Source organism: Artibeus jamaicensis, unplaced genomic scaffold, assembly GCF_021234435.1.
Source record: "Artibeus jamaicensis isolate MK-2021 breed Jamaican fruit bat unplaced genomic scaffold, CSHL_Jam_final scaffold_369, whole genome shotgun sequence".
Taxonomy (NCBI): Eukaryota; Metazoa; Chordata; class Mammalia; order Chiroptera; family Phyllostomidae; genus Artibeus; species Artibeus jamaicensis.
The window spans coordinates 43,435,705-43,579,883 of record NW_026522042.1 but is presented as its reverse complement, the minus strand read 5'-3'; the positions used below and the strand labels follow the sequence as shown (position 1 = coordinate 43,579,883).

Below are 144,179 nucleotides of genomic sequence, written 5' to 3'. Positions count from 1 at the left end.
ATTGTTTTATGTATTGTTTTATTAATTTAAAATTAATACCCCAAATCCAAATAATATACCAATTCCTAAGTGTTTTTACTTTAGGGTACAAGAAATGTCTCCATATGTGATCAGAGTTTTTGTTCTCCCTTTTTGATTAAGCCAGGTATTGATTTTAGGTAGATTCTACATACCTAAAAATGTTTAGAATTCTTATAAATAAGTGGAAGCCTTTAACACATCATTTCCTTCTTCTAGAAGTCAAAAGACTTATTAACATAAGTTTAAACTAAGCCAAAGGTAACAAATCATCTGTGGTACTGATTTCAGTGCGAGCAACCGACTGCGGCCTTTCTTTCACATTCATGTCCTTCCTTTGGAGAAAAGGCAGGCCAGTTATTCTTGAACAAGGCAGTGCAGCCCTGCCAGAAGGGGATGTTGTTCCCAGCATGCTTTGTTTCCAGCCCAGACAGTTCAATTAGATTCTTCCTCAATGCTGCCAGCATAAATGCCTTCTTACCCTGGGTGTTAAAAGAATATGCTGGTCATGGACTTCCCACATTGACAGAGGCAGGTTCTGGAATGGGTGAGAGGGAAGGTTTTCCAGGAAACCAGTCAATAAGGAGCTCTGAAACCTCAAGAAAACTGCAACAGCATGGAAAAACTGCACTTTTTTATCTCTGTTTTGGAGAGAGTACTGTATGTAATCTAAACTTTTAATTTGGAAGGGAAACCCCCAAGTAGAATGATAATACTGCCTTAAGAAGACAGTTGAAAATACCCAGGAAACCAAGAATAAAAGGTAATTTTCTTAATTTGACAAAGGCCAATTTTTAAATTTTATTTACCAAAAGCCTTTAGCAATTATCACAGTAAATGGTGAGCTATGAGAAGCAATGCAGTAATATTTGTAATAGTAATGAAAAATATCCACCGGCCAGAGAATGGGTCATTAAGCTGTGTCAATTCACAATGGACTATTAAATAGCAGTTATAATTAGTGATTTGGATCTACAGAGAGAGTGCTTAAAAATACAGCATTTAGTGAAAAAAGTCTTTTTCCAAATGTTGAATGTAAGTTTCATGTATGTTTCAAAAAAAAATACAGCATCATTACATATTGTATCTTGAAATTCCTAAGTTAACCACTGGAAAAAATTCAATAATAAATTATCAGAGATAAGATAAAGAATAAAATAGAAGGGCAAATGTCTTCATATACTACACGCACACACACACACACACACACATATTCATACATAATCCTACATAAATAAAAAATAATTTGGAGGAACAGAAAACTTGTCACTTTGTCTTCCTTCAGCATGTAACCATTTTCTAAAATTCATTAAATTCCTAAACTCCCACTCTATAACCCTCAATGTCTTGTTATAGAAAATGTGCTAGGAAAAAAAAACATTGAAAACCTTTAAGAGCAGCAAGAGAATGGAGCAAGATGGGATCTCCAAAATTTTTTATTTTTATTTGAATTATCACTGTGCATTTTAGCAGAAAGGAAAATTCTTAATTTGTGCTTTAATTCTAACTCAACAGAGATGCAATACGAACAGTTTTTACAGACTCTTACCACTCACAAACACAGCAGATTTGTCAGGAACAGGAACTTGGTGGAAACTGAGAGAGGAAATTTTACTTTAATTTAAACCATAAATTGCAAGAAATGTGCCCATGCATTAAAAGCTCCTTGGAGGGAATGTTTCTTTGAAAATAAAAAAGAAATGTGATTTGGGAGAAATGTATTTTACGTTATCATTTCTCTGTGCACAGAAGCCAAAGCTTGACCCTGAATAAATTTTGTCATCTAGACTGCAATCGAGGGAGAAATGAGACTGTAATCTACGCATTCCTCTTGCTTTCACAATAGAACCACTCACAGTTGTGATGAGAATTATCCCAAATTATAAGGCATGAAAACGGGCATTGCCTCACATGCTATTAGACTATATGCAGATGGCACCACAGTTTACAACCCAACCCCATCACAAGAAACGCTGATTCCGCAAATACTCTGTGAACAAGAACAGAGCCCCGAGCCATCACAGCAGTGCCACATTCTGTTTAGGTTTCACAAATTTTACATTAAAAGTGTTCTTGGACATTCTAGAATATAACTCTATCTTCTTCAAGCCGTTGCAAATCTTTTGGACAAAAAGTAGATATAAACCAATAAATATTTTTGTTGCTGTCTAATTGAATCACACAAAATTACACATAATTACCTCATGAGTAGGAATTTAAAAGGACCTAATATGTTAAGCAACTGGCAAAACATAGCCAGCAAAACTTTAGTTAATTAAGATTTTCTTAGCACAAAATTAAAAATATTGACTATGGGCTGCCAAATCCAAAAATAAGCAATCTGACTGACAATAGCAATGAGGCTATTGGCAGATATTAGGAGATTCATCTCAAATAAAAACAGGCTGAGGATTCCAATCTCAGGGCTTTTTTCTGAATTCTTATACTTTTGAGCTGCCCTAAATCTACAGGCTTAATGTGAAAGCCAAAATAAACAGTCAATTCTTTATATTTATGTTTATGTTTGCATGGATAGAAACCCAAATGACCCTACAAACCTGTCATCTTTGATGCAACAAGCAGCTACTGAGAATCTGCTATTTGCACCATGCTCTGGGGCAGGAAATACATTTGGATCAGTCTCCTTCACCAAGACTTTCCAGCTGCACTCTTCCATTGTGTCTGATTTGTCTTTAAGTTTATATTATCTTTATTAAATAATTCTTGCTAATCACAAGAAACTTGGAAAATGTAGAGAGATAGAATGGAGGGTGGAGAGCCATCCATAGTCTCACCAGGAAGAAGTAATTATTAAATTATTATATAATAAATAATTATTAAATTATTTCTTCACAATATTTTGCTGAGAATTGTTATATGATATTAATCATGAGATATATCCAAGATTGTACAAGTTGACTTTATAAAGTAAAATACAACATCATAAAAAACCTAGACCGAACAGAGCAAACACACCATCTCCTCAAGTGCACATGGAATATTCTCCAGACTAGATCCTATGTCAAGCCATAAAATGAGCCTCAATAATTTTATGAGATTGAAAATAGAAAGAATATATGGTCCAACCATGATGTAATGAATTTGGAATCAAGGACAGAAGAAAATTGGGGGAATTCACAAATGTGGAAACTAAACAGCATGCTTAAACAACCCATGGGTCAAAGAAGAAATTACCACATAGAAAATTAGAAAATACTTTAGGATGAGTGAATCTGTAAACAGGGCATGCCAAAACTTCTGGGATGGAGCGAAAGCAATGATTAGAGGGAAGAGTGAAGACAACCCACAAATGGTAGAAAAATATTTACAAATCATTTATCTCTGCTGAAGCACTTCTATGTAGAATACACAGCGGCCTATCCACGAGGTATCCAGCCATGTAATATGAAAAGTAGAGACATTTATTGAAGAAGATACAAGATACAAGAAACATTGTACACAGGACAGTGGTGTCTCAGTCCCCTTCAAAGTAAGGACCTCGGAACCTCATACAGTTTTCCCAATTGCCAGCAGCTGCCCTGTTGTATTTTCCTGAATCTCATTGATGGTCTGAAATTTCTTCCCTTTCAAAGGTGATTTTAGTTTTCGGAAAAGCCAGAAGTCACAGGGTGCCAAATCTGGGCTGAGGTACCTTTGTGATTTGATGTTTTGCCACAAAACTCTGAACCAGAACCAGACATAATGCATGAGTGAGCATGTTGTCGTGATGAAGTTGCCAATCACCAGCTGCCCATAGCTGCAGCCTTCTGAATCATTCAAATAGTTTCCATGGAGGAATGTTCAAGCTTTCACACCAAATTTGATACAGATTTGTTGCTCTACTTGCTCAGTCATTTTGATTTTGACAGTCACACAGTACACATGCTCACTCAATGGCATCTACCACCCCCACTGACTAGTACAGTGAAGTTGTCATGGTTCACGTATGTGCATTTCAGTCCATTTTCCTTGGCTGCCAGGTTACATCAATGTCACGCAAATCATTCTCATTATATTAACAATAGTTGGAATTTTTCTGGACAGACCTTATATACAAAGAACTCATAACTCAATGATGAAAAGACTAATGACCCAATTTTTTTTAAGGCAAGGACTTGAAAAGACATTATTCAAAGAAGAAATACAACTGGCCAAAAGAATATAAAAATACTCAAATCATAAGCCATTAGAGAAAAGTAAATCAAAACCCATTTCATACACACCAGTTTATTTACTGGCTAAAATTAAAAAACAGAAGATAAGTGGTGGCAAGGGTGGAGAGAAATTGGAGTCCTCATGCATTCCTTGTGGTATTGTAAATTAGTATAGCTTATTTGAAAAACAGTTAAGTACTTTCCAAAAATGTTAGAGACAGAGTTGCCATATGACTCAGCAATTCTCTCCTAGTTATATACCAAAAAGGACTGAAAGCTATGTTTACACATACTTGTCTACAAATCTTCATAGCAGCATTATTCAAAATAGACAGAAAGTGGAAACAATTCAAATGTTAATCACAAAAGTGGTATGTCCACACAATGGAATATTAGTCTATAAAAGAAATTGAATACTGACACATGCTAAAACATAAATAAAACTTGGAAACATTATGGTAACTGAAAGAAGCCATGCATGAAGGTCACTTATTGTGTGATCATTTGTACGAAGTTCCAGAATAGTCCAAACCATAAAGAGAGAAGTAGATTGGCGGTTGCCAGGGGCCGAGGGAAGGAAAGAATGGAGAGTGGCTGCTGATGGGCATGGGGTTTCTGTTTGGGATGATGCAAATGGCCTGGAATTGGGTCGTGGTGATGGTCACGCAGCTCCACATACAGTAAAAACCACCAAATTGCAGGCTTTTAAAGGGTGAATTTTATGCACTAATTTTTGAGCACAGTTAACAGTGGTACAATCATAGACAGAAAATAATATGCAAAGGTATTTGATATCATATCTGGCCATGAATCAGGTATTCTTCTTTCCCAATTAAAAAAAAAATACCAAAGTCACTCAGGGTGAATGGTCTTTATTAGTTACCCTAGTGGAATTTTCTTTCAACTGAAAAAAGCAATATACACTTTTATTACCTTTTATTACAAGCCAAAAAGATCCTCAAGTTACCAAAGAAAAACCCAACAATAGTCCTCTTCCCCATGACCCTCACTGCCAAGACCGTCTCTTTTGCAGACAATAAACATTAACAGCTTCGTGTTCACATTCTTCTCTGTGTTCACCACAATGCACACGGATGAAAATATTAACACAAAAAAGGTTACAAAAAGAAGGTCATTCTACATACATTTCTCTGCAACTTGCTTTGTTATGACCTTTCCCATGGGTGAGTACGTATAAACCTAACCCCTCCTTTTTCATATTCCAGGAATATGGGCAAAGCGCAGCCTATGCAGCCATTCGTTATTGATGGTATTCAAGTTGTTTCCTCTTTCCCCATTCAATGCACATCTTTATATGTATTCTTACAAACCTATTCTTTTATTTCTATAAGATAAAAGTGTTCAATCCACGTTTTGAAGATGCATGAAATCATTGCGCGGCTTGACAATAAAAATGGTTTTTATGTGGCATCAATCATCCTGCTTGATGGAAATGGGAAAATGTATTTCTTTCTCAGCTCAGACTCACAGCCCTGTGAAGAGATTAGGCTTTGTGTGCAAACACATAAACAAAATAAAATATGCGAGTGCTCACCAAACCAGGCATCGGATTCCAAATGTATGCCTGGCAAAGGGTGTGTCACAGCGGACGCTTCCTGATGCAGGAAAATGAGCCCCTGAGGAAGGAAGCAGCTTAGGCAAACGCTGCAGGACCAAGCTTTACCCCTTGGACTGCAAAATTCTACTGACAGCCAAGAATTCCGTGGGGTCCCTAGGTTCAGGGTCCAGGGTCTTTACCTCTCCACCTGCTTCTTCTCGTGTTTGGCTGGAGCGCTTTTTAACAGACGGGCACATGGGTGGTATGATCTCTGGGACATATCTAAGAATAGCCTCCTATTGCCACCATTCGCAAAAGTCAGCTCGACTTATTTTAAGGGCTGGGGTCACAGCCTTGTCTTCCTTCAAATCTGCTCGCTACTGCAGTTTTAAAAAGCCTTCTAGCTCACAGTGATTCAAAATCAGGTTGATTTTGGTTTCTTTGCTAGTGATTTGTGTGTGTGTGTGCGTATAGAATATAAATACAGTAAACAGTAAATGCACTCTTTGTCGTTCAAATGGCCAACAGCCAAACTGTCTGATCCTATACAGTTCCAGCTTATCGGAAGTGATAAGACAAGGAAGGAACTCCACATGAACTATGCCTCCGGCAACATGAGCACTGCGGCAGGAATTAGGAGTCTTGAAGGCCCCAAACAGTAAGGCCATTGCAAATTAGCCTGAGGTGATAATTTAGAGATTTGATTTTATTCCTCTCTTGCTTTATCTTTTCCACTGCATCAGGTCATCCACCTCACTGTTGCAGAATGCCTCAGACCCTTATTTTTTGGCATTTGCCATTCACTTTGTCAGAGCGCCACCCTCTGGTGTATCCAGGCAGAACATAAGAGTTTTGCCGGTGCACACTGGGCGTGGGTTGAAAGGCCTTTGCTGCGAAAGGAAATGTAACCGCCTTCTTCATCATTCCCACCAGTTCCCCAGTCTCCCAAAATCTACCTTTCTCTTAGGGTCTCTTGCCAACTGGAGCAAAAGAAAGATTTGTGGGAAATGTATAGGAGAACTAAAAATAAAAAAGAAAGACCCAAAGGCTTGAAAAGACAAAAACAGGACGACTCCTGGAATTCTAGGTACAGAAACTGACGATGGACCTTAGGTCACCGCCACGAGGGTGAGTGAGCGGGAAGGAAACGTCTTCCGTCTTTCTGTCGACTCCGTTCAAGTTCCGGTTCCAGAAAGAGATTGTTCCATTCTTCTCGGTCACAGTCCCACTTCTCGACAGTCCCATTGTACTGTCTGACGTGGGGAAGAGGCAATTCAAATAGTAACAGAGTGCTTTTAACAAACAAAGAAAAAAGCTCAGTGTGTTCCTCCAGTTTGTAAATAAACTGCCTTTTCTGAGTGGATGTTTACAGGATTTCTTTAAACTGATATAATTCAATTTCTTTTCCTTGGATACACCTAGATCTGGTCTCTTCTGTTTTTGTCTGAAACATATGAGCCCCTTCAGCCTGTGTTCTTAGGTTTTATTTCATCCTTTATTATTGCTTTTAGCTCATGTGCTATACTGTCTTCCCTAGAAACACAAAATATTTATATACTAGACCTTCACCTTGGCTTTTGTTTTCTGTGTCCTTCTGTGTGTGCTTCCCCGCACCCTAGAAAAGCTTCTCCAATCTTCTCCCCACATAACTCCCTCTAACCCCCATGCAGCCCATCATGTGCCAGTGACGTCACTGGGCTCTTATTTTACCTGGCAGTGTTTCATAGCTCTTCCTGTCGTCTCTTCTTCACGGCCTGTTGTTCCTTTGTGGTGCTTTACCCTGTTTCACAACATTCAGTGTCTCATTGAATTCTATGACTAGATTCCAAACAATATCCTACAGTTCCCTTCTGGGTCCCTCAGAGTCTTCAGAGACAGAACGTTTCCATGGGATTCTAGGATACTGTCCCCTATACTTATTCTGCAACATTTTTAACTGGACTCATATTTTGTTTTGTTCATGTTTGCTCATTCTCAAATGAGGCAGGATCTATCCAGATTCATTGGTAGCTAAGAGGCAGACATTTACCCTTGACCCCACTCTTTGTCTAGTTAACTATGAATCAAACAATATACCTAAATCTAAAACTGCAGGATAGACCGATGTGTCCAGTTCAAAGCTTATTTCCCAGATAGTCAGTCATCTTGAGCAACAACCCACTGGTGAGGTCACCTCTTTCCCTACCCCCACAGTCCACTTCTCTGACTGAGCAAGGAAGAGACCAACTTGCAGCCCCTAAGCGGATTGCTATTAAATTAGTGCGAATTGCCCTGGCTGGTGTGGCTCAGTGGATTGACTGCCGGCCTTTGAATCAAGGGGTCACTGGTTCTATTCCCAGTCAGGGCACATGCCTGGGTTGCAGGCCAGGTCCCCAGTAGAGGGCACTTGAGAGGCAACCACACATTGATGTTTCTCTCCCTCTCTTTCTCCCTCTCTTCCCCTCTGTAAAATATATGTAAATAAAAATATTAAAAATAAATAAATTAGTGTGATTGGGCCTCTGGAAGCTTTAAAACTGCCTCTACTCTTCTTGCTATTCTGTTAGACATCTTTTTTGAAAAGTGAAGTGCTGCACCTAAATTAAAAATCTCTTTAGGGGTTTCGTCCTCCTCCTTCCAACTCCCTCACTCCTCTGATAATTTCCAACAGTATTCTGAAAACATTTTGGCAGTCACGGTGTAGACACTCTCGTGCTCCAATCAGAACTCCTCTGCTCTCTTCCCCCACTTCTGTGCACTCCTCCCTGCTTTGGCTTTCCACATCCCATACCTGTGACTCTTTCAGGGGACTGCCATCAGGCTATAAAAGCTACTTTGCCCCAAAAGGCTGCTGGAACCACTTGGGAATTTCTGTCTCCTGAGGGACCCTTGGCCAATGACAGACTTGTATTAAAATATGGATCCAAGTTCCCGGGGCTAAGTCTGGACAAACTCTAAATGTGATTCACACTCAGAATCCCCCTGATAAACAAGCTGAAGCCACCCTCTGTGAGACCTTCCCTGACATAGCACACTTCCCTTCCCTGTCCTGCTTCTGTCACTCTTCTACCAGCTTCTTCTGGGAACCTGAGGACCTGCATTTGGAAACCTAACCTAAACACAGGGCCTTCACCCTCCCCTCATCGGGATTCATTGGGATGCAAATTCCATGAGCCTTGCATCATGGGCATCATCCAAAGCCTGCAGAGTTGGCAACAACATTTTCAGCAACAGCACTTCTGCCATACTCAATCTGTAGTTTCTCAAACCAACCGCTAACCTGCCTTGAAGTTAGCTATAGAACAATGTACATCAATTGGCATCGGCATTTGATGTCAACGCTGATCCTGTGGCCACTGGTAGAAAACATTCATAATTTTCTTTTTTTAGTATTTTATTTATTTAATTTTAGAGAGAGGGACAGGAAGAAGAAAGAGTGGGAGAGAAACATCAATGCGTGGTTGCCTCTCATGTGTCCCCTACTGAGGACCTGGCCTGCAACCCAGGCATGTGCCCTGACTGGGAATCAAACCGGTGACCCTTTGCTTCACAGGTCCATGCTCAATCCATCATGATTTTTTTCTCTTTTTTGGAAAACGTGAGATTTAAAAGTTGCAATTTTTATTTATTGCACTTGAGTTCCCATTATTCAAGAAATAAATTATTCAAAAATTCAACGAGAGAATTTGCCAAATTCCAGTGCGAGCTCTTATACCAGAAATCATGCTTGATGACTGATTTAATAAATGTATATTTTTTAATCTGCCTCAAAGGAGTTGTTAGAGTTACATTTGGACACCCCAAGTGCCACCACGGCTCATCGTTTCTTCCCAGGGAAGAAACAGAAGAGGTAAGAGAACCTTTTATTCTGAAGGTGTCACTTGGCTGTGTTCACAAAAATCTAACAAATAAATAAGCAAATATACTGTTACATTAGGAAAAAATTAATGTCACCATAAGGTAACTCCAAAACAGCAGTATAGCATCTGGGTGTTATTTACGGTGAGGAGAAACGCAAATAGCAAGCCCTTTGTCCCTGGGGTGTGCCGGAGGCGCTGGAGCCAGCTTCCCAGATCCAGCTGTGCGTGGCTCCTCCCACCTCCCCGGTTGCGTGAGGGCGTCAGCACCGCCACACCCTCCCCCTTCTCTGCTCCTTCACCACTCCGCCCCTAACATCTGTCAGCTGTTTAGCTTGTTTTACTTTTTAATGATCAAATTTTATTCCCAAAATTTGTGATTTTTGACTGTTCGTTTATATTTAATGATGAAAGACGAGGTCACCACTGAGGATTTTTCCTGCCGTTCTGTATGTAAGTCTGTTTCCCACCAACAGGAAATCCTGTGTGTGAGTGGAGCTTGACAACCAGCCGACTTTACTCCATCTGGGACACTGGACCTGGACATCCCCAAATGCCACATTGGCGTTCAGGTTGTAAATACTTCAATTGTTAGAGTCATAAAACCATGATGATGCATAAGATTTTGTGATGTCAGACTCGCACTGCTTCCCAATTTCCCATAAAATAGCCAACAAAGATAACTCTGTCAGTAACAATACAAAAAGACCATTCACAAAAGTCCAGCACGGCATCATTAGGAATGGGTTGAGAAATAGCATGCCAGCCTCCAGCAGCCCGAGGTAGCCTCTCTCAGAACACAGAGAGGCTCTGGCTCGCTCCCACAGCCAGACATTGGAAGGGCCCACGGACGTGAAATCAATGAGCATTCCGCTACTGCACACAACTGCCTTTTAAACTGTAATGAAGAGAATAAAACTGAGAATCTTAAAACCACTAACGCCACTTAACTCTGATGGATTCTGTTTCTCAGAACAGAGTTGTTGCCTCTAGAAAAGATAAGGCCCCAGGCACCCTTCCACCACCACCCCCTTTAGCCGTTTACACTATTACAGCTGTTGGTCAAGTGTAGCCATTACCAAGATCTAGATAAGCAGCACTGCACCTGCTAAGCCAAGCCAGTAGTCCCTATGACTGAAACGCAGCGTGTACGACCCACAGGCACTCAGAGGCTCTTCAAACACCCGCCCATGTGTCTAGGGATGAAGAAGAGGGAAAATTGCAACAGAGGTCCAATTGCTGTGGGCATGATACCTGCTCTTTAAGACTCTTTAATGAAGCGATTGTCTTAGTTCAGCGAGCCACGACAAATTAGCATAGTCCGGGTAGCTTATACACAACACAAATTTATTCCTCACAGTTCTATAGGCTGGAAGTCCAGATCAGCACGCCAGCCCTCCTCCCGGTAGTGGGCTGCCGACTTCTAGTTATATCCTCACAGGACAGAAGAAGCTATTTCTCTGGGGTATCTGACATACCTTCTGATAAGGGTGTCGATCCCATTCACGGGTGCTCTGCTCTGGTGACTGAATCATCTCCCAAGCCCCACCTCCTGATGATGTCACATTAAGGTTAGAGTTCACTATATGAATTTCAAAGGGACACATTCAGTCCAGTGCAGCAGTCCTACATTATACAGAAGAGAAATTAAAACACTAGAACTACGAAAAGAAAAAAATTAATAACAAAAATCACCAGCTGAAACAGCTGTATAAAAAGCTAAAAACCACTAACGCCACTTAACTCTGATGGATTCTGTTTCTCAGAACAGAGTTGTTGCCTCTAGAAAAGGTAAGGCCCCAGGCAACATGCAGTGTCCTCTTCCTGCTGCAGAGGGCAGTAGAGGACCGGTCTCTGAGTGCCTGCTACAGGATGCTAAGGAAAGGGGGCTAGTCCACCCCAGCCACTGTCAAAGGGACAAGTCTTTCTTGCACAGCAGGTTAAATAAAGAGTCCTGTGGCCTCAAAATCTGGGCCAGCTCCCCGCTTCTTCCCGTATGAGTCAGTCTTTAAAGAGCAAAACCTGGTGAAATAAAGATAATCAGCTGTAAAGCGCTGTAAATACACAGGTGGTGACAATGAAGGTTCTCAGGGTTGGGGGTTGTAAGGATAAACTCAAGTGGAAGTTTTCCTGCTTCCTGTCTGTGGCACAACCTACTTCAGACCCACAAGTGATAACTTTGTTCCTCTCTACACACATATTTTAACCATACCCTCTTTTCTTAGAATATCTCTGAAGGGGTTTGGAGCTTGCCATCCTAAAATATAGCACTCTGGTATAAGGATTATTTTGAGCTGAGGGCAATCAAGAAGAAGCAGACTCAAGAAAAACTTGCTGCCCTCTCTCTCTCTACCAGGAAGGGCAGAACTATTCTTAATCACCAGAGACAATCCTAGATTCTCATCAACCCAGAAAGGCACCAAAGAAATTTACATAACAAACCTCACTGAAAGAACCCATATCTTCCATTAATTTCTCTATATTTACCTCCCCACAACTTGCCTCCCATAGCAGCTCAAAAGCTCCCTTTCTTTGTCTCCCCACTTCTCTGCAAATTTAAGAGGCTTTAACAGCCCAAGTTCTAACCACCCCTTTGTGTTACTTTTCATTGAGTTCTCTGCCGTGTATATTCAGATGCACACAAGCATTAACAAACTTGAAATTGTTGTTTAATGTTAATCTGTCTTGTCAGTCTTTTTGACAGAACCCCAGCCAATGAACCTAAAATGGGTAGAAGAAAAGTTTTTTTACTTTCCTATACCCCCTCCCATCCTTCATGCCCTTTATGCTAAAAAGAGTTTATCATTATTGTTGTCTAACTTTCTAGCCAAGAACTAGCAGCCCCGCATCAGGGCAGGTGGGGTGCACGGCTCCCGAACAGCCCTGGATGCGATGGGTGTGGGGGCGCTGGGGCAGCCCGGGTGGGCCATCTGGGGCTGTCTGCACATGTGGGGTCCACAGAACTGCTGATTTCTCAGTGTTGGATTTTTCCTAATCCACCTCTTTGACTTTACTTATTTTCCTTTCACAAACTGTTATGCACTCTTAGTTACACAAGTGAGTACAAACACACTCCCACAGTAAGTATATTAAATGTTTCATATAGTTAACTCTTTCCCAGAACCCCAAGTCGCAGTCCTTACCACAAGGAACCACCAGTAGTTTGCCTTGAACCCTTCCCGCTATGCTTCTATGCATGGATATTCATATGCTCATACTTATCAAAATAGTTTCATTTTGTGGTTGTTGTTAATCATTACTTTGCAGAAATGTCATCAAACTGCACCTGCTGATCCGTGACTTTCCTTTTGTTCGCTCAACAGAGGTTTTTGGATACGGCTAGTGCAACTTCCCAGACCTGTGGGGTCTCCCCCATCCCCTGCACCTGCCGGGTAACGTTCCCTCTGTGGCACACCGTTCTCACACTCCCCTGCTGATGGATACTTAGATAGCTTTAACTTTTTTATTGGTATGAATGATGACACAGTGAATAGCTATATATTTGGAAATATGTTGCTACCATAAAATCTAAGAAGTAAAATTTCTGGGCAAAAAGAACACACATTTAAAGTTTAATGAGGTTTTAAACCTCACTCAGCCTGGCTGTGGGAATGGTGAGTGGGGCAGCTGAAGTGGAGAAAGGCCCGAGGAGCCCATCTGCAACAGGTCCAGGACCACTCAGACTGCCCTCAGAGGCAGAGTCTGTCCCCTTTCAGGCATCTGAAGTGAGCTATACAATGGATCTTTGAACAGCCTCAGTGGACAAGGGCTACTCAGGCTGAATCAATAGAGTTGATCATGGCCAGGAAGCGCATCAGTAAAGCAGCTGCTAGTCACCAGCAGCAACAGACTCGCCTTCCCTCTGGGCTGCATTCTGGGGCTGCAGCACAGCTCCTCCTCTGAACGACAAGGGCAATCCTGAACAAGTAGAGGTGGACCCCCCCCACGTCCTTCAGAAGAGGGAACAGGAGATTTCTCTCTCAGTCTTCCATTCAATGAGTAGCCGATAGACGGACAACATGCAATGATCCAAGCTCAGTGAATACAAGCTGCTGAACCATGAGACCCTACGTACACAGCTTAGAACCCATGTATACAGCTTAGTGCAGCCCATCCAACAGTGCCCAGGGACTGGCTGAGCTAATACAAGTGATGAAACAAGCCATTGTAAAAGGAACTCGACTGTCAGCTGCACACACAATGTGCATGATCAGCTGCACACACAACGGGATGGCAGTGTGTCCCTGATGATGACTCAGAGGTGGACATTTTCAGCCAGGATAGGAAGGGCTCCTGACCGGTAACTATAGCTTCGAAATGCATTCGCTCCATAACTACTGTTGCATTCCATCTACAGAAGTATGACGGTGGGCAAACACAAACCAGTAACAGGAAAAATTATGGACTGGCATCCTAGACACACAAAGGTGCATGATTTGAACAAAAGGCAAAGTTTCATGTAAGCCCAATAATAGACTTTATCAGAGATCAATGAGATGGTGGACGTGGGAGTTTAACCATGACTGAGAGTCCATAGTTAAGGTAAAGAGCATTCTGGGCAATTTCTGCCACTGATATCTGCTGGTCACACGAAGAAGACTGGGCTCAGGGATGTCCTCCCAGTCACCGGCATGAAGGACAGAACACACAAACGCCTCTGGACTCCCCTATACCTACTTGGCATACCACCATTACTGCTTTTGAATTACTGTGAGCGAGTGAGGTTCAAAAGCATTCCAGGCACACCAATTCACCAAATATAAACCCAGAAGCTTAAATCTAGTCCAGCGAAGAGCTTCCTTTCACTGATTCCTGCTTAACTGCACCATCTGAAAGATTGGCCAAAGTTCAGAAATAATCCTGAAGAAGATTTTGGCTTGGATTCCTCTGATAAAACCCTAAAGCTCACATGGCACCACTTTTCATAGTAGTCGGTTTATTATCAAAGGAGAGAGAGAGCGTCTTTAGTAGGCTGGTTCTGGTCTGCAGTTTCTCATAAACGTAAATGCTCAGCACAGTTATTAGGACCTGGAGCGCTCCTCTAGCTAGAATCATCATCTTGCTTTCGTGGTTTCCATTTTTTAAAAAATCTACAGGAAGGCTGTTGTAACAACCAGAAATAAAACATTTATTTGCTTGTGCGAGGCAACCTCTCTGACCTTGCTCGGGACAAGGAAGCTGCCCAGGTTGCTGAAACCAAGGGAGCTATACTCTTTTCATAGAATCCCTTTGCTCAGAAAATAAGGATGTGGCAGCATGAAGCTACAAGTTTTTCCAAATGTGTGAGGCTAAGCCACTTTTCAGTTGCATTCACAAGCTCTCTCTCTAAAGCCACCAAGTTTCATCTTGAGCCACTGGCTCAGGATGAAACCACCAGTCTTGGGCCTAGTTGGCTATTTTCAGGATGATCCTGGCTGTGGGTAGGGCCAAAATGCCTGGAGTGTGGACCCATGTTGGACCACAGTGGAACACTGTCCTGATGCTGACCGGTCAGCTGCTCAGCTGCCAGATCTGGCACATGTGTAGGACCTTATGGGTGGGCTGCCCCAGGTGACCACCATCAGCTATGCTAGTTTGATATTGACCTATAAATTATCCACAGGAGTGATAATACAAATGGATTTGGGGACTAACTCCATAAAAAGAATTCTCAAGAAGGGACCATCAAGACATCCAGCCAAGATGGAGGCATGGGTGGAAACACTGTACCTCCTCCCACAACCAAATTTAAGGACAACAAAGATTTAGAAACAAAAACACAACCAAAACAGACAGAAAATTGAACTCTACCAAAGTCCGACAACAATGAACCATTCAGCCAGACCAGTAAGAGGGGTGAAATCAGCAGCCAGCAAAAAGCGGTCATGGCAGGAAAAAGCAGTGGCTGCCAGACTGACTCAGGTGCTCAGGTGGCAATTGGCAGATCCCAGGTGTGCGGTGGCAATGGGCGGACCCAGTGAGGGCACAAGGTGGCTGGCTGACCGTGGTCACACATCCATGCGCAGATAAACCAGGCAAAAAAAAGACAGTGAGACAGATTGCACAACCCAGGGCCCCAGCAACGAGAATTAAAGCCTAAAAGCACCAACTGAAAAAACTTTTGTGGGTTGAGGTGCCAGGAGAGGCTCCCAGCCTCACAGGAGAGTTCATTGGGGAGACCCACAGGGTCCTAGAATGTACACAAGCCCACCCACCTGGGAACCAGCACCAGAAGGGCCCAATTTGCTTGTGGGAAGCAGCAGAGGGGACCAAAATCCGAGAGACAGCCCAACAAAAGGCTCCCTCTCTGCTCCCTCTCTGACCCCACCCCCAGTCACAACCCGGCTACTTGGTTGACCCACCCTGGTTAACACCTAAGGCTCCGACCCTCATACATAACAGGTGTGAACAGACCAAAACATTATGGCTCAAGCAGAAGAATGGCTCAAAGCCCCAGAGCCAATACTTCTAAGCAACCAAGAGATAGGCAAACTATCGGATGCACAGTTCAAAACACTGGTGATCAGGATGCTCACAGAACTGGTCGATTTTGGTTACAAATTAGATGAACAAATGAAGGTTACCCTAAGTGAAATGAAGCAAAATGCACAGGGAACCAACAGTGATGGAAAGAAAACTGGGACTAAAATCAATGGAGTAGACCCGAAGGAAGAAAGAAACAACCAAACAGAAAACAATGAAGAAACAAAAATTTTTAAAAATGAGGAGAGATTTAGGAACCTCTAGGACATCTTTAAATGTTCTAACATCCAAATTATAAGGGTACCAGAAGGGGAAGAGGAAGAGCAACAAGTAGAAAACTTATGTGAACAAATAATAAAGGAGAACTTCTCCAATCTGGCAAAGGAAATAGACTTCCAGGAAGTCCAGGAAGCTCAGAGAGTCCCAAAGAAGTTGGACCCAAGGAAGAACACACCAAAGCACATCATAATTATGTTAGCCAAGATGAAAATGAAGGAGAGAATTCTACAAGCAGCAAGAGATAAGGGCACAGACACCTACAAAGGAGTTCCCATCAGACTGTCAGCTGATTTCTCAAAAGAGACTTTGCGGGCCAGAAGGGGCTGGAAAGAAGTATTCCAGATCATGAAATCCAAAGACCTACAACCAAGATTGCTCTATCCAGCAAAGCTTTCATTTAGAATGGAAGGGCATTCTAAAGTGCTTCTGAGATAAGGTCAAGTTCAAGAAGTTCATCATTACCAAGCCCTTATTATAGGAAATGTTAAAGGGACTTACCTAAGAAAAAGAAGATAAAAAATAGAAACAATGAAAGAACAGCAAATTCACAGTTATTAACAAGCACACCTAAAACAAAAGCAAACTAAGAAGACAGCTAGATCAGGAGAGGAACCATAGAAATGGAGATCACATGGAGTGTTAGCAACAGGGGAGTGGGAGAAGAAGAAGGGGGGAGAAGGTACAGAAAATAAGTAGCATAGACGGTAGGTAGAAAATAGATGGGGGGAGGGCAAGAATAGTAGGGGAAATATAGAAGCTAAAGAACTTATGACACATGGACATGAGCTAAAAGGGGAAATTGAGGGAGGCAGTGTGCAGGGTGGAGGGGCATGAAGGGGGGAAATGGGACAACTGTAATGGCATAATTAATAAAATATACTTTTTAAAAATAAATAAATAAATAAATAAAATAAGGGACCATCAAATGGAATTTTTCAAACCCTTGCCTTTGTTTAACAAAATAAGCAGTTAAAAATAATTGTAGTAGAACTGACCTTGCTTGTTTTGAAGTGGCTTGTTTATTTGTTTGTTTGTTATTATTGTTGGTTTTTAAAGTTTAGTGACTAGTATTAACGACGATTTCTCATTTTAAAGAAACAAGTACTGATGTGGAACAGAGGTTGGCAAACGAAGGCCTGCAGCCCAATCAAACCCGCTGCCCCCTGTTTCTGTGTGGCCCCTGAGCAGAAAACGGTTTTTACATTTGTTGATGCTTGGGATGAGGTCAAAAGAAGTATAATATATTGTGCCATGTGAAACTCAATTTTTAATGTCCATAAATAAAGTTTGACTGAAATACCACTTCATGCATCAGCTTATCTATCGTAGCCTTCAAGCTCCAACCGCAGAGTAATGGTGACTCAAACTCTGCGGCCCCAAAAGTTTGCTGGCCCCTAATTGTAGAACACTCACTCACAACTATGCTAATTTTATTTTTTAAAGTCTAACATTGCCTGGGTTTTTTATACAAAATAGATGAACCAAATGGTTCCAATTAGTTTCCTTTTTTGGAGGTTGGACAAAAAGTTTGTTTGGTTTCTTCTGTAAGATGGCTCTGATAGTGCTTAGTTGTCTTTATCTTCAACTGAAACAATTTAATTAGGTTGTATTGTGACAACTGTCATAGCATGCATTTTTTTTAAATGTATCAAAATTGGTGAATTTTTGTGTAGCCGTTTTAATATTGAAGATGGAAGAAAATAAGCAACATTTTGGCATATTATGCTTTAGTATTTCAAAAAAGGTAAAAATGCAACTGAAATGCAAAGAAAAAAAGATTTGTGCAGTGTGTGGAGGAGGTGCTGTGACTGACTGAATGTGTCAAAAGTGTTTTACAAAATGTCATGCGGATTTCTCACCGGACGATGCTCCATGGCTGGGTAGACCAATTGAACTTGATAGTGATCAAATCGAGATATTAATTGAGAATGATCAATGTTATACCACACAGAAGAGAGCCAACATAGTCAAAATATCCAAGTCAATAAAATTATTGGTAAAAATGAATAATGTATTTTTTATTTTACGGGGGAAAAAACCATACGGATTTTTTTTTTGCAAACCCAATAATATGCTTCAAATAAGCAAGCAGATCTATCCATAGATTTGATCAAAAATTGTCTGAAATATATCCAGGAAAGGGTTAAGAAGAGAGGTTGTTTAGAATCCTGTATTGGACAATTTACCATGTGGCACTACTCTGAAAGTTGTTATAACCTGTTCTGATAAGATGCATCAGGAAAAAAGAGTTTAAACTTGTCCAAAAGAGCCCAAACTTTTGTCCAGTTACAAAAATAGCTCTGAGTCAAAATAAATGTTTAAATCACTAAAATTGTTAACATATACTGACAAAACTTTTAATATAAGTTGATAAATTTCTCTCCAGAAAACAGTACAATTTATAATTCTACCTATAGTATATGATATGTCCTTGTATATATCTGTTTCCCTATATCCATGCCAACACTCATTTTACCAATCTGAATGGTGAAAAATAATGTCTTTAAATTTGTAGTTTCCTGTTTACTACTGACAAGGACTATCATTTCATGTTTATTGGTCAGTATACATTTTTCTATTCTGTAAATTATCTATTAATATTTTTGGCTTGTTGAAAACTATCTCTTACTATCTTTTAATTTATATTTCCCTGGTTACTAGAGAGGTTAAGCGTGGTTTAATATTTGTTATTTTTATTTCCTATTCTGTAAAATTGCCAGTTTGTAGGCTTTGTAGGTTTTTTCTACTGTGCTGCTTGCCTTGTTCTTATTAATATTGAATTCTTAAGATGCACTGTTGCTTAGAGGTCTCAAAGTACAGTCAGTTTTCAGAAAGCAAACGTAACTTGATGCGACAATCTAAATTAAACTCTTGTCCAAGCCAGGCCTGGGGTCAGCATATTGTCCCTTGTCTGTGTTGTACACCTACAACGAAGCACAGAAAACTGCCACATGATAAATTACATATCTTCTTCAGCAAATGCCACATGCCTCTTCTTTCCTCTTCTAAATAAGCTGTTCGAAGAAAGGAGAAAATTGATCATTAAAAATAGCTGCTGGCTTTCTCAGCAGCAATCAATAATAGTCAAAGTCAGTTTGGCACTCAGACAACAGCAGCATGTGCTGAGCATCCTCCAGGAGTGCAGCAATGCTGGCCATTCCTTAAGAAGGTGGCAGAAGATGTTCTAGACCCTCCCCTGGTGGGAGGGATGGGTAACAGTGGCGTTAAGCAAGACCAGACCAGCCGTCTCCAGGAAAAGATCCTAGATGCCCAAGCTGAAGCCCTTAGAGAGTGCCATGATCAATCCAGAAAACGAGGATCTGTGGACAAGTCCAAAGGGCAGGAACAGAACCAAAGATAGGAGACAAGTTATGATTTAGGGCAGGGATAGACCTGGGAAGGAGGTTGAGGGAAAGTTTGGAGAGTGAGATGAGAAATGCATCTAGACTGGAACCTTAGGGAGTCCTATATTTAAGGCAGGGCAAAGTCAAGAGATCCAGAGGAGGTACAAACAAGCCACCAGAGAGAGAGAAAGAACATTAGGAATGAGCCAAGAGAGAAGTGGTTTGAAGGAGGCAGAGGTGCAGTGCAGGGCAATGAAGAGAAGGGCACAGTGTGGGAAGAGAGAGAATATGCAAATATGCAATGAAGTCCTGGGTTACCTCCATGAGGTGGTTTCAGGCAAAAGAGGGAGGCAGACAAAAGATTGCAGGAGAGGCTTTCTTTTTTCTTCTCCATCTTGCAGGGCTCGCTGTCCAGCCCCGATTAGCCCAGCTATGGGCCCTGAGGCTTGTAGGCTGCAAAGTACATTAGGAGCTCCTTCTACACCAGCTGGTCCATCAGCAATGGTCTCCTTCCTGTTCCTGAAGTCCACAGAAGAAGCAAACAGTGCTCACCTCCTCCCCCAGAAGGTGTGGTCAGACTACTTGGCAGTCCTTTCCCTCAGGTCCCAAGTTTCTAGATGTCACCTGTGCCCCTAATGAAATGGGTGCTTAACACCTTCACCTATCTCCTGCCAGCTCCCTTCCTTGGAACTGGTTCTTTCTTCCCTATATTAGCTTAGGTAAACCTCTAATTTATACACTCAGATGCAACCAAGAGTCATTGCCATCTTCTGGAAGCCCTGATTTCACGTGACCTGAGGTATGGCAAGATCAGGCATGTCAGTGTGCCCCCTCGCAGTGGGGATTTGGTGCTGTGATCCCACTGGTCTGCCTGTCCCCTTTCCCAGCCCACCCCTGCCCCTGCCAGCTTAGTCCTTTCCCTGCCCCTTGCCCTGCGCCTTGGGAGTCCAGTCATATGCATGCATTCACACTTTGCTCCAAGGTGCTGTCTTAACTGGCCTTTCTGTGGGCCTTGATGCCTCTGCCAAGAGTCCTTTTATCTCTCTTTTTTTAATAGCATGAACAGACATATCAACACATTTGTCTCAGCCAGAGTCAACAGAGAAAATTTGAACACTTAACAGAGTAAATACGAGAGCTGTCTCCAGGCTGCAATAATCTCCTGGCTGAAACTCAGACACAACAAGCCACCTCTCATCTCCCTCCCACCACATCCTCCCCAGCAAGGCTTATTCCTCTTGGACCCTGACAATACCCCCAGTGAATAAGCGATTAGGTTGGAAGCAAGTTTCTGGACCAAGCTGAGCCTGCACTGCCTGTGGCCTGCTCCGTGATGAATGATCAGGGATCTTGGAAAACACTGTGCATCGTATGTCATCCAGGGAACAATTCCTTGGTGTTGACTTTTTAAAAAAGAGATTTCCAAGAGGGATTTAAAACCCCCCACAAGATATCACCACACTACTTCAGTTTTGTAGAATCCTTTGATGTGCTCAGATGAAAGAAACAGTCCTGTGCAATTAATCTAAGCCTGGGGACAGTTCCCTAAGGTCTAATGGGTATTGGAGCAAGCCTGATGGGTATATGAGAGGCAGCATGGGTATCCCAGACCTGTTTGTAGCCAGCCCCAAGGATAGTTAGATGAACATTGTGTCTCTTGTCAGCTCTCCACACTAACAGGGCAGAAATGAAATCCTAACCAGGGGCTCTGCCGATAGCCTGAATACGCAGAAAGGACATGATCATTTCAACCTGGCAAAACTACTGATCTGTGTCAGATTCTCCACTGGGATTGAGGATGGATGCATCTTGGAGCTGATGCAGTGTGTGCACCTACACTGATATCCTGTGCAGCTGTGCTCATGTGCTCCCAGCCCAGACCTCTCCTTTCTCCCTTAGGCACTTGATTCTAGGAGAATAGCCAGGAATGGTCAGCTCATCCATCTGAATATCAGTATCTCCAAGAAATGATGTTGGACCTTTTCCCTCAAAGCCTGGATGTTTCTGAGCACCTCCAGTGGTCAGAGTCTACCTTCTTCGTCAGGTCCTGAGTATTGATCTTTTTGTCCTATCTCATCATTCTTGGAGGGTAAAAGATACAATATTATACAGAAATAGAGATAATGTGGCCCAGGTAGTCTGTCTCACTAAGCCACATTAAACTATACACATCCACATCCGTTCTTACCATTCTCAATGAGCACAGCATCAGGGTCAGAGATAAACCAATTACTTTCTGAGGTGCCTGGGCCAGAGGCTCATTAGTGGGAAAAATGGTTCTAGCGATGACAAAGAACATGCCGCCCACTGCCCACAGGTAACAGCTGCCAAATGTCAGAGCAGCCCGGTAGGAGGCAGAGGGAACATCGAGTCTCAATCCTGACTGTGTCCCAGGGTCACTCTGGGACTTTGTTCTCTGTCAGCCTCACTTTCCTCCTCTGTGCAGTGAGAACTCTGGCTGCCTCCCACGGAGGGCCAGGTTGAGGAGTCCCTAATGAGGAACTTGGCAGCAGTTGATAGCTGTCCTGTGGGGAACAGCATGTCCTGGTTAGCCCACATCCCCCCTCCCCTCAGAGATATCAGCGGCTCACAGCAGGCAGCTCAGAGGACACAGACACCCACAGATCTGTCAGCTTTGGGAGGCCCCCTGCGTGGTCTGGGGGTCACTCATTGTATTCTCACTGCTCACAACAACCTAATGCCTGTGTGTCTATTGTCTCTCCAATGATAAGTAATTTACTTAGGGTACTTAATATAAGCCAGACATTGTCACCTCATTGCTAGCTCACCAGACACAGTGATGTTCACGCCATTAATATTGCTGAGGTTTTGTGTGGAGTTTGTTTCTGATCCAGGGGGCTCATGGAGAGGCTCGTGGCCAGCGGAAGTGAGTGCAATGAGTGGTCTGTGAAGACTGTTGCCTGCCCCAGAGGTGGGAAAAGTTCAGCCGCATGTCAGTCTTTTTAAAAATGTTTTTACTCAAGTGTAGTTGATATGTAATTTTGTATCGGTGATATTAGTTTCAGGTGTACGACATAGTGATTCAATATTTTTATACATTTCAATGTGATCACCCCACTAATTCTAGTAATCATCTATCACTGGATAAACTTATCACAATATTATTAACTATATTCTCCTTCCTCCTTTCACCTATTCCCTACCCCCCACTCTTCTCTCTGGTCTCTGGTTTGTAAACCTTCTCTTTGGTCTCTGTTTCTATATGTCGGTTTTGTTTTGTTTTGTTTTTAAAGACAAAATAAATTTTATTTTTATTGCATATCAGAACTAAAAGAAACAAATGTTAGTTCTCACCTACTTTTTTAAATGTTGACAAACAAATAAACAAAACAAAACCTACTACAGAGTGGAATTTTTTGGTTTGTTTTTGTTTGTTTATTTGTTTGTTTTGTTTTTTTTAGATTACACATATAAGTGAAACCATATGGTATCTGTCTTTTTCTGCTTGACTTATTCCACTTAGCATAATACCTTCTGGATCCATCCATGTTGTCACAAATGGCGAGATTTCATTCTTTCTTATTGCTGCATAATAGTCCATGGTATAGGTACCACATCTTCCTTATCCATTCACCTACTGATGTACACTTAGGCTACTTTCATGTCTTGGCTATTATAAATAGTGCTTCAATGAATGTAGTGCTGAATATAGCTTTTGAAATTACTGTTTTCGTCTACAGCCATACCACCCTGAACACGCCCGATCTCGTCTGAAATTACTGTTTTCATTTTCTTTGGATAAATACCCAGAATTGGAATTGCTAGGATGTACAGTATACCTTTTTAAAGTTTTTTGAGGAGTCCCCATACTGTTTTCCATAGGTTTGGACCAGTTTGCCACCCCACTAACAGTGCACAAGGATTCTCTTTTCTCCACATCTCATGAACACATGTCGTTTCTTGACTTTTTTAGTAGCCATTCTAACTGGTGTTAGGTGGTACCTCACTGTGGTTTGATTTGCATTTCCCTTATGATTAGTGATGTTGAGCACATTTTCATGTGTCTATTGGCAATCTGTTTGTCGTCTTTGGAGAAATGTCTTTTCACGTCTTCTGCCCATTTTTCAATCAAAAGAGTATGGTACTAGCACAAAAAAGACATGTAGAGCAATGGAAGAAAATAGAGAGCCTAGAAATCAACCATTGCTTATATGGTCAACTAATCTGTGACAAAGGAGGTCAAAATAAACACTGGAGTAATGACAGTGTCTTCAACAAGTGGTAGTGAAAAAACTGGACGGATACATGCAAAATAATGAAATTGGACCACTCTCTTGCACCACATACAAAAAAAGTAAGCTCAAATAGGCCTTACTTAAATGTAAGGCATGGCACCATCAAACTTCCAGAAGAAAACATAGGAAGCAAAGCAGCAGAATAAGAAGGAGCTTTTTTTGGATATGTCCCTCTCTTGGGTAAAACTGGACCTGACTTGCACCCTACCCGTGGAACCTACCTGTAGTACTCAGTAATGAACTGCATTCTGATTACAAGAGCCTTGCCTCTGGCAGCTCACTACCTCCTTCCTCCCTTCCTTCCCTGTTCCTTCTTCAGAAGCAACAGTGGCAGTCATTGAATTCTAGAAACCATAAATGTATGATGCGCTCTTACTTCACAGTGATTATCAGAAGGAAGGGTGAGGGTGCTTGCACTCTACTTATGGTCACCTGGTCAGCGACCCAGGAATGACAGACAAGTCCTGCCCCACCATCATGTCTTGCTGCCCTACAGCAAGATTCCAGGAAGGTTTATGCAAGGGGCAATCGCAGAATGAGAATCAAAAACCAACTTATTTTTTAAAGCAACAACTTCTTTTTAAAAATAGTTTGTTTATTTATTTTAGAGAGAGAGGAAGGAAAAGAGAGAAGGAGAAAAATATCAGTCGGTTGCCCCTTGCACTTACCCCAACTGGGTACCAGGCCCACAACCCAGGCATGTGCCCTGACTGGGAATCGAACAGGCAACCTTTAGCTTTGTGGGATGCCACTCAAACCACTGAGCCACACTGGAGGGCAAAAGAACCAACTTATTAATAGCTCTCAAATGCCTGCCATTCTGGAGGGAGCTCTGTTAAAAATGCTGAATCAAAATAGGTAGATTCTGCTTCAGACCTTAACAGGACATACTACTGCCCCTCAACTTGAATTCAGGGACTAACAAGCAGAAATGGAGAGGAAGAAAGAGATGAATGAACCTCAGGTTGAATGTGAAATAGAAAGAAGTGACAGTTTACCAATTCTACACAATAAGGTGAATGAGAAAGAACAAGAGAGAGTTGGGGTACCCAAAGATGGTACTACCTTTCTAGGCACATCACCCCCACCCACCAGTAATTATCTTGGACTCTATACCATCATCAGATTAGCAAGCCTTTAGCCCCAAAGAGATGGACAAAGGCCAGTGCTCTTGAGTCGGGTGGAGAGAGAGCGGTGCTTCCTCCCTTACAGTCAACATCATCATTGGTGCTGTCATCAAGCCTACACAAATGTTCCCACGTCCAGGCAGCCATTCTCAGGAACTACTGCTATTTACTGTGCTTCTCCTGTGTGTTAGATGACCTTTAGTCCCAGCCTCTCTCAGGAGTCAGGCTGATACCTTCCATCTCTAATCCCTTCAAGAGGCAAAACTGAAATCACATGGCCCCAACCTCCCATTATAAATCACATTGTTGACTACCTAATGGCCAAAGCTCCTGAGCAAAAAAATACACTCCTGTTAGTCAGGAAACTCCAAGTACCTGTAGCTCACCGTCCAGTAGCTGGGGGAAAGCCCAAAGTTCTCTCTGCTATCCATGAAGGTTAGAGCAGTCCCATGGCAACAACACCCTTGGCACCCAGCATCTTTGCTTTAGAGCAGCAGAATTAAGGTCAATCAATGAGATAATTAAAATTAACCAAACACTTAAGAAATTGTCATTATGTGTGACAGTTGAATGGAAACAAACAATAGACTTCTAAAGGCTGCAGATATTGGGACTGTGAGACTCAGATGTGGAATAGCTAAATAGAAAATATATAAGTAAATAAATTCAAAATATGAACAGAATCCCAGAAACTATAAGGAGTAATAGGCACATTTGAAAAAGCAACTTGTAAAAATTAAAAGGAAATTAGTACCCTGGAAAATAGAGGTGAAGAAATTGTCCAGACTGCAGCACAGAGAGACAAGTGTATGGAAAGTATGACTGAAAAGATGAGAGACATGCAGGATAGATTAAGAGTCTAAATGATTTTAGAGGTACCGGGATGTGTTTGAATCAGGCAGGGTAAGAAATGCAGACACAAAATAACTGACATGAAGGAAGAAGTTGTTACACTCACAGGTCCCTACAAAGGGAGGTGCAGCAGGCCACAGAGGGCCAGCCCGGACCAGGGTGGGTCAGGAATTAGAGGAAGTGAGGGGAAAATGTGGGCAAGGGCCTATATTGTGATTTCCTTGGGAAGGAATGGGTTTAGAGGAAGTGAGGGGAAAATGTGGGCAAGGGCCTATATTGTGATTTCCTTGGGAAGGAATGGGTTTAGGACTGGCTGCTTTAAGTAACTTCAGTGGGCCCTGGAATATAGGTGTTGCTTCTAGTTGTCTGGAGCCTGGCTCTGGGCTGAGTAGTACAGGGAGATATCGGCCCTGAGTATGAGAGCCCAATAGAGGAGCTGGTGGGATGGGTGGGCTCTGGACTGGGGCTTAGTAGGCCCACGAAAGGCATGCTCCTGGGTGAGTGATTTATCATACCTAAGAACTGGCTGGCCCTGAGAGAGACAGTTTCTCCAGGGTCAGGATCAGCAAGGCTCCCAGGTGTCAAAGCATTAAGAAATACAAAAAATAAAAAGCATGTTTAATACATTAATATATGTCTAATGTGAGTCTGTAGGAAAAAGAGAAGAGAGGAAATGTAAAAGGAATAATATTGGAAGAGGTAGCAACTGGAAATTTTCCAGAACTGGTCATAGTTATGATTTCACAAATCCAGAAAACACAGTGTCTCCCCAAATACCAAGAAACCCACACCTAGATACACTGCAGTGGAAAAGAACTAGAAAGACAAGAGAAGATGTTAAAAAGTAGCCAGAGAGAACTGATAGATAACTTTCCAAGTGGTGAGAGCAAATTTTTTAACAGTGCAATGAGTAGTTAGAAGAGAGAGAAATCACTATCAACTTAGAGCTGTACTCCCAGCAGAATCATCATTCAGAAACGAGACTGGGGTCCTGGCTCCAGACAAGATGGAATGCACACACCTGGCTCTGTCACTGTTATTGGATGTGACGAGAAACCACGGACAGGACGCAAGGAGCAGCTGTCTGAGGACTCTGGGATCCAAATGACAGATAACAAGAGGCTGAGGAAGGAGGCCAAGTTTTTAAAAACTGAACTACCAGTGGGTTTCCTTTTTTCCCCCTTCTTTCTGGTATCATCAGGCCTGGATGCAAAAGCAGCCCAAAGCTGGGGGAGGAACAGAGGGAGCTCCAAGAGAGCCCTCTCTTCCTGGTATGAGGAGTGGGAAGGAAAATCATAAAGGTCTAAGAATAGGAAGAAACCCACTTCTTTTTGTTGTTCTTGTTAAAATTTTCTAAATTAAATTTATTGGGGTCATGTTGGCTAATAACATTATATAAGTTTCAGGTACAGTATAGAGTTTTATAATACTCACCTGTATATTGTGTTGTGTGCTCAGCACTCATCACCTTATGTTTGACACCCTTTATTCTGTTCATGTTCTTTTTTCCCCTCTTTTCCATTCTCTCTCACCCCAGCTCTCAGGGGTGGCGCCGCAGCCGCGTGCTGGTAGTAGTAGCCAGACAGGCACTCACAGTTCCGGGGGGGGGGGGTGTCTTTCTGTCTGACCAGAGGAAGAAGATAGGGCGAATCTCTCTCTCTCTCTCTCCCTCCCTCTCTCTCTCTCTCAATCCCTCTCTTCCTCCTGCCATTGCTTGTTGGCCTTTGGGCCTTGGATGGAGGTAAAGGAAAGTATGCAGCAGAAAGAGGAAAATAAGAGCCCATGTTTCTTGCCAGAAGACTAGGAATGAGGACCCCAATAGCTGGAAAGCATTAGAAAGCTCATGAAAAAGAGAGAGAGCAGGAGAGCCCATGAAGTTGTAATCCTCATAGATAAAGACTCAAATTTGGAAGGTCAAACTTCAAGCCTATTAGAAGAAAACAATATATTATTTGAATAAAATAAACCAAACCTTTTTATTTTCAAAGTAAGGAAAGAAAAACACATCAGTAATGAATGGATAAAACATCTATGGGACATTTACACAATAGAATACTACTCGACCGTAGAAAAGAAGAAAATTGTACCCATTCCAACAGCATGGATGGACCTGGAGAATGTTATGCTAAGTGAAATAAGCCAGTCAGAGAAAGACAAATGCCACATGATTTCACTCATATGTGGAGTCTAATGAACAAACTGAACTAACAAGCAAAATAAAGACAGACTCATAGATGGAGAGCGGGATGACAGGTAAATTGAAGGGGCAGGGTGGTAAGGGGTGAAGGGATTGAACAAAAAGGGAAAAGGACTCATGAACGTGAACAACAGTGTGGGGATCGCTGGGGGAGTGGGTATAAAAACTTAAATGGTAATGGAAAAAATACAATTTAAAATGAATCATTTATTTAAGTCACATAAAAAAAAGAAAAAGAAAAACACAAAATCTATCATAGTGTATCCCCTCAGAGGATAGAGAAGAGGCATAAAGGTTAGGGTAATTTTACTAATGTTTGTTATATTAGTTATGCCTTATGGATTATAGCCAAGTCATACCATTTTGATGTATTACATATATATAAAATATAATACAGAAAATAAAATATAAAAATTAAAATAATACTATGTAACAAAATCTTGAATATGTTAAAAAATACATATTTATAAATGCAAAGAAAAAAGACTGGAAGAAAAACATATCAGAATGTTAGCAGTGGCTATTTCTGAGTTATAGAGTTTGGATGTGTTTTCACTGTTTGTATAATTGTATGTTTTCTATAATAAATGTGCAATGCTTTATAAATAGACAAATTTGCTTCTTTTTATCTTCATAAGGATTCAACCCTCTGTGCTCAGTTATTCCCCAAACCCTCTGCTGATCTCTGCACAGCCTCAGCACAAACCTTCTGAAGGACCCATCTCTATTCTCTCACAACAGATGTCTCAGGTGCCTTTTCATGTTTTTATTAATGATAATAGTAACAATGATAGCTGACATTTATTAAGCACCTACTATGTGCTCTTATGTTCTAAGTAGTTAGTGAATAAATTCCGTTAACCCTTATAAAACCCCAAGAGTTCGATAGTCATTTTCTCATTTTACAAATAGAGAAAAGGAGGCCCAGCACTCACTTAAGTAATTTGGTTAAACTGCCTGCCCCAAACCACACAGCTAACAAGGTGGTTTCCATCACCATCAGCAGAGAGGAAAGCAACAATTCCACGTTTCATACCTAAGTGCGGTTTTAGAGCTGATTTTCTCAGAAATAACTTGGTGAGATTATCCTACATATCAGCAAAAAATGGGGAGAGGGCTCATGGGAAATTTATTAGATTTCCTGATCTAATAAATTTTAAAAAGCAGCTGTAATTACTACCAATGACAGAACTTCCTGGGCAAAATCAATATCTGTCTCAATGAGCAGCGTTTGGCTATTCTCAGTGTAATTGAGACGAGCAGAAACCCGGATGACATCAGCAGTGGTCCGAGCCAGAAGAGCCCTCAGCTTCCCTGGGCCCTGGGGACTCCTGCAATTTGGTTCACCTTCAAAGAAAAGGACGTAAAATTTATTAGCTGTGCTATTGACTACAAGAGAAAGTTTCTGGAACTATTTCCCTCACTCCCCATGTTCACATATATTTTATCTCTCATGTTGACACAACCATCTTACTTGTCAAATACAATGGGAAATAGATGCTATTGATTTCTCTCAGCAACACCACGCTGGGACATGGAGGCCGTATCAGTCCACGGATGTTTTTCAGCCAAAAGTGGCCTGAGTCATCACCAAGTGGCTTATTTAATTTTATTCTAATAAAATCCCCAAACTCCCTTCCTTTAAAAATAAAGTTTATTTCATTTTATTTTAAGGAAGTAAGCATCTAAAATCCATGATGGCAGAAAATTGAGGGCGTCTGTGCGGGGGCTAGCCTGAGAAGTCAGAGGTCGGGTTTGACCAGGCCCAGACTCACCGCAGAGGCTGATGGCTTGGGTCAGCTGCCAACCCGGGCAGAGCCACACCCCGGTGCAGTAGTTGAGGAGAGAGGATAGTCAAGGCAGAGAAAACATCAACCAAGGAGTCCAGTGAAATTACAAGACTCCTTCAAGATAGAAGAGCAACTAGGAAGAGGAAACCAGAAACACGCAGCCTGAGCTGGACTCTGCCTGATGGTGCTGCTTTAAAGACGGATGAGGGGCCGTGAGCCAAGGAGAGGGGGCAGCCTGCGGAATCTGTAAAAGCAAAAAAGTAGCTTTTCTGAATTGATCATTAGACTTGCCTACAAACATAATTGACTTTATCTTGTGAGCCATGTCCACAGCCCTTCATAACAAGCACTCCCTATCATTCTATCCCCTTGCTTTTCTTTATTTCTCTTTTTCTTCAAATAGAGTGGAATGTAAAGGCCTTGGTGCAGCTGTTGGCACATGCTTGGCTCGTGCCTCAGGGACCCAGAGAAACACAGCATGTCCCTGACCATGTGCCTCACTCCAAAACCCAGCATGCCCTCCACTGTTTTATTCCTCTGACTTTGAAGAAACTTGAAAGATGTAAAAGTACTTTCTCATACAACAAATATTTATTGCACTTCTATCATGTTTTAGACATTATGCTGATCTCTGGGGATCAAATGATGAACAAATAAGACATTGTCCTTGTCCCTGGGAAACTATGGAGGGAAAGAAACAGCAAACAATTAATTACCTAAAAAATAAAAGCAAATACTTAAATAGGCATGGTTTTAAGTACTTAACACAATTAACATTTTATTTTCCCAGCAATACTAAAGGTTGTTATTATTTATGTCCCCATTTTACAGTTGAGAAAAATGAAGTTCAGAGCAGTTAAGTAACTTGGCCAAGTTTGTCTATCCAAGTAGCAAAGGAGCTAGGATTCAAACCAGGGTTTAGATTTTGTGTTCTCCGTTTTTTAAATGTATTATCTTTTTGTGACACCACAACTACATATATTTCCCATACTAGCCTCTTTTTCTTCTGCAGCAAGATCTACTTTATCCGGAGTGTTAGTTCAGAATTAATATTGGTGAGAAGCAGGACAAAGAAAAAATAATCAGGGTCAAAAGGTGACACCAAGCCCAGAAGCCCAGTGTAGTTTGGGGCAAACCTTTTGTGGTCCTAGAAATGAACACCAGTCTTGGATCCCACTAACCACAGACCAAAACCCTCTGCCATCTTCAATGCCCCCTCCACCCCCAGAGAAGTGTGACCGTTCTGCAGGCTGCAGTTCTGGATAAGCATACTCGGCCCCGAAATGGGTCCCTGGCCTAATCGAAATCAGATCCCACCTATCACATTCTCTCCTATTGCAAGGCCTGGGATCTTGCCCTGAGATGTCACATACAAGCAAAGGAGACCAAGTTAATGGTATGAGATCACTAAGAAACCTGCCGTCAGCCAAAAGACACTTCCCCTCCTCTCCAAACTCAAAAATGTCCAGCTCCATGGCGGGCATTGCCCAAAAGTATCAGCTGCAGGAGAGGTCTGAAGCATAACTGTGAGAGCCCCTCTCTTTGTATAGGACTTTTGCCCTGAGGATATCTCCTGAGACGCAGACTCCCTCAGTCTGCAGAATACACCAGCAGGTCTCAGAAGGACAGAGATAGAAAAAAGCAAGACCCCCCCCCCCATAAACTCTCTAGCACCTACCTACTAAGACAACTCAACTGTGTCTCTGTAATAAAAATGAACATAGAGGATAGAGTCAAAACAGTATTAACCAGATAGAGCTTTTTCCCCAACCCAACTTTCTGTGAAAAAGCCCCAGCTGGGTAGACTGGACCCTATTTCAGAGGGTCTCGCTTTGACTGAGCTTGGTTAGCCTCAGCAGCCTCAGTCAAAACCACTGGAGTGGCTTCCTTGTTCCACTGTCTCTAGGCCCATACCCTCTCTTATTCCTGGAGATCTCACCAGCAGTGAGAAGAAACGAGGAAAGATAAACCTGTAGAAAAGCATGCCTTAAAAGTGGGGAGTCTTCCTTTCCTCTAAGGTTCCCAGTATTGACCTAAAGCCACCTACCTGGAGGTCATCCTAGGGCAGAGGAGAAGAGGCAGCCTCCCAGGAAGCAGAAGGCTCCGGCCTAACTCCCTGGGCTGAGTGGGGAATCTCCAGCTAGACCTTTCTCAGCCAGCGCCAGGAACCAGCCTCCTGGGAACGGTTCAGGAAGGAAAAGCCCCCCAAAGTCTTGAACAAAAACATCAGTGATAACTTTCTTGTTATTTTCCATTTTACTCATTACTTACACAAAATAATAATAAACTTAGAGATTAAAAATCTGAAAAGAAAATATAAATACCTAAGACAGTGCCTATTACTCAAATATTTGTTGGATGAATATATATACTCCTTTCTTCCCACCCAAGAAAAATTGCTAAACTTCTAGAATAGGTTCAGGATCATGTGAACTACACACTGGATCCAAAAACCTAATAAAACTGGGCATATTCAGCCTCAAGCTGCCCTGTATTTAAGAGACTAACAGCCCGTTTGAGAGACTGCTTCCAGGCACCAATCTGCGTCTTCTTGCTAAGAGGGCGGGAAGGACCTGACAGTCACTCAGATGCAAGAATGAAACTTTGCTGTCATGTCCTGCCAACGTCTGACTCAAATCCTAAAGAAGCCAGTCTCCAATGCACAGAGCCTAAAAAATTATTCACTTTCTTTCTTTCTTTCTCTCTTTCTTTCTTTCTCTCTTTCTCTCTTTCTTTCTTTCTTTCTTTCTTTCTTTCTTTCTTTCTTTCTTTCTTTCTTTCTTTCTTTCTTTCTTTCTTTCTTTCCTTCCTTCCTTCCTCCCTCCCTCCCTCCCTCCCTCCCTCTCTCTCTCTCTCTCTTTCTTTGGAATAGCTAACCTTTAGTGAATACTTACTGTGTTTGGATATTGTTCATACATTTTAACTCATTTAGTCCTCCTGGGGTCAAAAAGGTCAGATCCAATGGGGGAAAAACTGCCCTTTTAAACAGCAAGTCATGATCTGAGCAGGGCATCAGTGGCTTTGCTTTAGAGAGCTGTGTCAAGTTCTTGGTGCCAGTGACACTTTAAGATAGACTCCACCTGTGCTGACAAGACACCCCAGGAAAGGCGATCACCCCAGGCTGAATGACAACCACATCAACATCACACTGACACTGACATTCAAAGAGCATCTTCGCCTGCTTGCTTCATTTTATCCCATTACGCCTACTTCCATGTTCTCTATCTCTGCAAAGAAAGAGTTCAAAAGAATTCAAGGCAAAACGCCCACCCCTGATTTATTTATGAAATGTGGTCTGTCTCTACTGCAATAGGAAGAGAATTGTTTTTTCTTATCCTGAGGGATATTATTAACATAGTGATAAGTAATGAAAGGCAACAGCCAGAGTTTGGTAAATTCTTAATGGTTTCAAGCATCCAGAGAGCAGAGAGTGCCTGCATGCAGTTGTCACGGGTGAGAGTGTGGAAGTGCTCTGAGGAAACAGGGGTGGTGACGCAGAGCCAGAGCTGTGTGTGTGTGTAGCTCATGCAGTTGTCACAGGTGAGAGTGTAGAAGTGCTCTGAGGAAACAGGGGTGGTGGATGCAGAACCAGAGCTGTGTGTGTGTGTAGCTCTGCCTGCCAGACTCTGCATGCACAGTTTCAGCCTTTCTCATCCAAACAGGCTGGGTTTTCATGCAGAAGTGTTCATGGATTAAAAGTGGGAGTGGGTCCCTCTGGCAGATGAGGGATACTGTCAGACCCTGCCTATTATAAAATGGCTGAGAATTAAGCCTGGTCCCTGGACCTGTTGGAAAGTTGTGGGCAGGAGATGACACATCTCTTACAGCAACCATGGAGTTTGAGGGCCAGAAGGTAAAACTGAGCACTGCGTTAGACCAGTGTTGATGTGTGCCTCGAGAGTGTATCCAACATGGCTTATCAGAGCCGAAGGCTTGGAAACAAATGTCAGGAGCTGAGATACACAGAAAAAGGGGTCAAATCCTAAGTCAAATCCTAAAGAAGCCAGTCTCCAATGCACAGAGCCTAAAAAATTATGCACTTTCTTTCCTTCCTTCAGAAACCAGAAACCTGGGAAAGCAAGAGTAAAGAGCATTGTGTGGGAACAAGAGAAGGAAGAGAGACATGATCTGGACAAATACCCAGGGCAGAGGAGTCTAGTGCTACAGTAGGAATCTTCTCCCTCCCTCCGTCTTCCTGTACAAGTCTCCCTTAAACAGAGCCTTCTTGTTATATAAGATATAAGCTCCCTGAGGGTGTCGGTTTTGTCTGATTTCTTCTCTGCTGTGATCCAGAGGCCTAGCACAGTGCCTGACACAGAGCAGGCGCTCACAATGTTTATTAAATAATAAATAAAGGGATGAATGAATAGATACAACTATTGAATCATGCTGGACACTGCACAAAGGGAGGAAATATTGGTAAGCATTTATTTCAATAAAGCTACATCAATTGTAAGTTTGAGTAACAAAATGTACTGAAGAATTCATTGGAGAGCAGGAAATGAGGTTTCCCCACAGCACAGCAAATAACTGGATAAATGTGCATTGGATATTTGTGCTCTTCCCCAAATCCTTTTTCCATTTGTCTTCTCCTTCAGCCTTTCTCCAACACAGCATGTAAATGTATGCTTTTTCTGTCTTTCTCCTGGTCCTTCCTAAGTACAAAGTAAAATCAAGATGTTCTCTTTCTTATTTCATATTTTTTAAAAATCACTTCTCTGGTTGGTAATCATGGTGTGATCTGAAGAATGAGGGGTGCCACTCCCACACGCCGTCTCGGCGCCTCTGGCGCTCTTCCTTCGCTTGGGGCTGTGCGTGAGCCTTACGCACAGATCTCCAGCCCCTGGTGTGTATCCACGGACCTCTGCCGGAAGCTGCTGCCTACTTCCGCAGGTTGCAGATTAAGTCAGGTTACTGATAGATTCAGCCAGGCAGTAATCGATTATGTAAAAATAGGGTTATTTCATTAAATGCAGAAAAGTCTATGAAATTCAACACTAATCTGTTTTTAAAAAATTATCAAATGAGAAATAGAAGGAATATTCCTCAATCTAAGAAAGAGTATGTATTTTTGAAGTCTATAAAAAGACAAATTTTTGTTCAACGTTAGAGGCATTGTTGCTGAAGTCCAGAAGAAAAGAAGAAAGCCTGCCATCATGCTCATACCAACTGGCATTATACCAATAGACCTGGACAAGGTAATAAAATATAAGAATTAGAAAGAAAAAGAAAACTATCTTTATTTTCCAGTAACATGATGGTCTACATAGAAAATCCAAGACAATCTGTGTAAATATTTAGAACTAATGGTACAGTTCCAGGATATTACAGGATTATATATATATATATATATATATATATATATATATATATCATGGTATATTGCATTTCTATATACCAGTAAACTAATTATAAAATATGAATTAAAAACATACATATTAGCAACAAAATTAAACACCAAATAATAGATCTAAAACTCAAAAAAAACTAAAACCTGGTAAATCCAAAACCTATATGAAGGAAATTATTAAAGTTATTGCAGAACATTTAAAAATATCTAAATAACTGAAGAGACCATACCATGTTCATGGGTTGAAAGATGAAATAATGTAACCATTTCAGTCCTTTCTCATTTAAAACAAGTTCAATGAAATTCCCATCAAAATCCAATGGAGCATTTCAAAAAATTTTACAACCAGTTGCTAAATTCCACATACTTGTATAACAGAAAGAATCACTGAAAGTATGTGTTTTGAGGAACTGTGTAAGGGTGAGGAGTGGGACGATTGCTCTACCAGACGAGACATCTGGGACCTGGTCTGACGCTCACAGCTGGCCGCAGCGCTGTTGGAAGCTGGCCTGGTGCTCACAGATGGTCCATTATGCTCCTACAGGACATTCTCATAGATCACCAATCTCAGACAAGGTCACTCTGAGACCATAACAAAGTCAGTCGAGACAAAGCCACTTGATAACCTTGTCTGAGCCCAGACAAGCATAAGGTCCCTGTGAAATCCACAAGATACCAAGCAGGCCTCTTTTAGCTAAAACAAGTTATTGCTACTTCTTTACCAAGTACACTTTGGCCTCACTCTAGCCTGCTCTCCCTATAGATAATAGTCACTGAGCTCTCAATAACAGAACTGTCCCCATTTCCTGACAACATCCAATCTAGAGGGAATCCCCTCTTGCTCAAGCCATCCCAGAATCATCCAACAAAAGGCCAGATCCTGCAATCAATTTTTTTCTCACACTGTCTTGTATGAGATGCCACAGAGTTCCCTGACATAGTTAAACTAGTGCCAAACCTAATTTGTTCAGGTATGTTCCTGAAGATCTTTGCCTGAAGGATGTTAATAGAGATACTAAAACTTACTTTAAATACTCTGTAAATAGTGTGTGATTACGACACCCAAATAAACTAATACGTCAATGGAACAGAAAAAGGACTCCAAAAATACCCACAAATAAATAAAACTTGAAAATTGATAGCAGTGTTATTATATGTCAATGGAAAAAGGAAGAAACTTTAATAAATGCTGCTAATAACTTTTTCACATTAAAAAAAGAATTAAATCCCAACCTTATAACATCATACACAAAATAAATTTCAGTTAGATTAATAATCTTGTAGAAAAATATAGGGGAATGTCTTCATGATTTGAGATGATATTATGTCTTAAACTAAGTGCAAAACATGAAAAGATTAATACATTTGGCTACATTAAAATGAACAACTCTGCATAGCAAGAAACACTATGGTAAAAATATAAGCCACAGATCAACACATGTAGCCAGTAGGAAAATAGTATTCAAACATATGAAGAATTCCTACAAATTGATTAGAAAAAGATAGACAACTCAACTGAAAAACAGGAAATATATGAAAAGACAATTTACAAAAGAGAAGATTTGAATAAATGTGAAAATATATTCAACCCAAGTAGTCAGAGGAATGAATACAAATTAAAATAATAAGATACAGTAGGTGAGGTTGTGGAACAATGGGAAGTCTTATATACCTACTGGTGTGAATATAAATTGACACATCCATTTTGAAGAGCAACCTGATAATATCTAGTAAAGTTAAAGATAAGGAGCACACTATACGACCCAGCAATTCCACTACTAGACCCCAGATAAACCTACACAAAGCAATATGGAGAGAGAAGGGTAAAAGAGGGAGAAAGAAGGAGGAGGAGGCAGAGGATGAAAAGGAGAGAAGAAAGAGCACACATGTGAGTGAGAAAGTAAGAGAAGGAATGAGGTGGAGAAAAAAGAGAGAGGAAAATATTCCTACTGGCTTTGGGTATCCAGTTCCTTTCCTTCACCTCTATTTCCTGCCCTCTGATAGCCTTATAATAAATTCCTCCCTTGGACATAACTGAGAATTGCTTTCTATTTTTCGGCCACCAAATGACATGTCTTAGATTATTTAAGTCCAAATGAAATCAATTTTAATATAAGCTAACAGGAGATAGAAAGATTAATATAACATAGTGAAGGAGGGTTTATTTCTCCCCCAAATACTTCTCAAAGCATTCTTCCAAAATAAGACAGTGTTCTCCCTAAGAGGTATTTGGTTAGATCAATGTCCTACAACTTACTAATATATATTTATTGCTTACCTGAATTTTAACTTGGTTACCATTAAAATTGGACAATTCCGTGCCTTTAGGGCTTCTGCTTCCACATTTATAAAATGAGGTTTATTAAGTGACCCCAAAGTTTCCTTTCAATTCTAAAATTCTGTGACCAATCCCAAAATTAAAACAATTTATAAGCCAGGTTTAGGAAGCTGTATGTATCAGAGGTGTCCAACCCACAGCCCACAGCCTGCAGGCAGCTCAAGACGGCTGTGAATGTAGCCCAACACAAGATCATAAATTTACTTGTAACACTGAGATTTTTGTGTAATTACACGTCACAATGTATTTAATGTGTAACCCAAGACAACTCTTCTTCCAGGGCGGCCCAGAGATGCCAAATGTTTGGACACTCCTACAGTGTTGACACTCCTAGGAGTGTTGGAGTGAGAATCATAACAAAGTCCTAATAAAACTGACAAAACCCAGCTGCTTCAGACCCTTAATACAGACACTATAAATCATGAAGGACAATAGAACTTAAAAACATAGGGGACTGTGAACACTCAATACTTCAGGTGAGACATAAGTTGAGACACAGACAGACAAAGTGTAGATTTTAAAATATATTGGACTTCCAGTCAAGATGGAGACATAGGTAAACATGGCTTGCCTTCTTGCACAACCACATCACAAGTACAACTAGATATATGTAGAACAACCATCACTCAAAACCATCAGAAATCAAGTTGAATGGAAGTCTGACTACTACGGAATTAAAAACCACATCCATCCAAACTGGCAAGAGGGGCAGAGATGCTTAAAGAGCAGGTCCCACATCCATGTGTGGTGGATAAAAATTCAGAAGGGATATCTTAGGAGCAAGGGGTCCCAGCTACACACCAGGCCTCCCATCCCACAGTTGCAGCACCAGGAAGATAAACCCCATAATTTCTGGCTGCAAAAACCAGCATGATTGAGTCAGTGGAAGAAATTGCTGAATTCCCAATCAGATTCTCTTATGGAACACACACAGATTTACTCAGACTCACTCCCTCTGAGCATCAGCACCAGGGTAGCAGCTTGAAAGGCACCAGTGGCATGTGGGCATGTGGGGATGAACTGGCATCCCCTTGATGCCAGATGCAAGTATCTGGCATCAAGTTGAGAGCTGGGGGGCAGTTTTCTCACAGACAAAAAGGTGGGTAGAGGCCATTGTTCCTTTTCTGAATCCTCCCCACATAGCACCAGGTGGCTGGCAGGCAGGTGCCATATCTGAGACTCCATAAACCTAGCTCACACTGTTTTCTGCACCCTAGTGATTCCCTGAGGCTCTGCCCCACCCAACTTTTGGGCTCACCCAAGTTGTTAACAGTGACTCTTCCATATGAATTGCTGCTCTTGGCTTATTCTTCACAACTTCCTAAATTCTTTCAAACAACAGCCAGCCTTGGGAAAGCACCAGCCCCTGTATCTCTTGTTAAGTGGTCCTAAGCCCTGCACTAGCAGCAGCCAGCCTAGGTTCACAGCCTGGCTTTGCTTGGAAACCTCCAAGCCCCACACAAGTAACAGCCATCTGCAAATTACTTTGTAGCTCATGCAGGGTTCCCCCAGGCAGAATAAAGGTGGGGGCTGACCTTAGCTGGCACCACCTGGGAAAGCCCAGAGCCAGTGAACCCAGTGGACAGCTACAGACCACACTGGAGGACCACCACCCTGTCCCTGCACAGATGATCCTCCACAGAGGACAGATGTTGGTAGTCAGTGGTCACAACCAATCCTTGCAGCTGACTGACCTGGGTAAATACCTCCTATTGACCTACCTACAGCAACCAAAGCCCAACTACAAGAGGAGGGTGTACTCAGTCCACATGAAGGGCACACTTCAAGTACCCAGTATGAGTGATAGAGGAAGCTGTGCTACGGGTGATAGAGGAGGCTGTGTAGTAGGGTCCTGGACCCTACAGGACACCTACTACATTAGGCCATCCTAACAAGACAGGGAGTAATAGCAGCTCTACCTATACATAGAAATGAACACAGGGAGGCTGCCAAAATGAGGAGACAAAGAAACAGGGCCCAAATGAAAGAACAAATCAAAACTTTAGAAAAAGGACTAAACAAATTGGAGAATAGCAATCTATCAGATGCAGAGTTCAAAACACTGATTATAAGGATGCTGAAAAAACTTAATGAGGACTTCAATGGCATTAAAAAACCTAGTTAGAAACAAAGGATATACTAACTGAAATAAAGAACAATTTACAGGGAAATAATAGTAAAGTGGATTAAGACAAGAATCAAATCAATGATTTGGAACATAAGGAAGCAAAAAACAAGCCATCAAAACAAGAAGAAGAAAAAAGAATCCAAAAAAAAAGGAGGATAATGGAAGGACTCTCAGGGATAACTTCAAGCATTTCACTATTTGCCTCATAGGGGTGCAAGAAGGAGAACAGAAAGAGCAAGCAATTGGACATCTATTTTGAAAAAAATAAATGAAAGAAAACTTCCCTAATTTTTTAAGGAAGTAGACATATAAGTTCAAGAAGCACAGAGAGTCCTACACAAGATGGATGCAAAGAGACACACTCCAAGACACATCATAATGAAAATGCCAAAGCTTAAAATAAAGAGAGAATCTTAAAGACAGCAGTGGAAAAGAAGTTAGTTACCTACAGGGGAGTTCCCATAAGACTGCCAGTTGATTTTTCAAAAGAAACTTTGCAGGATAGAAGGGATTGGTAAGAAATACTCAAAGTCATGAAAAGCAGGGACCTACAGTCAAGATCAAAGCTATTATTTAGAATCAAAGGGCAGATAAAGACTTTGCCAGACAAGAAAAAACTAAAGGAGATCATCATCACCAATCTAATATTATATTAAATGTTAAAGAGACTTATTTGAGGGAAAGAAGAAGAGCAAACCTAGGAACAATAAAATGGCAATAAATACATATCTATATCAACAATTGAATCTAAAAAGAAAACAAACTAAGCAAACAGGAATAACAGAGCCACAATCATGGACATAGAGAGTGTTTTGATGATTGTCAGATGGGAGAGGGCCTTGGGAGAATGGGTGAAGAAGTGAGGGAATTAAGAAGTACAAATTGGTAGTTGTAGAATAGCCATGGGGATGTAAAGTGCAGAATAAAAAAATTGAGTAGCCAAAGAATTTCTATGCATGACCGTTGGATATAAACAATGGTGGGGGGACTGCCTGAGGGAGTGGGCAGTGCTGGGTGGAGAAGGGCAAAGAGGAAAAATTGGGACAACTCTAATAGCATAATCAATAAAATATAATTAAAAATAAAATGTTGATAATTAATTATTAATTTTTTTATAATTTAATTTTTAGAGACAAGAGAAAGGAGGGAGTGAAATATTGATGCCCAAGAAAAAAATTGATCAGTTGCCTCTCACATGTGCCCAACTGGGGACTCAACCTGCAACCTAGGCATATGCCCTGACTGGGAATCAAACCCAAAACCTTTCAGTTCACAGGCCAGCATTCAACCCACTAAACCACCCCAGCCATTGTAGTTCATTACTACTTTTTTTAAAGACTTCAGAACCCTAGGAAGCATGTCCTATTATAAATGTTCCAAGTTAGAACCACTCTCCAGTTATATATCTCTTTTTTAGATTTTATTTATTTATTTTCAGAGAGATAGAAAGAGAGGGAGAAAGAGGGAAAGAGACATCAGTTGGTTGCATCTTGCACACCCCCAGCCAGGGACCTGGCCCGCAGCCCAGGTGTGTGTCCTGACTGGGAATAGAACTGGAGACCTTTTGGTTCACAGGCCAGTGCTTAAACCAATGAGCCACACCAGCCAGAGCAGCCAGTTATAGTTTTACAGAGGCTTTAAACATGAAGACTACATGAGTCTGCCTTCTTAGAAAGCCCCAGCTGGGTCCTAACCACCAATACAAACTGGGAAATGAGAATACAAAAGGAGAGAAATGATATTGTGTGTGGAAGCAATTAATGTATATAATTTATATATATAACATAAATATAAATAATGTGTGCTTAAAATATAATATACTTAAAAACATATACATATTATATCACTTTAAAATTATATATGCTATAAATTGCATTCCATATTTTGCCATGTATAATGCCCACTTTTTGTCCAAAGTTTAAGGATGTGCATTATACATGGGTATAATGATTATATACCATGGGTATAGGAGTGGGCATAGTAATCCTGTATAAAATGCACAGAAAAACATGGGTGTGCATTATATAAACAAAATATGCTATATTAGACATTTATAGTTTAAATATATAATTATAATATTACATATAATTTTAAAGCAATTCTCTTCAAAGTCCAAGGGCTTAGAGCTATTTACAAGATTGGTTAGCATTTTAAAAATCCTTCTGCCCTGGATTGAGCGCAGGTCTGCAAACCAGAGGATCGGGGTTCAATTCCCAGCCAGGGCGAATGCCTGGGTTGCAGGCCAGTTCCCTGCAGGCCAGTTCCCAGAAGGGGACTCACTAGAGGCAACCATACATTGATGTTTCTATCCCTCTCTCCTTCTCCTCTAAAGATAAATAAAATCTTAGAAAAAATAAAAATAAAAGAAGACTACATTAAGAATTTTAAAAATTCAAATTTATGAAATTGAGGTGATTTTAGCTTTATTCTTTTTTATTAAAGCCTGCAGTTCAAATAAAGTCAAAACCAAATTGGGTGGAACACATTTGCTTTACTACCCAATTGCTCAAACGTAGAATTTTAGGTGTGACCAAGCTGTATAGAATGCAGTCTTGAAATATCTTAGCTGGACAGGGGATCTGAGATGTCTGCTTGTCTGAGGCTCTCCAGGATTACATGACTATTATACACAAATTACACTTCAATAAACCTATAGCAAAATGTAACATTGGCTAAACTTTGAATTAAGACACTTAGCAATTGGATCTATCTAACTTTGGTCTCCCTGCCCCCAGGCCATTTTGCCGTAGATGAGGGAAAGCACCATTGCAGACTAGACAAGTCTGGGGACACTGCTTCAGACTCGTCCTGGATGATGTCTCTTGTGCCCCTCCTGTATGTCCTCACTACCTTTATTCTTCCAAGCCCACACCACTTCTTTTCTGGACTACTGACGTGTCTTCCTGCCTGTCCTTTCTGTGCCAGGTCTTCCTCTCTGGCCCCTCCTCTAGTGTTGCTATCAGGATGAGCGCCCTAAAGCACAGCTCAGATCACATCACTCTGCTACCAGGAATAAAGCCTTGGCCCCTCACCCTACAATCTGACCCACTCTTACTTCTTTCTTCACCATTCTACACCCATGGACTCAGTACTCAAGTTATTTCTAACTGCTTTCTCTTTCCCTAGGTATGTTCATTCACACTGTTTCCCACATCTTAAATTTTATCCCATCGTTATCTTCTGAATATTATATTCAAATGCTCAAATGCCACTTTGTCTATAACCCTGGATAATCCATCTCTTGTGCCCTCTAAAGTTATCTTTTTCTGTGTCTAGTACTTAGCATAGTATGTGTTATTATGGTGAGTCTGTCACCCTATGAGAGAGGTTTGGCTATCATTAATTTCTATGTTGTGTCTATATAATTACTGAATGGATAATTTACTTTGTCTCCTTCTCAGTAGATGACTTTATATCCTACATGCCTTGGAAAACAGAAGTCATAAAATAACTACCTCGATTTCCTGCAAATGCCCCTACAAAGTCACCTGCATCTGTATACATCATGTGCTCTCCTACCCCTGTCCCCTCCTCCCCCAAATCAACCTTTTTCCTGGCTCCAAATCCCATTCTCTCACCCCTGACAAGAGCTCTCTGCTCCATCAATTACCTCCTCTTTCTTCTAAATTTTTAACCTCTTCCTTTCTGTTGATTCGTCTTCACAGTAGTCAAGGAATACCAGTTAGAAATATTTACATAAGCTGTTTTCAAGCCAGAACAATTGTGCAGACAGACCCTCAAGACTAGAGACCCTGAAGAGCACACCCACACTTAACAGGGCACGGGAAATAAATCATAAACGGCCACTGTCTGGGCAAGAGAGAACTACACGCATCCATCAATGAGACAAAGAAGACTGAAAGTTGATGCCAAGGTAACCACCCTCCTGCTCTCACTCGTCTTTCCCTTGAGATACCCTGACCTACGAACATCTGTTAATTCCACCAGATACCTGACCGAGGCAACAGGATCCACAAGAGGAGGCCCAATAAACTATATACTGTACAGGGGTTGCCGCTTAGACCTCTCCTGATCTGGCATTCATTTTCTAAGAGTCTATGGTCTTTTTTCTGTTCCTCAGGCATGTTGACATCTATTCTTCCTTTCAGTTTTTATACCCTCTGCTGAAGCACTCTGCCTTTTTTCTCCTCCATCCAGCCTGTCTTTGGCATGGCTAGCTCCTTAGCCTTTACCTTGCAACTCAAATGTCACCTTTCCTGACCACTCATTTGCTATCAGAATGTCCTTTGTAGAATTTCTCATAACTCCTATTTTTTTGTTTTTCTTATTAATTGTTCTCACCAGTAGGCTATAAACTCCACAAGAACAGGGATTATGTCTACCTCTTTTACCAGTATGTTCTCAGAACCTAGCACAGGGAACGCACCTGAAAAAAGTGTGGCATTAATGACTATATGAAAAACTAGCCCAGCATTGCAGTGGTTCTTAAGAAGGAAGCTTAGCAGAACCATCTAAGGATCTTATCCAAACTATACAACTCTAAACCCCCTTCAATAACTACACTCCCCTAATTATCAAAGAAAAGCCAGAGCTGGACAATAGTTAAAGTTAAAAACAGACTTTATTCAGGACTATTGCAATAGGGACAAAGAGACCTCAGTGTTGGGTGGGGCTCAATTCCAAATACAGCCTGGGCAAGTGGAAATTTATATCCAAGGAGTAGGGTTGGGGTCAATGGATAAAAAGTTACTAAGAGGAAAACTCAGGGGTAAGGAAGGATTCTGGCCTAACAGGATCTTTGCTGAAGTCAGGTCAGGGTGATCAGATACCTCCTGGGGTGGGGGTGAGGGGGGTATGGAGGATGAGGAACCCGATCAGATATTGAATGGTTCTTGATAAAATGACTTAGCTGGGATCTTGCTAAAACTGAATTTTACAAAGAAGTGTATATATGTGTCTGGAAAAAGCTTTAGGAGACTGACTAATATTTGGCCAAACAAAAATTCTTTGACCATACCCAGATTCAGATGCACCATTAGCAGGATTGGGAGGTGACATGGGTACACAGGTAAAGTATGTGTCCCTCACAGCCCTTCGGATTATGGCATAGGGTGAGGGGTATATCATCAGTAATTACTCTGGGATGGGAAATGGTTGTGCATAATTTAAAAAAAACTTCCCTAGTAACATTCACAAATCACCTCCAGGCTCCTGTGAGGACCACTGCCCTAGGTATATCATTCGTAAGCCTTGTAATGTCCCCCAGACCTTCAGAGGTAGCTGCTTGTCACCTCTCAGATCCATGATCTTTCAGCCAGTCTCGGAAGTTCTGTGGGGCTTGCATATGGGCAACTAATTTTATCATTAAAATTTTCTTAATCATTAACATTCTTGTCCTCTACCACAGGGACCTTCAATCATTAAACACAGGAAGGCATTCTGTTTGAAGAAAAGCTCTAATATTGATAAAATGAGAAGGCAACGTTACTTCTAACAAGCCAGGTAAGGTTACACGCTGCCATCATTCCTACAGGATGTCATTGGCACCATAAGCTGAAAATCTGGGCCACTAGACAAAACTTTTGGGAAAAGCCTTGTCATATCCAGGCCACAGATTCCCCATCACCAGTCCCCATAAGTCCATAGGCTTTAATTTTATCAAACAAGCAGGAAAGGATGAGATGGTTGGAGTATGGGGAACAAGCTAAAGGGTTTTAGAGCCGAGTTCTTGTTTCTTTCTTTGAACTACAAATTTCGCCAGCATCTCTGTTTTCAGAGATACATTCCAAGCTGAAATTGAAAGCTGTTCTAAGCAGTATCCTTGAGGGTCTTGCCTGTGCACTAATCAATGATGAAAGCAATTTCCTGGCCTTACTATTTAGGGCTGACATGAATGGGAACAGTTACGAGAGTTAAGAAAAGGGTTAGACTTTTAACTGAAAGGCTTTCTGGAGAAGGAGCAGACTGTGAAACTATTAAATAACTCACCACAGTTTTTAAAGATTAACACATTTAGCCCTGGCTTGGTGTGGCTCAGTGGATTGAGCACTGGCCTGTGAGCCAAAGGGTCTCTGGTTCAATTCCCAGTCAGAGCACATGGGTGGGTTGCAACTCAAGTTGTACCCCCAGTAGGGGTTGCATGAGAGGCAACCACACATTGATGGTTCTCTTCCTCTCTTTCTCCTTCCCTTCCCATCTCTCAAGAAAGAAAGAAAGAAAGAAAGAAAGAAAGAAAGAAAGAATGAAAGAAAGAAAGAAAGAAAGAAAGAAAGAAAGAAAGAAAGAAAGAAAGAAAGAAAGGAAGAAAGAAAGATGAACACATTTCAATCACAACTAAGCCTCTCCTTAAGGAATTCAAAGCCATACATGATCCCCCCCCCCAATACATTGGTAGTCCCAGTGAGCTAATTTCTATTAAGGAAAGAAGTGCTGTTTTTTTTTAATTTGGGAGTCCAAACAGCCTGTCCAAAAGGCTGGAGAGTCATGGAGAGAAAGACAAATCCTTGGAGTTAGAAGGATTGAAGCTGAAATCATGATTTAGGAGTGTATGACTCCAGCAAGTTTTATCACCTGTCTTGGCCTCTGTTGTCTCCTCTGAAAAATGGTAATAATATCTCTCATTCAATGTTAACATAGGGAATTGGCCATGCTACTGGTAACAGTAAGAACATACAATAGCAGCTGCGTGTGAGAATAGTTTCTTTCGGCACACTCCCTGTCCCCACAAACCCGGGGAAGGACTTTCTTTTCAACTGTTATGCAGGTGCTTCTGGACTTTGCCTTAGGAAGCTGTAAGCACCTGTTCCTCTCACAATATTACTTCTTAAATGTTAGTCTATTTAAACCCCCCAAAATGTGACCTTAGGTAAGCACTCAGAAGTATTTAAAGGCTACTTTACACTAAAATGTTTGTATTTCTTGACTTGAATCTGCCGCCAGCAATTTTCATTTGTTCCCCTCAAAACTATTTACTAAAATAAGTATTTTTCTTTTGAACAGGGAATTTCTCCATGATTGTGTATTTCCTAGTGGGAATCATTGGGCCCCTCATCCTTGGAGCTACTGCCTCTCCCTCTGACAAACAGCCCCCAAAGAGTCCATTCATCAGTGCACATTTTCTAATAACAGAGTTGCAAAACAAAAGCCCTAACCTCTCAAATGGCGTTTAATGTGGTTAAAGCACAAAACAATTTATCTTTTATTGGTCTCACTGGCTCAAGCTAAGGGATCTAAGTAAACACTGTAATAAACAAAGTCATATCAGCTCAACTCCAACCACCTCCGTCTCATCCCTCTCTCTCTCTCTGACACACACACACAGCACCACTGTTATCTAAGAAAAATAGAGTGCACAAAAGCTTGTGTGATGAATTCCTAATTAATTACCAAATTCCTTGGAGGCAAGGTGCTGTGCTCCCAATAGAGTGCTATTTTTGAAATATTTCTCTTTGAAAACAACCGCATGATTAATTCAGCCATTCCTATTTTAAATCACTTATGTAGAAACAACAGAGCACTTTGTGCAATTATTAAAAACACTTTATTATGTATAAGTTGTACATGCTTCAATTCGCGATGCTTGGGGTGATTTATTTTCACATTGTGATGTAACGTACCCAACATTTAACTAGACCTAATTTACATCCTGCCATGCCACATAAGAAAATACAATTTGAAAGCAAAGTTCCCCCACTTTACACACAGATACACAAGAGTTTATCAGACAAATAAAATAAGAAAAGAATATTTTTGCACACATATCAACTCCACACAAGGTATCATCCCTCACAAAGTAACATCTAGTGTGTTCTTTGATTTGAAAACAGCAGGAAGGGAGCCCCTTGGTCCTCAGAGGGAAATGGAAACGTGGTTGATACAGCCCAGCGCAGGGGATGAAGGTCTTAGTGGGGGAGGAGGGAGGTGGGGACTGATGGAGCAGGGTGGATGCCTCATAAGCACTTCAGAAGGAAGGAATTGCAGGAGGTCCCTCGGGGACAGTCGCACAGCTTCCCGATCCTCGCTCCTTTTCTCACCGCGCACTTCTCGCCGGCGTCACACTGCAAGAACACAACGTGTGGTCTCCGGCGGCGCGCAAACCCACCCAGAGAGCACATCCCTCCGTCTACACAGTTCCTGCCTCTTGGGAGAGAGGGATGGACCCAAAGCCATCACCAGAGGTCTAGGTACAGTCAGGCCTAAAGTGGCAGAGAGCTTTGTGCTTAGAATTTCAGTGTGAGAACATATTTTTTTTTAAATTATTGAACCCTCCTCCTTTCTTCTACCTTTGGCAGAGGGTGAGGGTTGGTTACACTTCCTGGGTCCTTTCATTGATCATCCAAAAGAAAAAAATCAACCAGACCTTTTATCTAAGAAATAAACAATAAATCTATATTTTCTCACAATCCCTGCCCCCCCCCCGTTTTCCACCCCCTCATCCCAAGAAGGAAGATTTAAATGTGTGTGTGTGTGTGTGTGTGTGTGTGTGTGTGTGTGTGTGTGTGTGTGTGTTCTCCATGGAAGGTGACAAGCCCTGGTTAAGAATTTTGACCCTAGAACTTAGAGCAAAAACGGGCTGTGTTTTAGAGGAAAACTGGAAGAGCAAGAACTGAGTAGATGTGAGGGGTCTTCCGAATGAGAGGATTCTTGGTGAGGTGAACGGCTCATCTTCAGCGAACGCTCCTTCTCACACAGAGCCAAGAGCTGGCTCCTGGCACATGCTGTTCGATCCTCTGAAATCCTTAGAGACAAGGGCAGGGGCGGCAGTGGAAGCAAAGGGGGAGGGGCACGGAACTCTGCAAACCCATTTCCCGAATTACTTAGCCACATCCTAGGGAGAAAGCACGTGTAAGGCTCAAGGTGGCATATTTTCTCTTGCAAAAACATGGGGAGGGGATGCCCCAAAGCCTTACCATGGGGACTTGCCCATACTTCTTCTCATAGATGGGAATGCGTTTACTCTTGAGCTTCTTCAGGACTTCCTGCAGCGCTTCGATCTGCAACACACCGCCCCCGGAGCCCTAAGTTGCCTCCTGGGCTGCGAGGCCAGCCCAGGTGCATTACAAGGAGTCCCAGAACCACACACACTCCTCCCTGGGATGCTGCAGGCGTGGAAGCTAAGCGACCTGTCCTGGGTGCTGACAGCCTCGGAGGCTCCCGTCGCTCAGAGGAACAGGGACAAGAGATTTGCTCTATGGACTGCCCGGAGCCCGTGGGCTTGAGACAGTCTTCATAGCCTGGACTTTGCGCTCGTCTCCCGGCGCCCTGCCTGACTCCAGGAATGGGGGTGGGGAGGAGGGAAGAGAGGAGGTACAAAGAAAGGGACGGCGCGTCAGCCTGGGGGAGTCTGGGGCGTGGGGGTTACCGACCAGCTCCTTTTCATGGGAGGCATCCTCCGTGGCAGAGTAGATGTCCAGGGCTCGGGGCTGGAGCTCGGCGTCCTCCTGGGCTCGGGCGCCCAGCAGAGGTAGCAGCAACAGTAGGGCGGCACCCAGGAGGGGCAGCAGCTGAAGGCGGGGGCTCTCCATGGTGCTGAAACTCGGCGCTGCTGAGGCACCCCGCGCTCCCGCCTTTTATACCCAGCCGGAGCTTGGGTGCAGGGAAGAGGGAGGGGGCAAGGAAGGAAGGGGGTGTGGAGGAGGGTCCAGGTCAACCGTCTGTAGGCAGCGATCCGCTGCCGCTTGACGTCAATGCCCGCGGGGCTCCAGGCTCCCGGGGAACGAGACTCTGCGCACAGATGGGCAAGAGTGCGGAGACCAGGTACCCTGCGCCCCCAAATGTTGTCAACCCCGCAGAAAGGAACGCTCCCCAAGGGGTCTGAGCTGAAGTAGAGGGGGCAAGAGGTGAGGGATGTGGAACAGGAGGGCTAGGAAATGGAAAATGCCTTTTAGGTAAGACACAAGCAAAACAGCCCCCCCCCCCAGCCCTGCCAATCTCCTAGCAGCGGTGGCAACAGCCCAGTCCACCTCACCAGTCCTGCCTTGACTCACCCCAGCCCCGTATGTGGCGGCAAGAAGCGGGCGTTGCCTTCAGGCAGGCATGTCCACTGAGCACACTCCTAGGCACACTGTGGGATAGGAGAGGCAGACACAGAACACACAAGAAAGAAACTGTAGCCTTCCCCAGGATGGGTGCTTCAGTGGAAGCTGTGTGGTAATAATGAGAAAAGAGGAGAAACAGGCCAGCTGCGATTCAGAGGTGGCGTGCAGAGTGCGGAGAGCCAGACTCTGGCTCCACACTCATAAGTTGTGTGACTTTGGGCAAAATAAAGAACTTCTCCGAGCCTCGCTTTCTTTATTTTTTTTAATCCACATCTGAGGATATGTTTATTGATTTTAGAGAGAGAGGAAGGAAGGGGGAGAGAGAGAGAAGGACATCAATTACTTGCTTCCCATATGCCCCCCACCAGAGATCAAACCCCCAGAGATCAGGTATGTGCCATGACTGAGAATCAAACCCCAAACCTTTAGGTGTACAGGACAACATTCCAACCCAATGAGCAACCTGGCCAGGGATCACTTTTTTCTTTTGTAAAACTAGAATTTCAGAAGATGTGCCTCACAAAGTTATCTGGAGGTGGAATGAAAGAGTAGGTATGTGAGACCCCTGACCCTCAGCACCACAAGCACAAGCCTCCCAACCTCCCCTCTTGAACTCTGGTTGCCCTGGGAAGTGGCTGTGTGTGGTATCTCACATTTGCCTTAGGGCAAACTCAACCATCCTCAAAAGCCCTCCAACCCACTACCCATTTCCAATACCCAAGGAAGAGAATAAAATAAAGGGGTGGGAAAATGTAGCCTCCTGCTATGGAAATCAGAAGTCAGTGGAAAGCCCGGTCCTCATCAGCTTGTGAAGAGACTGCATTTAAAATGCTGGGGACCTTACATCTTGAATACAAGTGAAAGTCCCCTGTAAGAGAGCAGATGTTTTCCCACTTAGACCTAGAAGCTTATCCCCCCAGTCTGCCCACCTGGCTTCTTTTACCACACCCTCTGTCTCAAACTGATGCTCAGTCCATCCACTCTTCTCCATCCCTGTTTCTACCTCCCCAAACTGGAGAGCTTCTCCAATCGACTTCTTGCCTTCCCCCAACCTCCACCCCATATCCTCTTGCCTTCCTCTAATCCATACTTTACTGATAGCCAGGGTATTTTTCCCCTTAAGACATACCAGTGGCTCTGCATATTACTAACTACTGAATCTAAATTCCTTATCCTGACTTACAAAGTACTAAATGATTTGATGCCTCTCCAATCTCATGCCCTATCACTCTGCCCCATGCCCTTCCACTCCATCCTCACTGGCCTTCTTTCTGGTTGTCTAATAAGCCAAGATCATTCCCATTTTTGAGGCCTTTGCACTTACCTGGAAAGGTCTTTCTGCATCTCCAAATGGCTGACTGCCTCTTGTCATATAAAGCTCAATTTAAATGACCCTGATCACTCAATCCAGAGCATCCACCAATTTATTCTCCCACATATTTATTGCTTAGTAGATAATGTGGCCTATTGGGATAGTGAATACATAATATGTGTCTGGATATTTAATTCATTAAGTATTAAATTGTTACTCAAATGCACACAGGGAAGCATTTCAAGAAGTAATATCTCTTCTAATGAACTGCACACTTATTAACAACATCAAAATATTTTCCTTTGGGATAAATTGAGTTTGAAAATTTAATACCTTCCCCAGCCTTTCACACATACTTTTTGTTTCTATACAACAAAACTTCAGTGGCAGTGCGTTTTACTGTTTAAACTTTATAGAGACACATTGACACTCACTGCAAAAATCATTTCCAGTGACCTTAAAAACATTCTCAGCTTCAGAATTTAACCCATCCTTTTGTAATACTTTTTTTCAAGTTTTTTCTACCCAGACAAAGGTAATAGCTTTCCCTTTGTGCCCCTTCCATTGGAAAAGTAGAATAACATTGGCCTTTGGGCTAGCATATTGCTCAAATGTCAGACTACTTTGTTATCCATCCCTCCCCTCAACCAAGTCTCATCCAACAGTAAAACTGTTTCAGTTTCACTGACTTCTGAAATACTTGTATTTAAGACTGTTTCTCTCATGCTCACTGTTCTTTCCTCCAAGTTAAACATCATTCAGTTCTCTTTGGTACACATTTACAATCTCTCAAGTGGCACACTTTTCATTTCTACATTGTCTGCTTTCCACACTCCTTGCTTCCAGAAGAGGCATTAATTTCCATCAACATTCATTTTCTGTTTACCAGTTTTCAATCCACAGCCTTCCTAAGGAGCTGGTGTCACTCTGTTCTGACTAAACATCTTTATCACTGTCTGGAAGGAAATAGTCTGCAATAAAGGACACCTGGTGTTGATGCTCGGGGGGAGGAGAGTGTTGTACATGCTTTACAGGCAGCTTCTGAAAGAGTAAAGTAGCAAAAATTAGACAAAGCTTTCTTTTAATTATTTTAAGCTTTCAATTAAAAGGCTTTCCATTTCAAGTTTTTAAATTTTAAGATATTCTGAATGTCCAGTGTATTCATAACACTGCTATGTACTATGAGGATTGCCGAGATAATCAAGGCACAGTTCCTACCCTTGATCTTTGCCTTGGTCATGCTCGCAAATACCTAAAGTGCAACAACTCAGTGAGGTGAGGGTCCTAGTGGAAAAAGAGAAGCCCAGAGGAGTCAGAAATTAACTCCCCCTTGAGAGGGGCAGCTTCATGAAAAAAATGGTGCATGAGCTACTGGATCTTAGAGGGTGGGTAGAATTTCAACAATAACAAACCCATTCTGGGGCCATGAGCTCAAGCAAGCAGTGGTAGGTGAAGCCATATAGTCAGGGACATCTGGAGGAACATTGAAGGGTCTGAGTGCGGGAGAGTAAGGTACATGAGAATATGAGGGGGAGACGTGTAATGGGAAACAAATCTAGAAAGGAGCAGTAAAGCAGAAAAGGAAAGTCCAGAACAGCAATAGGTAGATCCAAATTCAGATCCAATGAAAGGAAGTAGGAGCACAGGTGAACCCAAAGAATTCAATTTTTCAAATACTCACACTAAAAGCAAGATTTTTTTATTCTTATATTTATTGAAGTGACATTGGTTACTAAAATTACATAGGTTTCAAGTGTACAGTTCTATAGTACATAATCTGTATGTTGCATGGTGTGTTCACAACCCCAAGTCAAATCTCCATCTGTCACCATTTATCCCCCCCTTTATTTTCTCGTACCTCCCCCTTTCCCTCTGGTAATCATCACACTGTTGTCTGTGCCTATGACTTTTTTCTTAATTCAATCCCTTCACCTTTTTCATTCAGTCCCCCAACTCCCTTCCCCTCTGAGAGGTGTCAGCCTGTTCTCTGAATCTATGAGTGTTTCTATTTTGCATTTTAGTTCAGTTTGTTCATTACATTCTACATATAAGTGAGATCATACAGTTCTTGTCTTTTGCTGACTGTCTTATTTCACTTAGCATAATACTCTCCAGGTCTATTTATGCTGCTGCAAAAGGTAAAATTTCATTCTTTTTATGACTCTGTAGTATTCCATTGCATAAATGTACCACAGCATTTTTATTCACTCATCCACTGATAGGCACTTGGGCTGCTTCCAAATCTTGGGTATTATAAGTAATACTGCAATGAACATAGGGGTTTTTATGTTCTTTGAAATTTGTGCTTTGTATTTATTTGGATATATACCAGAAGTGAAATCAGTGGGTCATAAGACAGTTCCATTGTTTACTTTTTTAGAAAACTCCATACTGCTTTCCACAGTGGCTGCACCAGTCTGCTTTCCCACCAACAGTGCATGAGGGTTCCCTTTTCTCCACACATTTGCCAATATTTGTTTATTGATTTACTGATGATAGTTATTCTGACACATGTGAGGTGATATTTCATTGTGGCTTTAATTTGCATTTCTCAGATGATTAGTGATGTTGAGCATCTTTTTCATATGTCTATTGGTCATCTGCATGTCCTCTTTGGAGAAGTGTCTATTCAGATCCTTTGCCCATTTTTAATTGGATTGTTTGGGGGATTTTTGGTGTTGAATTGTATGAATTCTTTATAAATTTTGGGTATTAACGCCTTATCAGATGGATCATTGGCAACTCTGTTCTCCAGTTCTGTGGGTTGTCTTTTCATTTTGTTGATGGTTTCCTTTACTATGCAAAAATTTTAGTTTGATGTCATCCCATATATTTATTTTTTGTTTTCCTTACTCAAGGAGATATATCAGAAAAAAATGCTGCTATGAGAAATGTCTAAAATTTTAATGCCTGTTTTTTTCTAGGATTTTTATGGTCTTTGAGTCCAATGTTTAAGTCTTTAATCCATTTTGAGTTTATTTGTGTGTATGGTATAAGAAGGTGGTCTAGTTTCTTTTTCTTTCTTTTTTTTTTTTTTTTTGCATGTACTGGTTACATTTTCCCAACACCATTTATTGAATAGGCTATCTTTACCCCATTGTATGTTCCTGCCTCCTCTGTCAAATACTAATTGAGCATAAAGTCATGTGTTTATTTCTGGGCTCTCTATTCTGTTCCATTGATCTATATGTCTGTTTTTATTTCAGTACCATGCTGTTTTGATTACATGGTCTTGCAGTTTAGTTTGATATCAGGTAGCATGATTCCTCCAAATTTGTTCTTCTTTCTCAAGATTGCTGTGGCTATTTGGGGTCTTTTGTGGTTCCATATGTATTTTTGGAATATTTGTTCTAGTTCTGTAAAATACATCATTGGTATCTTGTTAGGAACTGAACTGAATCTATGAAAAGTTGCCTATGTCAGATACAATGGGGTATCACTGATGAATAGAGATTTGCCTCAGTACAAAGAAACCCTTCTCTAGTTTCTTTTGGCCAGCACACCTGGAGTGAAGCAGCAGGAGTAGCACACTTGACCCACACTTCCTATGCCACATCTATTCTATATTCTTCTCTAAATTTTTCGGATCCAGATCTCGTAAAATTATAGGAAGTGTAGGATCAGCACTAAAGCAGCGCTAAAACAATGATTCCCCAACAGATGAACTATATGACTTAACAAAGAGTAATTTTAATCCTTCAATGGCAGTTCATTGCCTACAGTTTCAAGTTAATTTCTTAGAAGCATGGTGTCAGAGTTTTTCATAGTTCAGTCCTGTCTCATATTCCCAATCTCATTTTCTTCTGCTCCCAACCAGTCATGTCAATAACCTTATATTTTATTTTTCAAGTGTATTACACTTATTTCTTGATTTTGCACTGAATTAGAGAAATAGGATAGATTATGCTGCCATAACAAACAACATCAAAATCTCAGTGGATTGAGCACAGGCCTGTGAACCAGTGGATTGTGGTTTGATTCCCAGTCAGGGCACATCCCTGGGTTGCAGGCCAGTTCCCAGCAGGGTACGCACAAGAGGCAACCACACATTGACATTTCTCTCCCTCTCTCCTTCCCTTCCCCTCTAAAGATAAATAAATTTTTTAAAATATTTTTTAAAAATCTCAGTGACTTGAAAAACACACATATTTCTCACTCGTGTCACATGTGCTTCAAGGATTGATGGAGTATTTTGTATGTCATGGTCACTCAGGGACCCAGTTTGACTGAACAGCCACCACGTCTGATATTGATGGTTGTGTTGCAGAGGGGGAAGAGCACTCTAGATGGCACTGAACATGCTGTTAACAGCTTTGACCAAGAAGTGATACTTCACATTTACTTCCAACTCATTAGCTTGACCTAGTGACATGATTCAAAAATTTAAGAGATTAAGAAGCACACTGTTTCTGTGTACCTAGAATGCATTCATGACCATCACATTCATGCTGCATGTTTGTCCATGACCTTCCCTGTGAAGCTCAACTTAAAGTTCCCTGTGAAGAACATCTAAAAAGTTCATGCTTCAAAACATCCCCTGCTCCATCAGACCACCATGTTTTCCTTCCCTTTGTTTTCATAAAGCGTCATACTTTTTAAATACCCAACATAGATTACATCATATTGTCATATGTCTATCTCACTTGCTAGACAAGATCCTTGAAGACAGAAAAATATATCTAATCACCTTTCTATTTCCAGTATTCAGTTTCGTGCCTTATGCACAGAGGTATAAGAGTAAGTTAGTTGTTATGAAATGAAGATATTTAGACATTAACTAAAAGACGACTTAATAAAGTATGCAGTCTGTTACAGAATATATTCATCGAGCAGCTTAAAAGCACAGCCAATTTAAACTAAATAATTAATTTAATTAACATTTTAAAAAAGAGGAAGAAAGCACTCCAGTTTTCTATCTAGAAATACCATTATCACCCTTGTATCAGGGGAAACATGCCAGAGAGGAGTAAAATTGTTTCACAGGTAGGCAGTTTCAGAAATAGGATTTCTGGGGTACTGACAATGGCCTCTCTCAACAGTTTCTGGGACAACTAAGGACATTTCAGCTGCAAAATGGAAGATTTTTCCCAAATGCAAAACTTGTGTCACTAGGAAGGCTGCCTGCACACTCCTATTACACACTTCCACTTCACTGTTTTTCCCTCACACTCTCTACAGTGCAGTATGGAAAGCAAACTGGGGCAGGATCGCATCTGAAAAATCTCAGGAAGTTTAAAACCTCTCCCTGAGCATCAATCTCCAGATTGCAGACATTAAGAAGTGACTCCCTCACTGGGCAGTTTGGCTCAGATGGCATCTAACATCACTTTTAAAATCGCAATTCTGGGACTCTTTTATGCCTCCTTCAGAACTCATCAAAGTGAAGTCTATTCCTTTTGACATAAACTCCAACCTCAGGAGAAACAGAATACCATCTGGCATGATCCAAAGAGGCAGGGCCTGAGGGCAGACATATATTTTATAGAAAGAAGGATCCTCCACAACTCTCTCCTTTACTTTTTAGGCGATCTCCAGCCCTGACATTTCTCTACCGGGTGTCAGCAGTTTAATCTGGTTCTGGTTTTAACGACAGATCCATCATGTTGACTTGGCTTACCAGCTAAGTCAGGCCCACCTTTCCTCTCTGAAAGCTAGATGTATTGACACTCAGTCTCTGCACTCACTTCCCATCAAACTGCCTCTCTAAAGCCTGCCTGGCAAGGCCTCTGAGATGGATGGGTAGCAACCATTGCTTAAGCTTCTCCAACATTTGCAGAAAGTCCACAGGGACTGTGCTTATTACTCAGGAAGGTGAGATTAGAGCCGCCTGTGAGAAGACTGAAATCCACGGCACAGCAGGCTTGCCTGAAGTCATGTGTCAAGTTTTCCTCTCCTATTAAACTGACCGCTGAAAGACAGTGGTTTGGAAATCCAGTTTAACTTTATGAACAGGATTATAGACAAGGGAGGCTCTTACATTTAAATACAGAAGAAGCTTCAAGAGCTTAGGGAAGGCAATCTAGTCTGAAGAGGAGTGCCACAATGCATGTCTTAAAGCTCCATTTGCTGTAGAGAGTTACTGGTCTATAAAGACCTTAAGGAGGTAACTGGAGATTTTTAGATGCTAAAAAAAATCAACTTCTCTCAGTGCTCCATATTCTCTTAATTTTCTCATTTTTCTAGAAAATTATAGCTATTTCATTATACTCTCATCTTAGACAGGCTCTGGAGCCGCCATACCCATTTAGCTGAGGATGTAAGCTATTCCTTCTTTTCTGTATATTCTGGCCATCTGTGGCTACCACTCTCCCTGACCCACTAGATGATGGTTTACGGTGCACTGTGTTACTATTCACAAATATTTAGTGCTCCTCCCTGGAGGAGGATTATACTTTGGGCCCTGGTCAGCAACTATGTGGCCATGTGATTCGCTTTGGCCAGTAAAATACAGGCAAAGGTATAATGCATTGTTTTCATGGGGAAGTGTTAAAAACCAGTGCATACTTTGCCCTGCTCTCTTTTCCCTCTTCCATGATGATTGGCAATGTTCCAGATACAGGCCACTCTGTCAGCCTGGGTTATAGAGCTTTCTGGAGAGGAGGAAATGTTGAGCTCAACTATGGCCAGCCTTCAGTGGATATATAGTGTGAGGAAAGAATAACTTTTTGTGGAAGTAAGCCACTTTTGGGGTCGTTTATTACTGCAGCATAATTCAGCTCAATACGACCATCAGGGAGATGAACTACCATGTCCATGAACCCATCTCATAGACAGTATCAGTTAAATATTGCGGCATAACAAATTACCCCAACATGTATTGGCCTAAAACAACATGTCTTTATTACATCATCATTTCTGTGGGTCAGGAATCCAGGCATGGCTTAGCTAGATCCTCTGCTTCAGGGCCTTTCATGGGACTGCAATCAAGGAGTCAGCCTAGGGTCTCTCTGAAGACTGCAATCACAAGGGGCTGACTGGGGCTGCAGTCTTTTCAAAGTTCAACTGAGGCAGGATCCCCCTTCCGGGTAACTCAGTGGTTCTTGGTAAGATCTGTTTTCCCACAGGCTGTTGGACCGAAACTTTGGTCACTTGCTGGCTCTTGACCAGAGGCTGCCCTCTGTCCTTCCAGGTGACCCTGCCCAGCAGGGCAAGCATAAAGAAGCGCCAAGTGAGAATGCTAGCAAAACCAGTCAGGCTCTTCTAGCCTAATCCCAGAAGTGGCGTCTTACCGTTTTGCTGTATTCACTGCATCCTGTCCACACTGGGGGCAGGGCATGAATATCAGGATTTAGGTTCGCTGGAAACTGTGTTAGAAAATGTCTACTACACTTATCCTCTCAAAAATAAATACACTTGAGTCAACATCATTGTACAAGAAACTAACTTGAGGGTGAGGTGAGAAGAATTGTGGAATTTTCTAACTGCGGCTCTAAAACCCAGAAATGGCATTCACCTTGCCTAGGATACACAGAAGTAAAGCCAGAACTAAAGTCAGATCAGTGCTATTTCCACTAGATAGAAATTAGTGAAGAATTAAATAGAAATGCAAGACAAACTGAATTCAGTGGAAACACAACCTAGCTCATCAATTGCTAATTGAATTGTCAGACAAATCATCGAGACAATGAATGAACTGAAAGTGCAGAGAAGGAAAGCTCTTTAGGCTGGGCCAGCCCAAAGGTAGGTCATGATATGAGCTAGGCTTTCAAGGGTGGATTTGTTTGAGTAGAGAAGAGAAAACTCTTCTTGGCACGGGGCTGGCCAAGCTGAGGCCTCCCAAGGCAGCACTTTGGAATGTGACTCTTCTCCCCTCAATCTCCGTTCCTCAAGTGACGTTTTTTCAAACAGGCACATTGTGCATCAGAGGTAAGGCCAGAGAGAGAGACCCTTCAATTCATCTTTAGTGAAGCCTGGTGTGAAAGTATTAGGATCAACTGGAAATTTGTGTTCACCAAATTGCACATGCTTGTACTCCACCCCCCAGACACTGGGGTACCAGAATCTCTGTGGAGGAAGGCAGTCTAGCTCACATCACTGGAAAAAGTTCCCCCAAGTGACTCTAGTATAACCTGACTGATACAACACCCTGGGGGAGGTGCACTGCTTGGGGGATCTTTGCATCACCTAGTGAGCAGTCAGGGCGCACACTTTGCCCTTCAGGATCTACCAGGCCAAGTCTTTCCAGGGTTCCAGTGCCCTTCCCTCCTAAAATGTGAATAGCTCAATAGCTGACCCGGTATGGATGAATGACGTTGAGTCACTTGTAGTTCACTGGGCATCTCCATTGTCCCCTCTTTTAAGAGGTCATGAACAGACCCTGGCTGGTATAGCTCAGTGGATTGAGTGCAGGCCTGCAAACTAAAGGATCATGGTTTGATTCCCAGTCAGGGCACATGCCTGGGTTGCAGGCCAGTTCCCAGCAGGGGACGCACAAGAGGCAACCATACATTGATATTTCTCTCCCTCTCTCCTTCCCTTCCCCTCTAAGGATAAATAAATAAAATCTTAAAAAAAAAAAAGAGGTCACAAACATACTCCAGGGGGCTTTCCCAGAGTACTTAACATACAGACATAAGCCCTCAAATAGTAATAAGTAAATAAACCTTTATACCCACATTGAGCAAATACTGTGTTCTCGGTGCCGTAGGTGATAAAACTGACCATTTAAGTAATTTGATTCAGGTCCCCAGGCAGGTGGGAAGTTGGATCCAGATCCTTTGAAAACTTGATGTTTTCTTATTGACATTGTCCCTCCATTTTATTTTATCAACTTTATTATTTCTTATAAAAGAAGCTAAGAAAAAGAGAATAAAAAATAAAACTCAAATTCTTCAATAATTTTTTAAAGATGATAAAAGATGTTCCCTAATGGTCAAGATTCCCCTTGCTCCCTGAAGAACCAAGTTATCTTCCATCAAAAGCTGCAGAAATGTCAGGTCACGTCTCTAAGTTCCAGCCCGGACTTTCCAAATGTGAAATGGGCCCCTGCATTGAGACCGAGACCGTGAAGTTTGGACCGAGACCCACCTTGTTGCCCTATCAGAGATCTGCTGGGCAGAATGAGAAGACCCCGGGGCCTTTCGGTTGATGAAGAGCCAAGGTCTCACACTGTGACCCTGTGCCATCACAAACCTACCGCACCTGGTGGATGACGAGAGGCCCTGAGGAGCCACAGCCATGAGCATTTGTGGTGCTTCTGCACGAATGCAAATGTCATTGTCTGCCCTTTGCACTCTTGACCAGGGAGCCCTGGCTGAAGACAGCCCTGGTGGGCATGGCCTTTGCCCAGCACCCTGCAGGGGAGTTGGAGTTGAACTAAAACCTCAGCTTTGCCCACGGCAGCCATCAGATTCCCGAGGAGACTGAGCTCTCCCAGTGTTTGCTAATGAAATTTCTCCTCAGGGGACGAATAAGACTTTGCAGAAATCTGTCAAGTTGGTTTTTATTATTATATTTTCCTTCTGAAGCAAGGGTACACATAAAAGCAAGTTGCCTCTAAATGTCACTACTTGTTTCCTAAGAATCTTAACATTTGCTATAAAATAGTATTGATGCTCAAGCATGTCAAAGGAAAACTTTGAAATAATTCTTTGTTCCTTTCTCTTCCAGTCTCTTTCTTCAGAATTCTGTAAAAACACATATTAGCTCTAAAGGTGTGTGGTCACAGGCCCTGTTACACCTGCATAAGAGAGGATGAGGTGAGTAGGGCTGCCCCAGAGGTGAGGGTAGGCAGATGAAAACAGCGATTTTGCATGCAGGACTCTATTAGCTCATTTCTCTGACTCAGAGAACCGAGGCTGGAGTGCTAATTATAGGCAAGCCCTAAGCAGAGGTTCCTAAACTGGCTGCAGATTTGAAGAACCTGAGAACTTGTCAAGCAATATCCACCACGCAATCCAGATTCAAATGGCCAGAAAGGGTCCTTTAAAAGCTCCCCCGGTAGAAGCCAGAAGTATCTCCTTCTTTCAATGATCAGTATGGCCCTCTGGGTGCCTATGCACTGGACTGGGCACTTGGCTTCGTCAGCTTTGTTCTAGCCTAGGGGCTGTAAACTCAGACATGCGCCTCAGCCTGCAAACACAGTAAGGCACAGAGAGGGCTAGATACAAGGCAACAGACAATGGTAGAGATTCTGGGTTTTCAATAGGAGATGGAAATTTGGATTTGTACATGAAACTCAATTTTAAAATGCTGACAACTGATTTAAAACAAAACCCTTTGAAGGTGCACAAGGCAGCATCCCTGGTCCCACCCAGATTGTTTCCTACCCTCGGCCCTCAGACAAAATGGGTATCTCTTTCTCTCTGGGATGAACTAGAAAATTGAGGAGACAGAAAGCACATCTGCAGAACTTGACTGTGTGAACTGGTAAACGCTGGTCCCCATTAGTTTGGCAATGGACAGGTCTCAGTTATACTCCAGTATCTTTAACTGATATTCAACAGAACTGTGGCTGCAGGGACGGCACAGGGATATTCCCCCAACCAAGAGGGGTGACGTTGATCCTAAGAGGCATCACCAGGCCTTAAACAAGAATGTGCCAGTGGGCCCAGGACTTTAGAGGAAACCCAGCAAAAATAGGAAGGGGAATGCCCTGTCTGGTGTGGCTCAGTAGACTGAGTGCCAGCCTGCGAACCAGGGTTTGATTCCCAGTCAGAGCACATGCCTGAGTTACGGGCCAGGTCCCCAGTAGGGAGTGCACAAGAGGCAACCACACATTGCTTTTCCTCTCCCTCTCTTTCTCCTTCCCTTCCCCTCTCTCAAAAAGTAAATAAATAAAATCTTTTAAAAAAATTAATATATTTTAAAAAATAAGAAGGGACCCTGGCTGGTATGGCTCAGTGGATTGAGCACCGGTCTGCAAATCAAAGGGTTGCCGGTATGATTCCCAGTCAGGGCACGTGCCTGGGTTGCGGCCCAGGTCCCTGGTGGGGGGCACGTGAGAGGCAACCACACACTGATGTTTTTCTCCCTCTCTATCTCCCTCCCTTCCCCTCTCTGTGAAATAAATAAATAAAATCTTTTTTAAAAATACGAAGGGGAATAACCGAACTCCCAGGAGATCATTGCGGAGCCTCGGCAGCTGCATTCCTGGTCCCCCTCCCTCCCGCAGGAAAGCACTTAGAAAGCTTTTGGGGAAGTAGATGCCTGCTCTGCCCCTTCCCTCCTCATCCCAGCTCCCAGCTGGCAATCATGCACACACACACCCCACCCGGAGAAGCACGCCTAGGGGTTCACAGGGAGAGAAACAAACCGCAAGGGCATCTCTGGTGAGGTGCAGTTTGGGCTTTATTCTAAGATTAAATTGCTTTCCCTTGCTCCCAAGTTGTTTCCCAAGGGAGTCTTTGCTGGGCCTTTGTTCTGGGGCCTCTGCCGAAGCCCACAAGTCAGGCCTGGGGATGGCCTTCAGGCTGCCACCTGAGACACCAAGTGTGACGATGGTTCCCGACAGAGCCAGTGAGTGACTGTGCTTCACCGGGTGACATCATACGTGACCTAGCCCTGTACTTTCAATGCCTCACAGCACCAGCTTCATCATAGATCCAGGAAATAGACTTGATGCCTCCAGATTGAAACGGCTAAGATCTCTCTTCCTAGGGATCAGACAAATTGAGCTGAAATGGTGTTGATAATACCCACTGATTGCATCTCAAGGACCATTTCCCTGAACTAAGCCTGTGTCTTGCTGTCAAAGAGCTCTTTCCTTTATAGCTGCGCCCACTGGGGAAATTTTAGCTCTAAAATATATAGCCTTAGAGAAATGGAAAAAACCTTTACAATTGTGTATGAAGAGGCAAGGAGGATAATAATCTAATTCATTCTTAGGCTAGCATAGAGCCTCTTATTGAACAGCAGCCATGGGGAAAAAAGCACATTAGCACTCTTGGGGGATACACACGATAGATTTAACATCAGAACCCCACCATGTATGCCAATGACGGAGCCCTTACGGTGGGCCGGGCCCTGAGCAAAGAACATTTAAACTGAGAATCACAAATTCTTTGCCCACGTTGACATGTGGAAATCAAGGGTCAGAGATGTTGAGCTGTCACACAGCGTGTGAGCGGTGAGTCTGAGCCCATTGGCACACGGCTGCATAGTTCTTCCTGCCACCGACTCTGTGCTTTTGAACTAGGGGGTTCAGCAGGAAAGCTGGGGGAGCTAGCCTGCAAGAAATCCACCACCTACTGGCCACGTTGTCCTCCTGCTGCCTGCATCGAAGTCTCCTCCTTACAGCCTCCCGAGGCAGAAGGGAGCCTTATGGTTGACTCTTCGAAATAGGAGCTGCAGGAGCAGTGAGGAGGACGAAGCGCAGGAGGGCAAAAGCCTCAAGAGGCTGACCTGCCACCTGCGAACACAGCCCCAGGCACCTACCTGCAGGGCCTCCCACCGCACAGGACACCGGTGACTCGGCCTGGAAACACGAGCAGCGCTCAGCATTAGTCACCCCATTTTTCCTGAACCTGCAAACAGCGCCCTTTTAGAAAGCTGCTGCCTTTCAAAGCTCTGTAGACAGAGATGAGTCAAATGGGTGCCCTTTAAGTACAACCTTGCATAGGTTTCTTTCCTGATATAAAAATAGTAATAATAAACTGCTGCTGTGTGCTATCTACTAAATGTCAGGCGCTTTACAAATATTTCTCCCAAGTAGATATATCAGGAATATGTACATTAAACTAATGTTTTAATAACTATTATTTGATAATTAATAGTATCTGAACACTATGAATACACGGTTGAAGTATTTTATTTATTCATTTTAAATCACTTACAAAGTTCATTATTAATTGCATTCTTTCAGACTTTTATAGCAATTACAGTTTAGAAGAGTAGCAGGTCCTACAAAGATGAATGCAATGCTGTTATTATCCCATTTTTGGCAAATGAGGAAACTGAAGCCCAGAGAGGGAAAGTAATTTTTCCAAGGTTGCACAGCAAGTGAGTAGCGGAGCTGAGATTAAAATCCTGGAAGTCTGATTTCAGAGTCCAAACTATGCTCTGCTGCTTCAAATGCTTAATGACTTCAATGGCTGGACTCTTGAGAAAGCAAATGATAATTACATAGAACTAATAATTATTTTTTAAAAGGGGGGAGCAGTAGCTGATTCAGGCAAAATTCAGTCCTGTCACAGAGTCAGAATCACATACAATTTGTAGAAACACAGTGTTGAGATAAAAATAAATGATAAGTCCTTCATATTAGACATTATAGAGATTTTAATTTTTAAGATTAAGCAAATAAAGACTTAGAAATTCCTACAACACTTACAAGCATCCCTAACTGTAATTTGCTAGGTCACCATTTATAAATCCACGGGAATGCTCTGTAATCTATTCACTAGATACCTTTGTGGTCAGTGGATGATCAGGTAAAACCCACATGTAGGTGGTTCTTGGGGAAACATACCTAAATGGGTGTGTGTATGTGTGTGTGTGTGTGTGTGTGTGTGTAAAACCCACCTCAGCCTCTGAGGTTACCGATGGGAATTAGGACACTCAGGTGGCACCCGGCTCTCACGGCCACACGGACGAGCGGCAGAGGCCGAGACGGACGTGGGTCTGACCCTCGGCCCATGGCTTTCTGCCCACCCCGCCGCCCGTCGGAAAGGCTCACCTGGGAAGGGATTTCAGCTCTGTCTTCCTATGAAACCTTAAATTTATCTTAAAAGCTATTAATCAAGACAGGGTAAACAGACCTCTCTGTACTCTATTAAATATAATTTATCTGCCATTCTTTGCTCTATTAATTTTCTCTCCTTCATAAATTTTGTAACTACAGGGCCTTTCAAAAATCACACTGGTCATCATTAAAAGGATTTTCTATTTAATTGATTGGTTTTAGTGTAAAATTCTGTGAAGTATGTTTTTTCTAAGCTTGGAATTCATGTTTTGCAGTATTTTTTAGTTTACCATAGATTAATTGTTCCTTTCTCCCTTTTTTTAATAAATGGCTTATTTTACACCAAAATATAAACCAAGGAGTTTCGTGGGAAACATATCTGTGGAGAGCACTATTAATGTATTATCTCTTTTTAGTCTCCGACTTCATGAGCCTTATCACAGGAGAACTCTGGCTAAGACATGGTCCACAAAGCCCCTGAGGGAGAAAGGGGAGAGAGGAGGAAAACGGTTACACTTCTTCCAACTGGGTCACACAAAAAGAACAAAATGCCTGTGGGCTGTGTCCCTTCCTTAAAATGCTTCATTAAAAAGGACAATTTGTTTTTCTTTGCCTTTAACCACATTTTGAGGCAGGTTTCCACCTTCCCCTTTGCTTGGCTTGGCTGGCTAACCCTGAGGTCATCCCAGATAACTTCCCTGATAATGTCAGGCACACACAGGAAAGGGTAATAGCTGTAAGGGTAAATAAAGACTCAGGCTGCTCCCAACCAGAGCTGACCTGCCAGGAGCAGGGGGTCTGGCTGCCCCAGCCCTGCACACGCTCTAAGGAGTAAGGGACCTGCTTGGTGGGAAGGCGTGCTCTAGTCTCTGTTGTTACACGTGTCTCTCTCAAGCTACTCCGGAGACTGGAGGTAAGGCTAGGACTAGAGATGGGAATGAGCCAAAGCAATGCCCTGAATTTTCACAGGCTGGGCCACGCCCCTTTCCCTCTGCAATCATACTGAAGTGCTCTTATTACATCCCCAGGGACCATACTGGTCTGGCATTTTCTGGCCCCACGCAGAGCCTGCCCACATTACATAGCAATTCTACAGAGTGAATGCTGTCATTTGCACCCTTGCTCAGACGGGGAAAAGGAGGCACAGGCTGGGACCACAAAGCCAGACCTCTGGGCTCCGGGGCCCTCTATACCAAGGACACAATTCTGCCAGCAGAGCACCCAGCACCCCTGCAGGTGTCTGGGTGCCTGGGGTAGAAGAATGGGGGGTAAGAAGGCAGGAGAGCAGAGGCCACAGAGAGGGCTCACAATGTGGGTCCTCAGAGGCCTGAAGACAAGGGCATGAAACATTACATTTCTTTGGGGGGGGGGCTGTTGAAAGGTGGAAAGGTCTGCTTGAGGAAGACTGGAGCCTGTCCCTGGAAATGGGCGCGACAGGAGAGAACAGTCCTCCATCCTGGGTATTGACCTTGCTCGCATCAAACCAGGACTCCGGGCTGTGGCCCCAGCCCCGCCCGCAGCCGAGTCCCCTCCTCTCTTCTCCTGGCTGCCCCTCTCTCTCTCTTCTAGAGTGCTTTGTTAATTTGACATTTGAAATATTCTACCACTTGTCTAAAATGGAGTCACACCATCCAATAACTCCATGAGCTCCTTGAAATACAGACAGTTAAGGGGTTCTTGGCTCTGTAATAAGACTTCTGTCAGACTGAACGAGAAATAATGTTTCGAAACTGCTTGTCCCCACAAATCACTACTCTTTCGAGCCGGCAACAGATGTCTACAATTAAGTATTGATGGAATGAATAAAATTTAATTTTTTCTAATAACCCCTCACTCTTTGAGCAATAAAACTGTTCATGCTGATATCCCTGTAAATCTTCTAGTTTTTCCCTATTGGTCTCGCATGTATCACATTCAGCTGAAGGTCCCACTGGATTCATTTGTGAGGAGACGTTCAACGTCTCCCTTGCCAAAGCCCCTCTGGGTAACTACTGCCTCTGAGAGACAGTTTTATTCTCTGGGGAATTTTTCCATTAGCCGTGAGTCATCACTGCTCCCCAAATTTATTAAGTTTGTCTCTACCCGTGACTCTGGAGGTAGGAGGAGTAGAATGTAGTACTTTGGCATTAAGGAGTCCTGGGTCCAATTCCAACCCAGCAGTTCTATTTTCTCACACATGTATAAGGAGCCATGCACACGGATAAATACTACAGCACTGTTTTTAAGAGAAAAACAGGAAACAAGCTCAGGAATTACACTGATATAACATACCAGAGTTAAAAGAAGCAATTTAGATCATCTCGACCACTCACTTACACTAAGTGCTTACAGTGGAGTGACTGACACCTTCCTGTTCTGTAGCCCACAATTCCCAGTCTCCCCCTTGCAGCAGTGTTGGGAGCACTTGCTTGTGAGCACAGGAGGGGTTCTGTGGAGACCTTCATCACCACCAGAAATAAACAATTCAATACCTTTGTCCCAAAGAGGCGCAGCCAGGGGCACCCTAAAGTCAGCGACGACCTGGGTGCAGGGACTGAGTGCTTCCTGCGTGGGTCGCCGGTTGAGTGCTTTACCTGTTTCAAACCCATCGATCTTCCCAACAACCCAATAAAGTAAAAACTATTAGATCCCACACTTCACAGACAAAGACATTGGGACACAGAAAAGACGGAAAACTTGCCAAAGTCTGGTGTAAGTAGGACTGGGATTGGACGCAAGCAGTCTGCCTCCAAGCCAGCAATCCTAACCACTTCGCTGGCTGCTTCTCTGCTCGAGTCAAAATGGATAGATGTCCAAATAAAATGTGAACTCAGTGGGGACAGGAGGATGCAGAATTTTATGTAAGATGTAATTTATGGAAACTTTACAAGCATACGTATCAAAATAATGTCATGAACTAGCTACTAATATGTAAACATTACATAAAAGTACTGTGTGTGTTTACAGTTCCATTTTTTATATATTGCATGCCTGAATGGGTTGAGGAATAGAGAAAAACCACTGGTAATTTTCATCCCCAGGTATTTTCCTTCTAAAAAACATACAAAGCCAAGGATGTGAAAGCGCTTCCAAGTACACTGGAAGAAGCTGCATCCCACTCCTGAGGCCAGTCCACGAGGGGGGAGCGAGCAGGAGACAAGCTATGGGGCGTAGAGAGGAGGAGGGACTGAGGGTCTCAAGTCTTGTCATTGTAAAAAGACTTTTCCAAAACACCAATCCAAAAGAACCTATGCACCCCACTGTTCATAGCAGCACAATTTACAATAGCTAAGAGCTGAAAGCAACCTAGGTAGCCATCAGTAAATGAATAGATCAAAAAATTATGGTACATATACACAATGGAATTCTATGCAGCAGAAAGAAAGATGGAGCTCCTACCCTTTGCAACAGCATGGATGGAACTGGAGAGCATTATGCTGAGTGAAATAAACCAGGTGTTGAAAGACAAATACCATATGATCTCACCTTTAACAAAAGCTAAACAACAAAACAAGCAAGCAAGCAAAATAAAAACAGAGATACTGAAATAGAAAACAGGGGAACAGTGACCAGAGGGGAGAAGGGAGGGAATTTCAGGGGAAAAAAGGGAAGGATTTACAGGAACTAGTATAAAGGACACATGGACAACAACTAAGGGAGGTGGAACTGGGAGGGAGGTGGGGAGCACTGGGGTGGGGGGGCTGGGATGGGAGAAATAGACAGAAAACTGTACTTGAACAAATATTAAATTAAAAAATTTTTAAATAATTAACTAAATTTTTTTAGAAAGACTTTTCCAACTTCAATGAGTATTGAAGTCAGTACACTGCCCTTTCCACTTTCCCTGAACTCTTACAAAATGTGCCCATTTTCCCCCATCATTTATATTTGCAAAGCCCAGGATGCAGTAACATGCTTTAATTTTAATTCTACCAATTAACATTTGCATTATTTGGAAAGGGTTTAAATGGTATTTACTTTTAAACAAATTTTATTAAAGTATGCAATTTAATAATGTGACAAAGTTAAAAGGAAAAAGCAAAGGAGGTGAAAATCAGCCAAGTTGATTTTCTTACAATAAAAGTAATGCAGGTTCATTTTAGAAAATTCCAACATGCAAAAAAAAAGACAGTTGACTGATATACTGCTTTTTACATTCCCCTGTATACTATTCCAGGGTTCTTCTATGATTATGTGTATATAAAAATGACATTATACTATAATCCATCTCTATAAAAGTTATTTTCTGTTTAATATACAGTAAATATCTCTAAATATATTTTGTGTTATTTTAAACAGCTGTATGCATTTCATTCTGTGGATGTTCCAATTTGTTTACCCTAGGGCAAATAATTGTTATTACCCTCCCCCTGCCAAAAAAAGGGATAAATAAATAAATACATTTTCAGAAAAGGGAATGCTGGGCGAATGAGTTGTTAACAGACCTACACTACAAAACACATTAAAGGTGAAATAAAAAACAAACTGACAGTAACCAGAGGGGAGGTGGGAGGGGACAACGGTGCAGGGGAGGGGAAGGGTCATCAAGGCACCTGTATAAAGGACATGTGGACAAAGACAAAAGGGGGTAGGCTAGGAAGGGAGGTGGGGTGGGTGGGGTAGGAGAGAGTTGTGAGGGAAATTGGAGACAGCTGTACCTGAACAATAAAAAGAAAAAGAAAAAAAAGAATGAGACAGTAAAAAGCAATACATTAAAGGAAATTCTTAGGGCTGATGGAAAACCATTCCAGGTGGAAACTCAGAGCTACACAAAGGAATGAAGAGCATCAGATGGCAAGTATGTGGCTAAACAACATTTTGCTGTATTTTTTTACATTTCTATAAAAGATAACTTACAATTTAAAGCAAAAATAAATAATGATGTATTGTAGGGTTCATTTAAAAACATAAAATTCAAAGGCATGATAATAACACGAACGATGGAGAGGAAAGTGGAAGCAGTCTGTTATGAAGTTTTTATAGTATCTATGAACCGGTGCAAAGTTGTGTGAAAGAAAATGTGATAAGCTGCACATGAAAGCCTTAGGGCAACCACTAAATAATTCAAACAAAACATATGAAATGAGACAGTAAACACATGATTCAAAGTAACAACTGGTATTTTAAAAAAAGGGAGGACCCTTCAGGGAGAGATGCAAGCAGACCACTATTTTCCCCCACTGCCATTTCAGAAATAAAAATATCCTCTAAGAATTTGAGGATATCCTCTAGTCTAATTCCTTACTCCCACCTTTCAACTCAAAATATGGAAGCAACTAAATCCCCCTGAGCAAACTCGTAAAGAAACTGAATATAGACAAATAGCCCCGAGAGGTCCAAAGAGAGAATTGAACTGGATGAATCCCAAGTATCCTCATCATAAGATCTAACCAGAAAAGCTTGGGATCCTGTATTTCAGTTTTGATGATATGATCACTGCCAGAGAAATATCTTCAGATTCACTTCTTAGTGTAGTCTGATGTCCAAAAAACAAAGTGAAACAATGCTGGTGTTTTCAATATCGAGGGATGAATTTTTCCAAGGTTCAGTTCTTTTTTGTATCCACAGGTCTACAGAGACAGAAACACAGTGACTTGGGCTTGAATGAACCCTTCAGGGAATATCCAGCTTTTGATGCCAAATACATTTCAGACTTTCTGAGTCATAGCATCCTGGTGCCTGGACCCAGGTATAACTCTGAATGCCTCTGAGAACTCCTCTTGCTCAGTGAGGTGCTGCCAGTGGCTACAGGGCTCTTGCTCCTGGGATTTTTTTTAATCCTCACCAGAAGATATGTTTATTGATCTTACAAAGGAATAGAGAGAGAGAAAAACACCAATGTGAGAGAGAAACATCAATCAGTTGCCTCCTGTACATGTCTGAACCAGGGATTGAACTCACAACCTAGGTATGTGCCCTGACTGGGGATTGAACCTGCAACCTTTTGGAGCATGGGATGATGTTCCAAACAACAGAGCCACCTGGTCGGGGCTGGGATTTTTTAAATGGTCCTTGAATCTCAAAAGATATATTTATCACTCTAGACCCACCCCAGACTTCTTATCTGGCTTTGCGCAAGCCACCTGGCCTCCTAAAAATCAGTCACCTGGTAATTATTATATTAATAATATCTAACAACTAAGGCTTAGTTTATGTCTGTCATGGGCTCTAAGTGATTATATGCATATATTTCAACATAACAAATAATATATCATAAATATAACATAATAGTATATATTCACTTAATCCTCACAACAGATAATGAAACTGAAGCAGGGAGAATCTGAGTAACTTGTCCCCAAATTACAAAACGAATGAGTGATGGAACTGGGACTCCAAATCCAAGACTCAGCCCTTGCTCTTCACTTCCCTGCCGCACATCCTCCCATTAAAAAAAAAAAAAAAAAAAAAAAAGAATGACAGGAGACTGGGACATCATGAAATCAACTCCTAGCAACAATTTCAAGGTGACAATAGGCACACCAGGGACACAGCAGAGTAATCTCACTTCTTGCTCATGCCCTCACCAGCCATCTGCTGCCCCATAGCCTCCCCTTGACCCCAAACGTTCATCTTGCAAGCACTTCTCCCAAAGGGCGGCTGGAGAGAGACAGCTCTCCTGCAGTCACAATGGAGAGGTCCATGTGTGCGCCAGGTCCTGTTCTAGGTGCTGACATGTCAAGCTAAGCTGGCTTTCTTACCCGTAAGGAATGCATGTATTTGTACATTCAACAACTTCTACAAAGCACCTATTATGAGTCAGGCCAGGCGCTGTGCCTGGGACTGGGAATAATACCGTGCTAAACAGAAAGGTATAGCCATCATTCTCACAGAACAGTCAACTAAGGGAGATAGATAGTGAACTCATTTTCAACTGAAGAGAAGATAAAATTAGGGCAAGTATAAGAGAAGAGTCAACATGGAGCAGGATTATGAGGAAAAAGGAGGAGTTGTCAGTCAGACCAGGAGAATAAAATTCCAGGCAGAGAGAGACAGCACATGCAAAGGCGTGAAGGAGGGAAAGAGATTCGAGGGCTCCGTGGCTGTGGGAATGTGGGCGAATGATGGCAGAATAGGAATTCTCCTGTACCACCCCTCCACACACTTCCTTCCACACCGGTTCCTGGGCCAGTCACGGGGACAGAGAATGGGAAATGCCTTACACACGGCAGGCCCACCTGGAGCTGGGGCCTGATCAGCTTCCCCGAGGCACGTGGATGCATTTGTAAGTACGAATAACTAAAGAAAAAATAATAGAGTTCCAAAGGAGAGAAAACAGGGAAATGGCTGCTGGGCAGATATCAACAGTATCCATTATAATGTCTACATTGAAAAACTGATTTAGGAGGTCCAAGAAGTCAAATTATATTAACCGATTATTTGGGTCAAAATAAGTAGAAAAACACTTAGCTCCTGGTTTCAGAAGGAGAAGGCAAGAAAATGCAACAGTAAAGACATAAGAACCAAAAAGAGCTATTTCCAGAAACCTGGGAAGAGTGAGTGAGCCCTGAGCACTCACGAGCATGCCTACAGCACTGTCAGAGTGCTCAGGGGCCTGTGGGAACACAGGAGGAGTAAGGAGGGCGGCACTGTGGAGCTGATACCTGTTTGAATGAATAATTTCATAAAATAATAATAAACAGCACGTATCAAGTACTTGCTCTACACTAATCACTTCACGTTAACACATGAAATGCTCATGAAACCCCTCAGTGAGGGGTTGTTAGAAATGAGGAAAATGAGGCTCAGATCAGTGGTTACTTGCCCAGCATCATAGTCCTAGGGGTGGCGAAGGCAAGACACAAAGCCTAGTTTATTTGATTCTGAAGCTCATCTATAATACCCAGTTTTTAGCGATATGAAAGAATTAAAGTAAAATTAAAGCATGTTCCACACCAAAAGTTCTGAAGGATTCTGATGTAGTTTAGGTAGCATGTTTTCTCCATCTTCAATTAATTAACCTTTGCTGAATATCCACTCTGACCTGAGAGATAGGTCATCTCGCCAATTAGTACCAATAACCCCTACAGCCTTTTACTAAAGTATGGTCCACAGACCAAAAGCATTGGCATCAGTTCATGAGAAGTCCAGAATCTCAGATCCTACCCCAAATCTATTAGATTAGAACCTGCATTTAATAAGATCCCCCAGTGATTCAGACACACATTAAAACTTGAAGTACTGCCCTACAGCATCCCTAATGTCCGGACTCCTCTTTAATTTTTTGTGGGTCAGCCTGGCCCATAACCACCTAGTTTTCATTATTAGTAAATTCTCACAGAAGCATTTCTGAACATACTACACCTCCCCCCTCCTGCCATCTCAACTTACAAATGACAACCCTTCAGATCTTGGAAATGCCTATTAATCTACATATAGTTCTCTCTCTTTAAGCTAAATATCCACGCCCTTCAATATTTTCCAGATCATGCTGTTCATGTCCTCCATATCACTGGTACTCCAATTAAGATATGCCTTAGGATCACTTGAAAATATCCAGGGTGTATCCCAGGAACCTTGGTTTTTTACTTACTTCCCAAGTATAACCAAGCCCCAGTGTTTGGGCTTCAGAACCACCATCCTGCATGTCCTCCTCTAGTTTGTTAATGTTGTTCATAGTCTATGGCTTCTGGCACTGACCACAATAATCAGCCCAGAGTATAGACATTAGGATGGCCCATAATCAGGACTTCTTTTTGAATCAGTGCAGCTGAGAATGTGGCTAGCTCTCACAAAGAGTCTCATCACACTGTTAACCCATATTAATCTTGTTGATAACCGGAATTCGTCCAGTCTTTTTCTCCCCATGCACATAGCCGTGAGGCCAGGTTTCCCAGCTCTGCACATGTCTTTATTTTCCTGAACTTAGATGTATGCCTCTGTACTTACTACTCTTAAATTTCCTCTTATGGTTCTGAACCTCATGATTTCACCTGCCAAGAGCTCTGAATCTGTATTGCAGTATACTGGAAGGCAGTGAGTGGACAGGGAAAAGCTGGGTTCTGGAACTGATGCACTGGGGTAAAATCAGATTTATCTGAGACAAATGCTTCAAATGGCTATGCAGACGACTCTGTAACTTGAGGCCAGTGTAGCACCTGACAGGAAGTGTTTGTGCAATGTAACGCTTGTCAGATGAATGAAATGATGACTGACAGCTGTGATGACCCAAGACACTGGTGAGGAGTCTCTGACACTGATCCAAGCGGGAACAGATAGGGGTCTGACTGAGGCTAGCTCAGGCATAAAAAAGGGGGATTTAGGAAGGTATTGGAAAGGCAGAATCGATAGGAGTTGTCAAGCAATTGGATGACAAGCTAAGGAAGAGGAAGAGTCACAGGGATGCCCAGGGTTCTGGACTGAGGGACCAGGAGGGTGCTCTTGCTGAGAGCAGCACTAAATGCCGATCAATATCAATTGTGACATGGATATATTTGATCAAAAGAATCTCCAGGTGAACCTTAAAGACATCATGTGAAGTAAAATAAGAAAGACACAAAAAGGATAGGTGTTGTTTATGACTCCACTTTATGTAAGATACATAGAATAGGAAAATTCGTAGAGACAGAATGTAGAATAGCAGTTACCAGGGGCTGGGGGGAAGGGAAACGCGGGGAGTTGTTGTTTAGCAGACGTGGATTCCGTCAGGAAGGTGAAAACCTGCTGGAGATGGAGAGCGGTGATGGTTGCCCAGGACTGTGAATGTGCCTGATGTCAGCGAAGTGCACACTCAAAAATGGTTAAAATGGTAAATTTTGTTATTCATATTTTGCACAGTGAACGTTTTAAATGTAATCTCAACCATCCTTGTTGATGAATATTCTTTTCTTTATTCAGTTATGGTTGGTTGGCAGTGAGGAACTGACCCAAGTCCTCAGAGACTGAAGTCCTCTCTGCTTCACCAAGTTACAACGAAGGCCCCAGGGCATGCAGACGAGACTCAGCAAAGAATTCTGTGGAAAGGAATGTCAGCTGTTTATGGTCTCATGTGAAATGCTTCTCCTGGTTTTGCTCATTGCCACCACCTTGGATAAGTCTCATTAGAAACATTCAGTATTGGTAGCCACTTTCAGTAGTTACCCTGAAATGAGGTACATACATATAGATATCAAAATAGGGCAAAACTTTATCTAGGCTGTTAGCTTTAAAAAATGGATTAACAATTTAAGATTTTAAATCCATGTTAGTGTCTTGAAGGGAGCAGTTGCTCCTCTTGATTTTGAAGTCCCCGGACCTAGCCACCCCCTGAGAAGTGATTCAACTTTGGCCTCACACTGGAACCACTGGAGGGAACTTTAAAAATTACTGATACTGCACCCTGGGGGGTGGGACTACGGAGCATTTTCACTTTCTTTCTCTAATTTTTCTACAAATAGCATTGTTGGATTTTAAATGACAAGTAATTTCACAAGAGGCATCTTAAACTAGCTTACAGCTATAGAAATGTAATGAACGGGACTGTGGTTACAGAACGTCAAACACATTTCCTACAGAAACCTGTCGACATTAATCTGAATACAGAGTCTTCTTAATGTCGTCAGCAGGTTCTTGGGAACTGTGACTTGAAGTGAAATGATGCATAGAACAAACACAACTTTACCCTAAGCTGATGTAACCATTTCCTGCAGCACATTTCTGGTCACGAAAACATCACCGAACTTCTAAGTAATGACTCAAAACACTTCTAATAGTAATCAGTTAAATAAATGTGAGGTATTCCTACATTTAAAAAAATTAATAAAAACAAGTAAGATCATCTTTTTACCATTTATTGCAGTTCAGGGTTGCAGGGAGCCAGGACCTCGGCCGGCAGCTCAGAATGCCAGGTGGGCACCCACCCCGGGCGGGACACAGGTCCTTCATGGCGGTGCCCACACCCACACTCACTCAGACGGGGACGATGCAGCCGTGCCAATGCATCTGACGTGCACGGGTCTCCCGGGGGAGGAAGCCAGAGTCCCTGGAGAAAGCCCATGCAGACCGTAGCCCTGGCCAGGAATCCATTTTTTCTTATCAACACCTATCTAAACAATGTTGAAGAAGATGATGAACAAAATGACGTAAACTGATGTTATACAAGAACCTGGCACTTCTGGCCAAGATGGAGGCATACGTAGATACACTTTTCCTTCTCACACAACCAAAAGAAGGATGACAACAACAACTTTAAAATAAAAAAAATAACCAGAACTGCCAGAAAATCGAACTGTATGGAAGTCCGACAACTATAGAGTTACAGAAGAAACATTTATCCAGACCAGTAGGAGGGGTGGAGACAGGCAGCCAGGGTATAGAGAACTCACAGTAAGGCGGCGGCTGGAGGACCAGAGTGAGCAAGGCAGCAGCTGCCAGAGTAGGGCGTCCCACATTTGCATGCACCGGGAGGAACAACTGGAGAGTGAGACAGACCACCCAACTCGGGGTTCCAGCACAGGGAAATAAAACCTCAAACCTCTCACTGAAAACACCTGTGAGGGTTGAGGCAACGGAAGAAACTCCCAGGTTCAGAGGAGAGTCTGTTGGAGAGGCCCACGAGGTCCTAGAACGGAAACCCACCCACCTGGAAATCAGCACCAGAAGGGCCTGATTTGCTTGTGGGTAGTGGGAGAAGTGACTGAAAGCCAGCAGAGTCAAACAAGTGCTCCCTGTTGGACTCCTCCCCCACATACAGCACCACAATGCAGGGACCTGGGTTGCCCTGCCCTGAGGAACTTAGCCTCCGCCCCTCACTACATAACAGGTACACCCAGACAATGAAATAAGGCCCAAATGAAAGAACAGATCAAAGCTCCAGCAAAAATACAACTAAGCCATGAAGAGATAGTCAATCTATCAGATGCAGAGTTCAAAACACTGGTAATCAGATACTCACAAAAATGGTTGAGTATGGTCCCAAAGTAGAGGAAAAAGTGAAAGCTATGGAAAGTGAAATAAAGAAAAATGTACAGGGAACCAACAGTGAAGGGAAGGAAACCAGGACTTAAATGATTTGGAGAAGGAAGAAAGAAACATTCAACCAGAACAGAATGAAACAAGAATTCAAAAAAGAGGAGAGGATGAGGAACCTCTGGGACAACTTTAAGTGTTCCAACATCTGAATCATAGGGGTGCCAGAAGGAGAACAGGAAGACCAAAAAACAGAAAACTTATTTGAAAAAATGGTGAAGGAGAACTTACCCAATCTGGCAAATGATACAGACTTCCAGGAAGTCCAAAAAGCTCAGAGTCCCCAAAGAGTTGAACCCAAGAAGCACACATCAAGGCACATCATAATTACATTTCCCAAGATTAAAGATAAGCAAAGCCGTGGTTCAATTCCCAGTCAGGGCACATGCCTGGGTTGCAAGCCAGTTCCCTGCAGGCCAGTTCCCAGCAGGGAATGCACTAAGGCAACCATACATTGATGTTTCTCTCTCTCTCTCCTACCCCTCTAAACATAAATAAATAAATATTTTTTAAAAAAAGATAAGCAAAGAATCTTAGAAGCAGCAAGAGAAAACAGTTACCTACAAAGGCATTCCCATAAAGCTATCAGCTGATTTCTCAAAAGAAACCTTGCAGGAAAGAAGGGGTTGGAAAGAAGTATTTGAAGTCATGAAAGGCAAGGACCTATATCAAAGATTACTGTATCCAGCAAAGCTTTCATTTAGAATGGAAGGGGAGATAAAGCACTTTCCAGATAAGGTCAAGTTAAAGGAGTTCATCATCAAGCTCTCATTTAATATATGAAATGTTAAAGGGACTTATCTAAGAAAAAGAGAATAAAAATATAAACAGCAAAATGACAACAAAGTCACAACTATCAACAATTGAACCTAAAAAAACAAAAATGAACTAAGCAAACAACTAGAGCAGAACAGAATCACAGAAACAGATCATACGAATAGTTATCAGTGGGAAGGGGGATGAGGCAAAATGAGGGAAAAGGTACAGGGAATAAGAAACATAAATGGTAAGTACAAAATAGACAGGGAGAGATTAAGAATAGTATGAGAAATGCAGAAGCCAAAGAATTTATATGAAACATGAAGTTGAACTAAGGGTGGGGAATGATAGTGGGAGGGGGGTACAGGGTGGAGGGGAATCAAGAGGAGGAAAAAATGGGACAACTGTAATAGCATAATCAACAAAATATATTTTTTTAAAAAAAACAACCTGGCAGTAATTCCAAAATTCAACTTGTTCACTTCTTACAATTAACTCTGAATTACAAATTTTCCCCCCTCTGGTTTAGTTCTAGCAAGCAGTTCTGGTCACATTTTCTCTTCATCAAGTTCTCTATTAAATTCCCTTCTAAGACACTGTTCTTCCTCAAACCTTCTCTCCCTTAACATGAGGAATGATAGCATAACCTTTGAGAAAAAGCTGTCAGACATACTGAAATGCTGGGTGTTACAAAATATAAAATTGTCCTTGCACTATGGTAAACTCTCCTCTTGAGTCAATTAAATGGCTCTCTAGAATGCTAAAGCATATGTTATGTACGTCACACTGAAGTCTTCTACTAGAAGTCGCAAAGCATGCCCTGGGCAGTGACTCTGGTTGGCTGGAGCATCATTCCGTAAACCAAAATGCCTGGGGTGTGGGTTCGGACCCAGGTTGAGGCATGAGTGAGAGGATATGGATGGATGTTTTTCTCTCACGCCAATGTTTCTCTTCCTCTCTCTTTAAAATCAGTAAGCATGTTCTCAGGTAAGGATTTTTTTAAAAGTTACAAAACAGGCAGGAAGCCTTTAGAAGCTAAAAAAGCAAGAAAATAAATTTTCCCCTTAAAGCCTCCACAAGTAGTGCAGTCCTGCCAACTGCAATGAGAACATCATTGCACGTGCCTTTGGTGATCTCCAACATCCTTCTAAAAATGCAGCCTCTGAACCGAGACCACCTATCTGTTCGCATCTCAGAAAACCAAAACGACCTGATACACAAATGCAGCCAAAATTGAACATTACACACAAATGTTTGAAATGCTAATTTTATTAGGAAAGCATTTGATAATTGTATTAATCATAGAATCAATCACTCAATTTTAAAATGATGTGACCTGAGGATATCAATTAAAATAGGGATTTTTTTTTCATTCATTCAACAAATACTTGAGCACCTGCAAGTGCCGAGCAGTGGAGGTACAGGCCAAACAGGAGGCTCCTTGCTCTCACGGAGGGTACACGCTAGCAGGAGGGCAGGATGAGAGAAACGTATTTCTTATAAACGTGCAAGACAGAAGGGACGGAGCGCATGGTGCTTTACAAGGGCACACTGTAGGAGACTAACCCTGCCCAGGGAAGTCAGAGACCAGAAGTTGTGTTTAAGAAGAAGAGCAGAACAGTCCTGGCAGAGGGAAAACTGTAGATCCTGAGGTGGGAAGGACGTTGGCGGTTCAAGGAGCTAGAAGTCTTGAATGGGTAAAACACTGGGGGTGAGAAGAGGAATCAGGAGAGGAGCCTGAAGGGGTGACGGTATCGGAGGGCATTAGAGGGGGGTCTGGCAATTCTACAGAGAACCAGTGAAAGATTTAAGAAGCAGTGTGACCTGAAGTGCACTTAGAATGGCCATCCTAATTCCAGAGTGATGGAGATTAGAGCAGGCAAGACGGGATGCAGGTAGACCACTTCTAATGCCTGTGGTCATGAAAGACAAAAATTCAAGTGATCGGAGGCAAAACCAACAGAACTTGGTGACTGAACCTAGAGTTCCTATGGGACAGTCGGTGCACATCTACAATGTGTCTGGCAGGTGCGCAGGTCTGAAGGTCTGGGAAGAACTTGTGTTAGGAACTGTCAGCACAAGAATCATCCCCATTCAGATGGCAACTGAAACCTTAGGAAGGTATGAAATGGCCCAGGAGGTTAAATCAAGCCACGAAAACACATGCATTTAAGACTAAGATGTGCCAGGAGCTGAGAGGAGGAGAAATGAGAAGTTAGTGTTTAACAGCTGAGTTTCAGTTTGAGATGACAGAAAGTTCTGCAGGTGCATGGTGGTGGTGTTTGCAAACAATGTGAATGCACTTAATGCCACAGAACTGCATGCTTAAAAATGGTTAAAATGGTAAAATTTAAGTAGGTACATTTACCACAACTTAAAAAAAGAATGAGGAAATGCTTTTGTGTCATTTGCATCTTTTAGATTAAGAATGTGTTCATGAATTACTAATGAAAAAGGAGGACAAGTGGTGAAGAGGGTAGGACTCAGCAGAGGGAGAGGAGTTTCGAAGGACACTGAACAGAATGGCCGCAGTGGTTGGTGGGAAACCTGAGTACCACGGCATGGAAGCTAGGAATAGTGTTTCTAGGAGGAAGTGTTCTACTGGCTTGAATGCTGCAGAAAATTCAGTCAGACAAAGTCGGAAGAACCCGGTGGTTTTCAGGAACGAGAAGGTCCATGGTGACCCTGGAGTGAGCTGCTGGCAGTGGGGGCCAGCAAGGGGAAGGGTGTGGGAGAATGGGCAGGAAATAAAGCCCCGAGTGCAGACAGCAAGAAGTGAACTGTGGGAAGGAATGGGATGACAGCTGGAGGGAAAGTAATAGCTGCTTTTAAAAAATAAGTGTGTTACAATATCATGCATAATCAACAAAGGCATCATTTCAGTAAAAATACTTCATTTAATAACCTTGATAATACCTGGAATTTATAGTTTATGGAACTTGTCATACTACTGGTGGGTTAGAAAGGATAACTAAATTATTTTCTTCATTTTAAGGGTGGTAAAGTGGAATCATAGAAAAATCTACAAAAATTTACAAGGGCTTGCTTGAGGTTCATGAAATAAATGTCTTCACTGATTTTTTTAAGGTAGGAAAATACAGTGCACTATGCTAAGAGAACAATTTTACTGTAATAGTCGAATATTGAAAAAGTCTCAAATTTTAATGCTACTAATGTATTAATTTTTGGTACATGTCCAGTGGAAAATGCTTTACATTCCAGTTACATCCTAAAGATGCTGAAGTCAGTCTTCTGGATTGGTGCGTTGAGGGCTGCACTAATACTGAGACCCAGGACCAGTCTGGTGTCCACTGGATCAATAATTCCATCATCCCACAGCCTGAGAAAAAACCGAAATATGAGTTATTAGGAATCCACCACCAAACTACCATTTATACACTCCCTCCCAGAAGTGCTGAGGTTTTTCTTTAGGTAATATATGGATCTCCTGATTAGCTTCTGTGTGCTATAACCTTACAACTGACACCATGTTCAAGAGAGAGGAAAAGACAATCGAACAACAATAAAGTATTTTATGAAACAGAGAAATATGTAAATAAATAAAAGAGTATAGCAAACAAAGAGAGAGGGGAAAAAGGAAGAAAGAAAAATGAAATGACTTTCATCCCAGGCTCCCAAAGAATGTCAAATGGAGCTTATGGCCTTAGGAACAGTTTGCTACAAGAAACCACAAAAGAATCTCTGGTTTAAAAATATTTTTACTTATTTCAGGAGAAACTTTCCTATTCCTCTTCTGCCCACACAAATGTCCAAGTAAAGTTGATGTATTCCTGTTATTAATACTAAGAGCCACATGAACCCAGGTAACAGTCTCAGACCAAAGTCTCTACTAGAAAAAGTGTATCCCCCAAAACTCCCTCATCTCTTAAGAAACTATGAAAATTACTGAATCAGCTTTAATACATTTTATTAATAAAATAATATTTTCATATGTAGTTCTTCATTTTTGCTACAAGAAAAAAAATAGCTTTAAACTGCTTTTAGAAGAAACTTTTCAGTAGAAATTTTAGTTTACTTTTCACTGACAACCTCAAATTTATGAAGAAAAATGAATGAGAAATATTGCTTTTTTAAAGGTCATTGGTAGGTGGCACTTGTGCTTTCTTTAAACAAACTACCCTCAGTACCAGGACACAGCATCAATTATTAAACCATACTGACATGGACAGACCATGAATCAAATCTCTGCTCATAAAACATTCATTATAGGAACCCTGCAGTATCAACTGCCAATAAATGAAAGGCACTCATGTAATCTGTAACCAGGCCAATTGATTCCACTCCCTTCCAAAGCCAGGAGGAGAGTGAAACCACAAGCATGGTGGTGCCGGGGGAGGGAAGAGGCTGCTCCACGGTGGTCGTGAACAAGACCGCAGAGAGGCCTTAACCCGGTGCCTGAAAAGTCTGACTATAAAAACAACCGAGAATAAAACTGACGTGCTGCACACGTAACATGTAAGGATTAACAAAAACATAGGAGGTTACAGTAGCAAATGATGACAGCTCTCTCTGAAAAGACAGATCGAGCACGTGAAAGCCTAAACAGACTATAGAGTTTTCCTGTTAAGGGATTTATTAAACACAAAAAAGGTGCCATACGCTGGCTTGAAAATGCTTTCATCCTGGGGGAAAAGCTGCTGTCTCATGTCACCCAGTATTTCAACAGCAGGGTTAAGCATCTACACAGTAACAGAAAAACTTGACTGTCTCTCAATGTTTATTTCAAAGATAAGTCCATGTGGGCTTTTTGCTCTCTTGCCTTGAATATAATCCATTAAAAATAATAATAATGTACTGAAAATACTAAAGGATTGAGTCTTTCTCAAAAGATGGCTTAGCCAGGGCTGAAAAACAAATTAATGGCTCACAAAAAATAGATTGGTTTTCAGATAAATATTTCAATTGTCCTTGTGAATTTCAGTCAAAATCTTACATTAAAAAATGTAACTGTGCTTATAATATATATTTTCTCTTAAACCTTTAATATGGTTTTATATTTCCTCTCTGCTTCTATTAGCTATGAGAAAAAGAAGAACGTGTCCATTTCTCAAGTCAAAGACTATTTGTTTTTAATTCAGTGAATCAATGACCCACTGCAACAAAATACACCTGTAAAATTACTTATTAAAATAGATATTAACAAGAGAAACAGGCTTCTTAGAAAATCCCAGGTGGCACTGTCTGAACTCTGAAACTGGCTGTGCCTGGGAAGCTGCCCAGTCTCCGAGCCCCCGGCGTGGGGAGCAGTGCCTGCCACAAACCAGGCGCACGCAGGACTGACACAAGTTCTGACTTTCAATTTTCCTCTCTCCCTCCTCTCCAGTAAATGGCATAAATCACTGCATAATCTAATTTTAAAAGACACAAGTAGTTCTTTTGTTTTTTCCCATATGGCCAAGGGATGAGTGAACCCAGGAAGCTCACTGTTCAGACTTCGAAACACTGAAGTGCTGACAGAAGGAGGCCAGAGGGCACATGCCATGAGTCTCAAGCCAGGGCAAGCTGTGATAGCGCACGACGACCTTATTAAGTGGAATAAGACGCGAGTGGAACCAAGGGCCGCACGAGTATGTGAGGTGATTACGCGGTGTCGCCAGTTGGACTCTGGCTGTGACTAATCACCTTCCGAATGCACAAGCACACTTGTTAACAAATGTCAGAAAGTGTTCAAGCCATCTCGTGCTTAAAATGGGGAGAGAACAAAATAATCAAAAAGAGGGGGAATGACAGGAATTCACTAGTTTAAGCAAAAGAACTAATTCCTGGAAGTTACACAGCCAAGATTATAGCTCTTAACATCCTTGCTCCAGCATGGCCCACCTGTGGCTGTGGGATCCCCCAGGCCCCAGATACCTCAAGGAGAAATGGGATAGAAGAAGAGGGGTAGAGGGTGGCAGAACCAGATGGAAAGTGATGTATCCATACCCTACCCTGGGAGAAGGGGCGGGGTTTCAGCCTCAGGCTTTCCCATTATAGAGACAACAGTAGAAAGTGCAATGTGCCCAAACATTATATCTCAGTTCTCCAAAGGCTGGACCCTCCTGACCACCCAGATCTCTATAAGGCTGCTGCCCTGACTGCCAACATGCCCCCAACAAGTTACTTATTCTCCAGCTCCCACCTGGCACTGGAATAGTAAGGGTTTCCTTCCTCTTCAAACCTCTTGATGATGGGCTCTTTCAAAGCTGCTTCCTCAGCACTGGAGAACTGAAAGAAAAGGGACCAAGAATGAGTCTGCAGCACTGGGATAACAGCCCCACCCAGGAGCACCTCAGGAAAAAAAGGACAACAGATGTCATGAGTAACAACACCACAACCAACCTCTGTGCAGTGACATGCAGGTAACAAGTGACAGTGTAATGTACACCATCTCACCCGAGATGTGACTATCAAATTAGTGTGCCATTACGTCTCCTTTATGGGAGACAGCATCCTGGGCTATTCGACGTAAGGTCAAAACCAAGAGCATCGTGTATTCCAGCACCGTTCAACAATGCATGTGAACTATACGGTATAACAAAAGGGCTACGTTACATTTTCTTTCAAAACAGTCAAAATTTTAAACATTTTTAATTAACTTAAAGGGATAAATATCAACCGCATCTTGAATAGCCTCTTCAATTTCCCAGATGGCTGAAAGATAGTTTTCCCTGATTAAAAATTTAATGGCTTGCCCATCAGTATTGCCAGAAACAAGTGATAATTAATTCACATGTAAGCATTTTCAACTTAAAAAATATTCCACACCAAAAAACAAATGACTTATTTCAAATAAATCCAACTTTCTTTTATGTATTTTCATAGTTTAAGATAATTGATAGATTAAGAATTCAAGAGGGAGAACCAGTAAAATCCTGTACTATCATATATAAAAAGAAATGAATTCATAAATCTGTGTATCGAAATGAAAGAACAACTATATAAGAGATCACCATGCTAGGCTCGAGTTTAAGACATGTCTTCAAAATGTCAGGCAGAACTTCATACTTCCCCAAGCCCGGCACCCCGCCACACACACACACACGCACGGCTACGAACACACACGCAAAGTTTTCCTTTTGCTCGGACACTGGTCAACGCTCAAGTGACTGTGAAACCTCCATTTTGCTCTCCAGAGTTCCTGCTTGTAAGAAAGGACGACTGGGGGCTTGAGGCACGCGTGGGCTGTGATCAGGGGGGTGCCCTGTGGCTTTTCATCGCCCCACTCTACAGCGGGGTGGTCGACCAGATGCTCCCTAAATGGCAGGCGTGAGAGCCTGAGGAGAAGGGCCTCCTTTCTCTCATGCCTTGTTGTGAAAACAGTGCACCTACCGATTTCAGGGACATGTAGTTATTTTAAGGCTTGGTGCTTACACAAAACAGTTAAAGGCTATAACCAGTAAAAATTAATGCAAAATTTCAGAAGACTCCCTAACAGAGACACAAACAAAGAAATTCATTTTCTAGGCCGTCACCCACTGATGTGCCTTCACGGAGCTGCCAGTGCCCCTTCCATGTGACTCCTTTACACTGTCACAGTGTAATGATGTTCACCAATTCTCACAAGATGACTGAGCCCTCCCACTCAAGGTGCACTGAACAACCACCTAACCATGAAGTAAGGAAAAAATCCTGCTGCTTTAGGTCATAAAATCAAAGAAGTAAATCAAATTTATTTAAAGCTCACTAACTGCGAATGACTAAGAACCAAACATCTTTACGCCTCAGGCACTCACAGGCAGTTTCTTGAAGTGTTTTCTTGGGATTCTAAAAAAATCTGTGTATTAGCACGAGAAGGTACCTTGATTGAAATGGCGCTTAAAAAAGAGACAGAAGACGTGTAAGTATGAATTCCTGAAGCAACTCCTCTTCCAGGCCAGTGTCTAAAAAGCCAGGCCCCGCACGCCGGACCCCTGGCCCGTGAACAGAGAAGGGTTCTGGCTGCACGGCGCCCCAGCTTCAGGGTGTTCACTGGTGACAGCCTGCACCTAGTGAGGGGACAGCCAGACCCGGGTGGGGAAGACGCGGCGTTTACCTGTCTCCCTTCCTGCGCCCTCTGGTCTCTGACGACCCTCGTCAGCACAGTGGCCGCCTGCTCTCCTCCCATCACCGAGACGCGAGCGTTCGGCCACATATAGAGAAATCTTGGGCTACGAGGGGAAAAAAGAACGATCAAATTAATTCACTTTACAACACAGAGATGTTCAGAAGCCCATGTTTACCTTTTAAACTAATGGTTCTTCATTCCAGCTGCTCATTAAAAGCATTTAGGAATTTTTAAAAAATAACCAATGCCTAGAACCCACCCCAGACTGATCCCACAGATGGACCTGAGAACAGTTAGAAACTTTAAGTTCTCTAGGTGATTCAGATGTTGGTTTTGATAAACTGGACTTTTCCGTTTCACATAAGTTTATTGGATATAAAAGTACTCAAAATATCCTCTTACTGTCTGTGGTCATGGCCTGTTCCCCAGCCCAGATGTTGGTTACTGGTGCCTTCTCACTTTATCTTTTAGTTTTACTGGGGGATTAAGTTTGTTAACCTTTCAAACAAAGCACCTTTAGGCCTTCCTGATTCTTCCGTCTTACAATATGTTTGTTCTTTATTATGTCCTGTTTTCTGCTTCTTGTGTCCAAAATGCTGGACTTTTTTGAAATTCCTAAGCTGGCTGCTTGGCTCATTGATTTTCAGCCTAACTTCTTTTCCATGCTGTGCATTTATGTCTACACACCGTTCTCTAAGCACGACTTCAGCCACATCACACTAGTTATGACGTAGTATTTTCAGTATCAGCCATTTCAAAATATTTCCTTATTCCCATTGTGGATTTCTTCCTAGTAGTACCTTTAGCATTAAATTTCATTTTGTTCCTGCAGATGATATAAATTATGGTGTAACTACTCAAGATTTGTGAATGCCATTCCATATTTCAAATAAACCTGACCATTTATAGTTACACAGGCAGTGTGGTTTCTTTCAGAGAAACCATGACAATCACTACCTGTATGCTCTGCCACACATCCCGTAGTTCCCGGCCCCGTAGGACCCCCCGATGATGACAGTTATCTTAGGCACATTGGCACAGGCCACAGCAGACACCATCTTGGCACCATCCTTGGCAATTCCTCCAGCTTCATAGTCCTTACCAACCATAAACCCTAAGAGAAAAGAACAGAAAGAGAGCCTGAGTGATGGGATTAATGTAAAAAAGCCAATCCCACCGAGGCACTGGAAGGACCTCTTGTCAGACTGACTATATTTTACTACAGGCCTCTCTCCCTAACAAAATACTTATATGTAAAATATGCCCCCCAAAAGTGTGCTTTGAAAGATAAAATAACATTTTCTCTAATCGCTTTTAAAATTTTCTTAAAGCAGTTCATCTGGATGCAAACAGAGATCTTCAAATAAAATAAGGATGCAAATCAGCTTCAAGAAATTATCGCGAAACAGTAGTGAGATGATGAAAGAATGCGACGTGGCCGGCTGAGGAGAGCGTCCCTGTGGGGGCTTCAGTGTTCACTGACCTGGTTTAAAAATGCAGTGTTCCTTCTGAAGTGCTGCTTAAACTTTGATGAAATAAAGATTAATGTTTCATAGAGACACTAAGAGTCCCTGTCGATCGCAAGGTAAAAAAATTCTTCATCCCCCTTCAAGCTCTCCCATCTCTGCTGGAACTCCTCTGCAGCTGCCCTGGGCCTCCCAGACCTCAGGCTCCTTCCTGCCTCTTCACCTAATATGCACCAAGTCAGGCTCCCTCCCCACCCTCGGCCTCACAAGCTACTTGACCACCACTCTTCTTGCCGTGCACAACGCCAGCACCAAGGCGCCCAGTCAGTCCCACCAGTCTTTGTGGAGCACCTGGAGTATGGATACAAAGGTGGTGCTAGGTCAACCCTCGTCTGGCCAGGCACCACCTGACTCCTCCAGCTAATCCCTCTGAGGTGGGCCCTCAGAAGAGCTCAGCATCCCTTTACCTACCTTACCTAGACTCCCAGTACTATTCCCACAATAGCTATCTCAAATACAGACTCTCTTCAAGTGCTCACCACCCCTACTTGCCAGCCCACTGCCCTTCTAGACCCTTTGCTTTCTGAAATCTCTCTCTCTCCCACCCTAAAAAACAACACAATCATATCTATTTCTTCCGATACTCTCACCTCTGTGGAAGAAATCAGTTACTCACGGGCTGTTCCTGAGCCCTCTTCTCTCTTCATGGTTTCCTTACCTATTCCTGTAGCTTGAAATACCATTTCCACATTCTGATGACACCTACATTTTCACGTCGAATTAACACACCTCTTCTGTGCTCAAGATTTTTCAACTGCCTACAATGTATCTCCAAATGGAGGTAACACAGGTCCTTCCAAGGCAAAGCTGTAAAACCAAACTCAACCTCTGCCCCTAACCCAGGCAAAAAAAAAAAAAAAAAAAAGTAGGAACCTTCCAAGCACACAGTCCAACTTATCGGTGGTTAGTGAGTCATAAATCACTATTGGAAACAAGGCCCCTGCACTAGTGAAGCTTCAGAATCGTTTTTATCTGCCCTTTTAATGAGGTTTGCACATAGGGCCCTCTCAGGCTTCCATCTGGAGGTAACTCCTCTCAAAACCCACCTAGACTAGTATCTTAAAGTTACGATGAAGAGGGTTAGCACCAGTAAGGTCTAAAGCCCTGCTGATTGTCAAGAGCCAAATTCCTTCTCATGAAGGTTTGCCTGAACTCAACAAGTAACGAAAAGCCTCTCCTTCCTTTAAACCTGAGATAACCATGGCCTACTTAGAAGATGGGAGAAAAAGAAGTTTTTGGCTAACCTACAAACCTGAGTGTCTTCTATATGTCACAGACCATGCAACATTTTAAAAGGCACAGAAAGAAGAAGCATGGGATTTTAGAAAATAAAAATGTCTCTGGGGTTTGGGAGACATTAAAAATCATTTTATCCACCAGGTGAAGATCATTTATGGAACAAGAAATCCAGAGAACTGTCATTGATCATACCACTCTTTGAAGTCAAAACCCAAACCCCAAGGATGTAATGCACAGCACAGGGAATACAGTCAATAATATCGCAGTAACTACGCATGGTGCCAGATGGTTACTAGACTTGGTGTGGTGATCACTTCTTAAGATTTACTGGATAGCACAACTCAAGAATAAATGCAGCCAAGCTGAATACACTGTTTTCTTACCAGTAATGTTTTGAAGGAACAACAGAGGGATATTTCTTTGGCAGCATAACTGGATGAAGTGAGCCCCCTATAAGCAAAAAGATGAAAATCTTTTCAAAGGGGAGCTAACAAATCTGTAATCACCATGCATTCTACAAATGCCACACTTGGGTCCAAGAAGAGACCCTCTGCTGGGCTTGTCTGGCCCCACACTAACAGTAACAGCAACACTGCGGTGTGCACTCACTGTCAACGGGACGTGCGACTGTGGCTTATCCTGCACTTGTTTTGCAGTCACCTGTGTGCTCAAGGGCACACAGCTGTAAGACAACTGCTGTGTCAGGGATGACGTCAATCACTAACAACCAAACACCAAGTGAAACGAGCAACAGAAAAAAGGATACTTGCCAATGAGAATACCTGAGCCTCGCTGTAAGCTAATTCTCCAGTTATCCACTTTAGAAAAGATAAAGGATTTCCCTTCAGGGAAATCTATGATGATAATTACATTTTGATGATCATCTGAATCTTTCATGCACCAAGATTATAGTAAAATACATCTTCCTTACCAATTTACCCCAATTAAATGGGATTTTAGACGAGTGCTAGAGACCTTCTAACCTTGAGCTTAGGAAATTGTTTAACGACATACAAAAATGACTACTCCTTGCCCTATCTTCTAAAGATTATGTGACTAAGGACACTTTTATAAACCCTTTCCTTTATATTTTACTCTCTATTCACAGATCCCTTTAACTCTGCTAGAAATGCCTTGGCAATTACAAAATCTCAAAGCACTTGCTCAACCTCAAACACAATAGTGAGGAAATTACACACCTTTGGGGCTTACTTCTGTCAGGTAGGATAGATAGCAAACCAAGGCAGGGAGGAGGAGGGAGACGGTCTCACCCACTGACTCAGCCGTCCTGAGCCTGGCCTGATAACACTGCCAGGTGTCCCAACATCACACAAAACACCATGCTAACATGGGAGGAGGGAAGCCCTCGAAATTCTGTAGTATTTCCACTATCAGGGAAAGAAAGCCTTGAAACTGTGCTTTCATCCCAAGGCCTGAGTGTAGGTGATTTTTATTTTCCTTAGTTTTACTTTCTTGTTTATCTTACCATTGCAATGAGAGGGACAGCAGAATACAGAAACTGACTTCACTGTTAAACATTCCACCAAAGACAAATTCATCCTCAGTTAGGGTCTGAAAGTGCTTAACTGCCTGCTACCTACATTCACTGATCTTGTTATTTCTTCTATCATTTGAAGTAGAAAAACAAGCCTAGACATTTTTTTGCTTAAGAAAACACTTTATGAAATAAGTACATTAATTGCATTTATTCAAGTTGAGGTAAAACTGAAACAGTGATGTATGTATGAAATTGAATACTAAGCCAAAAGACATTCATGAATTTGCTCTTTTAAAACCAGAGCTTCAGTAACAAGACCCATAACCTTCCCATTTCCAAAGAGTAAAAACAGTACCAAGTTAAATTGATGATGGAATAAAATAGAATAAACAGATCACGTCTCAGAACCACCTGAAAGTATCTTTGAATTCCTCACGTGCACTAAGCACTAGAGAGTAAAACACTTTCGGGATGAGTACTGCTATGTCTCAGAACACGCACATGTCATCCACAGAGCTGTAATCCGAGAATCTTATAAAATGTTTCTGAACTTTTAATATTGCTCAAGATAGCTCTTCACGTTCATGTAAACCTGCACAAAAACTGCTGCAAACACTAACACGCACACATACGCTCCCGTGCACACACACGGCATTCTTTTGCTGAGGCATCTGGTTAAATATTTTAAGCTTTTATGCAACAAATTTTCATGCATTACTTGATCCTGAGAGTTCATTATGTTTAAAACAGAAAATTCTGAAACATGTTTAACAGTACTTACCTTTTTTGCAGATTCAGAAAAGAGAACTCCATTGTTTCCAATGATACCAACTGGGTATCCAAATATTCTAGCAAATCCTCAAAAGAAAATGGAAACAAAGACTTATGTTTTCAGAGGGCTTTTAATTCACAACAAAAAGACATATTCAACATTCTTTCATTTCAAAATCAAAGTTTAAAATGTAGAGATTTTGTCTGTGTTACTGTTATAGACCTCTCTGTCTGGTTCTAAAAATTGTAACTCTTTCCCTTGTGGCTAAGGGTGAGGGATGACCTTTGGAATGAGAGCTGCAGGAGACAAAGCCTGTCTCTGGTAGCAAACACTGCCTCAGTTTCCTCTCCCTGCCCCCAAAGCTTGGTCAGAAGTCAATGACGGGTAAGACCTCCTCACAGCGGTGGGACAACCTAAGCCAGACTCAATCACTTGGGAGGCCATCATGGAAGGACTGGGGGGGGGCTGCAACAAAGAGGGAGCAATGGACTCTCGCCCCCTCAACCCCCCCAACCCCCAGCTTTGACAAAACCCAAGTCCCCATGTCCTCTGGGAGAAGCACTTCCAGGCTCTAATCCCTTTAAGCCTGAATACCTGTTGGGGAGGGGTGCAGCTCCTTGCCTTGCTAGAGTGTGTCCTGGGGGAAAATCTGGCACCACAAAGACTTGCTGATAAACCTGTGAAATCTGCTTTGCTAAGAGTGCTTTCATTCATATGTTAAGGGTTCCAGCAGGAAACCCTAAAACTCTGTTCCTGATGGACTCTGACTCATACTAAGCCCTCGGATTTCTTTGAAATGTTATGTACTGTTTGATTCTTGCTGCCCTATATTCCTGTGTATTACAACCCAATAAAAGCCCCTAGAGGAGGGAGCTCAATGCCTTTTTTCCTGAGAAACTGGCCACTGCTCACAGCCTTTTTCCTCTGGGAAATGGCCACCTCTCCTCCCCAAGCAGATCACATCATGCCTCAGTCAGGATTACTCTCATCCGTGGCAGCTGAGGGCACTTGCGAGGAAAGTCGCCCCCACATGTTACAAATTAACTAATGTCACATTTTATTCTTAAGGTGCAGGAGTCTGGGATTTTTGCTTCCTTGAAAGGGGCGTGTCACGTGTAAAGTTGCCCATTTGTCTGACTGGTTGGTTTGGTTAGATCAATGGGTTAGTGTGTTATCCATTAATTCATTTAACATGTGTCAGAGTGCTCACTGTGTACCATACCTGAAAGACATTCTAAAATAGAACAAATCAAAAACAGAGTCTTTTACAGGTCAACTGTCAAAGCCACTGGCCAGTTTCAGGTGACTAATTTACCCAAAAATGCCTGTGGTAATGACAGGCCCTTAAAATAAAGAGGATACACTCAGCAAAGGCAATTAAAACAAAAAAACAAAAAAACAAGAATGCTGACAAGGCTGGTGGTAAACTACTTTATAGTAAGAAATCCAGTTAAGCTCAGAAGAAAAATAAATCACTCTACTCTTATTTTCTCTGTTTGCATTTTTTTCTCCTTTCTATAAGTTTTGTTTGTATCTCATCACTTCTACTAGCACTGCAAACACCCACTCTACACACACACAAGAATAAAGAAGAAGAAAAAGCGGGGGGAAACATTATTTTGTGAGGCAGACACTTCAGATTGTTTCAGGAAGTTACTTATTTTGTGAACCTGGAACACTTGCTTAGAGAGACCTTCCCAAGAGTAATTTTCAACAAGCCTATTAATGACTATATGTAGATATCAAATATTTGGAGCCCAGGAGCCAACAAGCTGTGCTGGCCGAAGTGGGTCAAAGACAGCACGCTACCCAGTTCCCAGAGCCCGGCTCTATTTCCCAGCTCAAGCCGGACAGGCGGCCGCTCAGGGTGGGATGTCTGACACAAAGCAGGTGCTCAAAAAATTAACAGAGAGGAGAGTGTAAACCTATTGATAAACAGAACGCTGAATGTTTTTTAAATTTATTTTTGTTCTTTACTCTGACCTTGTCTTGATTTATTTATTTTAATTATGCTTATTTAATGTGATAAAAACGAGACGCAATTTGAGGGTCATGTGGATTTCCCTGGGTCTTTCAGGCCTAAATGCTGTGTGCCCTCAGGGGCCCTGCCTCTGAGAGAGTTAATGCAGAGAGGGTGAGCTTCCTAAAAGGCCTCCCCATCCACTCTGAGTCCTGCCCCACCTACACAAAGAGCTGGGTTTCCCACACATCTCTCAGCTGTAAGGGGCTACCCTGAAGATAAACTACCCTCTTTGCTATTTAGACTTTTAACATATCCTTAGCCCTGACTGGGACCCCCAGGCATGGGGCCTGCTGAGTAGGGCACATGCCCCACTATAATAGGGACACCCATGAAGTGAAGGCCTTCACCACTTTGTTATGGGCCAAACAAGAAAGCAAAATACCCAGCAAACTACTAGGGCCAACATACGGCAAATGCAGAGGCAGGAGGAAACCCCTATGAGCTGCCAGGGCTCCTAAGGAGCCCTGATCCTTTGACACATTTGATCAAAGGGCCACCTGATGATCCTTAGGAAAATGTTTTTTCTCCTCACTCCTTCCCCGCTCTGCTCCTCACCCTCTCATGTTCCCTCCTAATTTCCCTCTCATCCCCTACGATCCCCCATACCCTCGAATTCCTCTCCTCTCCTTCTCATTCCCCTTCCCATTGCCCAGCCCAATCTGGATTCCAATACAGTCGAGAAGAGCTGGAGGAAACTGGATATATCCCTAGTATTGTAGGACAAAGGAGCCACCAGTCTTGTAGCAAGTACAGGGCAAATACATAAAAACAGATGACAAGGCCAGGCCATTCATCTTTGAGAAAGCAACAGAAACAGCTCTGACTTGTTTGAAAAGGCCGCACAGTGAGGGTTACATCCTGTACTACTCAGCGGCAAATCCTGCTTATATGTCAAACAAAAGCTCTTAGTCACTTGAACACCTAAATACAAAAGTGTAAATCCCACTCCCAGTGTGAACCCTTATCGTACTCATCAATCAGACCAGAGAAAATGTGGCGACTTATCCTTTAGCTTCAAAGTATATTTGCAATTTGGATTTTTGCAGCAAGTTGTTTTTCCTACTCTGAAATGTTGTCTTCAGGCTGCTGCATTTTTTAGCTTTAACCAAATAAAATTATCACATTTGTTCACCATTTGTCCAAGATAGATTATTATGAGTACAGCATCTATGTTTCAAATACTTTTTCCAAAGGCCTACAAACTGAGCACTTCAGATGAATGAATTAACTTTTATAAATATCCTTGTTTTATTTTTTCAGATTTGGTATTCTGTCCTCTATTCTCGATCTAGTATTTGCATAAATCAACGTAAGACCTGCACAGAGGCCCTGCAGGAAGTTGAAACATCATACAGAACTTCCCAGCTGAATTAGAGACTAAATAATAAAAAGGACAATGCTGAAACTTCCAAAATAATTATAGTTACCCAGAGAAACAAAAAGAGCTACAAATATTCCTGCTATTGGCTTGGCCAAAAATTTCATTTGATTTTCCTGTAAGATGGCTCTAGTAATGTTTAGTGGTCTTTAACTTCTTTCAAAACAATTTTGTTAAGACTGTATTATGATAGCTATCATATTAAGCATGCATTTAAAAAAATTATCAAAATTGGTGAATTTTGGTGTAGCCATTTTAATATTGAAGTTGGAAGAATATATGCAACATTTTTGGCATAACATGCTTTATTATTTAAAAAAAGTAAAAATGCAACTGAAACACAAAAGAAAGATTTATGCAGTGTACAGAGAAAGTGCTGTGACTGATCAAATGTGTCAAAAATAGTTTGCAAAGTTTCATGCTGGAGATTTCTCGCTGAACAATGCTCCATGGTCAGGTAGACCATTTGAAGTTGACTGTGATCAAATCGAGACATCAATTGAGAGCAATCAATGTTATTCCACATGGGAGATAGCCAACATACTCAAAATAACCAAATCAATAAAATTATTGGTGAAAATGAAAAAATGTGTCTTTTATTTAACAGAAGAAACCAAACAGTCTTTCTGGCCAACCCAATACTTGTACTCTGATGAGAAACTTTTTATGCAGCTAATGCCACTCAAGTCACAGACAAGGGTCTATACCATAGCATCTAGATATTGTCATTTTAAACTCTGGATCCATGAAGGCATTCAGCTACAAATGATCTTTATAAAACAGCTCCTTTAAACACTGACTCACACATTTGTACGGCTCTAAATAATAAAGCTCATGCCAAGTGCATCAAAACCTTGAGATAAGACATCAATTATTTTCCAAGCATCATAAAATGTTCACATGCAATTCTTCATCTTTATACCTGTAACTAATGTGTCTCCATATAAGGCTTTGAACTCATTGAATCTGCTTCCATCCACGATTCTAGCAATGACCTAAGAGGAAAAATAACAATGTTCTTGGGAAATTATATTACAAAGGAATTGTTGCATTAAAGTTATTTATAAGGAAAACAAATTCATAGTGAAGTGTCACTTTCACAAAATTTCACCCTACACAGAACATCTTCTCACTAGAATTTCACTTTACATGCATGAAGTCATTCTGAGCTCTGATTTTACACTTCATTATAAGAGCAAGAGCACCATGTTGCATACCAGAGAAGCAGAGAGACTGCATGAGCTGTTTGCTAGACCCAAAGCTCCAGTGGCTGTTCAAACGCACTGGCCTAGGGTAAGGGATTCAATAAGAAAGCAAGTACAGTGCTTAGAGTCAAAAGACTCAAGCTCTAGCTTGAGGTATCACATGTGACTTGTGTGTCCTAGACTAAGTCATTTAACCCCTCTGAGTCTCAGTTCTTGCTTCTGCAAAGACGGGACAAAGTTGTGAAGACATGATGACCCAGTAGTAAAGTAACCTAATAAAATAATGCTGAGTTGAAGAACCAGCTTTACCACTGAGAAATTCAGACTCACAGGCTGGTTACCTAAAATCTCCTAAGCCTCAGTTTCCTCATCTGTTTTTTTAAAAAATGGTAACACTCAAAAATACTAACCACAGCACACTTCTGGCTGTCATTAAAAGGTAGCTATGATTATTAAGATGCTGAGGCATTCAGAACAGGCCTCCCCAAGACACGCCTCTTTGGCTTGTGAATTATTCTGAGCTGAAAGTAACTGAGACCCTGCATGTATACGAGAAACTTTTACCTCTCCCTCAAAGAACTGAAATCAGGGGCCTTGCCCATACTAAGAGTTATTACCAACCTATCTATATAAGGCAGGGCAAAATTCTAGCTACCGATCTACTCTTCTTTTTTCTGTAAGTCCTCACCTGAGGATATGCTTATTGATTTTAGAGAGAGGGCGAAGGAGGGAGAGAAACATTGCTGTGAGAGAGAAACATCAATCGGTTGCCTCTCCTACGAATCCCAACTGGGGACCAAACCCACACCTAGGTGCACCTTGACCAAGAATCAAACCCATGATCTTTCAGCTTTATGGGACAATGCTTCAACTAAATGAGCCACACAAGCCAAGGCAGAACATCTACCCTTAATATCCTGCAGGTGTCCTTCTTCCCTTCTGAAGCCCCAAGGCACTTTCCCTCATCCTTAGTTCAGAATGCCACATAAACCTCATTTTAACTTTCTGTCCCTGAACGTCTCTTGTATGCAGGGTCTCCGACTCTTGTGCATACATAATTAGATTTGGCTGTTTTCTCTTGTTAATCCAATCTGCCTTGTGTAGATTTAATTATTAGACCAGCTGAAAGAACGCTGACGGGTATATGAAAGTTTCTTCTATAAGTTCAGTAGATTCACTGACTCTGATATTCTTGAAGGATCACTGTGTGTGTGTGTGTGTGTGTGTGTGTGTGTGTGTGTAATTGATCTAAAAGGAGTAGATGATGAACTACTTGAATTTGATTTTATCTGAGAAGCACTTTATCTGCCCTTCCGTTCTAAATGAAAGCTTTGCTGGATAGAGCAATCTTGGTTGTAGGTCTTTGGATTTCATGACTTGGAATACCTCTTTCCAGCCCCTTCTTGCCTGTAAGGTCTCTTTTGAGAAATCAGGTGACAGTCTGATGGGAACTCCTTTGTAGGTGACTGTCCCCTTATCTCTTGCTGCTTCTAGGATTCTCTCCTTCATTTTTATCTTAGCAACAGGGGAGTGGGAGAAGGAGAGGGGGGAGAAGGTACAGAAAATAAGTAGCATAGACAATAGGTAGAAAATAGATGGGGGGAGGGCAAGAATAGTAGGGGAAATATAGAATCTAAAGAACTTGAGATACGTGGTCTTAAACTAAAGGGGGGGGAATGGTGGGGGAGGGGGTATGCAGGTGGAGGGGATGAAGGGGGGAATAGAACAACTATAATGGCATAATCAATAAAATATATTTTAAAAAATAAACAAAAGGAGTAGAAATTACTAAATAGTTCATCTTTGGGGCTCATCATTATACATCAGGACTGTTTCAAAGAGTACCAAACATGAAGCATATTCCAAATTTCTTTTTTTTTTTTAATAAATTTATTTATTTTTTTTGAATTGATTATGCTGTTACAGTTGTTCTATTCCCCTTCATTCCCCTCTACCCTGCCCCCCAACCCCACCATTACCCCCCTTTAGTTTATGTCCATGTCTCAAGTCCTTTAGGTTCTATGTTTCCCATACTATTCTTGCCCCCCATCTATTTTTCTATCTACTGTCTATGCTGCTTGTTTTCTGTACCTTCTCCCCCCGTCTCCTCCTCCCACTCCCTGTTACAACCCTCCTTGAGATCTTCATTTCTATGTTTCCACTCCTGATCTAGCTGTCCTTTTAGTTTGCTTTTGTTTTAGGTGTGGTTGTTAATAACTGTGAGTTTGTTGTCCTTTCACTGTTCATGTTTCTTTAACTTCTTCTTCTTAGATAAGTCCCTTTAACATTTCATATAATAAGGGCTTGGTGATGATGAACTCCTTGAATTTGGTCTTATCTGAGAAGCACCTTATCTGTCCTTCCATTCTAAATGAAAGTTTTGCTGGGTAGAGCAATCTTGGTTGTAGGTCTTTAGATTTCATGACTTGGAATATTTCTTTCCAGCCCCTTCTTGCCTGTAAGGTCTCTTTTGAGAAATCAGGTGACAGTCTGATGGGGACTCCTTTGTAGGTGATTGTCCCCTTACCTTCCAGGATTCTTTCCTTCATTTTAATTTTGGCTAATGTAATTATGATATGCCTTGGTGTGTTTCTTCTTGAGTCCAACTTTTTTGGTACTCTCTGGGCTTCTTGGATTTCTTGGAAGTCTATTTCCTTTGCCAGATTGGGGAAATTTTCTTTTATTATTTGTTCAAATAGTTTTTCCACTGGTGGTTGTGTCTTTCCCCCTTCTGGTACCCCTATAATTCGGATATTGGAGCGTTTATAGATGTCCTGGAGGTTCCTAAGCTTCTCCTCATTTTTCTGAATTCTTATTTCTTCATTCCTTTCTGTTTGATGATTTTTTTCTTCTTCCTTCTGGTCCACTCCATTGATCTGAGTCCCAGTTTTTTTTTCATCTCTATGGTTTTCCTGTGGAATTCCATTCATTTCCCTTAATTTAGCCTTCATATGTTTCTCTAATTTGTGGCTATAGTCCACCAGATCTATGAGGAAGCTGATGACCAGTGTTTTAAACTGTGCGTCTGAGAGATTTGCTATTTCTTCGTCACTTAGATTTATCTCTGGGGCTTTGAGGTCTCCCTGCGACATTTTTGGTCTGTTCTGGCCCTTTAAGTGGGAGGAGCGGCGCCTTGGATTCCCAGGTCACTGGGTTGTGATGCTGTATGTGGGGGCGTGGTCAGAGCGGGGAAATGGCGCCGCCGCCACAGCCGCCGCCGGTCCAAGCGCTCACTCCCTCACCCGCGTGCAACCAGGCAACCACAGTCAACTCGCTGCCACCGCCTCCCCACTGACTCCTCCGTAGTCGCTCACCCGGTGGGCCGCTTGGTCGCTCACTAGGTCCAATCCTGGGTTTGGAACCCCTGCGACTGGATTCGTGCGTCTGGATTCCGCGCCGGGGTCGATCAAGCCCTCCTTTGTATCTCCTCACCCGACGCCGGTTTCGCCCCTTACCGGTCGGGCCGAAGAATTTGTTGTTAGTGGACTTCCGAAAAGTTCAGTTTTCCGTGTTTTGGTTGTGTTTTCTGATGCTAATATTTAGTTGTCCCTAAACTTGGTTGTGGGAGGAGGCATGGCACATCCACCTTAAACCTCCATCTTGGCGGAAGTCCCTCCAAATTTCTTTAGAAGCTACTGTATATGATACACATTATTTTTCTACCTAGCTGGAACTTCCTCATTCCTATTTATCACATCAACCTAAGCTTTCTTTTGCAAGATGCAAAAGCTGAGAAATGAGTGACTGCTTCCCAGTATCTTTCTTTCCAAAAAGTAAAAGCTTACTTTGAATTATTTTTTAGTTATTTTTGTGAAAGGTCCAATCATAAAATGAAAATATCAGTTATCTGTTCTAAGTGGTATGTACCTCCAAAATTGTATCTTGTAAAAACAATCAATAAAATAACTACCATTCTTCTACACAAAAATAAAGCAACTCAAAGGGCACAACAGCCTAGGGGCACTCAGTGTGAAACTACTTTCTACTGTATCTGCTCTACTATAAATATCACCCAGCCACATAAAATACAATAACTCATTTTCAGAAAGACTCAAACTTTAGAAAGCAGAAATATCATATTGTACTGCTGTTCTTGTACCTATAAGTGAAAATCAATGCTCAGAGTGTCAGTCCTAGTACCACTGACTCAGGGAACAAGGACGAGACCCCGGGCTTTCTGATTGCTATCCAGTGCAGTCCCACAGCTCCATACACTAGGAAGCCTTCCATACAATGATATTTTGCTTTGACAGAAAAAATAATAAATTATCATCACAATGATGAGCTAAGTTAGCCAAAGGTAGAAGTCCAGGATACTATTTAAGAAGGCAAGAGTCTATCTTTATAAAATAATCTCCATTAAAATGAAATGGAATGACCATGAATGACTGGATTTGCATATGTTTGGCTCACTTCTATGCTCTTGGTATCTGAAACAATACCTTCATGGCTCAAGTACTTAATAAATACTGCTGAACACATTAAAAAAGTAGTTATTCTTAAAGGATGAATTCTTAACCGTCTAGAAAACTTGGCTATCTGGAACAACTTTTTTCAAACACATCAGATTGTAAGCACCATTTTTTTCTGTGCCTGTGATCAATTGAAAAGTCAAACTAAAATCCTAATTCTAAAAGTTACAGTTAACTAAGTCACCTTGTTAAACAGGAGCACCCTAAATGTCCAGGATTTAAGACCCTCTAACAATACTATGGTATTTCCTAAATAAATAATTATATGCACCCATAAATGGGATATTACATTCATCAATTCATTCAAAAAATATTTATTGAGTGCCTACCATATTGCCAGATAGTATTATATAAGGAATTAGGACCTAGCCATGAAAAATGTTTCATGAAAAGCCTTTAAATAATGGTGAAATGTTTATAATTTAAGCTGGAAAAGGCAGAATTTAAATATATATACATATAGTATCTCAACTGCATAAAAATACAGTATACATATAGTAATGTATACATAAAATACAGTATACATATAATAATGTATAAAATACAGTATACATGTATATATAAAATAATGTGTACATATACATTAAGCCAATACACCAAAATATTTGCTGCTTTCTCTGGATGGTGGAACTACAAGCAATTTTTTTGTCTTTATAATTTTTCTACATTTCCACAATTAGTACAATAATGGGTTATAGTCAAGGGGGAAAGTAACAAAATATTAAGGCAGAGAATCTGGTATTACAATAATTTTCTAGCTTAAAAAGTATTCTGCCAGAGAATGATACTAAACAAAACAAAAGACTACATGCTATATGCAAACACTAAAAATTGTTACTCAGGACTACGCAGACTATGTTGACAATCTGTAACCATAGCAACAACTTCATCTGTAATCAAAAGTCTGATCTTTGCTGTGTCATATTGATCTAAAAGGGTATGTTTTTTCTTTTGACAATTTACTGACGTTTCATCCATTTCCTAAAACAAGAACACTTTTTAAAAAGCTGAAAATGATCAGGTTGTCCTACATCATTCCTAATGTCCACATTACGGAATACTATTTGTGAACGAGCCAAGCATTGTCACTGTGTAATGAAAACTTTCCAGTAATGGAGGTTCCCCCTCCTTTTAGTATTCCCTGTGCATCAATAAATCCTACACCATGGGAGGAAGATCTTTCCCTTACACATAACTCCTTACTGAGATCCAAAACAGTTCCTAGGCAGGAACATTCTAAACACTCCGGCTGCGACCACGGATACACTTATAGAGAGGGACAGCAAGGTTTACAGCTCACAGTCCCACTTCACTAACCTCTCGGACGTCGAAACTCCTCTTAAGGTTAGCACCAACTATTCCGTACAGTTCATCAGCAGGAAATAATGGATCTTCAGAAGGCTCAATGGTCACCTGCAGAAAATAGGAAAATCCAAATTAACCATTTTGAAAACAATGCTGTTATTTCAAAACAACCTAAGTCAAAATGCTTTTCAGGAAAATAAAAGATGAAAGACCATGTCCAACTCACATCCATTTTTTTCTGATAATTCAGATTCCTCACAATCTTCCTAGCTAAGTGAAGGGCGTGGTTATCATCCAAAGCGTAGTAGTCAGAGACTCCAGACTTTCTGCAGAGTAAAGCACACTAATCAGATTGGAGAAAAGGAAAATAATTCAGTATCTTAAACCCCAAATCTCTCATCTAAGGATAGCATCATTTTTACTTCTAAACCACTTTAATAAATGTCATTTAATCTGATCTTCAAATGTCCCTGGCACACATGGTAATGTCCCTGGTATCACAAACAGGAAGAACTGAGGCACACATAAGAAAGAACCTTGCCCTAGAACCACCAGTAGCTGCAAGAGAATCCACACCTCTATTTCTCAGTCTTAACCTCCTACTAGACCATGGGGCCTTGCTGAAAAGGATTTCTATTTAATGGCCATCTCATGCACCTCCAAGCAAAATTCTATGTGATCAAGTTCAGCCACAGATGGCACACTTTCATGATGATGTTGGTAACTACAAAATGTGTTTGTATCTAATGAAGATGCCAACTATGGTCTCTTGTCTCTGAAAGACTGCTGAGCCCCCTCCCTACAAAGTTACACTTAACAGCAAGCTGTCATAGGGTAACAAACACAAAGATTTAATGGGTATTAGTAAAATGATTCTGTGGTAAGGGCCACAGAAGTTCTTGTTGAATTTCAAGTTCAGTGTCAATGAATTATGGAGTTGATCTGGTTATTAGTTTTTTTCTCATTAGATGGCTTGTTATTTCAGATGTAAATATACTATAACTTTCTAATAAAGTATAAACGTAACTGTAAAGTCAGGTAAAAACCTGAAAAAAATAGAATTCTGGCTCATTGTATGAGTAAGGACTAAACTCCCTCAATCTAAATTTTGATGTTTTGTCTAGGGAAAACGCCAAACCCTTGGGAGACATTTCTTAGAACTGGACTCCCACAGAGGTTTCACGTCACTCTCCACCTCCGGACTGGGTGTCCCTAAGTAAGAGCAGAGACTACATCTACTCCGCATCAGAGACCTCTAGTGCCTTTGCGATGGCCGGCCCTTCCATTGCTTTAATTCAATGATTTATAACTGCCGTATTTTTAAGTGCTTCATACATAACATCAGTTACAATTGTTGACTTCTGGCTACACTGTAGTAATCAGAAAGCAAACAGAAGCAAAGAAACTGCTTCCAAATTACCAAATATTTAAAAAGTAAATGCTTTCCTAACCAGGTAGCTCAGTTGTTTAGAGTGTCATCCCAATACGCCAAGATTGTGGGTTTGATTCCCCGGACAGGGCATTTTCTCTCTCAAATCAATACATTAAAAAAATTTACATTAAAAATAAATAAAATAAAATGCTTTCTTTTAGAAAAACTACCTAGTATTTACCAAAACAGCAGGAAAGTAAAACCTTTGATGAGGCATTATATCGTGTAAGCCTTAGTGTCAAACTAATTCCTCAAGATGACTAATCAGAGAGGTATAAATATATATTTATAAAAACAGAGAGAACCTTTATAAATATGTATTTATACCACTTTGATTAGAGAAAACCCAAAGCAAGTTGTGACTAGTACATTTTATGACTCTGTTCCCCCCAAAAAGCCATCAGCATCTAATCACTGTTTCATGACTTTAAACAGGTTATTATAAGTAATAATAGCTAGTGGTAATAGAGTGCTTAGTATGCACCAAACCTGTGCTAAGGCAAGAACTATTATCTTCACTTCACACATGAGGAAATGAGGGTCAGGGATGTTAAGTCATTTGTTTAGTCATAAGGCAATAAGTGACGCAGATAAAAGATGAATTCCAGAACCTACACACTGAACTGATATACCGCCTACAGCTTTCATGAGCACCAGGTTACATCTTTTAAACAGTCAAAAACCTTTGTTAAAATTAATGCTCCTCAAATACTATTTTCATCGCCTTCCCCTGATGAAGTGCCTGCAAACAATTGCAGCCCAACTCTGTCCTACACCCACGCACCCTATTCTACCTGCATCCTCTTTCTCTGCAGGTTGAAACGTCTACTTTCTGTCTCCCTGTAACGGTCAGTGAACGGCCAGATAAGACAGTCATGCTGCATCTCTGCTCACACAGCTGTGCTCCCCTAAATGAACAAGTGCAGCTCTCTGTTCAAACTCAGGCAGAAACTCCAGCTCTCCCTCTAAGCTTTTCTCTGCCTTCCTCAACTTCACTCCAGTCATTCCTTTAACCATTCCTCCGTTGGTCTTGGAAGCATGCTAACATTTTTTTAATCCTCGCCCGAGAATATTTTCATTAATTTCAGAAAGAGAGAGGAAGGCAGAGGGACAGGGACAGAGAAACAATCGGTTGCCTCCCATACACACCCCAACCTAGGGTCAAACCCACAAACTTTTGGTGTATGATACTCCAAACCAAGTGGGCCACCCGTTGCTAGCATATTTTGTAATTGTTTCTTAATTCACTCATTTATTTCTCTCAGCTGCCTAATTAAATTGCAAATCCCAAGGGTAGGTACTAGGGCTAAAATTCTTCTTGGTATTGGGTTGGCCAAAAAGTCCACTTGGTTTTTTCCATGAGGGCTCTACTTATCACTTAGTTGTCTTTAACTTCATTCAAAACAATTTTACTAGATTGTATTATGAAAGCTGTTGTACCAATGTGCATTTAAAAATATATCAAAATTGGTGAACTTCTGTGTAGCCATTTTAATACTGAAGATGGAAGAAATAATGAACATTTTCAGCATACAATGCCTTACCATTTCAAAACACAAAAAATTATTTGTGCAGTGTATGGAGAAGGTGCTGTGACTGATCAAATGTGTCAGAAATGGTTTGTAAGTTTCATGCTGGAGATTTCTCACTGGACAATGCTCCACAGTTGGGCAGACCAGTTGAAGTTGATAGTGATTCAATGCAGACAGTAACTGAGAACAATTAACTTTCTGCCACGCAGGGGATGACTGACATACTCAAAATATCCAAATCAATAAAGTTATTGGTGAAAATGGGAAATGTGTGTTTTATTTTATAGAAAAAAACATAGGGACCTTTTGGCCAACCCAATACAAGCAATCTTTCCACAATAAGTGCTCAATGAGGAAGAAATGCATGAAAAACTGAGGCAAAGGTAGGCCCCCTAAATCAACTCTTCAAAAGCCACGGTGCTATTCTTTGATAGGAAAGTAGAAACAGTACACCCATCTGCTCCCCTGGGTTTGTTTGTGGTTCGGCAGATCAAAGGGAGGTTTACTGCACCTGCCAGGCCCCTGAGCCTGATGATTAGATACTTGTCATTTACGTCCGAGTTCTTTAAGGTATGATCCTGGACCCTCCTCTTTGTCTATGTTCACCTATATTCACCTGGAGGTGAGCTCGTCTTGTCCCTTGGTTTTAAATTTCACAAATATAAGATCTCCAGCACTGATCTGGGCTCCCTGCTCTTCTAAGTTAACTGTCTCTTCAGCATCTCTACTTGGGTGTCTCAAGCATCTCTGACTTATCAGATCGAAAAGGAACGCTTGACCCCCCTGCCCCGCCCTTCAATCTGCTCTTTCTCCTTCCTGCCTTCCCAGTCTCAGGAAATAAAGCCAGTTCGTGTTACTATCTTTGTCACCTTACCTTCCTGCACCTCTTAACGTGAATTCATCAATAAATCTCTCAATTCCACCTCTAAAATAGAGCTCAAATCTGTTCATCCCACCCTACCTTCACTACCACTATAACCATTAAGCCACCAGCATCTCTCACCAATGATACTGATGCAACCGCCCAAATGGTCCCCCAGGTAGACCCTTGCCAACACTCCAAGCATTCTCCATTTAGCAGCCAGAGGGATTTTTTTAAATGAAACATTTGGCAATAGCACATTCTGCTTAAAGCTTTTCAATGGTTTCCTAATTACTCATTTTTTTAAAAGAGCCCCAGACCTTTGATGTCCTATTATGACAATAAACAACAATAACAATGACAGTTAACATTTATAGGTACGTATTTAAAGCAGGTATTGTCTCCAGCAATTTACATGTATCACCTTGTTAAACCCTCATAAAATTCTAGGAGGTAGATGGCCTTCTCATCCCTGAACTCTAACCAGAAGTGGTCAGATCAGTGGTGCAATGGAGCCAGCTCATGCCTAACTCACAAGAGCAATCTCTTCATAATTCAATGCTCAGTGGCATTCTGTTGGTAGCTTAAAATTGGCTATGGTGGGATAATTTATACTATAGAACTTGGCAGATGCCATAAAGTAGGGTTTTTTCCCTCCTCTAGAGAACCAGCTACCAAGAGTTTAGCTAAGCTACTCCATGGTATTGCTGCCTCAGCATGCATTTTGTTTGGCTGAGAGGCCTGCAGGGACCTTAAGCTGACACTGGTGCAGGATCATGCCCTAAACAGCAACTGTAGGGTCACAAGCAAATGTAAGTCCTGATACAACTTTCCCAACAGCTCATGATCGGCAGCCTCCCCAGCTTTCCAGTGCTGTATGCTATCTTAGATAACACCCCAAGAGGCTTACCAAACTTCCACACTTTTGCACTGAACAGACCACTCTGGCCCCTACTCAGGAATCCCAAAGCACTCCAACCTAGGACCCTATTAAAAACATGTGCCCCAGTTTCTATCTCTCTCTTTCTGTTTGTACTCTGCTTTGACCTCCCTGTGTGACCCCTGGAGGCATCCATGTACTTCCTCCAGGACCCATGAGTAATAAACTTCTCTGTTTCAATTTTTCTTGTGGAGTGTTACTGAATTGCAGATCACCACCCAGAATCCTGTGCTCCACTTCACAAATGTTCATTTAACCACTGGGTTTGAGTCACCTTCCACATGCTCTCCCTATGTTTCTCCTTTGTAGGCCTTACCAAATATACACATTTATATGAATTTTTGGTAATTGTGTATTGCACACCTCCCTGACTACACTGTAAACTCCTTGAGGTCAAAGACAATGTCTATCTGATCTCAAACATCTGGAATAGTGCCTATCGCCTAATGGGAACCTGTCTTTCCAGTCTTTCTATAATGAAAAAGCTGATGTTCTTGAAATGCAACTCTACAGTTCAAAGAACTGAACCCTAAAACAGCAGACTGAGAACAAATAAACTGTGGCAAGTTACCGTATTTTTTGGACTATAACACGCACCCCCCAAAATTTGGGAGGGAAAGGGGATGTGTCTTATAGTCCAAATGTAGCTTACGTGGCTTGCTGTGGGGCGGGGGGGGGGGGGGGCGGTGGAGCGAGTTCACAGGTTATTAAATATTTTACCACACTTTTTCTTCAAAAAAATTTTCCCCCCAATTTTTTTCCCTATTTTCCTCCTCGAAAACCCAGGTGTATCTTATGGTCCGGTGCATCTTATAGTCCTAAAAATACAGTAAATACTTTAAAGATTGTTAAACAAACAACAACCAATCCTAAAAGCAACAACCGTTTCTGTTTCACCTGCAGTGAAGATCAGCACCACCAAGATCCTCAGCTGACACCTCTTCTCCAGTTGCTGCTTTAACCTACAACAAGGAGAAAACTCAATGGTAAGAGTTGTCCACCCATCATACACAAATGTTTTCCTAAATGCCTATCTCCTGACTGTACCTACCACTCTTTCTTCCACAGAGCTAAAGAACACTTCGTTTTTCTGAATCCACTTGCCTAGCAAACCTAGATAATGTTGTTTCTAGTCTACAAGTGAAAAAACCTGAACCTGAGTCGCTGAGGAACTTGCCCACAGCCCCTGACAAGTGAAGGAACGTGGTTTGAACCCAGGCACTCCTGGTCTGAGAGCCGGCTCTGTCCCTGCCATTGGGCTGCTGCCACACGCAGGTTGAGTCTTTGTGTCCGAGCCCACTGCCGGGCTCCCTGCTCCCTCTCACCCTTGTGGTGAATCCCTGCTTCTCCCTCAAGCCCCACCTGCCCTGTGTGGCGCTCCCTGACCCACCCAGGCTAATTTATCATTAATGACACTGCACAGAAGAAACAGAGCAATGCTTGCTTATCAGTGGTCCAAGAGGACCCCACTTACAGCTCCAACGTGGCATCCGCAGGGCTGTATTTCAGTAACTGGCACGTGTCCCTGCCATCTCCTATTGTGGGTTCCTTGACAGCAGAAACTGTAATTTATTCACACTCAATAAATACACTGAAGCAGTGCCTTTTTCCCACCCATGTTGAACACTCCAGTGACTATCACAAACTCTAAAAGGTATAATAACTTTAAGATTAAAAAAATCTAAGATTTTTCATATCTAAGATTCAGCAGAATATAACCAAAAAAGAAACCTCAAGTGATAAATTAAGAATGACTTAATTACAGCCTGAGAAATCCTAAACAAGAAAAAACTTTAGTGCTAAGTGCCAACCTGACCCCTTAGGAATTGCTTATTAATTAATTCCTACTTCTTCAAGTCGACTGATTTGTTTCTTTTTCTTCAAATAGGGAAAGTTTTCGTTAGAATAATGTACATTAATCTAAAATAAAGCATAAAATGACTTCTTATTCAGTACATCAAAAGCTCTCTTAAATGAAAATCATTACACAGGGAAAGGTAATTAAACTTTTCACCTCCAATTACTCCACTCCCAGAACTAAATTTTTCATCTCCTCTCAAAAAAGTTCAGTGTAAAATAGCATCTGGTCCATATAAGAACAAATTATAAGAGGTGTCTGGATGTTTAAAGTTGTAAAAATGAATAAACAACCAATATACTATATTTATTTTTAGAGATTGGACTAAAAAAATAAGGATCTGTCATTGGTTAGTATTTACTGAGCACCCACATGTTTGATACTGTGATAAGTGCAAAGACGATAAATGTCAAAGAAATTAAAATAACTCATTCTACTAAATCACACATTCAGAAGATAAACAAAAGACAAAGGAACAAAAGCTCCTTCAAAAACTTGTCTTACCACTCTGCAGTTTTTCAACCATTTTAAGCTACTGGAAACTATAGCAATTCAACCCCACATTATGCGTGAAACCTCACAGCCTTTTCTCAATTTTCAGTAAAACAAGTGTCAAAATTCAGAATTCTCAAGCATACGAGATGCTGCTGCTGCTTTTCCTACCCGCAAACAAGGCTTTCGACAGTGGGCTCCTGAACGAGGGTCAGGCCTGTGAGGGAACTGCAGACTTCTCCAGCTGCCAAGTTGTTGCAAGGTCCAAGTTAAATCTGAATCCACTGGTAACTGCTAACCTTTAAACAAAATCTTCTCTTGAAAATACTTAGCATTATTCTAGTATTACGATGTGGCCTATATTCCCAAAAAGATTTTTTCAAAATTTAGTCATATCTTCATTCACTTTAATTCACTCTCTAATGAGAAACGAACAAGAACCACTCATGAGAGTAGGCACCCTTTACTACGCCAAGGTGGATTCTGAGTGGATTTTCCTCTCATCAAACGACTGCGGTCACGCAACGCCAGAGAAATGGTAAAGCACAGTAAAGCCCACGGGCTTTCTGAACATGCCTGAAGACTCTTACCATGTTGGAAATGGCAGCTCCTCAGCCTGACCTGATCCTCAATAAAAGTTATTAAAAATTCACACAATTCACTTGGAAAATATACTTATTTCACAACAAAGCATAAGCTCTTTTTAAAACACTCTTTTCAATAAATTTGCGTTAATATTCCAAACCAAGATGGTTCTTTGACAGACTTTTGAAGCAATAAACTTACCTTTTGAGATATATAATTCACATATCATAAGTCCACCATTAAAGTATATAATTCAGTGTGTTTATACCATATTTACAAATTTGTGCAACCAGAACTGCCACATTAACTCCAGAACATTCATCCCTCCCAAAAGAAACCCAGTGCTTATTGGCAGTCACTCCCCATTCCACCCTCCCAGTCCCAGGCAAGCACTGATCCACTTTGTGTCTCTGTGATTTTGATTACACTATGCAATATTTGCTCTTTTGTGTCTGGCATAATGTTTTCAGGGTTCATCCATGTTGTGGCATGTGTTAGAACTTCATTTCTTTTTATAGTTGAATAATACCCCACTGTATATAGGTTATGGTTTTATAATATGACATTTTTCTTATTACCTACTTAATACTCTTGGATTTCACTAATAATGGGATAGTTTGTAGTCGGGTGCAGTAAAGACCTGTGTCTTCACCTACCCTCTATCACTGTGAAGTTCAGGGTCACACTGTGCCGTCAGCACGGCAGAGTCATGTCCTAATTACTGAAAATCAATGGAATGCAGCTGACCAAAGGGGGGTGAGGAAGGGCCAGGACGGTATCATCCAGTCCTCTGTGCTGCATCACAGGGAGGTGACCAGTGAGGTTGCACAGGGTCTCGCTCTCAGAAGGGCTCTGTGCTTGAAGCTTAATGCTCAGTGGTCACTCTACTGAAATTCCCATTTATCTTTGAATTTGTGTTCTGTAAGTAACGTCTGAGAGGACAATGGAGTGTGTGTGTTGGGGTTTACAGCCTCAACTCTTGGCCGATCTGCTATCCACCACTTCAGTGGGATGGGGTCACGACTCCCTGCTTCCCTGCTAATAGGAGCCTGGGCCCTGGGCCCCAACCCCGCCATCTCCTCCCTGCCCTCTTCCTAATGATTATTATATCTTCCCAAGTGAGGGCATGACATGGGATCAGGGGTCAAGTGTGTACTCCATGGTGGCTCAAGGTGGAACACAGCAGCACCATCACTATCAGGGCCGAATTATGTTTTCCGACAGATGACTCAGTGGGGGTATGAACTAAGGTGAACTAAGGGCTAGCCTTTTGCCCGCTCCCCATCCCGGTACCAGGCACATCCTGACATGCAGTCTACCCACCCTTGGGGGTCATGTATGCACTGGAAGCTAGGCTGGTGGGCCACTGGAAGAAGAGCTACCTGGAAGGGAAAAGATGAGAAGGTTCCAGAGATGGATGGTAGTGATGGTTGCACAACAAAGTGAATATACTTAATGCCACAGAGCTGTATATTAAAAGTGGTAGAAATGATAAATTTTATATTATGTATATTTCACCTCAATGAATCAAGACTACGTTCTTACCAAGGGGGGTCCTGCCAAGAAAATGGTACCCTGCTTGCGTACAATGATGTTTTCATCTGCTAGTGCCGGCACGTAAGCACCGCCTGCCGTGCAGGAGCCCATGACCACCGCTATCTGGAATCCAAGCATATGAGAAATCCATCAGGTACAGCCCAAACAGTGAATTACACCTTCTCTGGAACCACAGGCCCCTAAACGTTGCAGTATCAGGGGACACTGCTAGCTGGTCCCTTTACATCATTTTAAAAGTAGAGTTCTCTAGCCCTGGCCAGGTGGCTCAATTAGTTGGAACATTGTCCCATATAACAAAAGGCTGCGGGTTCAATCCCCGTCAGGGCATGTACAGGAGGCAACCGATCAGCATTTCTCACATAAATGTCTCTCTCTCTCCCCACACTTCTCTAAAAAATCAATAAACACATTTTCAGGTGAGAATTTTAAAAATTAACAAACAGATAAAAGTGGAGTCCTCTAAACAGTTGGAATAGTTTCCTAACTTCTTTTATCAAAGCATTTTGAAGGGCTTACATCACACTTCTTCTACAAAGTTTATGGATAATCTCCCAAGAGAGAAGAATGGCCAGAAAGACCAGTGACCTATACAACTAATGGAGAAGAAACCCAAACCCACTCATACACTAGCAAAACTATATGAAAGGGTAGCTTTCAAATCTAACAATAATAAGTTCTTCAAACAACTGCCGCTTACCTCACATGAATACTGAAATAATTCTCCAAATGAGTGTTGTTAAACTGTGTTACCCTGAATTTGATACATTCTAAATGGAAAACTAATGTTAGCATCGCAGTTGAAAATCTCACTCAACAGAAAGTCAGTCGTGCTGCAGCTGGGTGGTGCACACAGGCGGGCTCACGGCACTGTTCAGTCTGCTTCTGACTGTACTTAAAACTTCCCAGAACAAAAGCTGAAGGGTTTTTTCTTAAAGATTAATGTAACACAAAGCACAATAAATATGGCTTTGGCAGTTACCCCTAGGCAGGAATAAATAATATCACATAGAAAAATAAGAAAAGTTTGCAATAGATATTTTCTTAAATTATCATATGAAAGCAGTTCTGGACTTCCGGCCAAGAAGGAGGCGTAGGTGGAAACACCGTGCCTCCTTGCACAACCAAGTTTAAAGACAACAAAGTTTTAGAAACAAAAGCACAACCAAAACATGGAAAATTGAAATGTATGGAAGTCTGACAACAACAAACCATTCAGCCAGACTGGTAAGAGGGGCGGGGCCAACGGCTGGTGGAGCGAGTCAGTCAGGCAGTTGGTGGATCCCAGGTGTGGGGTGGCAATGGGTAGACCCAATGAGGGCACAAGGCGGCTGGCTGACGGCGAAAGGAGTGAGCAGTGAGACAGACCACACAAACTAGAGCCCCAGCAATGGGAGGTAAAGCCTAAAATCATCAATTGGAAAAGCTCTCGGGGTCAAGGTGCCAGGAGAAGCTCCCAGGCTCACAGAGAGTTTGTTGGAGAGACCCACAGGGTCCTGGAGGGTGCACAGGCCCACACACCCGGGAGCCAGCACCAGGAGGGCCAGTTTGCTTGCTGGAAGCAGCCCAGGGGAGAGAGAGTAGAACAAACGCCATTGCCCCTCTCTGACCCCACCCCCACATACAGCGTCAAAAGTTGCCCCACCCAGGTGAACACCTAAGGTTCCGCCCCTCATACGTAACAGAAGCGAACAGACCAAAACATTATGGCTCAAGCAGAAGAACAGCTCAAAGCCCCAGAGCCAATACTTCTAAGCGACAAAGAGATAGCCAACCAATCAGATGCACAGTTCAAAACACTGGTGGTGATCAGGATGCTCACAGAACTGGCTGATTTTAGTAACAAATTAGAGGAACATATGAAGGCTAAACTAATTGAAATGAAGGAAAATGCACAGGAAACCAATAGTGATGGAAACAAAACTGGGACTCAAATCAAGGGAGCAGAACAGAAGGAATAAAAAAATGACCAAACAGAAAAGCAGAAAGAAACAAGAATTCAAAAAAATGAGGACAGGCTTAGGACTCTTCAGGACATCTTTAAACGTTCCAACATCCGAATTATAGGGGTACCAGAAGGGAAAGAAGAAGAGCAACAAGTGGAAAAGTTATTTGAACAAATAATAAAGGAGAACTTCCCCAATCTGGCAAAGGCAATAGACTTCCAGGAAATCCAGGAAGCTCAGAGAGTCCCAAAGAAGTTGGACCCAAGGAGGAACACACCAAGGCACATCATAATTACATAAGCCAAGATGAAAATGAAGGAGAGAATCCTAGAAGCAGCAAGAGATAAGGGGACAGTCACCTACAAAGGAGTTCCCATCAGACTGTCAGCTGATTTCTCAAAAGACACCTTACAGGCAAGAAGGGGCTGGAAAGAAGTATTCCAAGTCATGAAATCCAAAGACCTACATCCAAAATTGATCTATCCAGCAAAGCTTTCATTTAGAATGGAAGGACAGATAAAGTGCTTCTCAGATAAGACCAAATTCAAGGAGTTCATCATCACCAAGCCCTTATTATATGAAATGTTAAAGGGACTTATCTAAGAAAAAGAAGATAAAAAAGATGAACAGTGAAAGGACAGCAAACTCACAGTTATTAACAACCACGCCTAAAACAAAAGCAAACTAAGAGGACAGCTAGATCAGGAGCTGAGCCATAGAAATGGAGATCACATGGAGGGTTAGCAACAGGGGAGTGGGAGGAGGAGAAGGGAGAGAAGGTACAGAAAATAAGTAGCATAGACGGTAGATAGAAAATAGACAGGGGAGGGTAAGAATAGTAGGGGAAATACAGAATCTAAAGAACTTTGAGACATGTGTTCATGAACCAAAGGGGGAAATGGTGGGGGAGGGGTATGCAGGGTGGAGGGGAATGGAGGAGGGGAATAGAACAAATGTAATGGCATAATCAATAAAAAAGTTTAAAAAAAAAAAGAAACAAGAATTCAAAAAAATGAGGACAGGCTTAGGACTCTTCAGGACATCTTTAAACGTTCCAACATCCGAATTATAGGGGTACCAGAAGGGAAAGAAGAAGAGCAACAAGTGGAAAAGTTATTTGAACAAATAATAAAGGAGAACTTCCCCAATCTGGCAAAGGCAATAGACTTCCAGGAAATCCAGGAAGCTCAGAGAGTCCCAGAGAAGTTGGACCCAAGAAGGAACACACCAAGGCACATCATAATTACATAAGCCAAGATGAAAATGAAGGAGAGAATCCTAGAAGCAGCAAGAGATAAGGGGACAGTCACCTACAAAGGAGTTCCCATCAGACTGTCAGCAGATTTCTCAAAAGACACCTTACAGGCAAGAAGGGGCTGGAAAGAAGTATTCCAAGTCATGAAATCCAAAGACCTACATCCAAAATTGATCTATCCAGCAAAGCTTTCATTTAGAATGGAAGGGCAGATAAAGTGCTTCTCAGATAAGACCAAATTCAAGGAGTTCATCATCACCAAGCCCTTATTATATGAAATGTTAAAGGGACTTACCTAAGAAAAAGAAGATAAAAAAGATGAACAGTGAAAGGACAGCAAACTCACAGTTATTAACAACCACACCTAAAACAAAAGCAAACTAAGAGGACAGCTAGATCAGGAGCTGAGCCACAGAAATGGAGATCACATGGAGGATTATCAACAGGGGAGTGGGAGAAGGAGAAGGGAAAGAAGGTACAGAAAATAAGTAGCATAGACGGTAGGTAGAAAATAGACAGGGGGAGGGCAAGAATAGTATGGGAAATATAGAATCTAAAGAACTTGTGACACATGGACATAAACTAAAGGGGCAGGAATGGTGAGGGAGGGGTGTGCAGGGTGGAGGGGAATGAAGGGGGGGAATGGGACAACTGTAATGGCATAATCAATAAAATATATTAAAAAGAAAAAGAAAGCAGTTCTTACTACTAATTCCAATATTACCAGTTTTCCTGATGGACACACAAATATCTCTTTTGAGAAAAAAACTGCCACATTAGTATTAATCCAAAATTAGAAGGTAGCACAATTCAACATTTTCCATCTAAGTGGCTGCTACAAAAAGCATTTTTCCCTATTACATATATGTTATTAAAATGGTTGCAATATTTCTGTCAACATATTAGAGCAATGTTTATCCTTTGTTTTTACTTATCACTCATCCAGAAGTTTGCTTTCAAAATATCTATGGCTAGAAAAACTCATGCCTGTGAGCACAAAACAAATTCATTGTAGCAGTGTTCATAATAGTGAAAATATGCAAATAACCAACATGCCTATCAATACAATATTTTGAATGGTTAGGTAAATTATCAATAAATAAGTTCTTTAAAAATCTGAGGCAATAATAGTGAAATGTTAACACTTCATCAATCCAAGCAGAAGGCAGGTGAGTGTTTTGCTTCATTATTCTCTGTACTTTCTAATTGTCTAAAATATCTTACTGGCTTTTTCCTAAGGTTCCATCAGGAGCAAAGGACGCAACTGCAACTTGTCAGCTTGTTCTCTGTACCAGAACACCAGGCCCTGCTTAAACTGTTTCAGTGCTACAGAAAAGTCAAGGAAGTACAGAGAAGTACAATGATGTAAGAACCTACAAGAGGACACTTCAAAAGTAAGCCCCACAGAACTAAACAGGCCGGGCAGTGTTCCATGGAAACAACAGGAACTTAAAGGGGAGGAAAGAATGGCCCTGCCAATGAGCATTCGGGGCCCACGGACTGGCACGGAGGTTGGGTGGGAGGAGACGAAGACAGAGGAATCAGCTTCCCCAAATGTAGTAAGACAAAACTGAGGAAAATGACTTTGTCAATTATATGTCAATTTTAAAAAACATTAAAGACAAGGAGGGAAATGAAATGAATACCATCATGCCATCTCAGACTGGGGAAGAAAGATCTACCAATTTGGCAGAAATGTCTTGCCAGTGAATAGCTGACAAATTATTGGCACATCTATATAAGGGAATTTTACCATATTCCTAAGGGCGCTGCAGATGCATTTTTCCCACACTACCTCTGAAACCGAGGGAACCAACAATCCACTTCTCTGACACCAGCTGGTAACAGCCTGCCAATAATCCCTGATGCTGGTATTCACATCCTGTGTGATCTTGCCCCTTTGAGTATGTAGTGGATCTGGTGATGTGCTCCTAGCAGATGGCATGGGTCACTTCTGTTATCAAGTTCTGAAACAATGTCCTCATCTTGCTGGCACTCTCTCTTGCCCACTTCCTTTCTTGTCTGATGCAACCAGCTGACACAGGGTGAGATGCCCTATAGTGAAGCCCATGTGGGGAAGAAAAAACCAGGAAGGCCCCCAGCCGACAGCTCATGAGGAACTGGGTGAGGCCTGCAAAGAACTGAATCCTGTGACAACCACGTGAGTAAACAAGGAGTTGGGTCCTTCCCAGTCAAGCCTCACGATGACTGCATGCATGTGAGAGACCAGAGCTAGAGGAGCCAGCTAAGGTGAGCCCAGACTCCTGACCCATAGCAGCTGTGAGATAGTAGATGTTGTCTTAAACTGCTGCGTTTAGGGGTAATTTGTTCTGCAGCAGTGTGTAACTAATGCAGAGAGCAAAACCACTGACCTTAACAGACTGCAACCGCAGCACACACCTGGAGACTGGGACAGTCTTAAACAAGGGCACAGGAAAACCCTAGAGCCAGTCACAAAAGACCACTTATTTCATGACTCAAACTGTATAAACATCCGGAACAGGCAAATCCATAGAGACACAAAATGGATTAGTGGTTGCCAGGGCCCCAGGGAGACTAGATAGAAATGGAGAATAACTGCTAATGAAAATGACATTTCTTTTGGGGGATAAAAATGTTCAACAGTATGAATATCCTAAAAATCACTGAACATAATAAATTGGTAAACTGTATGATATGTGGGTTATAGTTTAATAAAACTGTTATTAAAAAAATTTTAAGTCCTGGCTGGTGTGGCTCAGTAGATTGAGCACCGAACTGCAAACCAAAGGGTTTCCAGTTTGATTCCCAGTCAGAGCACATGTCTAGGTTGCAGGCCAGATCCACAGTTAGGGAGGTGTGAGAGGCAACCACACACGGACGTTTCTCTTTCTCCCTCCCTTCCCCTCTCTATAAATAAATAAATAAATAAATAAATAAATCCTTTAAAAAATTTTAAAGCAAAAGCTAGTTACTAAGTATACAAGAATCAAAATTCTCCAATTTTTCATCAATAAGAAAAGCTATTCCAGTCTCGTGTATCTAACAGGAACAAAACCTAATATTGCTAAATCAAATTGATACCAAACATAAAAATTAAATAAAAGGACACAGATGATATGCCAATCCCCTCTTCTCATCACTGAATTCTGAGCTGTTCACTCACAAATCAGAGTGACTGTGCACCAAGAAGAGCTCTTCCACATGTCTGCTGCTGCTTCTCAAAAAGCACAAGGACCCCAGGGTCAAAACAGCACTGAAGGCTTTGCAAGTTCCAAAGCACTGGTCTGTAGTACAACAAAGATCTTACACTAGGCTGCTGTGGGTCAAGGATCTGGAAGCCCAGAAAGTAAGTTCTGTTGCTTTCTCTGCTACAAGGATATGAAAAGGGCATAAGAGACTTGGCTGTAAACTATTCTGATCATACTCAGAGTTGCACAGGAGGCTGAGTCAGGCACTGCGCCAAGAGAGGCAGCACAGCGACCCTCAGGACTAAGGAAAACTCCCAAGAAATGTACTGAGTGGCTACAGTCCACACAGTCACCAGTGATATGGGTCTGCTCTATGACACAGACAAACCAAGAGGTTGTTCTTCCAGGGTGAGAAAGCACAGGTGGTTCCAACAACTGAACCAAGAGTAAGAAAGAACCTGCCCTGGCTGGTGTAGCTCAAAGCCAAAGGGTCACAGGTTTGATTCCCAGTCAGGGCACATGCCTGGGTTGCAGGCCAGGTCCCCAGTTGGCGGGGCGGGGCGGGGGGAGCACAAGAGGGAACCACACATTGATATTTCTGTCCCTTCCTTCCCCTGCCTCTAAAAATAACTTTTTTTAATCTTAAAAAGAAAAAGAGTAAGAAAGAACCCTGGCCACTGTGGCTCAGTTGGTTGCAGCAGTGTCCATGCACCTAGGGTTATGGGCTCTATCCCTGGTCAGGGCACATTCCTAGGTTGCAGGTTCAATTCTCCAATCAGGGCGTGTACAGGAGGCAACTGATCAATGTCTCTCTCTCTCCCATCGATGTTTCTCTCTCTCACTCATTCCCTCAAATCAATAAATGTGTCCTATGATAAGGATTTTTTTAAAAAAAGAGTGAGAAAGAAAGCAGCAGGAAAACGCAGAATGATGTGTACCTGACAGTAACCACACTTGTCGTCACCACTGTGGATGGCACAGCAACATTTCTGAGTAAAAGAAAAAGAGATGCTACACAACAAAGGCAACAGTCTTGTAAGAACTTCAGACAAAATTTCAGTACTTCCAGGTCTTGCCTGAACAGAGGATGGTTCTCATTGTACCCAAAGTAAATTACATATCGTAGGCAAGCAGCCAGCCCTATGGAAAGGGGCTGTGAGAGGAAAAGCTGTGTGATCTCCAGACCTCCATCCTTCCACTGAACGACTGCAGCCTGCTCAGTGCAAAGGCACAGCAGCGATAAATGTGAGGTAACTTGGAGGGGGAAGAGGTTTCAGCTGCTTGATGTAAAAGCCATTAAAAATATAATAGTATAGTTTTAAAATAATACATTTTAAAATCTCATCTTACTTTTTTAAAAATGTATTTTATTGATTACGCCATTACAGTTGTCCCATTTTCCCCCTTCATTCCCCTTCACCCTGCACACCCCTCCCCCCACATTCCCCTTTAGTTCATGTCCATGAACTTTCATTTTTTCATCTAATTTGCAACTAAAATCAACCAGTTCTGTGCGCATTCTAATCACCAGTGTTTTGAACGTGCATCTGAGAGGCTGGCTATCTCTTGTTTGCTTAGAAGTATTGGCTCTGGGGCTTTGAGCTGTTCTTCTGCTTGAGCCATAATGTTTTGGTCTGTTCGCTTCTGTTACGTATGAGGGGTGGATACTTAGGTGTTCACCAGGGTGGGTCAACCCAGTTGCTGGTTTGAGACTGGGGGCGGGGTCAATGAGGGAGCAGTGGCATTTGTTCTGCTCTGTCTCGAATTTCGTTCCCCTCTGCCGCTTCCCACAAGCAAATTTGGCCCTTCTGGTGCTGGTTCCCAGGTGTATGGGCCTGTATACGTTCTAGGACCCTGTGGGTCTTTCCAATGAACTCTCTTGTGAGGCTGGGAGCCTCTCCTGGCACCTCAACCCCCCAAAGTTTTCCAATTGATGCTTTTAGCCTTTAATTCCTGTCGCTGGAGCCCTGGGTAATGCAGCCTGTCTCACTGCCCGTTTTTTTGCTTGGTTCATCTGTGCGCAAATATGTGTCCGCGGTCAGCCAGCCACCTTGAGAGCCTTACTGGGTTTGCTCATTTCATCCCCACACCTGCCTGGATCCGCTAACCACCGCCTTTTCTTGTGGACCCCCTCTCTGCCAGCCGCCAACTCCAACCCTCTTACTGGTCTAGATGAATGGTTTGTTGTTGTCAGACTTCGGTACAGTTCAATTTTCTGTCCGTTCTGGTTATGTTTTTGTTTCTAAATCTTTGTTGTCCTTAAATTTGGTTGTGTGAGGAGGTACAGTATTTCCATCTATGCCTCCATCCTGGCTGGAAGTCCATCTAAATCTCTCATCTTACTTCTTTTTCACCAAAAGTATTTGTGGAAAGCAAAAGTGCCTACATCACATCTGTTAATTCTTATACCTGAAGACCAACTACTAAAAACTAAAAGCCACAAAATACACATCAATTATGTAGCTCAAAATTAGGTCCAGACTTTAAGAACATTATCAACTACAGTGACTGATCACACAGCCGACTGTAGAATACTCACACTTATCTGTGTCAAATGGATAGGCTAAAATGTACACAGAAAACAAAAAGCCCATTTTACCCAGAAGGTCCTGTTTCTTCCTCAGTCTTTATCAGAGAGCTTCAAACATTTAAACAGAATTATTTTATCTCCCCTAGGCCCTATCTGGCTTCCTAAACAGATTGAAATTCATTTTTATTTTTTTTTAATTTTTTTTAAGGATTTTATTCACTTATCTTTAGAGGAGAAGGGAAGGAGAGAGGAAGAGAAATATCGATGTATGGTTGCCTCTTGTGTGTCCCCCACTGGGAACCGGCCTGCAACCCAGGCATGTGCCCTGACTGGGAATGGAAATGCGATCCCTTAGCTCACAGGCAACGCTCAATCCACTGAGCTACACCAGCCGGGGCTGAAACTCATTTTTAAAATAATAGAATACAATTTCCTAACTAAGCCTTTCTAAACAATTACCAAGGTTTGAAGCAAAGAAAATAAATTTCAAAAATAATGAGCAGGACCTCTGCCAAGATGGAGGCATAGGTGGATACACTGTACCTTCTCATACAACCAAGTTTAAAAACAACAAAGTTTTAGCAACAAAAACGTAGCCAAAAAACAGAAAATTGAACTGTACAGAAGTCTGACAACGAACCATTCAGCCAAACCGGTAAGAGGGGCAAAGCCAGCAGCAGAGCAGGGTCGGGTAGGAAAGATCCACCAGACCGACCTGGGCGAGCTACCCAGGCGCGCAGGCAGCCGTGGGCAGATCCCAGGTGTGGAGTAGCAGCAGGTGGACCCACTGAGGGCTAACTGCTGTCACACATTCACGCGCAGATAAACCAGCGAAGGAGTGAGCAGTGAGACGAACCACTCATGCCCCAGCGGTGGGAAAGAGCAGAGGGGACTGCCATTGTCCCTCTCTGACCCCACCCCCACATACAGTGTCACAAACCATCAAGCTGGGAAGCTCCGCCCTGGTGAACATCTAAGGCGCCTCTCCTCATACATAACAGAAGCGAACAGACCAAAACATGGCTCAAGAACAACTCAGAGCCCCAGAGCCCATAAATCTAAGTGGTGAAGAAATAGCCAAACTTTCAGATGCACAGTTCAAAACAATGGTGATCAGGATGCTCACAGAACTGGTTGATTTTAGTCACAAATTAGAGGAACATATGAAGGCTAAACTAATTGAAATGAAGGGAAATGCACAGGAAACCAATAGTCATGGAAAGGAAACTGGGACTCAAATCAAGGGAGTGGACCAGAAGAAAGAAAAAAATGACCAAACAGAAAAGGATGAAAAAACAAGAATTCAAAAAAATGAGGACAGGCTTAGGACTCTTCAGGACATCTTTAAACGTTCCAACATCAGAATTATAGGGGTACCAGAAGGGGAAGAGGAACAGCCACAAATGGAAAACTTATTTGAACAAATAATAAAGGAGAACTTCTCCAATCTGGAAAAGGAAATAGACTTCCAGGAACCCCAGGAAGCTCAGAGGGTCCCAAAGAAATCGGACCCAAGAAGGAACACACCAAGGCACATCATAATTACATCAGCCAAGATGAAAATGAAGGAGACAATCCTAGAAGCAGCAAGAGATAAGGAGACAGTCACCTACAAAGGAGTTCCCATCAGACTGTCAGTGGATTTCTCAAAAGAGACCTTATAGGCAAGAAGGAGCTGGAAAAAAGTATTGTGAAATCAAAGACCTACATCCAAGATTGCTCTATCCAGCAAAGCTTTCATTTAGAATGGAAGGACAGATAAAGTGCTTCGCAGATAAGACCAAATTCAAGGAGTTCATCATCACCAAGCCCTTATTATATGAAATGTTAAAGGGACTTATCTAAGAAAAAGAAGATAAAAAAGGTGAACAGTGAAAGGACAGCAAACTCAGTTATTAACAACCACACCTAAAACAAAAGCAAACTAAGCAGACAGCTAGATCAGGAGCAGAACCATAGAAATGAAGATTACATAGAGGGTTAGCAACAGGGGAATGGGAGAGAAGGAGAAGTGGGGAGAAGGCACCTAAAATAAGTATCATAGATGGTAGACAGAAAATAGGAGGGAGGGCAAGAATAGTATGGGAAATGGTGGGGAAGGGGTGTGCAGGGTGGAGGGGAATGAAGGGGAGAAATAGAACAACTGTAATGGCATAATCAATAAAACATATTTAAAATAATAATAATAATGAGCGAAGAGAATACAAAGTATCTCATTTGAATTGTCTTTTCTTCTTTGAAAAATTTTAAACTTGGAAGATCTGAAGGAATCCGCCCACATTTTTATCACTGCAAAAATACAGAAAATAACAGAGAAAGACATAGATCTTGGAGTGAATACATGGATATACAATGGGCAAGGTTAATAACATTAAAATAAAAACCAGCCTTGAGGAGGAAAACGGGGACTGAGCAAGCAAGGAAGCTAGTGCTAGCTGTGTGAAGGCAAACAAGACAGCACTGGAGTTACCACAATTGTTTCCTATAATAACATTCAAAATTGTCTTTATCAGTCAAGTGAATAGCCTAAATAATAAAACATATTAAAACACAGGAAGCAGAATTATTCAATGTTAGACATCACTTTTATAGTCATAAGGATATAATCTTTTTCTTTGTAACTATTTAGTTATAAAGATATAACTTTCACTCTTCTAATTAATACTAAGTAAGCACCTTCTTACAGAAATGTGTGAAAATATAATCTGATAATGTCTCTGGTCTCAAGTAGGTTAAAGTCTTGTGAGGAAAATTAGGATCTATCTAGATAAAAGGAATAAATGCCACTAGTAAGGTATAGCTCAAGAATTACAGGAGATGGGAGAAGGAAAAGATGACTTCTGGTAAGAAATTCTGGGAAGCTTTCCTGAGAAAGGCGGCGTCTGAGAAGTGCCTTGGAGGATGGGTTGGAGACCTGGACCCCCGGACAGGGGAGAGGACCTGGCGGACAGTCATTACAGGCAGGTGCACAGGAACACGGCGCGGGGCAGACTGGCAGTGGTTTACAGAGTATGAGCAGCATGGCCAGAAAATTAGGTTAGAACCAGATCGCCCGGGGTCTTGAGTACCAGCTAAGAAGTCTGAAGCTTACTTTGTAGAAACTATGTTCTGGAACCAGGGAACCAGATAAAGAATAACCCTGCAGTAATGTGCACAACAGAAAAGGAGAGACTCGGCAGTCAGGGACACAAGACGGGCAAAGCTAGTGCCACTGCACAGCTGGTAATGAAGGTCCAAACTGCCTAGGAGGTGGTGCTGGGAGTGGACTGAGGACCAACCCAAAGGTAAAAATTGACAGGACTTCATTCACCAAAGGTTTATTATGTGTTGATTACCTTCCCAGCAACAGAGGAGCTCCTGAACATACAAAAATAAGGAAGATACTATATGTACTTTTGACCTAAAAGAATTAAGTAGAGGAAAAAGAGGGGAGAGTCAAGGATGATATCAAAGTCTCAATTTTAGGGAAAAGAACAAGAGGCAAGGATCATTAACAGCACACAGGAACACAGGTGAAGAAATAAATTAGTAGGGGAAGCTAAAGTGCCCAATGTGAAATTTAAACCTAATGGCACCAGCAAGAAATCCACAAAAACAGAAGTCCTGGGTGTAAGGAGAGGAGTGAAGGGAGGTCAGGACTAGAAAAAGAACAGAGAGATGACGGGTAGGTCATAAGACTGTATTAAACCATTAAGGACAAGTTCTTGGCTAGGGCTGGCAGGGTTAAATGGAGAGAGCGGCATGAAGCCTAGAGCATTTCAAGACAGGAAACAATGACAGGACCAAAAGGCTGTGGGAAGTGAGGATCTGCTCCTTCCGTTGGCAGGGCCCTCTGGGGCGGAATGCTTCTAAGGAGAGCAAGCCAGCAGGAAAGACAATCCTGGGCCAATCCTCAAGGAGACTGTATAAATTCAATAAAAAAAATTTTTAAACTACTGACCAATGTCACCCCAATAAATTCAGTACAAGAAAGAAAGAAAGAGAGAGAGAAAGTGAGAAAGAGAAAGAAAGAAAGAAAGAAAGAAAGAAAGAAAGAAAGAAAGAAAGAAAGAAAGAAAGAAAGAAAGAAAGAGAGAGAGAGAGAGAGAGAGAGGGAGGGAGGGGGGGGGGGGAGGGGAGTAGGTTGGTAATTCTGGGCAGGAGAGAAGCTCCAAGGAACAGGAAAAGCTGAAAAACATCCTTTGCTCTCGACATTATTTTTAGTACTTTTTCTTTTTCCTTTTAAAAAAAGAAATCAACGTGACTACTGTCTACGAGAAAAATTTGTGGATGAGAAAATATCAAAGTAAAAGAGAGAAATGGATAAAGCACAAAGGAGGGGTTGGTGTTAAGATTCTAAATGCCAAGTTTAGCGCTGGAGAAGAAGCAGGACAATTCTTTCTGGGATAAAAGACGACAGAGTAAGTAACTGTTGTTAATAGACGCAGCAGTGCTCACACAGAGCAGACTCAGCAACACGTGCAGCAGGAGCCTTGGTGCGGACCTCAGGGCTGGAGCTCGTACACAGGGGGCAAGATCAGGATGGGCACTGTGGAGACTAGTATATAATAAATAAATTTCTTTAATCCGAAGAAGTTCATAAAAATATCAAAAGGCAAACCTCAACCATGCACTTCCCTTTGGAGTGAAAGAGAAGAAAATAAAGAGAAATGGCTCAGTTAAAAAAATACTGATCTTAAAATTTTTAGGAAACAAAAATGAAACAGACAATAGGAAGGCGTTCATTCACATGCCCCTGAGGCATTTTAGATTTTTTTTAACCATAGGCAGGAACTGCTTATCCCTAGCACATGACACTTTGAACTTAAAGAACACCTGATTTTTAAAGCACTTCCCACTGTACATGCCACAGGAGCAAAGACCTCCCCAACCCCTGCTCTGGTTTGGGTCACCAGCACAGTGCCTGGCTCACAGCAAGTCCTCCATAAATATTTGGTTGATGTTTTATGTGGTTTCCACAAAAACTACATCAATAGAGAAAGCAAAAAAAATGAGACTGCCAGGTGACAGAAGTCTGCAGTGGGTTGAATAGTGGCCCCCTAAAAGGTCTGACCATACCCAAATCCCTAGAAGCTGGGAATGTGACTTCATTTGCTTATGGCTCTTTTGATAAAATCATTCTGGATTACCCAGGTGGGCTCTAAATCCATGACGAGTATGTCCTTACAAGCCAGAGAAGTAAACACAGACACCCAAAGAAGGCCACATAAAGACCTACAAAGAGTGCTCTTGCTCACTCCCTTGCTCACTTGCTCTCTCTCTGCCCAAGGTCACATTAAGAACTTCATACCAGATACTGGAAGAGCCATCTATGCAAAATTGAGCAAAGCTGAATTTTCTATTTAGATAAATAAAGCACGGAGATATGCAAAGGTATTATGTAACAGTAAATATATAGAGTGAATAATAATATACTCTACTGATAGAAAATAAAAAAGAGACACAACTGCAAGTGAGGACTAATTAATTAGAATATTAGTAAAAATCTACAAACTTAAGAAATCCAATAAAACATAAAGGAGTAACAAGCATCAGTATTATGAAGTATTTCAAACATGCAAAAAAGATTAGAGAATAATAAAATAAACATCCTTCTACATAATACCAAGTCTTAATAAATCTTGACATTTGACCCAATTTACTTTCAGATTTAAAGAAATAAAATATTTCAGACATAATTGAAGCCTCTGTACACCTCCTCCCAAACACCTCTCCCTCTCACCTCAAAGGTGACCATTATTTTAAAGCTAAGTGCATTTATTCACATGTGCATGTTCAGACATAAATAAAAGGCAGTATTATTTGATGTATTTAAGCTTAACATACATAGCAATTGGCTATATATTTATTCCACTATTTTTTTAATTTAAAAAGCTTCAAAATGTATTTGGTTTTTTTTTTTACATTCCATTATTTTTTTACTCAAAATCTTTTTTGAGATGTATTCATGTTGATCCATGCAATTCTAGTTCATTCACTTCAACAGCTAAAAACTGTATTAGTGATCTTCCATTAATGGCCGTTAAGCCTGCTCTTTCACTTCTGCGGTGCAAACAACACAACAAACTTTCCTGTACATGTCTCCTCACGCACACACTAGAGCTTCTCCAGAATATGGTTACAAAAAACAATGACATGGTGCCCATTCTTTTTAAAACTCTTTTTCTTTGGTAAACTACCTCTATTACAATAAAAGTGTATTCCCATAATTAACAGAAGAACCTGACTACAGGTAACCCTTAGATACTTTCTGTGGAAAAAGAATAAACTCTGAATTCATTAGTTTTAAGTCATCTGAGAGTACCTACTTAGAAGAGTCATTTAGAGCAAAAAAACAACATATCTTGTTAATGAGAAACTACCTGTGCGATATTTTTAGAAGACATAATTGCCAGATTATAGAATATGCGGCCAAAGTGGTCTCGATCTGGAAATGTATCTGCTTGTCGAGGTAAGTTTGCCCCTCCTGAATCAACTGAAGACAAGGAAAAGGAAAGAAATAAGTACATCTCCATGAACAAAATATGGTACACGCAGAAAGACTTGCATTAGTGACAGCATCATTTCTTAACCCTTAAAATCTGTGCCATCTTTCTAAACTATTCTACAGCATCTTTCTCCAGTCCTACAATGTAGCCGAAACACTTCACTGTTTCATTCAAGTCCATTAGGCTCTCCTACCCCTGCGCCAAACTCCACCTGAGATGTGTGCTATATTCTCTGCTTTGAGGACCAGCCAAAGCTTCAGAAACACTGTAAATGCTTAACCAGATCATCTTTAAAAAGTGTCTTTCCCTCTTTTTAACCAATACGGAAACCATCTACAGAACTTCTGTGACAGTGTACCACATATTGCCTTCTGATACTGCTTTTAATGCAGATTATAGAGTGGTGAATAAGAATGTCAGCTGAGTTCAAAACAGAGCTTGGTTATTTCATAGCTTTGTGATCACAGGCGTGTTTCCTAACCATTCTATACCTCGGTTTCCTCACCTGTGAAATGAAGATAATGGTAGCTTTCCCATAAGACTTCTTATTGGGATAACATGAAATAATGTGTGGAACACTGAGCTCAGTACACACTGTGAGTACACATAGTAATACTATGAAAAGTCAGTCTCATACCTATTATTCCTGCCTACAACCATAAGTCTTTTATTTTTATTTGATGCATTACATCTTGTCTCCAATCATTAGAAGTGGGCCGAGGATAAGGACCTCCTAATACTCTTCCCTGTACCCCTACACTGTTCAGCATAGCACCTGAAAGCAGAAGGACCTCATTTGCTATATTCTATCTATACAAAGTAGTCAACCAGGCAAATTCCCCTTAAAAATCTCTCCATCAGTACCTGTTCAAATTCCCATATAAATGAACAATATATTTTAGCATTTTACAAAACTAAACCAATATCTAGAAAGTGACATTTATATACTGGCTTCCTTTTATGTTCTTTTAAAAATATACTTAAATGTAAATGTATTTTAATTTTAAATGTAAAATTCTTTCATTGAAAATTAAATTTTCTTATTAAACCTAATCAGGTGATTACTTCATAACGTATATAAGTATCTAGTCAGTATGTTGTATACCTGAAAGTAATATATAATATTGAGTATATGTCAACTATAATTGAAATATATATTTTTTAAATTAAAATTAAGTTAAATTTCTTTAAATTTTATCTGCATACTGAGCCCTGGCCTGGTAGCTAAGTTGCTTAGAGTATCATCCCAAAATACCAAGATTGCAGGTTCTATCTCCAGTCAGGGCACATACAAGAATCTACCAATGAATGCACCAATAAGTGGAACAACAAAAATCAATGTTTCTCTTTCCAAAATTAATTTAAAAATATGTATCTCTTTAAAAGATTATATACATACTTAAACATTTTTTTAAATTTTTTTATTGATTATGCTGTTACGGTTGTTCTATTCCCCCTTTATTCCCCTCCACCCTACCCCTTATCCCCACCATTACCCCCCCTTTAGTTTATGACCATGTGTCTCAAGTCCTTTAGATTCTATATTTCCCATGCTATTCTTGCCCCCCCATCTATTTTCTATCTACTGTCTATGTTACTTATTTTCTGTACCTTCTCCCCCCATCTCCTCCTCCCACTCCCCTGTTGCTAACCCTCCTTGAGATCTTCATTTCTGTTTCCACTCCTGATCTAGCTGTCCTTTTAGTTTGCTTTCGTTTTAGGTGTGGTTGTTAATAACTGTGAGTTTGTTGTCCTTTCACTGTTCATGTTTCTTTAACTTCTTTTTCTTAGATAAGTCCCTTTAACATTTCATATAATAAGGGCTTGGTGATGATGAACTCCTTGAATGTGACCTTATCTGAGAAGCACTTTATCTGTCCTTCCATTCTAAATGAAAACTTTGCTGGATAAAGCAATCTTGGTTGTAGGTCTTTGGATTTCATGACTTGAAATACTTCTTTCCAGCCCCTTCTTGCCTGTAAGGTGTCTTTTGAGAAATCCACTGACAGTCTGATGGGGACTCCTTTGTAGGTGATTGTCCCCTTATCTCTTGTTGCTTCTAGGATTCTCTCCTTCATTTTAATCTTGGCTAATGTAATGATGATGTGCCTTGGTGTGTTCCTCCTTAGGTCCAACTTCTTTGGGACTCTCTGAGCTTCCTGGATTTCCTGGAAGTCTATTTCCTTTGCCAGAATGGGGAAGTTCTCTTATTATTTGTTCAAATAAGGTTTCCACTCGTGACTGTTCCTCTTCCCCTTCTGGTACCCCTATAATTTGGATGTTGGAGCATTTAAAGATGTCCTGGAGGTTCCTAAGCCTCTCCTCATTTTTTTGAATTCTTCTTTCTTCATATTTTTCTGTTTGGTCATTCTTTCCTTCCTTTTGGTCTGCTCCCTTGATTTGAGTCCCAGTTTCCTTTCCATTACTATTGGTTTCCTGTGCATTACCATTCATTTCAATTAGTTTAGCCTTCATATGTTCCTTCTAATTTGTGACTAAAATCAACAAGTTCTGTGAGCATCCTGATCACCAGTGCTTTGAACTGTGCATCTGAAAGTTTGGCTATTTCTTCATCGCTTAGATTTATTGGCTTTGGGGCTCTGAGTTGTTCTTGAGCCATGTTTTGATCTGTTTGTGCCTGTTATGTATGAGGAGCGGAGCCTTTGGTGTTCACCAGGGTGGGGCCACCTAGGTCGCTGGTTTGTCATGCTGTATGTGGGGGCAGGGTCAGAGAGGGAGCAATGGTGGTCCTCTTCGCTCGCCCAGTCCATCCCACCGCTTGGCCCCACCTGTTTATCTAAGCCCAAATGTGCAAGCCCACCGCCCCTGCGCGGCTGCTGGGGCCTGCGCGGTTTGTCTCAATGCTCGCCTCTTCACTGGTTAATCTAGGCACAAATGGGAGACCGACCACAGATAGCCAGCCGCACCTCTTCCCTGGGTCCCCCCGTAGCTAGCCTGCACCTCGGATCTGCGCCCTCGGCTGCCTGCGCACCGCCCCAGTTGGGGATCTTTTTTGTCCAACGGTCTCCGCTGCTGGCTTTGCCCCTCTCACTGGTTTAGCTGAGCGGTTCGTTATTTTCAGACTCCATATTGTTCGATTTTCTGTGTGGTTTGGTTGTGTTTATTATTGTTAAAACTTTATTATTTTTAGACTTGGTTGTGCGAGGATGCAAAGTGTTTCCACCTACGCCTCCATCTTGGCCAAAGTCACATACTTAAACATTTAACATAGTACCTGACAACCTGAAACACAAGAGATTCAAAAATATTAGCTATTATTTTTTCATAGTTTGAACCCATTAACGGAAGAAAATATATATATGGAAGGAAAAAAGCAAACACCTGTAGAAAAAAAACTGGCATAAACCAAAATACTGTCAAAGGTTACTCCTCAGTGATGTTATTATGGGTAGTTATTATTTACTTTTTCTCCCAGACAAGAACATGTATTTCTTTTGTAAATACAGAAAAAAGCAATAGTCATAAAAAATACTCAGTAATAACAAGTTTTTAATATATATATAGTCATAAAATCCTTGTAAACAGTCATATATTTTACCAGCTAAGAATAGTTTATTTTATAACTCTTTTGACTTGCCCAAGTAGATGCAGGGGAGCCTGTTGTGTAGCGCAATTTCTTGTGCCCGTAATTGTTTTTTCACGGTCACTGGGTAGTAGGTGCCTCCTTTGACAGTGGCATCATTGGCAACAATCATACATTCTACTCTGAAAGGCAGAAATTTCATTGGAAAAGAATATGAGAGATTTCTTCACAGTCAAAGGCCAATTACATCACATTCCAAAATACTCCAATGCCACCTTCAACTTCCAGCACACAAGACCAATGAGAGGTATCAGTAGACAATCTTAAGACACAAAAGTAAGCTCTAACTGACAAAAACAAGAAGGGGAGTGGAAGTGGGGGAGGGAGGCGGGGAGAGCTGGGGTGGTGGAGAGGTGTGGGGGGAAAAGGCAGAAAACTGTACTTGAAAAACAATTTAAAAAGTTGAGATAAAAAAAGCAAGTTTTAATCACAGTTCACATATTCGTTTATAAAACAGAAAATGATCACTCTTTTAAAGTATATTTTACTGACTGTGCCATTAGTTGTCGCATTCTTTTTTCTCCCCTTTATTCCCCTCTGTCCTGTACCCCACTCCCACCCACATTTCCCCACACCCTTAGTTCATGTCCATGGGTCATACATAAAAGTTCTTTGGCTTCTCCATTTCCTATACTACTCTTAACCTTCACCCTGTCTATTTTGTACCTACCACCTATGCTTCTTATTCCCTGTACCTTTTCCCGCATACTCCCCTGTCTCCCTCCCCATTGATAACCCTCCATGTGATCTCCATTTCTGTGATTCTGTTCCTGTTCTAGTTGTTTGCTTAGTTTTGTTTTGGTTTTTATTTTTTAGGTTCAGTTGCTGATAGTTGTTTGTTGTCATTTTACTATTCATAGTTTTGATCTTCTTCTTTTTCTTAGATAAGTCTCTTTAACATTTCATATAATAAGGGCTTGGTGATGATGAACTCCTTTAACTTGACCTTATCTGGGAAGCACTTTCTCTGCCCTTCCACATTCTAAATTATAGCTTTGCTGGATAGAGTCATCTTGGATGCAGAAAATGATCACTTTTAACAAGAGTCATCAGTCCTACATTAGCAGTGAAAAACTAACAACCTAAGCCACATTTCATAATGGGTATTTGAATGAAAGAGTCCTAAAAAGATAGGAATAACAATAATGCCCCCTCCAAAATCCAGGTCTCAAGGGCAAGGAAATCCCTCATAATTAACCTTCTAGTGTCCTTTGAGGAAAGCAATTTGCAAAAATAAAAACTAACCCAACAAGACTAATTAGTTTTCATGTTTTCAAAAGTTTTTCAACATTCCTGCCATATGCTTTTTTATGAAACTAAAAATGTTTAAATGTAACATTCATCCTCCTTAAAGAAACAACAGATGCAATCTTTAAAACAGCATATCAAAGCACGTATACTATATACTGAGTCATCGACAGTACCTGTCCACCAAACCAGGTTGTTGGGCACCTCAGCCCCCAAGTCATACACAAGACAGGGTGGTGAACACAGATGGAAGGTTAAGGCAGCTGCTCAACACTGCCAGGGAACCTGAAGATGGGGGGTTCCACTTGAAACCTGAGAGAACAGTGTGTTCTTTACAAAATTTAATCTTCTTTATACTCATGATATTTTGTTATCTCACTCCATACTCTCTATAGAGTTCTGAAAGAGACATGCATTGAATCCCTGCTGAAAACAGAGAACTGGAATGAGCACTCGGCCTCAGCAGTGCTGTGCTTCTCCTCTTAGGGTGTGTGGCCAGCAGTGTGCACTGCAACGTCACAGGGAAGCTCCTTTGAGCCTCTGTTTCATTCACTAGGTCTGCGGATGAAAAAAGGGGGTTTGGCGGGAAGTAACCTCACGGGTGATCTGATCATAAATTCCTAAGTGGGCAGGTCATGGTGTGGAGTCACTGCCCAGGCCTATAACTTGTTAGTAAAAGGTTTATCTTGGCCTTAAGCAAGACCCGTCCATTGTTTCTGTGCATCTACCTTTGAAACAAACTGTAACTCTCCGGAAGACAGCACATAATCTGGTTCTCCATCCTGTAATCCAATCCCCACCTTGCTTTCTTCTCCCCGATCCAAGTAATCTTCCTTAGTTCCCTCCTTAATTTCAAGTGCAAAACTGTTATTCTGTGGAGCATTTGAGATCTTGCTCCCCAGCATGTATCATCAGTTTGGCTCAAATAAACTCTCAAAAATTCTCTACAGGTCTGGACATTTCTTACGTTGACAGTTCATACACATAAGCCTTTTTCCACTACAATCAACATTTTAGAGAGTGGAATGCAAATTTTTAACATTAACATTAAACAAACTAGACTTCAAAGGGAATTTCAGCCTAGGACAGGTGGCTGGGCCATGACCCCAGGCCTCCAGAGCATGTTCACAGCTTGCCCACCCTGGGTGTGCTGCACAGGGAAGGCAGAGAAAGCTAGGCCGAGTTCTGGCTCTCCCACTTACTAGATACATGACCTTGGACAAGAGACACAGCCAGGTCCCAGACATGTTACACAATGAGAAATCAGTTCACAAAAATATTATATTGTACATCTACTGGTTTGCCTACACAGCACCTTTTATTTTGAGAACAGAACTAAACTTTCTTTCAGAAACTGGCTTCTATTTTAATCCATGTGGTTCAAGTGGGACTGACCCCAAAGCCCATCTTCAAAAATGGGCACAGGAGCCAGGCCTTTACACTCCGAGTCCACACTGTGGCTCAGTGATGGGCTCTGGCCTCAGGCCTATCCCCTTAGGAGCTCTCCTCCACTGCAGTGGCTGAGCTTATGGAATAGAAACCAGGAACACCTGAGGCCAGCTCCGCAATAATGGCAAATGGCTACAGCTGCACCTCCCCTGCAGGCACAGAGTTCTGGCCAGGCAGAGGAACAGACATAAATAACCAGGATCTGAATCAAAAGTACTTGTATCTGGCTCAGATCCCACTGTCTGAGGTCAAAGCTGAGCTTTGCCAGTGGCTTGATCTTGGGCCAGTTATTTAACATTCTAAACCCCATTTCCTTATGTCAGAACAGTTGTAACGGTAATAACACCCATTCTCAAGGGGCGGTGGTAAAGATTAAGACGACTAATCAGTAGGAAGTATTTATCACAGTCCCTGGCATGGTAACATTGAAGAAAATGTGACATCCTACATAAATATATACAAATACATCTAACACCTAGCAGCCTGGATTCCCTAAGTCCACAGTGTTCTCAAATATTATCATTTGAGGACAGACTACAGGGCCCCAGCCCAGAATTTGATTTAGTATCTCTTGGGAAACCTGATCATCTACATTTCTAAGCCAGACCTGTGTCATTTCATCACATTTAGGTGATGCTCATGCTACCTGGGGGCCACACTTGGATGGCTGCTCCTCTAAGACAGTGGTTCTCACCCTGAACGTGAAGCGACTACCCGGTAAGCATGAAAAACCACACAGGCCATGTCCACACCGGGAGATTCTGATTAAGCAGAGAGGTCTGGATTGGATCCCTCAGGGCCTTTGCAAGGGTTTTTTCCCTTCAATTTTTATCTCTAAAGCTCCACAAATGAACCTAATACACATCTGCACAGGAAGCCTTAGTCCTAAGTAATATCAATAGCATAAAATTTATAGGCCAATATACAAAGCAGAGGGTGCTGGACGCCTGTGCCTTGTCACTCTTCCTGACCCTCCACATTGAGTGTTGAGTACAGTACTCACCCACACACTCTGCCAATGCCTGTAATGATGCCACCTGCAGGAACCTCCTCATTACCGTACATCTGGTAACCTGCAAACTGGGATAATTCCAGAAATGGAGACCTAAGAGGAAGAAAAGATGCTGTTTGAATTAATGTTCTTTTTAAGGCATATTTAAACAGTTACATATGGAAAAAGATTTTTTCTTTAACGAGCCAATGTTTCAACTATGCATATTGTATATAATAATCTACAAAAAGAATATCTAGAACAAAATCTTGTGTGAATATTTTTGGGATTTATGTGGCATAGCCATACAATAGAACACTAGGTACCTGTTTTAAAAGATGTTTACAAATGTGTTTATTAATAGAGAAAGAACATCGCGCCTAAAACTTATGTAGCACTTACTCTGTGCCAGGCTCTCTTTTAGGACTTTCAGAAACCTAACTCATTCGCTCCTAAGACCTGCCTCCCCAGGTGGGTCCTATTATAATCCCCATTGACTGATGAGGACCGAAACAAGAGACTAAGTCACCTGTCTGAGTCACTAGTAAGTGGCAGAGCTGGGTTTTAATAAGCAATCTGGGATCAAGCTTTTCCGCACTGTTTTATTCTAGCTGTTACTTATTCAAATGTTCATGATACAGTAAGTGAGAAAAAAAGGGGAAGTTAGAAAACCCAAATTTAGTATGACTACATTTTTCTTTTAAAAAATCGTGTCTAATACACATTTAATGAAAACAGCCTAGGAGGATATACGCTAGGGGTTGACACTGTTCGTCTCTAGTCGGGAAGTGTGTGCATGTCGTAAAAAGTACTTCTGGAGTCTTCGTCTCCTCCTCTCCACCCCACCTCATCTCCCTAATCCAGTCCTTCAGGCAGCGCCGCTGGGTTAACTCTGTCTCGACAACACACCAGAGCGGACGTTCTCATCATCCCACTACCGCCGCCCTTGTCCGAGCCACCCTCGCGTCTCTCCTGAATCACGGCAAGAGCCCTCTACCTGGTCTCAGTGCTCCCACCCTTGCTGCCCACAGCCTACTCACAACACAGCCGCCAGAATAACTCTTCAAAACGAGTCAAATAGATCATCGTAGTCTCCTGTTGAAAACCCCATAAAAGCCTCCCATTTCTTTCAGGGTGAGGGCCAAAATTCTTATCCTGGCCTACAAGATTTTACGGAATTTGACCCATTTCTACTGCTCTCCCTTTCATATCCTCTACCCCAACCACACTGGCCTCCTGGCTCCGTGAGTGTATCGGCACGCCCGGCACATTCCCACCTCAGGGCCTTTGCACCAGCCACTTCCTCTGCCTGCAACACCGTCCCCAGGTATCTGCAGGCTTCTCTCTCTTCACTCCTTCACATCTTTGCTCAGCTGTCGCCTACCCGAACCACCTTACTGAAAACTGCAGTTGACCTTCATCTTCTCTTCCCTTACTCTACCTTTTCTCCCTCCTATGACAGTTACCACCTTCTAATACACTATAAAATAAACGATGTTTACCATTTATTTTCAGTCTCCTTTGCTGCAGTGTTAACCCCTGTTGGGCAAGGACCTCTGTCTACTTTGTTCACTGATGTATCACTAGCACCTTTAACAGCGCCTGACACATAGTAGCCTCTCAATAAACATTTGTTGTTGAATCTTAAGATAAGAACCAGAATTTAAAATCATTTCTTTATAAAGCTGTCTAAGAAAGTCCCGTGGAATAGAGAACCTGAGTTAGCACTTGGGTATATACCAACCCTGGGTCCAACAGACCATCGACTCTTTCTCTGGGCAACAGTTTTCCTCTCGATAGGTGGCGTTCTCTGGCTTTCTGACTACCCCCTGTGACAAAAACAGGATTAGATTAGATTAAAGGTCTCCATTTAACCTAATGCCAGAAAAACATGTAGCAGTCAACATTCAGAGCTTTTAATTTTAATTTTATTTGATTGAGTTGAAAGAGAAAGGCGGGGGGAGAAAGAGAGAACCATCGATTTGTTGTTCCACTTATTCACACTTTCATGGGTTGATGCTTGTATGTGTCCTGACCAGAGATGAAACCTACAACTCTGGCATTATCAGGGCAATGTCCCAACCAAGCTACCTGGTCAGGGCTTTTTTTTTTTTAAATATAGAACTTTTAGAAGTTCAATGTATTCTATGAGAAAAGGCTAATTTTTCAGACCATCCACTGAACAAACTTCCAGTTTTCTGAAGTAAATAAGTAAATAGGCCATTTAAAAAATCAGTCTATCCCTATTACAATATTATTGACTATAACTATGTATGACCTCAGATGGATACTAGATATTTTGGGGGAATCACTTCATAAGTTATATAAATACCTAAGCGCTGTGTTGTATACCTGAATCTAATATATATAATATTGAATGTCAACTGTAATTGAAATTTTTTCATTTAAAAAAGAAAAAGAAAAAAGAAACTAAAATCAATCTATCCCTGATTTCACAGCATATTACACATTTTCTTAATTCGCTAACAAATACTTAAAGAAATGACAGTCTTTGCTCTGCAACTCATGCACAGCAAACACTGCCCCAACTCCCCAGTTATGAAATGCCTACTACAAATACCTAGCACTGTGCCACATGAAATCTGAAATACTCCTGCCTTCACCTGCACCAGGTAAAAAGCACTGCTTTAGATGTGACCTCCATGCTATCACAGCAAAACTTATCTGACAGTGCCACTAGCAACCCATGAGGTTTTAGGCTGCCTCCAAATAGGAGAGTTGCAAGCCTTTCTTATGTAGCAATGACAAAGTCCCCTTTCATCAGTATCTTGACTCAGAGATTGTCTTTGGTGTTTCCTGATGTTGTTCTAGACAAAGAAAATAAAAACTATTGAAGAGTCTGCTGAGGCTGCTCAAGGTAAGAGGTGCACCAGGCCTCACCCGGCTGGAGGGTTCCTCGGCCCCAGGTTCGGGAACATCAATACCACACTCTTTGCAAACCAAGGCAATGGATCAGAAGGATCAAACTGTACTTTAAGGTGCTTATTTTCACTGTTGCACAAGAATATCACCTTAGCATACTTTTTGTATAATGAAATGTTCAGCTATTTAAGAAAGCTATTTCTTTGTTTCTTTAAGTGAAAAAAAAGTTCATATCTATTTCAAACAAGCTTCTGAGTATAGCCTTATTTTTAAAACCAGGACTCCTTCCTGGATGTAGAAGGATTTTTTTTTCCCTGAAGAGATGGATGTCATATTTTTAAGATTAAATCTCTCTTAAGGTTACAAGAAAGTAATATCACACATCCACTCTTTTAAAATGAAAATAATTCTGAGAGGGAAAGATTTAATTACAAAATATGCACTTAAGTTAAATCACTCTCCCTTCCTCCCAACCATAAGGAACACAGAGTTCCCTACTGGGGTGAGTGTGGAGATAGGGGAGGGAATTAGGGGAGGGGCAGGAAGTGATGGGTATGGGGAGGGGATACTGAGGGGCAGGAGAAACTTCTGAGAAGGACAAGTTCATTATGCTGAGTGTGGTGATGGTTTCACAATGTATACATGTCAAAACTCCAGCTGTATTCTTTAAAGTATGTGGTTCATAGTATGTAAGTTATACCTTAATAAAGCTGTTTAAAAATAAATAGTGAAAGAAAAATGAATCTGAAGTAGGACAAGGAAGGCCAGGGCTCAGTGAGGGTCTTTGGAAAGTCAGGTGACTTAGGGCCCACTAAGAGGTTGGCTGAGGAAGGGACGGCAGGGGAGGCTGGGGTGACAAAGAGAGGGGAACAAGGTTTTAGTGCTGAAGATATCGTTCTTTCTTAATTCTGCAACTTGGAACAACTAGTGAATTCTGGTTTCATTAAGAAAAACTGAAAAGAGGGCTATCCTGACACAGATTCTCAGATCACAGAATAAGCTCCTCTGGCATTTAAACTGGCCTTGGATATACGGACCACAAATATCATGAAACAGTATATTAGTTTTCCAAAAACTATTCTTAAATATTCCATGTTAATTATCTCACTCCCACATAATCAGAGCCAGAAAAGCCTGTTTCCTTCGCTCTCATTTACCATATTGCATCACTTCTAAGACATACATTTTGTTTATATTTTAAGATCCCTGAGATTAGGAAACATTTTACAATTTATAGCATCTTTCTGTTGCTGTCACCAGGGGGCGATCACAACACAGCTATCAGCCTCTGCTTTCACAGTGTTGATACTGTAACTGAAATAAAAACCTTTAAGAGGCAACAGTTTGACAATTGATGAATTTGAATTTCTACTTTTCCCCAAACAGTGGTTATATGAGCAGAAAAACTAACAAAGTAATAGGAAAAAAATGTCTGCATTCATAGTCTTGAAGAGTCAAAAGCTTAATGCTTACTAGTTTTTCCTAAAGCCTATAACTATAAAGGGACATCTTAATTAAAACTGTGAAAAGTAATATAAATGGAGCCACTTCAAAACAGAGTCAGAGCTGCCATCTCAGACAAACTGCCATGCGTAGCTTATCCCTCAAACCTTTGGAATATTAAAACTTGACAAGATTACCTCTGTGCTGGGCCTAAAGCAGCACTGTGTTCCAAACAACTATTTGCAAAGCTGATATATCAGGAAAGCAGGCACGACTACTGGACTGAAAACTAAAGACATTCTTTAGACTTACCATCAGTATGTTAGCTTACCTATAGAAGTTCCTTCCTTAGTTTATGAACATCCATAAAAACTCCTCCATTTTCTATTCATGTCATTATTCCCTTTAACTTTCTCACACGTACCCTGGTCTTCACGTCCTAACTGGAACAATGGGTTTTGACCCGAATCGGTGCTTCCAGAATATCTATTCTTTCGGATCTCAAATAAATGCTTATTGCCTCTTACTTTGGCCTTTTATTTTTAGGTTAACAGCTGAAAAATAAAGGAGTGTTTACCTAGTCTTATTTTCTGTGCTCGTTCATGGAGTTGATTTACTAGTGCTTTCATCTGCTCATAGTTTTCCTAAAACAGAAACAAAGAAAGAAAGTAATATTAGAAAGCAATTACCTTTCTTACCAAAATATGGGTTAAGAAAAATGTCACATGCCAATGTCATGTGGTGTCCACACTGGGCCGCCCCATTCACAGAGTTTCCATGCTAGGCCGGTCCATTGTACGGGAAGATTAATTCCCGCCTGTGGCTTCGCTCAAACTCTTCACGACCACCAGGCCACCCCGATCCAGCTATCCAAATCGTACCCCCTTTTAAAGCCTAAGGCGTGTTCCATCTTAAAGCCAACATCATACTGGTCACTCCTACTCATTTCAACGTCTTTCCTTCTTAAACATCTACTAAACTTAATTAATCTGTTTGTTTTTCTATTTTAAGAAGTATAAGCCATATGTTCCTTAATTTTTAAGAATTAGAATGACATCTTACTTTTTTCTGCCCTGTCTATAACTATTCTGAGGAAAGTCTAATCAATGCAGAAATACTTGATAACTGACTAATTACACTTAAAAACAGAGCCAAGGGGGAAAAGTGGACCCTATTTTATGTGTAAAAAGAAATAGAACTGTTTGCATATGGTCAGAAATTTTCTAGAGTAATATATGAGAACATATAAACAGTGAGAAGTGAAAAAAGCAGAGGGACTAACTTTTTACCCTTATTTTTAAGTTTTGTTGGATCAGCACACTATTTTAAAACAATACTTAGTGAATTATTTTTGAAAATTCAATTTATCCTGCTAACACATTCTGTTCTCCACAATGTGATGAACATGTCTGGTGACTTAATTCCCTTTAAGTGACACAATGCTGAGCAGCTATCCAGCTGTTCAAAATTAGAAGAATTTACGATCTTTATGATACTGCTCCATTAGCTCCTATTTTCATCAGCTCTGACAGTCCCTCCCATGAGGTCATGGGACAACCCCCCTTTGGCTAATTCCTGAGCAAGTCCATCCAGTCATTACGACATACTCAACAGCACTACAAGAGGAGGGAACAAACAGGTTGCATTATAGCAAATTAAAGAGAGGGGGTTTCACTAACACGTTCAGCCACACTTTGGTATGGTTTATTGTCATTGTTGTTGACTTTCTTTCATGGAAATTATCAAACACATAGAAAAGCAAAAGACTAGTGTAATGAAATGGACCCAATGCACTCTGACAATTATCTATATATAGCCAAAAATTGTTTCCTGTATAGACCCCACCCTAAATTATTTTGAATAAAATCCTAGACATAACCTCTGATCTGTATTTCCAAATCTCCAAAAGATAAGGACCACCATCGCCTCTTAATAACCTGTCAATATCCTCAAATATCCAATTAGTGAAGACATTGTCCCAGATGTCAGATATTTGTTTTTTACAGTTTATCTGAATAGGATCCCATGAGAGGTCTATATACCCACAATTGGTTGATGTACTTCTTAAGTCTTTTCTAAAATATAAGTTGTACCACCTTTTTTGTCCTGAAATGCTCTGTCTGGTCCAGAGAATTTTCCATTGGACAAACAGAACATTTCAAGACAACAAAGATGTGCTAAATGCATCCCCGCAATGTCCTCTAGCAAGTTCCTCCCTTGTACATCATCCAGAAGCTTATGGGATTCTGGTGTGCCTTCAGTTTCTTAGTCTTTCTCCCTGCCCCCACCTCCCTCCTGCCTCCTACCTGCCAGTCTCCTGCTAGCTTTGCACACCACAGGCACCAAAGCTCAGAATAGCTCACAGATGTACAGAGAAAACCAGCAAGCCTCTATTCAAAGTGTGCATTAATCCCAGGGTACGACTGCTGCAGCCAATGATGTCGTCCAATTTAGAAGAGCAACAATCAAAGCTAAAGCTGGTTCTGAAAGAAATTTTTCCCCCCCCGCTAAGCTAGCCTCCCGTTAAAAAGTAAAGAAAACCGTCACTACCAAGCCTTTCTGAAGCACATAGTGCTGGAAGAAGTGAGAGCAGACAGTATGTGTTACTGGTCTAACATGAGTGACTAGGAAAATTAGGCAGGGAGAAACCAGACTGTGGTCGAGGCCTCTAGGTACCATCTCCACCCAAAGCATGCCTTTATCATATTTTGTTCCCTGTTTATGGTTTTTTCACATCAAAAGTTTACTACTTGTAGCTGGAGGTGTCAGGAGATATGGGTGCCCCTTATTGAACTCCTTTAACATCCAACACAAGAACACGCCCACACCCTCCATGCTATCTGTTATAGTCAACAGACAGTGTTTATCCATGTCCATGCTTCCCCTCGTTCCTGATGATGGAATCCCAATTTTACTCAAGGTGACGGCAAGCCCAGCTGTAAAAGTAACATATCCTGGCCTTCTTATGTAGACAGGTGTGGCTCTGTGACTAAATTCTAACCAATGAAATACAGGCAGAAAGTATGACTTTTAAAAAGGCTCCTTAAAAAGAGGACAAGCAGATGAGGGTATCCTTTTGAAACTCAGACATAATAGTTGGAGCTTAAGCAACGATCTTAGACCATGAAGTAAACTGCATTACTTGTTCAAAATTGTTCCTTCCCTTCCACCCTTGCCAAGATCCACTGTGAGATTATACTTCCCCAACCCACAGTCCATGAGTCCGTTCATAGTTACTTGCTTTATTCAGTGGAATGTGGGCAAATGTGACAGTTACCAACTGCAAGCAGAGGCTTTAAGAGTGCCAAAGGGCTTCCACACCCTCCTCTTCTGCACTCGCCTCCCATTATGAGAGGAGCATTCCCCCAGTGGCTACTACCCCTTCAGTCAGGGTCCTGGAATAAGAAACAATTAGAACAGACCTGAATCTCATGCACTGCTTAGACCAGAACTGCTTCTTCCAACCCACAGATCCAAGACCAAAAAAAAAAAAAAACCTTGTTATTTTGGACACTGACATCTTGGGATTGTTTGCTGCACAGGACTACTGAAACAAAAAGTCATCACGAGATGACCTTGAGGACAGGAGGGAAAAGGTTTATTACAAGCACTGGTCTAAGCAGTCACGAACTATACTGGTAAGCCTATAAGATACCCACAATTATTAAGGCTATTATACAGTTGAGCTCACTGAGGAACAAAGAGGCTATGAATACATCTGCAAATCACTCAGCCAACAGGTAGTATAGCTAGGATTTAAACCAGGGGTCACTAGCTCCAGAACCTTGCTCTTAAACCAACAGGCTATAAGTGCCTCTTCTGCCCACTGATAGGGCCACTGTTAATACTTGACCCTATTTCCCTCCAGGTTTTTTTCCCCCGGTGGAAATGCATTGTTAGTTTTTAACATACATGAAAGACAGACCAGTGCTGTTTCCACCACACCACAGCTTCTTCCCTATTCTGATTTCTGGCATGTAGACTGGACCAGAACTTAAAACATTCTACACAGAGAAAGAAGTTACATTCTCAAGCCCATATTCCCTAACCCATAGCTAACAGCCACTGTCAAGAAAATAGGCCCAGACCTGATGTCAAAAATGGGGCAGCCCAGGAAGTTCCGGGCCCTCAATCTTCAACAGAGACACCACAAATAACCAAAAACTGGCTAAAATAACCCTATAGGAGCTCTGAAAAAAAAAAAAACAGTCAAAAGCCTACAGGAACCAAGAGAAAACCAGCCAAGAAGCAGCCATATTCAAAAAGGTAGGAAACCCATCCTCCACAATGCTGCCACACTGATGCTTCTACCGTGTCCATGGGATCATGTCACTTCTCTACTTTAATATCTCAGCACACAGCCTATGAAATGGATCTAAATGTGTCTTCTGTGTGCAAGGCCTCACTTTATTCCTCTGCCCCCTGAATTCCACACCCTAGCCATGACTGCAAGTTCTCACACACATTATACATCTTCACAACTTTGTACCCAGGTTCTAGGAACTCCCTGAGTTTCTACGGTCTGGTCTCTCATCCTCTACTCTGATCCTGGCCAGCTCTTCCCCACCATCAACACCCAACACTCATTCTTTCCCATATGCAGCTTTTTGTAGCCACCTTGTCAAGCTTATCATAATGCATTCTAGTTACCTCCTTTTTTGTCCATCTTCCCCCCCAAATTATGATTCCATCCCATCTGTACCAAAAACCTAAAATTGTGCCCAGACCACAGTAATTACTTAATGTTTCAGAATTAAACATCCTCTTCTGACCCCAGGAAACCTGAAGACTTTGGGAAGCCTCTCATAGGTTTGTCTCAGCCTGCTGGTTTTCTTTCTATTTCCTTGTTTTCCCAAAAGCACGAAGTTTTTAAAGTGTCTTCTCTGAAAGTTATCTGCACAACTTAAATGTTACGTGTATAAGCTTTGAAACCATGGGACAGAATGAAATTGTGCAGCTGAGATTTTAGAAGCTGCGAGTTGTTTTTTTGACCTTGTAATAGCTCCCAGTTCCAAGAAAAGCCATTCAGAGATACTGTGGGATGGGATGTTTTCTATTAACATGAGCAACTATTTTAACTGAAGTCTGAGAAACACAACTCCCAAGGTGAGTCATACTAGGCCAGCGGTTCCCAAACCTGGCTGCCGCCACGCCCCCAGAACTTCATTAACAGTGTAAACACCAGGACCCCATCCCAGAGGCCCAAAAGGTCCAGGGTGAAGCTTAAAACAGCTGTACATACTCAACGAGCTCCCAACTGACAATGCTAAGCCAGGGTTTGAGAACCAGTGATTTCAAAGATTAAAAAAAAAAAAAACAGTGACAATGCTCAAAGTAGACTAAAATGTATTTGATTTGGATTTTTTTTCAATCTTCAAGACCTCTTAGTTCGTCCCAGAGTCATGACTGATGCTCCAAAGAAAAGAACAGGAGCTGTTAAAGTGTGTCCACCTGCTTCCCAGGCCGGCAAGCACCTAGTTCCCCAGGCCCGCCACTGGAGGATGGGTCGAAGAGGAAACCACAGACTCCGCCCAGGGGCTCCCAGGCCGATCACCCAGCCTACCTGGTAGACGGCTGAGCTCGAGTCTGGCTGGGTGCCCAGCGTGGCCACGGAGTCCCGGTGATAGGTGCGCAGCCCTGGGGCAGAAGCGCGTGCACACCGCCAGGCGGCTAACCTCCGGGTGGCCCACATGGCAGCGGGCACGGAGCGAGGGAGGCACACGAGAGAGCTGCTCGCCCGGAATCGGTGCAGTTTCCTCTCCCTTCCCCACTTCTCACTGCTCAGCTCGGGTCCTTCCGGCCACCAAAAGCCTGAAACAACCCCGAGCTTCAGACACGCCCGGATACGCGCCACGCCCCCCAAACATCCAATAAGGGACGGAGGAGCAGCCGTGCGAAATCACGTCCTATCGCGATCCCAGGAGCGCGGGACGTCTAGGGGCGGAGCGATCCCTTCCTGGTCTTCCTGCTTCCTCTGGCGCTGTTGGTGATGTTATTAAATTCGTTGGACTTGGACTCGTTTATTTTCTATTGTGTTTTCCTCATCCTCTGCTAATAAAAAAGGCATTTCAAGGCTTGAGAAGGCTTATTTTTTTATGTGAGCTGGAAACAGAACAGACATTAAGCTGCCCTAAGAAAACTCTTTGGAGGATACATTTATTCAGCGAAAAATGTCAATGACTTCTTTGTCGGGTGCTATTCTGGCACTGGGCTTACAGTGCAGAAAAAAAGCGCCATCTTTTATAGTGTGGGAAGATCATAACAAGCAAAAATAAAAATTCTAATAGTAATAAATTGCTACTTGGATATACTATTTGGTTAACCAAAAAATGTTTTTTTTCTGTAAGATGGCTCTAGTAGCGTTTAGTTGTCTTTAACTTCAAACAATTTTGTTAAATTGTATTGTGACAGCTTTCATATCTGTGTGCATTTAAAAAAACTGATCAAAATTGGTGAATTTTCAAATGGCCGTTTTAATATTGAAGGTGGAAAAAATAAGCAGTATTTTCAACATATGCTTTATTATTTCAAGACAGGTAAAAACGCAATTGAAATGCAAAAAAAAGTTTTGTGCAGTGTATGGAAGAGGTGCTGTGAATGACTGAGCTGTGAATGTCAAAAATGGTTTGCAAAGTTTCGTGTTGGAGATTTCTCATAGTCTTTATGCCAGTACCACATAGTTGTGATTACTGTAGATATGTATTAAGTTTTGAAATAAATGTGAGTCTTTTTTGCTTTTTCTTCATTAGGGGTCCATTGAGATTCCATATTGTTAGGATCAGTTTTTCTACTTTGGCAGAAAATATCATCAGGACTTTGATAATAATTGCATTAAATCTATTGATTGCATTGGGTAGTACTGACATCTTAACAATCTTGTCTTCTAATCTGTGAACAAGGTATGTGTTTCCATTTATTTATGTGTTGATTTCTTTCAGCAATGTTTTGTGGTTTTCATTGTGCAAGGCTTTCACTTCTGTGGTTAATTCCTATTTTTTGTATTTTACTTTTAGAATGCTGTTGTAAATGGAATTGTTTCTGTGATTTTTTTCAGCTTATTAGTGTATAGAAATGCAACTGATTTTTGTGTGTTAACTTTCTAGCTACTTTACTGAATTCATTTATTAGTTCTAACAGATCTTTTTGTG

General features: G+C 41.8%; 2 protein-coding genes across 2 annotated transcripts; both read right to left on the bottom strand.

The window, feature by feature from the left end:
- Positions 1 to 47,177: 47,177 nt before the first annotated feature.
- CARTPT (CART prepropeptide) lies at positions 47,178 to 49,208 on the bottom strand. The gene is made up of 3 exons (XM_037149081.2): positions 49,016 to 49,208; positions 48,560 to 48,643; positions 47,178 to 47,707 (listed from the first exon to the last, which is right to left on the bottom strand). The coding sequence occupies exons 1-3, from the start codon at positions 49,172 to 49,174 to the stop codon at positions 47,600 to 47,602; spliced, it is 351 nt and encodes a 116-aa protein (XP_037004976.2). The 5' UTR covers positions 49,175 to 49,208; the 3' UTR covers positions 47,178 to 47,599.
- Positions 49,209 to 78,555: 29,347 nt separating this feature from the next.
- MCCC2 (methylcrotonyl-CoA carboxylase subunit 2) lies at positions 78,556 to 142,877 on the bottom strand. Its single transcript, XM_037149059.2, has 17 exons — positions 142,595 to 142,877; positions 137,609 to 137,675; positions 134,450 to 134,534; positions 132,718 to 132,819; positions 129,012 to 129,139; positions 125,288 to 125,400; positions 110,016 to 110,129; positions 106,433 to 106,497; positions 100,996 to 101,095; positions 100,782 to 100,877; positions 94,710 to 94,782; positions 90,396 to 90,472; positions 88,500 to 88,566; positions 86,309 to 86,465; positions 85,340 to 85,454; positions 83,447 to 83,532; positions 78,556 to 80,644 (listed from the first exon to the last, which is right to left on the bottom strand). The coding sequence occupies exons 1-17, from the start codon at positions 142,721 to 142,723 to the stop codon at positions 80,527 to 80,529; spliced, it is 1,692 nt and encodes a 563-aa protein (XP_037004954.2). The 5' UTR covers positions 142,724 to 142,877; the 3' UTR covers positions 78,556 to 80,526.
- Between the last annotated feature and the right edge of the window lie 1,302 nt (positions 142,878 to 144,179).

Bases quoted from the DNA above. Each gene is read 5' to 3' on its own strand.
- CARTPT (XM_037149081.2), bottom strand. From the start codon at position 49,174: ATGGAGAGCCCCCGCCTTCAGCTGCTGCCCCTCCTGGGTGCCGCCCTA. The intron at 48,644-49,015 runs GTCGGTAACCCC...GGTGTGTTGCAG, and splicing joins CCTCCCATGAAAAGGAGCTG to ATCGAAGCGCTGCAGGAAGT. The intron at 47,708-48,559 runs GTAAGGCTTTGG...GTGTTCTTGCAG, and splicing joins AGTATGGGCAAGTCCCCATG to TGTGACGCCGGCGAGAAGTG.
- MCCC2 (XM_037149059.2), bottom strand. From the start codon at position 142,723: ATGTGGGCCACCCGGAGGTTAGCCGCCTGGCGGTGTGCACGCGCTTCT. The intron at 137,676-142,594 runs GTAGGCTGGGTG...TTTCTGTTTTAG, and splicing joins CGAGCTCAGCCGTCTACCAG to GAAAACTATGAGCAGATGAA. The intron at 101,096-106,432 runs GTGAAACAGAAA...TTTACTCTGCAG, and splicing joins GGTGCTGATCTTCACTGCAG to AAAGTCTGGAGTCTCTGACT.